Genomic DNA, 121,896 nt, shown 5'->3' on the forward strand with positions numbered 1-121,896 from the left:
AAGTATAAGGGGAGTGCTAAAACTGGGCTGCATTCAACACAAGGCCCCACAGGCCTTGAAAGGTCAGACACTAAGCAATGTGTCTGCACCTAGAGTTCAGGAGTCCTGGACAAAGTTCCAGTCCAATGGTGAGTCTTGCGTGCTCCTGGTCATCTTTGGCACCTGTCATAAATATAAAGGGGAGGGTAAACCCCTTTAAAATCCCTCCAGGCCAGAGGAAAAATCCTCTCACCTGTAAAGGGTTAAGAAGCTAAAGGTAACCTTGCTGGCACCTGACCAAAATGACCAATGAGGAGACAAGATACTTTCAAAAGCTGGGAGGAGGGAGAGAAACAAAGGGTCTGTGTGTCTGTCTGTATGCTGCTTTTGCCAGGGATAGACCAGGAATGGAGTCTTAGAACTTTTAGTAAGTAATCTAGCTAGGTATGCGTTAGATTATGATCTCTTTAAATGGCTGAGAAAAGAATTGTGCTGAATAGAATAACTATTTCTGTCTGTGTGCCTTTTTTACAACTTAAGGTTTTGCCTAGAGGGATTCTCTATGTTTTGAATCTAATTACCCTGTAAGGTACCTACCATCCTGATTTTACAGGGGCGATTCCTTTACTCCTATTTACTTCTATTTCTATTAAGTCTTGTTGTAAGAAAACTGAATGCTTTTTCATTGTTCTCAGATCCAAGGGTTTGGGTCTGTGGTCACCTATGCAAATTGGTGAGGATTTTTACCAAACCTTTCCCAGGAAGTGGGGTGCAAGATGTGTCCAAACTACGTTTCCCAGTAAACCCAGTTAGAGTTTGGTGGTGGCAGTGGTTATTCCAAGGACAAAGGATAAAATTAATTTGTACCTTAGGGAAGTTTTAACCTAAGCTGGTAAAAGTAAGCTTAGGAGGTTTTCATGCCAAGGTCAGAGTTCAGAGTGCAGGAGGAACCTTGACAGCACCAGTGAACTTTCTCCAACAAACCCCTCTGGTGCCCTCTTCTGCTGCTCTCTGCAAAGCCACACAGAGTGACCACCTCCCCTCTTAACTAGCTAACAGCCTCTCTCCTTATTCTCAATGTAGTCACAAGCCCCAGTACTCACAGCCCCATATAGCTCCGGGCAGCAGTGACATTGGATCCAGCTTTGGTTTGTCCTTCTCAGGAGATTCCTCCCTGGCGCAGTGCTCCTCATGGCTCCTGTCCTGGGGTGTCCCTGGTCGGCCACCCTGTCCCTCCCAGACTTCGGGCACTTTCTTGGCTGCTTCACTCTGTGAGGGCCTGCTTGCTGCAGCCCTTCCATCTGGAGTTCCAGGCACACACCCTGTTGCTCTCCCTCTCTCCATGCTCTCTCCACCCAAAACATTTCCTTTTCCTGGAACAATCAGCACTTCCCCCCCTCAGGACAAAGATTTAAAGGGGCTACACCAGTGTCTGATGCTTTATGTAAATCAAGCTCGTTTCCTTGATCTCATAGAATCATAGAATATCAGGGTTGGAAGGGACCCCTGAAGGTCATCTAGTCCAACCCCCTGCTCGAAGCAGGACCAATTCCCAGTTAAATCATCCCAGCCAGGGCTTTGTCAAGCCTGACCTTAAAAACTTCCAAGGAAGGAGATTCCACCACCTCCCTAGGCAACGCATTCCAGTGTTTCACCACCCTCTTAGTGAAAAAGTTTTTCCTAATATCCAATCTAAACCTCCCCCACTGCAACTTGAGGCCATTACTCCTCGTTCTGTCATCTGCTACCATTGAGAACAGTCTAGAGCCATCCTCTTTGGAACCCCCTTTCAGGTAGTTGAAAGCAGCTATCAAATCCCCCCTCATTCTTCTCTTCTGCAGGCTAAACAATCCCAGCTCCCTCAGCCTCTCCTCATAAGTCATGTGTTCTAGACCCCTAATCATTTTTGTTGCCCTTCGCTGGACTCTCTCCAATTTATCCACATCCTTCTTGTAGTGTGGGGCCCAAAACTGGACACAGTACTCCAGATGAGGCCTCACCAATGTCAAATAGAGGGGGACGATCACGTCCCTCGATCTGCTCGCTATGCCCCTACGTATACATCCCAAAATGCCATTGGCCTTCTTGGCAACAAGGGCACACTGCTGACTCATATCCAGCTTCTCGTCCACTGTCACCCCTAGGTCCTTTTCCGCAGAACTGCTGCCTAGCCATTCGGTCCCTAGTCTGTAGCGGTGCATTGGATTCTTCCGTCTGTCAGTTTTTGGGTGAGTTAGTCCCAAACATTCTTGTGTGTCAAATCATTTCACTGATATCAGTAAAGGCACAGTCTTTAAATGGCAACTTTTACTCTGTCGCAAGCTGCTCTGTGGGTTCACTTGCCTCTTGTACTCTCAATGCTTTTGGGATGACATTCATCAAAACCATTTTAATATGACCTTGGCTCTTTTTTTCCTCTCTTCAGCTAACATATCTAAATGTAAGTATCACAACCCTTCTTCCCAGCGCAAATTAGCAGATAACAGTATTTTTCTTTCTCAATTTTGGGTTATCTGGGATGTTTGAAAATGAGCTCTAAATGTTGCTTGTGCTTCAACTTTGTACACGTTTTCCTAATTCATTTGGGGCAGATGCATTATCCTGGCCAGTTCCTCTCTTGGGCTTGTTTCTGCACTTACAGGGCTTCTGACACCTAGTAATGTTTTGTTCACTTACAGTGGAGTAACCTGTTGGCAGTACTTACTCCTTGGAAGGATTCTCAGAGAGGTTCAGCCAGAAAAAATTAGGAAGGAAGCCAATTTTATTACTGATATCTTCAGCTTCTAAGAAGAACTGTATCACAGCTGTCAATAAGCATTTTCTGAAGATCTATCTCCTGTACACATTACATAAGCAGAATGAGCAATTAAATATAATGATGCAATCTGATAGCTACCAATGATGTTACTTTGAAAGAGAACAAATCTGTAATGGAGGAAGTCTCCAGGGTCATGGGATTTTCTCCAGAGGCAGTCTGCAGCCTAGGAGCAGGAATAGAAAAAGCACATGTTGAGCATGAGCCAGGGTTGGGGTTAGAGTAACAGATGGCAAAGTGGGAGTCAAAGTGGAAGAGAGGGTGGAGTGAATGGGCAACAGCTGACTCAGTGGATGTGAGAATAACAGGTGGGAGACTTTGAGCAGCTGACAAGTCAGGAGACTAAATGATTTGGAGGCAATAGAAAAGCTGCATGGAGAGGTGGGGAATGGGAGGGGGGAAGGAGAATGTTAAAGGAGATGAGGTAGTCATTGGCAGGAAGGATCTTAGTGATAGAAAGATCTGAGAGAGAGCAATTCTTAGTGAATGCAAAGTCAAGTGGGTGGCCATTTTGGAAGTAGGAGAGTTGAAAGACAAAAGAGTAGGCAAGAGGGAGGAGGCAGGGGACTAAAGGTGCTGGATATATCATCAACACAAAAATTGAAGCCACCAAAAAATGGGGTGGATTCATGCTCCAGAAACACTGAGAAAGCAGACAGTATTGCCATTGTACCCTGTTTGCCTTTGTACCCTGTTCAAGTAGCCATTTGGGATAAAGAAATACAGACTAATGTCTGAACCCAGCTGTCTGTGTGGCTAGTCTGAATCTACCTTACCTTATCGAAAAGCTCAGCAGTACAACACACCATGCAACAAGGCAGAGAAAAGCAGAGGACAACACATCAGTGGGGAAGGTCTGAGTATTCCTGATGTGTTTTGGTTAAATCCCCTTCTCCCTGAGCATTCATCCTTCAACCACGCCACACTACATGATCAGCAGGTCTTCACATTCATTGCACCAGGCCCTCCAAATGGGTTGTAAGGGCTGCCATTTGTAATGGTCAGCCTTTTTTGTATATCCTCATGTTTGGTCAGTCATTTGGCACCTGGTCACTCAGTGATAGGTGAATTAGAAAAGCAGATGGATTGAGTTAGGTAAAATAATGTGTTATAAATTCATGTTGGGCCCAACACTTGGAATACAAACAAATCCTACATCCATTGTGGATAGTGTCCAAAGCATTAGTTCTCTTGTCAGACATAAGTCCAGGAGAGGCAGAGAGAAAGTGAAGGGGTGGGGGTGTGTGTGTGTGTGTGTGTGTGTCAAAGACACTCAGGTTGTAATGCAGCTTCTCCTACACTTATTACAATCTGGGACTTGTCTGAACTATACAGGGCAGAATGTCACTTTCCAGTGTGCACTGTTTGGTGGATGAGAAATCTGGATAACGTTTGCCAATAAGTCACTCCATGGATTTTCTGCCTGTCCCTTAACTATTTTCATTCTCTTTTCCTTTGGGGTTGTCAGTAGTCTTCTTAGCAGATGCTTTTCTTAACTTATTGAACAGGAATTTTTCAAACACCTTCCTAAAACAGCAATTCCTTCTGTGTATCATCATTCCATCTACTAACAATGTTCCTATAATAGATTGCTTTGCTGGAAGCCTTCAGATTCAGTGCAAAACCCATGTTTTTCTGATGTACAGTGTGTTTTCAGGTTGCTTGGCAATGGTGAATGTGGGCGTGTGACTCCCTCCTCCATCTCCCCAGCACTACTTGCATTTGTCTTGGCCTTTCTTCTTTTGTTCCCACATCTCAGTGGGATGCTGGTTACAGAGAGGTTTTCAACTTTGCTTTCCTATAGTTTCTGCCTTCAATGGTTTTATTTTAAATCAACGCCATTGCAATCATTGTAAGAAGCACTGATTTCACCTAAAAGTTCCGATGTGTGTAATGGTGTTACTGATAGGTAGACATTAAGAATATCTCTTCACTGCAGAATTAACTTAGGTAATCAGCACTAAGGTCTGAGCATCCAGGCTAGCCTAGCCTGGTTCTGAGTAGCCACATAGCACAGGTCTACCTGTTACTGTGTCCTCACTGGTGCTGTACTCACACATGTATGTCGTTATGACTTCTGGGGGAATAACTGTGGGTTCTTTGCACTGCACTAAATTGAGACACTTTATGATTCTTTCCTAGTGAATTGTGGTTAAACTTGTCTGTCCTTCTAGGCACACAGGGGTGTCAAGCTGCTTGGAGTGGCACACCAACGAGAGTACCAACCTCAGGGCAGCCTGTCACAGACCAGGGCACAAACCCCACACTGGTTGTTAGTTCTATACTTAGATTTCACCAACCAGCTATCAAGTGTTAACTCCTCAAGTGCGATGAAGTGAGCTGTAGCTCACGAAAGCTCATGCTCAAATGGATTGGTTAGTCTCTAAGGTGCCACAAGTACTCCTTTTCTTTTTGCGACTACAGACTAACACGGCTGTTACTCTGAAACCAGCCTTAACATGGAGTCACACACAGTCCCCTTGCATGCTGTGGTCTATCTTGCCACACAGGCAAGCCTGCCTTTGTGATAGATGGTTCCTTACACCAAAAATCACAACAATCCACAACACGGCTGCTACTCTGAAACAATATTCAGGTTATTCGCAGTCCCAAAGGAGGGTCACTCACCCCAGGTCAATTGCACCTCAGATCTCAAAACAATGGTGACACTTTTAGCCAATCCTATAACAAACTAACTGAAGATTTATTAACTAAGAAGAAGAAATAAAAGTTATTTCCAAGTGTGATGCATGGCCAGAAAGGGTTAAGCATACTGCAGGATAGATGACCCAAATTCAACCCTTAGAGACATTTTGGTAGATAACATTTGTGTTTTTGGGTGTTTATATATATATATATATATATATATATATATTGTTAGAGGCTAACAATGTAATCAAACAGTCCCTGTTTATGCTGTATTCTGTTAATTCAGAGATCAAAAGGACATCTTAACATTTAAATGAACTGTAAACATAGGATATTGCTGTATTTATCTCTCTTTGAAAAGTATAGCAAATCACCTGCGAATTGTGGAAAACAGGCAATTGCCTTATGTTAATCCGTGTAGCTAATTACCAGTGATGCTTAGGAAATAGATCTACTTCAAAGTCTCCATGATTGCCTATTGTTCGCCTAAGGACTCTGACCTGTCAAGAGAAGGCCTGGAACTGTATAAAAACCCCTTGGGTCCTGATCCTTTTTATCTCAGATCTGCTTGATGATTCATGGAGGGATGCTTGAATCATAAGGCTGAGATCTCCAGTCCTAATCTGGATCACCCTGAATATGAATGTTGGTCTATAACCTATGGACTAATTCTGAAAAACTCTTTGCAACTACAAAGCTCACCATCTCTACTATGAATCTGATCTCAGAGCTATACTCATGTCTGTATGTATACTGATCTTTTAACCAATACTCTCTTTTCTTTTTTAATAAATTTTAGTTTAGTTACTAAGAATTGGCTGTAAGTGTGTATTTGGGTAAGATGTGGAATATTCTTTAACCTGGGAGGTAATGTGTCTGATCCTTTGGGATTGGTAGAACTTTCTTATATAATGAATAAGATTTTCAGTAATCCTAACCATATTTGACTTGGGTGTCTGGGTGGAGGCCTGAGGCTGCTTTAAGGGAACTGTGTTGTTGGCTTCTGGTTAACCAGTGAGGTATTATAGAAGCTGTTTTGTGCTGGCTTGGTAAATCTCAGTATTGGAATATCCACCAGCTTTGGGGATTGCAGTTCACCCTAATTGAGTGACCTCAGCGTGGCCCCCTAGGACCTCCGTCACAACAAGATTAAATCAGGTAAACATACACACACAAATTAGTTACAATCTTAGGTTCTAAAAGCAATAGAAGCTGCTGTAATGTGCAAGCTCTATATGTTCATCAGGGCTAATCCAAGCTAAACAGTCGGGATCCCTTGCTTATACTTAGAAGTCTTACCCTCACTTTGAAATCCAAGCAGTATAGGGATAACAATTTCTTATTAACAGCTATTTTTATTCCCTTTCCCCAGAGCTCATGCTGATGGAATGAATGTTTATGCACATCTCCACTTCCTGGGTGTGGGAGGAAGCAATCAACAAAATCTTTTATGCACTGATGTTCCACAATGGCTTGTCTGGTATCTATGGGGCTTCTTTTGTTTAGCAGGAGATGATACCTCTTGTGGTAAACTAGTATTTCACACTTGGTAATGCTTCTCTCCTGACTGTGGGGGTTTCCAGTTTCATAGAAAACTCTTTTATAGTTATAGAGCAAAACACCTAAATTTTACTTATAGCATGGGGTACAGATATTATAAATGAGATTAATGCATGCAGCAACTCACAAGCATTTCATTAAGTCTAACACTAAACACATTTCTATAAATCGAATGCCTATTTTAACAGTGCTAACACAGGATGAGCCAGACTGGTTTCCAGCTATTCATTTGTTAGTGTTCAGTGAGGCCTGGGGACTTTGGCATGAGCTGGCACCTGGTCCGCCAGCATCATGGGGGAATTGTGGGAAGGCTTTGGAGGACTATCAGCACTTGAGTGATTTACCCTGCATCCTCACTGCAAAGTGGGCAGGTTACCAACCCGGGTAAAAGCAGCACCTGGGCTCTAGTCTATAACCCCAGCTGTGCCAGCTAGCTAGGTTGAAAGCACCGGAAAACTTGGGTGAGAATATTTCGTATGTAGACAGGAAGGGGGTTAGCCCAGGCTAACTCTGTAGCAACATCATAACCTAAGAGTTTGCAAAAATACAAATTGCCATATGTGAGAAAGATAAGTGATGTAATGTCTAGTAGTAGAGCTCAGTGTATAATTCATAATAAATAATTGGTTGCATTTCACCCACTTTTCTGTTTGTGAAATGTTTGCAAGCAGATTGCAAAATTCTCAGCTGCTGTATTCATTATTCAAAACTATTTTCAAATTCCTTCACAAAAAATATTTCCTGCTTGCATAGCTGCAAATAATTTGTAACAAATATTAAATATTTGAGCTTTGAAATTCCTGCTTTGTTTAGTTAGATAAGTAAATCACATTAACATTTCTTTTGTTCCTTGAGTGGATGGCATATGTAACCAACCAACCAAGTGCAAATTGCAAGCTTTGATTATTATCAAAAAACATGCAATTTGAAATTCATTTCCAGCCAATATTTGAGCATGCAAGCTTAATATTCTTTTATCATGAGTGCACTGGCTATGCATTTTCTTAATCTGGTTCTCTAGGAATATTTAAACATCCAGATATCTTTACCTAAAATAAGGGGAAATGCAGTGAGTAGATCAGAGCGGTGCTCTCCATGCACAAAGCCTTTGAATTATACTTTGCAGAAGGCTTCTCATTTACAGTATTTCTGCAAAACTGTGCAGGGCAGGAACAACATAAATTTGAACATCAGGACCCTGGACCCCCAACTGAAGGGCAAGCGGCAGAACACTTTATAAGGTGCTGAATGCCCTGAACTCTGACAGAAGTCAGGATTGGGCCAGCCCTAATTAATCTCTGTGATGATTGCTATGATTCACCTTAATCTACGTGTGTGTGTGCGCTTGCAATTCTAGTTGTGATAAATGCCTCTAACTGTGTTACAAGGTTACTGACGGCTGACCCCATGGCAGTTGAGCAGATTCTTTTAAGAGCTGTCTTGTGTACAAACTTGAAAGCATTTTGGGCCTGATCCAAATCCCACTGACTTCAGGCCCTATATATTTTCATTTATTTTGCACCTTGCATTGTGCATTCAAAGCATGGATTTGTGGAAGTGGATTCTAAATAATTAACAACTAAAACTAGGTACTGTATGTTGTTTAGAACTGTAATTTCCAAGAAAAATACATAAAATAGTGTAATGTTAGAAAAACAAATATATGCTGGTGAAATACTGAAGTAGATGAAAATGATTTAAGGAAAATATGACAGCCCAAATATTGAACTAACATCTTAAAGAAGCAACAAAAGGAATTTCCTCTCCAAGTGTTGTAAGAGCCATTTTGCTCTCATGCATTTTAATTTCAACAGTTATAGTAAGAGACATAAAAAACTTCTTGGAAAGTTCTTCCAGCCCTACAATCGACATGCTTTGAATATCATTAAACAAGAGAGGGGAGAGCATCCCTCCTTTGCCAAAATCTAATAGAAAAAATATTATTGAATACTGGGAAATGAAGGTAACATTACTGGCAATGTGAAGATACCACTTAATTATTATTAGCTTAGTTGGATATTTTTCCATAAACCAAAGTCTTCCATTAGAACTGTGTGAGAACACAGAAAATAATCCAAATTAAAATAATACATTAAAATATATAGTGCCTTCTATCTCAAAGGATTCCAAAGCACTTTTTTTTAAATGGGCTTGATTCATCACTCCCCCATTAGTCTATTGGTTGTAAATTTGTGCCTTAATACGGCCATGGGGACAGAGGCCTATACCATTATGCATCCGATGAAGTGAGCTGTAGCTCACAAAAGCTTATGCTCAAATAAATGTGTAAGTCTTTAAGGTGCCACAAGTCCTCCTTTTCTTTTTGTCCTCCTTTAGACAGCTTTCATTTACAGCAGGAGTTCCTCAGGAGGAGGCTGCCTGGCTCTGTCCAGTCTACTTCCTGCACTGTGCCAGCTGCCTTGAATCCCCTAGCAGAGCAGATGTTTTGGATAGCTTATACTGCTGTCCACTTACCCAGGTGCAAGCCCATATAGCCTGCTTCTGGGGTTCCAAAATTATTAAGGTCAGAGTTCACCAATCACTTACATGCAGCCACCTCTGGCATAAGAACCCAGCAGTTGTTTAACGAAAAGCTCCACCACAATTTAGGATATGATGATGAATAATTTATGCACTGAAACTGCAGAAGGAACTCTGGTTGGCAGAATGTGATTGCCTAAATTAGAATATGGCCAGGGTATCTTCTGTTCTAAAATATGTCAGGGACCCTAAAGGACCACAATTGGGTAGAATGTCATTTTTGCCCAAAGCTGCAAGATCCAAAATACCCCCAGCAGTGCAGTGCTATTTAGCACCATATTTGGGCATTATTTCAATACCAGTTCAAGAGGAAGGCTGACACCTACTGATTCTCCTGCACCATCACAGGATTTCCTTTGAGGCCTCCCATCCAATTACAGATCAGATACAATCCTGATTGACCTGTAAGATCTGATAAGGTCACAGCAGAAGGTGGTATGACAACAAATATTGCTGATCCAGCCACTTCAAATATCAGTAGACTTGTTGAGTAACCTTTGCGTATAGGGGGAAGGAGAAATATGTACTTATCTGATGTTCCTGAGAAGTAAATGTAGACAAGAACTGACTACACATGAAAGCAAATGCAAGCCTTTTCTTTGTGTTCACACAGACATTGTCTCGGGTTAGTATTGGTGGTATGTCATACTATCACTCAGCACACAGTCAACCTGTGGAACTCCTTGCCTGAGGAGGTTGTGAAGGCTAGGACTATAACAGGGTTTAAAAGAGAACTGGATAAATGCATGGAGATTAAGTCCATTCATAGCTATTAGCCAGGATGGGTAAGGAATGGTGTCCCTCACCTCTGTTTGTCTGAAGGTGGAGAAGGATGGCAGGAGAGAGATCACTTGATCATAACTTGTTAGGTTCATGCCCTCTGGGGCACCTGGCATTGGCCACTGTCAGTAGCCAGGATACTGGGCTGGATGGACCTTTGATTTGACCCAGGATGGCCATTCTTATGTTCTTATATCAATTTTCTGCTGGCCCTATTGATCTCTACAGAATGTGAGGTTTTATTAAAGTTTCAAATGCTCCTGCATGCAAAGAAAACCATCTGAATTTGCACCAATGCAGAGCTGGTTTCCTGAGCGTGCAGATAGACAGACAGCACAAAAACTCTAAGAAACATCTATACAAACATTTCTAAGGCAGCCATCACCACAGTGTCTAGGAACCAGACGCATAATAATGAAAAATATTATTGTCTGAGTGGGCCACAGTTTTCACATTCTTCCCTGTTTACACTAATCTAGTGTTATTCTTGTTTGTCTTCAGGAGACTGATGGATGGGCTATTTTGCAGCCACTTTTACTGTGGGCTTGCATAAAGACATGGATTTTATGTGGAAACCTAACCATAGAAAGACTTGGACTGGGGCATGTGACCTGCCCCCATTTATATTAATGGAATCTTATCTCTTGAGTAAAGTTCTACTGCTTCTCATATTTTACCCACATTTGGCCTATGCTGTGCATTGATTTCTTTCCCCCATTGTGCTTTTCAAGTGTGGAGGATGATTGATTGATTTAATTTTTATCCTTCCTGAAAGTTTCTGTATCCATAAATGCCACATGTGGTAAATACATTGTATCAGTTTTCTTCAAAGAGATGGCTAGGAAGACGTCTCCCTGAATTATTGTACTGTCGTTAATAGTGGAAGCTATACAAGGCTGAACACTAAACTGAAAACAGAAGACTGGGGATGGCAAATGCTGTTGGATTTTCCCTAGAAACAGGCTAGAATCTTTCTGGTCCCCCTGATAGCCCCACCAGCCACTAGGTTTTGCAGTCATGCCTGTGGCTCTTTAATAACACACAACATAACTGATGAAAATTTCATTTTATCCAGAAAATACATTTAATCTGGAATCCAGTCTTAAAGATTATTATCCATCAGCTCTCTGTGAACATGGTTGCAAAAGCATGAATAACTTTTCCTAGTGTTCATTTCACACATATGAAAATACACAGATGGCCAATTATGCCAGTGACTGCCCTCAATTATTATATATAATTAGAAAGGGGACCACACTTCAAAGTTAAGATAAATTTAGATCTGAATCTCTTAAGTCTAGGATTTGGGGGGGGGGGCGGGTTTGGGCCCTATCTCTAAATATGTCTTGGTATTCTGTATTTTATATCAGGCAATCACACAAATACTTGGGAAACCATTCAGACTTATTAGACTGAAAGCATTAAACCATGCTGCACTTTCTTTACCTCATTATTTTTTCTCAGTGGATAGAGCACTGGACCTGGACTTAGTAGGCCTAGGTTCTACTGACAGCCTGCCACTGGCCTCTTGGGTTACCTTGGGCAAGTTATATCTCTCTGTGCCTCGGTTTTCTGTCTGTAAAATAGGGATAAATGATACTGACCTCCTTTGTAAAGCACTTTGATATCTAGGGATGAAAAGTGTTAGATAAGGGCTAGTTATTGTTATTATTATTTATTTATGTAGATAAATGAGCTGAAGAGGAGTAAATCCTCATCCTCTCCTATTCAATCCTGCAGTGCATTGGTGGCATTCATTTCCACTCTGACACATTCTGCCATAAACAGGAGATTATAACCTTACTTTGGAGTTAAGCAGAAAGAGACTAGAAAAAAATAAAAGCTTTCATCCAAATTAAAAAGTCTGAATTAGTAGCAAAGGAAACATATGTATGTTGGTATTTGGTTGGATGGTCTCATCTGTCAAGTTTATGCCTGTATGAAATTATTTAAGTAGAGTTGGACCTTGTCTAGTCACATGAATGACTGAATGATTCATTGCGACTTGCAAAATTTTTCAGATGTGTAAGCAAGCAAACCAACATGACGGAAAAAATGAGAGACTGCATGTACTCAGAATGTACTTTGATTTATCTGATAAGCATTGTTTAATATTTCATAGCATGCTACTACTACTAAGTGTTCAAAGTTGTAGTTTGAAACAAAAGGACAACATAATATGAGCTCTCTACTGTAATCTGCTATTAAATATTTGAGGAGTGGGGAGAGATTGCTGGTATTATGAGCCAGTTATGGAACATATGTATTGGTAAGATTCTACTGTGATTATTTTTAAAGTATATTGGGTTATCTTTTAAGTGCTTATGTTAATATAAACTTATAGTAACAGTGACTGGTAGTGACCACTATAGGTAACGTTGCAAAACAGTCTCTGTAATAAACATTTGTTAGGGCTGCTTGGAAATTATTAATTGAACACATTTATCAAATATCGATATTATTATTTAACTTATTTTATGCATCATTTTTTACCAATATGGTATTCCTCAAATATTGTATTCAACAAAGGACTTGCCCCGCATTGACTCCAAAGTCCTAGATGCACTGTCAACTTCAAAGCCTTATTGGGATCATTTAAATGCTATTATTAAGAAATAAGATGTTTTAAAATCAAATTATAAGCATAAAACTGCATTAGCAATATTGAGACTGCAAAGTTAAAAATCATAAAGTAAGGAAATGCAAAACTCAAGTCTCAGTTAAACAGGCCATGTTGCACATAATATTTCCTAAAACAATGAGGAGTCCGTGTGGCACCTTAGAGACTAACAAATATTTTGGGGCATAAGCTTTCATGGGCTAAAACCCACTTCATCAGATGCCTGGAATGGAAAATAGTAATAGTGGAAAAAAGTATTTTCCACTCCATGCATCTGATGAAGTGGGTTTTAGCCCAGAAAAGCTTATGCCCAAATAAATGTGTTCGTCTCTAAGGTGCCTCAAGGACTCCTCATTGTTTTTGCTGATAAAGACTAAGATGGCTACCACTCTGAAACCTGTCATGATATTTCCAAGTTTGTCTTGCAGCCAAAATATATCTCATTATGTAATGACATATGTAGATAACCAGTTCTCAAATATTTTACACCTAGTTACCCCTTTCAGATTTATCTGAAGGGATGGACCCCCTGACTGATACGTTTTTCTTTTTTAAATTGTAACCAATATTATAACAGTTGCATTTATTTTATGCAAGTTTGTGGCATCTTTGGTCTGGCCTGGTCTACAGGAAGTTCCTTGTATATTATCAGTGAGCTCTATTTGCATTGTTCTCTCATGCATATTAACAATTCTAATCAATTACAGCTTCACTCTTTTAATTACTCCCTGTATTCTGATTCTCACTTTCCCTTCCCCCAGGTTATGTGGATGGATTTCAGTTACTACAGATTACACTCAACCAGTGACAACAATCAAAGTAACTATATATTCCAGCCAACCATTAGATGAACTAAGGAATAGCATAACTAAAACAGCTCAATATCATCTCCCAAATACTGCCAGGCTGAAGTTTCTCCTTTCAAGTGCTGATGTGGAGCTGCTAGTTCAGACTTTCATTACGATCCAGGTAGGTTATTATAATTCCTCCTGAATTGGATTCCTACAGAGAGCTGTATCATGAGGCTAGGATTTTCAAAGGAGCCTAAAGCTTCTGGCTTGCATTGGGTGCCTAAGGTTATGTCTACACTTAAAACACCACAACAGTGCAGCTGTCCTGCTGTAGCACTTCAGTGTAGACACTATCTATGCCGACAGGAGGGGTTCTCCTGTCCAAGTAGGTAATCCACCTCCCCGAGACGCAACAGCTAGGTCAATGGAAGAATTCATCCATCAACCTAGCTCTGTCTACATTGGGGGTTAGGTTGGTATAGCTAGGTCTCTCAGGGGTGTGGATTTTTCACACCCCTGAGAGACATAGCTATGCCGATGTAAAATCTGAGTGTAGACCAGATCTAACTTCCCTAAGCCTGACACAGTCCCAACCTGGTGCAGTAACACACAGTTTATTCAGTATGTTTCTGCTGGCTTTAGGCTACTAATTTTTATTGCAATAGTAAGCGTTCCTGAATGCTTTCATTGGCTGCCAATATAGTTTACAATGACTTTAAGACTCAGTGTAAATTGAAGGTGCCTGGAAGGAACCAGCCTAATGGCTGAATCTCTGTGTATATCCTGGAAAGTGATCCATTAGTGTACAAGAGGTGCTGCCTTAAAGAAGTGGGGGATTAAATCAAGGTGAGCTGTGCATTGAAATGACAGCAGAATCCCAATTTTACCAAGGACTTCGGGACACCAGATATCGGCATCAAAACTAGCTGAGCACCATTAGAAGCAGAATTCTTGCAGGGCTCCATTCATATGCTGCTTATCAGCTGCATTAGACCTTAGTTTCAATTCTGAGAAGCTTAGCAGCTCCACAGGATGAAAGCTAGGGGCTCCACTCTTGGGTAGCTCCTAGTTAGGAACAGCACTTGAGCCAGTGCAACTGGGGGATACAGTTAACCTTTGGTTAATCTTGACTTCTGTTTAATCTGCTTAAGCATATCTATCTGTCACCATAGTATCTAGGAATTATATTGGAGTGAGATAAAGGGTAAGGAAACTTCATTGTCTCCATTGAACAAGGGGTTAAACTTCTTTTTGTACAGATGTTCAGCTAACAGGCTATGTTTGGAAAACAGAGGTGGGGAGAATAAATCTATCTACCTTAGATACTTATATATCCCTCCCCACCCAATACCATAATATTTGAGCATGTCACAATTTTTAATTGTAGTTATCCTCACAACATCCCTGAGAGGTAAGGAAGTGCTATTATCCCCATTTTACAGGTGGCAAACTGAGGCTCAGAGAGAGTAAGTGACTTGGCCAAGGTCATATAGGTAGTCTATAGCAGAGCCTGGAATTGAATCCAGATCTCTTGCTTTCCATCACACCATTTTTCCTCTCCGAAAACCCTTGTGGGAGGGAGAGCTCCACAGCCAGACTCTTAGGACTTGGTTGAGCCCCACACTGGGGAGCTTTTCTGTTTATTTAATTCAGTTTTGTTTTGTTCCCTTTTAGGAAATATGCCCCAGTCCTAAATTGTAGGCCCATTAAACCATATTAGAAGAATTAAAAATTACTTGTAAAAAGAGCTGTAATAACTCTACAATCTGCATCCCATCATCCACAAGTTATCAGCAATTTATGACTTCCTCCCAGGAAGCCTGAGAACAAATCAGCCATGCAATATTGTCCCAAAGATCAACAGATCTGGGGTATGAAGTGGCTTTCCTCTCAGGTTCCCTGGTTGTTGCTACTATCCCCCAGTGGAGGATCCGCTCCCTGAGAGAGCCTCCATCCTGCTCTTGTTTAAACCAGGGAGGACTTTCGATTGATTGGTCTGAGAGGTTTCAACTGTTGCAGTATCACGTGGGGACAGAGGCAGTTTTCCAAGATCACAGTGGTAGTCAGTGAAAATACTAGAGTAATATGCTCCCTGCAGGAAAATTGCCTCATCCCCCATTTAGTGGAGCCTAATAAATGAGCTGAATGTAGCTCTGTCCAGTTAAGCACAAGGGGCAATAGGTTAGTTGACAGTGTCAGTGTTTGCTAGTACCAATACATTACACCATGAATTCATTCCTTCTGATTTCATATTTGTATTACATTAATACCTACAGACCCGTACCAGGTCAGGGCTCCATGTTGGTAGGCAATGATAGTTTCAGTTTAAGTCATGACTCAACAGGTGGGTGTAACAAACAACGCTGGCCAGAAAAAAGTCTTTCTCTCCCACAAAAAAGTTCAATTTTTTTTGAAAAAACTTTTATTCTGAATCAGGATGAAAAGTCAAAATTTTATATTTTTTTTCATGCGAGGAAAAGACAGAAAAAAATCCATTTGGAAAGAACCAAAATAGATGTTTTTGACTTATTCCCTGGGCTGCCTGACTCCCTCATAGGCTGTGTGATTAGCAAGGTGCTAATACACTTGCATGGTGCTAGGAGCATTTGTGCTGCAGGAGGTCACCTCTGGATGAGATGCAGAACTTGGGCTCTGACCATTTTTGTTTGTTAGGAACCTGATACATGCTTGTAGTGTTATCCTCCAATCGCTGGCATGTTTTGAGAGTGTTCAGACAAGCTTTGGGGGGGGAGGGGGTGTGAATGAAATGGGTAACCTACAGATAACTAGCTCCTGTTTATGTTAGATGGGTTATTATTCAATGTTTTAAGACTTCTAAAGGGTACATTGCTTGGATTATCAGTCTACCACCAAGAAAAATTATTTTCTTGAGACAAAGGCAAGACTGAAAGCCCAGGAATACGCTGCATCATTAAGAGATGCTGCTTCATATGAAATGGTCATTTATAAATTGTCTAATAATAAAGATGTGTATGGGGACATCTGGGGTCCTTATCTTTTATACTGTATAATGGCAATCAGGAACTTTAATCTCCCTTAATCCTTCCCTCCCCTCTCTGACATCTTTCTTTCTTTCTTTCTTCTTAAGAAGGCTGAAGAAAATGTTTACTCTATGAATATATATTCATCCGTCTCAGCTCCGTCAGCTGATCAAATTCCTGCAGGACATTGAAGTTGCAGATCTGTTTGCAAGTGTAGCACTGCATGAATTTATTTCTCTTGGTTGTCCTTCTGTGATTGTGGATTATGCTTTCAGTAGTTAGCTCTCCTACAGAGAACTCACGCAGAGCTATAAAAATCCATCACTGCAGGAACTGGCATTACACTAAAAATGGATATGCCCTCTCTTGATACAGCTGGTGGTGCCCTTTATCAGGCAGTATGAAAACTGTTAAAAATTAATGTTCATGCTGCATAATAGCTTACAAGAAGAGGAATATTTCCACAAGACAACAATGCCATGTGAAATGAGAGAAGGAGAAAAAGTGCAACACGCAGAGCACTCAAATGTTCCAGTTCATAAAGAAGGAAGAGAACTCTTGGTAAAGGATCTTTATATGTGTGTGAGATACTCACTTAATTGAGAAAATAAGTTAATCAGCTGAAGTGTGAAGTTATAATTAGCAATACAAATGCTAGTAGGGAACGTTGCATGGTTATCGTGCTCTGCACCTGAAGATTCCAAAGCACTTTATAAGCCCTGGGAGGTAGATGTCTTAGGGCCAGTGCAGAGATAGAAGGGATGTGGCTTGCACTTCCCCTATTCAAGGGTTGCCATGGACCAGTGTACCACCTGACACAGGCTTGAGCAGCCCTGAGGAGGGCCCCAGCCATAACCTTCATCTACTCCCTCCCTCCTCTGAGCTGCCCCAGAAGATACTCTCACTGAAGCTTTCAGGGGTTGTGGTGGGGGCAGGGATCACAAAGGGTCTTTGAACCAAAATAATTAATTGAGGGTTGTGAGTGGCCACAAGACAACTTTGAACCAGGCCCTGGGCCACTGCCTTGCACCTAGTGTCATCAGTGCAAAGTGTAAAATGTCACCGTTCAGATTTGCACAGGTACCAATGGTGACACAGTGCAAGCCTAAGAAGAATCAGGCACATTTCATGCTTTCTGATAACTCCCTTGTCAGGTAGGTAAATGTTACGGACAGGTTGTGAAAGTTGGCTTCTTGTTTTCGGATCTGCAGTCTGTACACAGAAAGATTGTTAGATTGCTTGGACCTGATTTGTAGGTTCAGTCTGGTATCTAAATATCATGATGATCCTAATTATAAGTGCATGACTAAGCCTAATCAATTGCAGCAGCAAAATCAGAGGCTGGGTTAAGGCCAGGCTGAAAGTCTGGTTCTATTCTTGTTTTACAGTTTGAGTACCTAAGTACAGTTAGGTAAAGTGCTTGGCACCCATATGGTCACACTGTGACAGAGCTAGAAAGAGATCCAATGTCACTGACTCCTAGGGGCTTGATTCTGGTGTAGGTCAGAGGTGCACAATTGGTGTGAGGTCAGGAGTCGGGAGTCTGCTTGATGCCATTTACCTGCTAGACCACACTCGCTTCTCAGCCAACCATAACCAAAACAATAGGTCTATTTCCCTCCCAAGACCCCCCGCAAATTAGTGATGGTCTATTCCAGAAGGACAATTAGTTGCAAGTCATGACTGTCCAACATCACTTAATGCTAGATTGTGGAACCCTTACATCACCCTATATCAGTGAGCAGTGGCAGAACTGGGAATAAAACCCACGTTTCTTTACTCCCACTTGCCTGTCCTAACCACCAGTTCACATGCAGCCTTATGCTTTGTGGATCATTCTGTTATAATATATAACATAATCCCAAATGCTGTGTATGTACATTTTCTTCATTCTGTCAACTGTTAATTCCCTGGATCTATGCCTAAATATTGCTACTGTGTATGTTCATAATGTTCATAGTACCACCGACAGAAATTGGTCACTCCTTTAGAGATCTTATTCTTATCAGCAATAATAATCCTTAGCCCTGGTCTACACTAGGCCTAATTTAGGTCGAATTTAGCAGTGTTAAATCGGTGTAAACCTGCACCCATCCACACGATGAAGCCCTTTCTTTCGACTTAAAGGGCTCTTAAAATCGATTTCCTTACTCCACCCCTGACAAGTGGATTAGCACTTAAATCGGCCTTGCTGGGTCGAATTTGGGGTACTGTGGACACAATTCGATGGTATTGGCCTCCGGGAGCTATCCCAGAGTGCTCCATTGTGACCGCTCTGGACAGCACTCTTAACTCAGATGCACTGGCCAGGTAGACAGGAAAAGAACCGCGAACTTTTGAATCTCATTTCCTGTTTGGCCAGCGTGGCAAGCTGCAGGTGACCATGCAGAGCTCATCAGCAGAGGTTACCATGCAGAGCTCATCAGCAGAGGTGACCAGGATGGAGTCCCAGAATCGCAAAAGAGCTTCAGCATGGACCGAATGGGAGGTACGGGCTCTGATCGCTGTATGGGGAGAGGAATCCGTGCTATCAGAACTCCGTTCCAGTTTTCGAAATGCCAAAACCTTTGTCAAAATCTCCAAGGGCATGAAGGACAGAGGCCATAACAGGGACACAAAGCAGTGTCGCGTGAAACTTAAGGAGCTGAGGCAAGCCTACCAGAAAACCAGAGAGGCGAACAGCCACTCCGGGTCAGAGCCCCAAACATGCCGCTTCTATGATGAGCTGCATGCCATTTTAGGGGGTTCAGCCACCTGTACCCCAGCCGTGTTGTTTGACTCCCTCAATGGAGATGGAGGCAACACAGAAGCAGGTTTTGGGGACGAGGAAGATAGCTCACAGCAAGCAAGTGGAGAAACCGGTTTTTCCGACAGCCAGGAACTGTTTCTCACCCTGGACCTGGAGCCAGTACCCCCCGAACCCACCCAAGGCTGTCTCCTGGACCTGGCAGGCAGAGAAGGGACCTCCGGTGAGTGTACCTTTTAAAATACTATACATGGTTTAAAAGCAAGCATGTGAAAGGATTAATTTGCCCTGGCATTCGCGACTCTCCTGGATGTACTCCCAAAGCCTTTGCAAAAGGTTTCTGGGGAGGGCAGCCTTATTGCATCCTCGATGATAGGACACTTTACCACTCCAGGCCAGTAACATGTACTTGGGAATCATTGTACAACAAAGCATTGCAGTGTATGTTTGCTGGCGTTCAAACAACATCTGTTCTTTATCTCTCTGTGTTATCCTCAGGAAAGTGAGATATCATTCATGGTCACCTGGCTGAAATAGGGTGCTTTTCTTCAGGGGACACTCAGAGGAGCCCATTCCTGCTGGGCTGTTTGCCTGTGGCTGAATAGAAATGTTCCCCGCTGTTAGCCACGGGGAGGGGGGAGGGTTGAGGGGGTAGCCACGCGGTGGGGGGAGGCAAAATGCAACCTTGTAACGAAAGCACATGTACTATGTATGTAATGTTAACAGCAAGGTTTACCCTGAAAGAGTGTAGCCACTGTTTTATAAAATGTGTCTTTTTAAATACCGCTGTCCCTTTATTTTCTCTCCACCAGCTGCATGTGTTTCAATGATCACAGGATCTTCTCCTTCCCAGAGGCTAATGAAGATTAGAAAGAAAGAAAAAACGCACTCGTGATGAAATGTTCTCTGAGCTCATTCTGTCCTCCCACACTGACAGAGCACAGACGAATGCGTGGAGGCAAATAATGTCAGAGTGCAGGAAAGCACAAAATGACCGGGAGGAGTAAGTGGCGGGCTGAAGAGAGTAAGTGGCGGGCTGAAGACAGGGCTGAAGCTCAAATCTGGCGGCAGTGTGATGAGAGGAGGCAGGATTCAATGCTGAGGCTGCTGGAGAATCAAACCAGTATGCTCCAGTGTATGGTTGAGCTGCAGCAAAGGCAGCTGGAGCACAGACTGCCACTACAGCCCCTGTGTAACCAACTGCCCTCCTCCCCAAGTTCCATAGCCTCCACACCCAGATGCCCAAGAACGCGGTGGGGGGGCCTCCGGCCAACCAGCCACTCCACCACAGAGGATTGCCCAAAAAACAGAAGGCTGGCATTCAATAAATTTTAAAGTTGTAAACTTTTAAAGTGCTGTGTGGCATTTTCCTTCCCTCCTCCACCACCCCTCCTGGGCTACCTTGGTAGTCATCCCCCTATTTGTCTGATGAATGAATAAAGAATGCATGAATTTGAAGCAACAGTGACTTTATTGCCTCTGCAAGATCAAAGGGAGGAGGGGAGAGTGGTTAGCTTACAGGGAAGTAGAGTGAACCAAGGGTCGGAGGGGGTTTCATCAAGGAGAAACAAACAGGACTTTCACACCATACCCTGGCCAGTCATGAAACTGGTTTTCAAAGCTTCTCTGATGCGCACCGCGCCCTCCTGTGCTCTTCTAACCGCCCTGGTGTCTGGCTGCGCGTAACCAGCAGCCAGGCGATTTGCCTCAACCTCCCACCCTGCCAAAAATGTCTCCCCCTTACTCTCACAGATATTGTGGAGCACACAGCAAGCAGTAATAACAGTGGGAATATTGGTTTTGCTGAGGTCTAAGCGAGTCAGTAAACTGCGCCAGCGTGCCTTTAAACGTCCAAATGCACATTCTACCACCATTCTGCGCTTGCTCAGCCTGTAGTTGAACAGCTCCTGACTACTGTCCAGGCTGCCTGTGTACGGCTTCATGAGCCATGGCATTAAGGGGTAGGCTGGGTCCCCAAGGATACATATAGGCATTTCAACATCCCCAACGGTTATTTTCTGGTCTGGGAATAAAGTCCCTTCTTGCATCTTTTGAAACAGACCAGAGTTCCTGAAGATGCGAGCGTCACGTACCTTTCCTGGCCATCCCACGTTGATGTTGGTGAAACATCCCTTGTGATCCACCAGAGCTTGCAGCACTATTGAAAAGTACCCCTTGCGGTTTATGTAGTCGCCGGCTTGGTGCTCCGGTGCCAAGATGGGGATATGGGTTCCGTCTATGGCCCCACCACAGTTAGGGAATCCCATTGCAGCAAAGCCATCCACTATGACCTGCACATTTCCCAGGGTCACTACCCTTGATATCAGCAGATCTTTGATTGCGTTGGCTACTTGCATCACAGCAGCCCCCACAGTAGATTTGCCCACTCCAAATTGATTCCCAACTGACTGGTAGCTGTCTGGCGTTGCAAGCTTCCACAAGGCTATCGCCACTCGCTTCTCAACTGTGAGGGCTGCTCTCATCTTGGTATTCATGCGCTTCAGGGCAGGGGAAAGCAAGTCACAAAGTTTCATGAAAGTGCCCTTACGCATGCGAAAGTTTCGCAGCCACTGGGAATCATCCCAGACCCGCAACACTATGCGGTCCCACCAGTCTGTGCTTGTTTCCTGAGCCCAGAATTGGCAGAAGATGGTGCAGTAGGACTGCTAGCCATCCTCATCTCTTGCCTGCCTGGCAGAAAATGGTACAGTAGGACTGCTAGCAATCCGAATCGCCTGCCTGCTCACCATAAGATGATTCAATAGGACTGACTGCAGGACTAAAGAGAATGACCTGGTCAAGTCACTCCAAATTTAGTCCCTGCACCCATGTCTGTCCAGGCGCTCCTGATCGACCTCACAGAGGCGACCAGGAGCACCTCGGACATGATGATGACGGCTACCAGTCCTACTGTACCGTCTGCTGCCACAAGGCAATGGGTTGCTGCTGCTGTGTAGCAATGCAGTACCATGTCTGCCAGCACCCAGGAGACATACAGTGACAGTTACCTGAGCGGGCTCCATGCTTGCTGTGGTATGGCATCTGCACAGGTAACTCAAGAAAAAAGGCGTGAAACGATTGTCTGTTGCTGCTTTCACGGAGGGAGGGAGGGAACGGGGGCCTGATGATATGTACCCAGAACCACCCGCGACAATGTTTTAGCCCCATCAGGCATTGGGATCTCAACCCAGAATTCCAATGGGCAGCGGAGACTGCGGGAACTGTGGGATAGCTACCCACAGTGCAACACTCCGGAAGTCGACTCTAGCCTCGGTACTGTGGAAGCACTCCACCGAGTTAATGCACTTAATGCACTTAGAGCATTTTCTGTGGGGACACAAACACTCGAATATATAAAAAAGATTTCTAAAAAAAAGATTTCTATAAATTTGACCTAATTTCGTAGTGTAGACATACCCTTAGTCTTTTCAATTTAGGACTATGACATGTCAGTATCATAATTCTCCTTTACTCAGTTTACTAGTGAGATGAGATTCAAGAATATTCTAACTAAAACCCCCCAAAAGATTGGTGTTTGTTTTGTCATAGAAATTGAAAAGTAGTTTCACTTTTACCAATCTATACTTTAATCCTGTCAGTGATTTGTACTGAGTTCTGAAAATGCAGTTGAGAAATATACCAGGTCCCTGCTACGTATGGTTTTATGTGTCTATTGTGATAATCCATGGATGTAAAACACAGGACAGGTTTGTCATCTGTCTTGCATTTTGTGGAGTTATTTACAACTGTATCAAGTGGGTACAAAATGTTACCCCACCAGTGTGAGTGGGGAATGCTGATTTGGTAACATTTTACATCCACCTACATGGGGTGCTGTAGACTCTAATTGTAAAATTTAACTTCTGGCAAAAGACAACTATCCTATTCACTTCCCTATCTACAGTGTAATATACCCAGCCTTCAGGGGCAACACAAGGTGCTGGTCATTGTTATCACACAATTGCAGAGCCTGCAAATAAATGTGAAGAAAAGCAAATAAGATGGTATGATATATTGCATATGAAAATATATGCACAAAGACTTGACTTTAATCGTATTAAATCAATAAGGATTCTGGCTCTCTGGCACCCCCTCCTGCAGAGCTAGCACTGCAGTCAGGTCTAGAGCTGCATGAATGCTGTGATGATTTGGGAAATCTGTCTGTACAATTTATGAATTCTGTGTCAGATTATGAATGCTCTGTATGTATGTTTATCCAACTGAAAACTCCATTTTCAATGTAGGGACTAGTTGTCTTCTCTGCTGTCTGCTTGTCTCTATGTCAGACTAAAACTCCAAGTCTTAGTGATACAGGGTTGACTATAGATAGAGGGTCATTGACTTAAGTGCTCTCCCATTGAAATGGGATCGATCTACATAATAGGCTGACTCCTAGGCAGGAGAATTGATTTGTCAGGGAAGGGATCACGTGTCAACAAAGTCACATGCCAGAGTTCTGTGATCCTCTGTTGAGGCTTATCTGGAGGTCACCTGGCTGAGGGACTGGAAGGTTAATAAAGGGCAGGAGCTGATTAATTCAGGATCTTTAGCCATTTTCATGAACTCAAGATGAGGGAAGCTGCTGTAGGAGCCTGATGAGGCATGGGGGAACCCTGCCTATCTGAACAAAAATGGTCCCCCAAGGACTGACAAAGGAAGATCGAGCTAGAGTAAGGGGCATTGCATTCATGTTGTTTGTTGTTTTCTATATGATCTATACTTTCTGTGTATTTCCCATGCTTAAGTAAATGCTGTGTTTGAGTCCTGTGCAAAGCCTATATGTGTTATGTGCTACACCTTATCAAGTGCCTCCCGAGAGAGTTAAATGATAATCCAGACAGCTCACACCTTGGGCGAGATTGTGGGAGAGGGTGTTTTTAAGATACAGGCAATCTTGAGGGGCCAGTACTAGTTCCAGGGATTGGGCAGCAGGCTGCTCTCAAGAGGGGATGCTAGATAGAAGATCTGCACTGTGAGGGTGTGCCTAGGGACTCCAAGATAGGGACAGTGTCTGGGCTCTGTTCAGACTCTGAAGGCTTAAAACACATGGGGTCCAGCAGCTGGGTCCTCTTGAAGCCGTCTGGTGAGTGTCCAAGAAGGGTTGCTCAACTAGAGCTGTGGCACACACTGTTAATCCTTAGCATGGCCATCTGATATGTGCAATCCCACTTGCAGAAGGGGCTGGTTCTATAAATGGCAGGTCTTCTTCCATTTTGGATTCATTCTCTTGCACAGCAAACCAGCCAAAGAAGATAGCTTTTAAACAGGAGAAAGGGAATAGGAAAGAAAGGAGCACACAGAAGGAGAGAGATGGAAATTTCTGGGAGTGTACACCCTCTGGCTGACTTGACTACATTCAAACTGTAAAGGAAAGTTGGGAGTCAAAGGTGTTACATCTTGGATTTCTCTGGAGCTAAGGGACATCTCACTATCACATCCTCCACATGCTGCTTTTACTTAGTCCCAAAAGACCTGAAAAGGAAAGATAAATCCTGGTTGGGCTACTACATAAGTTACAGTTAGAAAGCATCACTGTGAATATGGAAAACAAGCCAACCAGAAGCAGCGCTGGGAGAAGCAGTCTGGGAAACTCACTTTTCTTTGCTTATGTTGGAGTCTGGCAGCTACCCCCTGGGCCATTCATGGATCTTGTGCTCTGTTACACCCCTGAATTAATCCTAGGGGAGTCCAGCAGTGATGTGCTGGAGAGGAGTTCTTGGGCACTCCCAACAGCCCATTGTTAAAAATCTACCACCAGCAGAGGGGAGGGTTGGAGTGAGCGCCCTTCTACTGATAGACTTCACCCCTCTCTCTGGATACATCACAAGGTGAATTGTTCCTGGGATATATAAAAAATACTGTGACAAGCATTTTTTTAGTGGGCCAATTTGCAGCGGATGGCAGCTAATTAAAAAATCATATGGAAGAAGATGCCTCAATTCTCTGTAAGGTCTTTGCCCCCACATCAAACTATACAAGCTGAACATGGTGCTATACTAACAATACACTCAGTATACTTTTCTGGAACAAAGTATTAATGTGTCCAGCAAGTTCACTTAATATTTGTTTGCCAAGTGGTGCCTCCCTTGTTGGTTGTGTTTGAGAAAGCATTTTCATTTTAATGGAAAGACAAATTATAGACCCGCTTCATCCCTCCATTCTCCGCTCTATCCGCACATACACCCTTCCTATGCAGAGTTCCTTAAAAGAAAAGAGGGTAATGTTATGGGAGCCATTTGTTTAAAACATTGTCAGTACACAGTTGGAGTTGAGTCTGGAAGACCAGAGTGAATCTCTCAGTCATATCAGCAGACACACTGTGTTCATGTGTGAGGCAGGTGTCAGACTATAATGCTGGAAAAGACATGTTGGAATAAACTGCTTGAGGTCTCTTGAAGAATGATGTGTTCTAGGTGAGTAAGCAGTAATTCTTCTCAGCAGAGAGAAGGCTAAGTTTCTTGCCGATGAACTGTCTTACATCCAATAAGGCACTTTGACTCAATTTTTTTTTCCCTCATAGGCTAGTAGCAGAAAAAGAAGCCAAAAACTGAATGGTTTTTGGTCTCTTTCTTAAGAGGTGCAGTTTCCATCTAGTGAAATGGGACTTTATAGTTATTTGACTCTATATTTCAGAATCACCCTGATGGAGTAAAGATATAAAGATTCTGATATTACACTATCATAGAGCTACTAATAGGAGTTCTTTTGGATTTACTTGGTGGAACTGAGCTCAGAATATGGCTCACAAATAACTTATTACTTGGTGCTGCTTATCAATATTATTGTAGTAATGGAATTAATCCTGATTTACAATGGTGAAGAGACCCAGTCTATCCACATATACTATTCTTAAATGAGCTTGTTTTTGTCATATCTTGCCTATGTGATGTCTTAAGATGTATGCCTCATATGATGGCAGCTCCAGGTCATGATCTCACATGTGAGCGGGGATTTCCCTAAACCCCCACATTGGGGTGTTTACTCTCCCCCCCGCCGAATTTCCCCAACCGCCCCCCCCAACACACAGTTTTGTGAACTAGTTACATGCAATGTCACCAATTTAGTGATTGTTTGGAAATTTGAATTGAAATTGAAACATTAATACACACTTTAAAGGCATATAACGTGTATCATAAAATACGTGTATCTGAAAAAGTATAATGGATTTGAAAAGTATGAACATAGACTAGCTTCCTTATACAGCTGTTGTTTTTTATGGCAATGTCAGAGCATTCATTTCGATGATGTTGGCCAGCCTAATAGTGACAGCTAGTGATGAGCTGGGGGTTGGGGGGAAAGGCTTCAGGACCAGATTGTATTTACACTCACACCTAATCTACTTAGGTATCCAGCAAACAGAGCTGTGTTGCCCAAGTGATAGATTTTGGCTGTGGTTGGGTTACAAATCACTTGAATGCGGGGGGGGGGGGGTAAAGAAATGTTGTTATTCTTATTGTATGAGTAAAGGGCAGTAGAACTGTACTTAGCCTGTCTTGATTGAGGGCATCAAGAGAGAGGGTGGGGGCAGGTGTTTTGCTTGATGGTCTAACTGAGTCACAAGTACGATTTGACCTGCCCCTCTCCACTGTTTAAAGACAGAGTGGTTAGGCTCCATAGATAGTCTTTGTTTTGTTAAGTGATCACTACAGCTGAAATCACTGATAATCAGGTCTAAGTGCTTAGACCTGCTGTGGGACAGTGTTTCTGTGGAAGAGATGGCCCAGCCTGCACTAGCAGCAAGGTTCCCACACTGAGAGCTCAGCTGAAATCACTGAGAGCTAGTGGAACCTCAAGAGACCAACTAGCAGAGGTCACAGTGGCAGGTGGCAGCAGAAGGTGATGGCGCAGGGCCATTGGCAACAGAGCGATGGAGTGAACAGTGGCACAACGAAAAACAGTGGCCAGAGCAAACAGTGAGCAGCTGGAGGAATGAGCAAGATGCCTTCTTGCCCCCCACCTGGGAGGTAAATTCATGTGAAAGCACCTCTGAACTCTGAGTCTCCACTAACCAAGGACAGCACTGGTGAGTGTTAATGAGGCTGTTAAGAATGCTGGAGACACAATACAGTTCATGCGAACAAACATGGGCGTGGCATCATACTTTCTATTTAGGCAAGAGATACCACACACTACAAACTGGAGGCAAATGTTAAGTGCATTGTCACTTGTTCATCCTGAGGTTGAACACTGATTCCGAACAAGATCAGCAAATGCTCACTATCTTTCTGCAAGAAACTCAACTGACTGGCTAGACGCATGTGGTGCAACAGTGAAAGACTCAACAGCTGAAAAAGAGAAGAACTCTCTCACCACATTCCAAAAATGTGCATACATGGCTGATGAATGCACCAATGCAAATGGTCATCAAGTATTGATGCAATTATTTTGTGTCAGAACTCAGGGCATTTGCAGTACTTTGCGATTTTTAAAAAAAACACCCAATATTTAGGAGGCACTATCATATTAAAAATTCCAAATATTTGGGGCCAAGTCATATTCCCATATAAAGTCAGTGGGAGATTTGCATTGACTTTGAAAGGAAAAAGATTGGACTCTAAACAGCTAATTTATGACAGACAAGTGTTATTTTGGTAGACTAGGGGTTTTTTTTCCCAAAGTATTTCAGGAAATTTATTAATAGCAACTGAAGAAATCTAAAAAAATACTTGAAAAAATGCAAAATTGCCATAGCAACCTCTGCATCACATACTGTAAGATCTCATGCCTCCAGAGAAGCACAGAGCTAACATGACCAGATGATTTCTTTTAAAATTCAGACTTTACAATATAAGCCCATTTAAAGACAATCACGAAGATAGTTCCTTTTTGATGATTTTTCTAGAGCAGCTCCACTGACATTTTCACAAACAAATTCACGATACAGTCTTTATACATTTTTAAATGATGTTGTTGTTGAAGTAAGTATGGCACTGAGATGAAGAGATTTCTAAAGGATGTGTGATATTCTTGTGATGAACTGGGGGGCTCTGTCTGTACATCTTATGAGTTCTTGATGATAAAACAGGATCCTGAAATTACTGTGTCATTTAAAGCCTATATGTATATGGATCCCCCACTGCTGACAGGATATGCAGCAGGTACAGCCCAGGCTGAGGACAATGGGAAGGTACTTAATGAGGGTGCTTTGAACAGACAATGGAGATGCTCAACAGGGAGCAAACACTTCTTCCTCTGTCTGAAAGGAGAGGAAAGTCAGAGCAATGGAAAGTTACCAGACACAGAACAAAGGAAATCAGGTAACCAGGAGGGGCTTAGATAAGGAAACATGTTGGAAGCTGGGGGAAAGAGAGAGGAAGGTCACAGACACTGGGGAAGAAGTCTCCACGAAGCAGCAGCAACCCGGCATGTGGCAGTCTCACAAGGCAGCGGGCCCGGCCTGTTTCCTGAGTCCAGATGGTCCCCAAGGACTCCCAAGAGAAGGGTGAGCTAGTGAGGGGCATTGCAATTAGAATGTTTGTTGTGTTCTAAATGATCTGTACTCTCTTGTCCTTTATAAGCTACAAGCTTCCAAAGAGAGTTATACAGTAAACCAGAACGCTCATACCTTTCAGTGGAATTCTGGGAGAGTGTGTGATTAAGTACAGGGGAGTCTGAAGGGCCAGCCCTGCACCCAGAAGGGCTAGGTAGCTGGATAGCAGGTTCCTAGGGATGCTAGGTGTCCAGTTTTTGACCGGAAAGTTCGGTTGAAAGGGGACCTGTACAGTGTCCGGTCAGAAGTACTGACCGGACACCAAAAGTCTGGTTACTGCCCCCAGGGGTGCTGGAACGGGGTGCCAAGTCAGTCTAGTGCTGACTTCCCCACATTGCAGTGTTCATGTGCCATTATGGTGGCAAAGAAAAATCAAGTTAATTTAAGCTGCCGCCTTCATAGGGGCACAGAATCTCGAGTAAGAAATGCACACTATAGCATATTTTTAAAGCCTCAGTAAATATATCTGTTCAATTACTTCTGCTGTAGCATAGCTCAGTTTCACAACTCTTATACACTCCAGATAGCTTAACTTAAAAGGTGTTTGATATTATGTGTCATTACTAAATGAGCACTCTTACCTTTTTATATACAAGACATCTTTACATCATTTGCATTTGAAAGTACTGTGTAATTTTCAGCTTTGAGAGAGTTGAGCCCACGTTTCTGCACATAATTTTGTATTCCACTTAAAAATTCTCTCTCTCAGGGTGAAGCTTTCATATTCCTTTTGTGCTTGTGCTACCCAACATCTCTTGCCCTGCCAAGTTTGACCAGTATCTCTCACGAGTACTGCTCAGGAACACCCACACAGGGAGATGAAAGCTCAGTTCTGTTTTGCATTTCTTCAAACCACTTCACTAGTGTCTACTGGGGATTATTCATGGAAAATAATATAAGAAAAGAAGAATAAATTTGCTATATAAATCTTATTTTGGATTTGCATAGTATCTTAATCCAATTAATATATGCACTACTCAATACTAGCCACCTTTTTTTAAATAAAAAAAACTTGTTTCTTCCCTCACTGCATTCAGTAGGGCTCTGTGAAGGTGCAGATATCTACACGGATGGAACTACTAGAAGGGCCTAAATCTTCCCCATAACTGACTGCCTGTTCAGCCTATCTTCTGCATCTTCATGTCCATAAAATCCTACAGTTGTCTTGTTCAGCACTGTGATCATAACAGCCCTTCAATGCCAAAGACAGGTGCAGATATCTACATGGATGGACACACTCACTTCATCTAATGCACTGTCATCATAGTATTAATCTGTAAAGCAGGGGTCGGCAACCTTTGGCACGAGGCCCATCAGGGTAGCCTGCTGGCGGGCTGTGAAACATTTTGTTTACGTTGATCATCCGCAGGCACAGCCCCCTCGCAGTTCCCATTGGCCGAGAACAGCGAACCGAGGCCACTGGGAGCTGCAGGGGGCTGTGCCTGCAGACGGTCAACATAAACAAAATGTCTCACGGCCTGTCAGCAGATTACCCTGTGTGCCGAAGGTTGCTGACTCCTGCTGTAAAGAGTGTCATGTGTGTAGCAAATGAAAGCTGGTGACACACCAGTTGTTCATACCACTGTGTGATGTATGTACGAATGGTGTGTAAAATGTATGTATGTATGCTGGAAATATATTCCCAAAATATGTTTGCAGGAGGAGGACTTGATAAACAAGTTTGTCCTAGACAAAGGACTGTTGCTTTGCCTATTTGCCTGTGTCTATCATGTAAATTGAGCAGGATGATGCCAGAGACAATGGGCAGTTCTCTTGCATCTGAAGTAAACACCAGTTATCAGGAGGATGAGGAAACAGCATGGCGTCAGCTCACTGGAACACGAGCAGTAGGGGAGAAAAACTTTATCTGGGGATACACTTCCAAAGAGCACATCTCAAAGGGTTACTGGACTACCTGAGAAAGGGGAGAGAATCCCTTTGTTAGCCCCCACTAAAGGTACAATGAGGTTAGTGCTCTTTGCGTCTATGACAGTTTTCAGAGTAGCAGCTGTGTTAGTGTGTATCCGCAAAAAGAAAAGGAGGACTTGTGGCACCTTAGAGACTAATAAATTGGTTAGTCTCTAAGGTGCCACAAGTCCTCCTTTTCCTTTTGCATCTATGAACAGTGGAGCTCCAACTATATGGGTTGCTGATGCTGAGAAGTAATTGTAAGTGAGAAGGCTGCTTTATAAAGCTTGGAGCCTGCTAAGAAGAGTCTTGGGGTAAGACAACACAAGGATTGTAACCCATTAAGCTTTAGTCACTAGCAAGCATTATTATATTTTTGTTTTATTTGTAACTATTTTCTGTTTCTATTAATCTCTGCTTAGTATCATTTAAATCTCTGTTCTTTATTAATAAATTTATTCTTATTTAATTATAAATCCATCTCAGTGCTGTTATGTTAAAGTGAGGGGTGCATCCCCAGCTGAGCCAGCAAGCTGGTGTGTACTCTGTATCTTTGGAGACAGCAGATTTGGTATTTCTGTGGGCATCCAGTGACAGGGGCTGGTTGCTGCAGAGGAATGCTGTTCCTGGGGATTTGGACTGGGGTCACCAAGAGTTCCCTGAAAGGCAAGGTAAGGACTGGCAGGGGCAAGGTAAGGAGAAGTTTGTTGGGCTGTCTAACAGACTGGAGTGTCAGGAAGTTGGCACACAGTTTTGTAGCAGCAAATATCTTTCTTGCTGAGGCAGAAGGGTAACAAAGTAAATTACAGTTCTGGACACCCCAAGAAAGCATCACAAGCTCTACAAGTTACTCAGGAAAAAAAGTCATCAGGGCTGCCTAGAAACAAAACTAGAGTAGGAAGAGGGCTCTTGGGTCTTCTTACCAATCCTCTGCCAGTCAGGTTTCAGAATAACTTTTTGTGGGCCCAGCACCAAACATATTTCTGGGCCCCCATTGGGGAAATAGGGCACGTGATGGGGGCGGTGGTCCGCAGAGCGAGGGGTCGGTTGGGGGCAATGATGCACAGTGCAACGGGAGTGGCCCCACTCAGCCCAGCAAAAGGGCACTGTTTACAAACCCACAACTGCTAGACGCACACTGACCTGCCCAGCCCTGCGCTGCCAGCATACCCCTTCCACACTGCCCCCCTGCCCAGAGCCCTGCCCTTATGCCCAGCACCCCCCCACCCAGAGCCTTCCCCCACAGATCCCTATGCCCAAAGCCCCCGGACCCACTATGCCCAGCACCCCTCTCACTGACCTCCCACCACAACTGCACAGCACCCTGCACACCATACCCCCGCCCAGCTCCTTCACCCACAGATCCTCTACTGTCCAGCACCCCCTTCACAGTCCCACCATCACAGCTGTACAGTGCCCCATAGTCCTGAGGGAATTCTGCATCAAATTCTGTGCATAATATTTTAAAATTCTGCAATTTTTTTTACAATAAATAATGTGGAAGCTCCACCATGGCAGTGGGGAGCACAGGTCACTGGCTGCATGGAGGTGGGAGAATACCCTGCAACCTCCCCGACACCCCTGGGACAGGAACTTGGCAGTGAGGCTGAACCTGACCGTAATACAGCACAAGGGCCATGCCTGCCACAGAAACACCCTGGGACCCTGCTCCTTTTGTGCCAGGCACACCAGATGTGGGCAGGGAGGTTCAGCCTGGCAGCAGGATCCACGTGCAGAGGGACTTCGTGTGGGGGGATCCAGATGGGGGTAAGAGGGTTCTGTGTGGGGCAACCTGGGTGCAGGCAGCTCAGTGGGGGATCTGGATGCTCAGGGAGGTTCCAGGTGCAGGGGCAATGGAAGTCTCAGGGGGGACCAAGTGAAAGTGGTTGGAGCACAGCAGGGGGAGGTCTGGGTGAAGGGGAGGTGGGGTTCATTTGGGTGGGGGTCCAGGTGTAGGTGGTTGGGGCTCAGTGGGGAGGGTGCCTGGGGGGCTCATTGGGGTAGTAAAGATGCAGGGGAAGTGGGGCTTGTCAGGCTGAGGGTTTCATGGGACTGCTTAACAAGGGAGCCCCAGCTGCTGCCAAGGGGATCCTCATGCTGGCCCCCCGCTTCCCCTATCCCCTTCTCTGCCCCATCCCATGCCCCTTCCCCACCATGTCATCTCCTCCCCATCCCACCCCTTTCCTTCCCGACTGCCTCTTTCCCCCAGTGCTCGCTTCCCCCCATCCCCTTCCTTCTCCCCACTCTCACTTCCCCCATCCCCTTTTCTTCCCCATCCCATGCCCCTTCCCCACTGCCCCATCTCCTCCCCACCCCACCCCCTTCGTCCCCACTGCCTCTTTCTCCCAGCCCTCGCTTCCTGCCCTGCCCCAACTTCCCCATCCCCTTCTCCTCCCCATCCCATGCCCCTTCCTTCCCCACTGCCTATTTCCCCCAGCGCCCACTTCCCCCACCCCTTCTCTTCCCCATCGCATGCCCCTTCCCCACTGCTCCATCTCCTCCCCATCCCATCCCCTTCCTTCCCCCTGCCCTCACTTCCCCATACCCTTTTCTTCCCCATCGCATGCCCCTTCCTCACTGCCCCATCTCCTCCCCACCCCACCCCCTTCGTCCCCACTGCCTCTTTCTCCCAGCCCTCACTTCCTCCCCTTCCCCCACTTTCCCATCCCCTTCTCCTCCCCATCCCACGCCCCTTCCCCACTGCCCCATCTCCTCCCCACCTCACCCCCTTTTTCCCCACTCCCTTTCTCCTAGCCTCTGCTCCCCCGCTTCTCTTCCCCATCGCATACCCCTTCCCCACTGCTCCATCTCCTCCCCAGGCTTCGGGGGCAGGAGGGAACCACCCCTAGCACAAGCCAGCAGAGCAGGCTGGGGCCGGGTTGCTCCACTTCCTGCCGCCCGGTGAGTGCAGGGTGGGCCCGACCCCGCACTCATGGGCCCCCAGCTCTGCTCCCCTGGCTCCACTTCCTGCCACCCGGTGAGGGCAGGGTGCGCCCAACCCCTGCTGCAGTCCCCCAGGACCTTGCTCAGGGGAAAGGGTAGAGTGGGGGTGGAGCAGGGGTGGGAAGAGGCGGGGTGGTGGCAGAGCAGGGGGTGGGGCTTTGGGGAAGAAGTGGGGCATGGGCAGCTTTCCTGGCCAATTCAGCCGGCCGGGGGATCAGGCTGGCCGGGGCCCCTTCTGACTCTGGGCCCAACACCATGGTAAATCCAGTACTGCTGCCAGTGCTGGGCTGTTCTGAATGGTACACACAAGTTGGGAAATATATATTATAGCTCTGAAGCCTCTGCCTCTTTTCCTCAAATGCTGCAGTTTCTTATGTTAAGTCTGGGGACATAATTGAAAGGTGAGTGCCGAGCTTTTTGAGTGTATTAAGTTTTATCACTGGAGACACTTGTCCCAATTACTTTTTAAAGTAAATCTGCCTTCAAAATAATATTTTTTCCAGGTCTCTGAACTGTATTCCGAGTGCACCCGCTTCTTAGACAGAGGCATTATTGGCGCTAATGATTAGTGCAGGAGTTGGAAATCTCATGTAGCATGCTCTGCACGTCAGCCAATCTGTAATAATGTTAAGTGTTCCATGTCTAATTTGTTATTTTAACTGCCCATAGAGAGTTTCCTTTATTTCTTGTTTTTTATCTGGAATGGGCTAGTTCAGTCAGGAATGGAGACCAGATAAAAGCAACCCAATGTTACCGATGAACAGCTGACTTACACAGGGCTTCTTATTCTGACGTGCCTTCTCTAACCAGGGATTTGCTGGGGCTAGCTATATTAGTACCTACATTATTACAACAGAACTAAGTTTACCCCTTATTTTTTAATGTTACCGTAGTTCTTATGAAACGTGTTTGCTTGCTAGTCCAGATTGAAGTCCTTTATCCACATACCAAGTTCAGTACATACAACAGTATAGGCTCCCTATCTACAGCAGATTACTCTGAAGGATCTTCATGTGAAACAATGCAATAATTCAGTGTATACACTCATTAGACATGGAGCTCAGTTATGCCCCCTGGACGCTGAAAGCTTATATGAGTTCATCAATTTAACAAAGAAATGTATATGTACCAGGCTTGTTCTCCCAAGGGGAGTCTCTGACATGCTTCAAACCAAATGCACTGCTTTGGGTAGAATAAACAAACAGATTTTAAGTGATTATAAGTCAAAGCATAACAAGTCAGATTTGGTCAAATGAAGTAAAAGCAAAATGCATTCTAAGCTGATATTAACACTTTCAATGCCCTTACAAACTTAGATGCTTCTCACCACAGGCTGACTGGTTGCTCTTCAGCCAGGCGCTCCCCTTTGATCAGTGCTTCAGTCGCTTGGTGTGGTGTCTGTAAATATAGGTGAAAGAGAGACACAGAGAGAGAGAGAGAGAGAGAGAGAGAGAGAGAGAGAGAGAGCATGGCAAACGTCTCTCCCTTTTATCATGCTCTTTCTTCCCTCTTGGCTTTGCCCCCACCTTTCAGAGTCAGGTGAGCATTACCTCATTGCAGTTCCAAACTGACCAAAGGAAGGGGGGGTAACTCACCCAACAGTCTAACAGATCCTTTTGTTGTTACCTAGGCCAGCGTCCTTTGTTCCTGTGAGGCTGGGCTGGGTTTGTCCCATACATGCTCTGACGTGTGAACTGCCCCTCTGCTCTTGGAGAGTTTTTGCCTGGGCTTGCTTTCAGCCATGAGGATACATTTTCAGCCTCATAACTATATACATGAAATTATAACCTATAACCTTACTATAACATTACTGTAACATCACTATAACAACCATGCTCAATGCATCATGAGCCTTCTGAAGACACCCAACATGACAAACCTATGGATACCACACAATCATTTTATAAAGATGAACATGGGGGTGAAGGGTGTTTCCCCGAGGTTCAGAGCGTCACAGTTTTCCCCCAGGCAGGTGAGACACAGAGACCAGTGTTAGGGGGCTTATTCCTTCACCCACTTACTTCCCTGGTCCTTCTCGCATGAACAGTGGGCAACAATACCTGAAGTCCAAAGGTGCAAACAATTCGATGTTTATTGGGGTGAACTTCCAGCAAGCATGATTCCAGTTTCCTTCCTTAGTGTGCTCCTTCCCAGCTCTGACACCACAGAGCCTTACCTGTGTCCCTGTTCCCATTCCCCCAGTTAGCAAAACATGATTCCAATTTCCCCACCCCCATTCCCTGTTCCCATTTCCCTCTTACTTCCTGATTGACTGCAGACTATATAGTAAAACTTAAGTTCTGCTTAGCTATACCTTAACCAATCATTTTACTGAAATTTAACAAACCAATCGTAACATATTGTAACATGATTATGTAACCAATTATATCCCACCACCTTAATTAGTTTACACTCAGCAAAATTAATTATACAGCAGACAGAAACAATCACAGAACCAGACAGAGATTATACAGACAAACAATAGGGAAATGGGGACTACAGTGCTAGAACAACAAAGAAATGAGGATTTCACATCCCAGCTATTGATAAGTGAGTTCTTGCCAGACAAGATGCTATCAAACTAAGTTTCCTTTTACATCTTCTAGGCTCTTCCCTTTCTCTGGAGGTGATAGGCATTATCAGGACAGGATTGTATTCCTAACAGCCCAATGGCACCTTATTTCAATGGGACTAGTTTGGAATGTAAGGATGTGACCGCTCGCTTCCCAGCTTATGGCTGCCTCTGCTGCTTAGTCAAAGGCCTTAGCCTAAGAACAGGGCCTCAGACTGTCACAGTAAGAGAAGGCCCTTACACCGGCAGACAGTGATTTTGATTCTTTCTTTTATACCTCTATAACTAGCTAAGTGATAAGAATACACCTAAATTCTTAGAGTATAGGCCTTTACAGACAGGCCTGAATATCTATATCCTAACAACCAGTTATGGGAAAGCTGCTGGGGAAAGGTGAGTCTTATCAAAGGGTAAACACACCTAGCCCAGAGAGCACAGATCACAGCCCTCTAGGGGGCAGGGAAGGACTCAGTGCTGGAAGGGAGAAACACAGGGTAACCGCAAAAGGGGAGCTGGATTTTCTGCATATGTACAGTTCTGGGGTTGGGAGACCGCTCCCCAAAGGGCCAGTCAATGTGCAGGATCCCCCGAACACTTACTTGTCAGACTCCCCTTGGGATGACAAGCCTGATACATATCAATTTCTTTGTTAAATTGATGAACTCATATAAGCTTGCAGCATCCAGCGGGCATAACTAGACACTGCAAGACAGAGGTTCCTAGGGTTGTGTCTGGGACCGGAGATATTGGCTAGTGTCATTCAGTTGCAAGTTGCTGGGAGCAGCTTACAATCTAGAGGCCGTGCGTGAACAGCCCAGGATGGGGGTTCTCACAGAAGAGCAGGGTAAGGCTGGCTCCTAGACTCAAGGATTGGAGTGACCTAGCAGATCACTGGTCCGGATTACACCAGAGGGGTATGTCCAAGGCCTAGCTACATATACACACTGCTGCTCCAGGTTTGTTTACTTCCGAAACACGGAAGACAGTGAGCGCCATGAGAGGGCTCCAGCTGAAGGGATTGTCCAATTCCTATACACCACATACTCCTCCCCATTTAGTGTAAAAGTACATAAACAAAAAGAGTTACAGATACTTATCTTTAGATAAGCAACATGTTACAAATCAAATCTGAGAGTTGGATTATGACTTCTCTTGGATAAAGTCTCATAGGCATCACAACAGTGTGTGAAACAGTGTCTGTACTTTCTGGTATAGCTGTATCAACAACATCTTCCTGCTCTGTAGCGTTAGGGTCTCATGTAGTAGAAACAAGGATATGAGGCTTACTAGTACTATAAGAAGTCACTGTCTGGGACTGTGTTGTAGGCTCAGTATTTTCAACAGGCATCTCTGGAGTACAGCATGACACTGAATATGTGCTCGAAAGCTGGTTTACGTGTTTGTGCCACTTTTATCTGACAGGTAATTGAAACTCTTCAGATATTAACTGAGTTCCAGGATCACAATTTGATCAGGAATTCCCATCCATGAAAACAATTGTCTTAACAATTCCACCATGTGCAGTGATTTAGTTAAATCCATACAGAATACTTTAGGACATTTAGAATGGACGTCTACCACAATCCAAAACACATGTTCTATAAATGATCTGGCATAGTTTATGTGGATTCTTTGCTATCAGGTGGTTGGCCACTCCCCAAGATGCAAAGAAGTATGTTTATGCATCTGTTGCATTTGCTGAGAACCTTGACATTGTTTTGCCGTTTTCTCTACTCATGTATCCCTCTTTGGCCACCACACAAAACCCCTAACAAGGATGTTCATTTTTACAATTCCCAAGTGGCCTTCACTTAATACTTGGGATACATATGACCTGAGGTTAGTAGCAATAACCCCTCTGATGCCACATATTAGGCAACCTTGATATAGGTTAGGGTCACAAAACAGCATCCCAATACAAGAGGGCCAGGGGCTCGCTTGTCTCTGGTAGTGAATTTCAGCTGGCCTGACCAGTTCTGTGTACTCCAACTCACTAATGTCAGAGCCGATATCTAAAAAGTGTCATGTAAGATAGCAATAGAAAGCTAATACCATACTGATCACTAATATTATTGTGTGGTATATGTATGGAGGACAAATTCAAAATTACAAACATATTGAGAATTATATTCTTAAAGTGTGTGTGCCAGGCAGGGCTGATGTTATCCCACCTAACACAAAGGACTACCACCTTGAAGGTACTTCCAAAGTACTTTAAGAGACAATGGGAATGCATTTACATAAAAGGTAAACAAAACCATCAAACTAAAAAGGGAAGGCGATAACCTCTCTGCATCATGGCAGGGTGAGGAGATTGCAGGAACAGTTCAATTTGCAATTTAGCAAACACTAGCAGGGAAAGAAGCCAGCATGGAACTTCCTTCATCACCAGGCTCCATGTCTCCTTCCTCACAGCTTGAATGAATTTTACTTCAGAAGAATCCATTTCAAAGGCTCATTGGATTAGAAAAAGAGGGGCAAAGAACCCCATGTTATCTTTCACCTAAGAAGACAAAGAAACCGAGCACTTTTGACTTTGTGGAAGATCCTGACTAAGGGAGTGGTCATGCATCTTTCTGGAAGGTAGTGTGGTAAAATCTTACCTTGAACCAAGACTGTAATTTTGTTAAGTCTTATTCTCTAGCAAGCATTTTCCACTTTTATTTGCAAGTAACTATTGCTAACTCTATCTTTTATACTTGAGTTCACTTAAAATCCTATCTCCTTTTGTTAATACACTTGATTTACTTATAATCTAAACCTGCTGAGTTTCAATTGAAGTGATAGTTAGCTCTAGTTAAAGTGATAAGCTTGCAGTTTGTCTCTTTAGAGGAGTAAACAAACCTTGTTATTCCTCTGAATGGCCCAGGAAAGCGTTGGAGATTGCAGAGCACATGGTTTTGGGAAAATTTGGAATGCGGGGGGGGGAGGGGAGGAGGGAGGGGTTGGAGTCATTTTGCTAGGTGTAACCAATGCTGGGAGAAGCCAGAGTGTGGCTGTTGTGTAACAAGAAGGCTACTGGTGTCAGAGCTGTTGGTCCAGGGCTGCTTATCACACAGACGCTGAGTGTGTGCTTGTGTGCTGGCTGGGAGTATCCAGACAAAGGTGCTATAGCAGAAGAACATTTTAAGATACCCAGGGTTACAGGGCAGGTGATGACACAAGCCCCTCCCCCCTGGTCTGGATTGCACTCCAGAATGTGACAAGGTTTAACTGCTCTTTTCAAGCAAAGAAAGTTGGAAACAGTTATGTGTGTGCTTGAGTCCATCCATTTGTTGTAATGTCATACACTTTAGAAATAATGTGGCGGTGACAGATATTTCAAACACATGCAGTACCTTTGGGGAATATGGTTTTAACTTTATGAACATTATGTGTGTGTATGTAGTTGCTCATCCAAAACCAGCTATTGACTGAGGCTGGTTTGTCCTAAAATATGCATTCGAAATTGCTTTATCTATGTATGACATTCTCCTCAGAGTGTCCAGAACCATAAGCCATTACCTCTCTGACTCAGCAAGGGAGAGCTCTGGTGGAGCTTACACTGTGTGTCAGCTTAACTCCCAGGGCCTGATTCTTATTTACTCCAAATCACCTTTACATTGCTCTGGCAATTTAAAAGGAAATCTCACTTTCAGGCCTCTTAACAATGTCAGTGGGGCCCCCATTGGCTTTAATGAGAACAGCATCAGGACTTTGATCCCAGAGCCCATGCCATGAAGATATACTATACAATTATGGTATAAAACTTCAACAACAAATAGAACACAATGTGACAGAACCTTTTAATTTTTCATGAAACTGATGTCTTTATTTTCCTAGGGTAAGAACACACCAATGTCTCTGGAGTTAAAATTAATTTGTTAGCGTAATAAGACTCAGCGTATATAAGAAGTTTATTTGGTGATCTGAACTTTCATTTTTGTTGCCTGCATATTGGAGAAAGATGGAGTAAAAGCCATCTCATATGCTGGTAAAGATGAAATTAATTAGAATTACTGTAAAGATCTGATAATGGGTTATCCCAAATTCAATTTAAAAAGGCTCACCTAGATGTAATTAAATTAGATTACATTAACTGCTCATGTAAACTATTTCCATAAAAGTATTTCCCCCTCCTATAATAGACTGTTGTCTAATGACTGCATAATTATTGGAATAAATTCCGCTCATCACTGCCGGGTTTGACGGCACTCTGGCATTTTTCAATACAGATTTTATTAGGAAGAGAAAGCAGCTTTTGTCGCAACATTACTTTTGTATTTTTAGCCTGTGAAATCTGACTAATGGGTCAAACTTCCTATTTGCAAAGCATGGGCCAAATTCATCCCTGGTTCAACTTACTGCTTTAAGATTTACATTGACTCCAGTTGGCTTTTCCCAAGGATAGATCTAGCCCAAGGAGTTTTACTGCAGAGTTATCTGGAGGGAGTTTGCAAGACTTAGACTGTACAGATAAAGAAATTAATTTTTATATTCTCCTGAAATAACCTTGCTATATAGAAACAGGACTGGCCTTAGTGAAAATGGCACATGACACTGAGCCAGAAATGGTTAAGTAACTAGTAGGCTAAAATGATCCAAATTCAACCTTTAAAGACATACTAGAAAAGTATATAAATGGCAATTAGGGCCATACCTTATAAGTAGCTAACAAAGCCACGTTAGATAGACTAGAGCTTTGAAATGCAAACCTGTATTGTTAGAGAATTGGAGGTAATAGTAATTGTATGTGTTTACTTATTTCTTATTAGATGTTAACCATGTAACCAGATTAGCTTGTGGATGATAATTCCCTTTCATGTCTTAATTACATTATATTATGCTTGTGGATAGTTCTGTTAACTTTAAGAGCAAAGATGTAATATATTGTAATATATTACATTGTCTTCATTGTACATTGTTTGTGCCGTAATGGAATGCCTAGATAGTTTGAATGGATAATTGCCTTATGTTAATTAATACTACTAGTTTACCTTAGGGTTGCCAGGCATCTGGTTTTCGACCGAGGAAGGGACCCTGGCAGCTCCAGACAGCATCAGGATTGCCAACCCTCCCGGTTTCACTGGGAGTCTCCTGGAATCGGGCTCTATGTCTGGAGGCTACTGAAGACAAACCAGGAGGTTGCAGGTTGCTAAAAATCCAGTGGCGCAGCGGGGCTAAGGCAGGCTTCCTACCTGCCCTGGCTCTGTGCTGCTCCCAGAAGTGTATAGCTCATCCCTGCGACCTCTGGGGCAGGGCAGGGGATCTTTGCATGCTGCCCCCGCCTCAAGCACCAACTCCATGGCTCCCATTGGCTGGGAACTGCAGCCAATGGGAGCTGCAGGGGTGGTGCCTGCTGGTAGGGACAGTTCATGGAGCCCTCTGGCCCCCAACCCAGGGGACACAGCTAGGTGCTGGCCACTTTGGAGAGTGGCATGGGGCCAGGGCGGGCAGGGAGCCTGCCTTATCCCCACTGCGCTGCTGACCGGGAACCGCCTGAGGTAAGCACTGCCCAGCCGGAGCACGCACCCCTCATGCCCTGCCACACCCCAACCCCCTGCCCCAGCCCTGAGCCCCCTTCCAGAGCCAGCACCCCAAACCTCCTCCTGCATCCCAACCCCCTCCCTGAGCCTGGAACCCCCTCCTGCACCCAAACTCCCTCCCACAGCTTGCACCCTGCACCCCCTCTTACACCCCATCCCCCTGCTTCAGGCTCAGCCTGGAGTCCCCTCCCATGCGCCGAACCCCTCGGCCCCAGCCCAGAGCCTGCACCCCCTCCCACCCCAACCCCCTGCCCCAGCCCTGTGAAAGTGAGTGAGGGTGCAGGATAGCAAGAGATGGAAGGAGGGGGGATGGAGTGAATGGGGGAGGGCCTCCTAGAAGGGATGGGGCAGGGGTGGGGCCTCAGGGAAGGGGTGGGGTGGGGCAGGGCAAGGGTGTTTGGCTTTGTGTGATTAGACAGTTGGCAACCTTAGTCAACACCACTGAAAGGGCCTCTAAAAGTCTGGTCGGTGGCATAGTGGGGCTAAGGCAGGCTCCCTGCCTGGCGTGGCTCCCAGAAGTGGCTGGCATGTTCGGCTCCTAGGCGCAGGGGCAGCCACAGGGGCTCCGCCCGCTGCCCCTGCCCTGAGCGCTGGCTCTACAGCTCCCATTGACCAGGAACCGTGGCCAATGGGAGCTGTGGGGACAGTGCCTGCAGGTGGAGGCAGCATGCAGAGCCCCCTGGCCCCTCTGCCTAGGAGCCAGACATGTCACCTGCTTCCCGGAGCCGCTTGAGGTAAGCATAGCGCAGCCAGAGCCTGTACCCTGAACCTCCTCCCGCACCCCAACCCTCTGCCTGAACCCTGAGCCCCCTCCCACACCCAAACTCCCTCCCAGAGCCCACACCACACACCATACACACCGTCCCACACCCCAAACCCCTGCCCCAGCCCAAAGCTCCCTCTTGCACCCCAAACCCTTCATCCCCAGCTGAACCGCAGAGCACGCATCCCCAGATGGAGCCCTCACCCCCTCCCAAACTCTAACCCCCTGTCCCAGCCTGGTGAAAGAGAGTGAGGGTGGGGGAGAGAGAGCAACCGAGGGAGGGGGGTGGAGTGAGCAGGGGCGGGGCCTCAGAGAAGGGGTGGGGCAGAAAAGGGGTGGGGCGGGGCAAAAGTGTTCGATTTTCTATGATTAGAAAGTTGGCAACCCTAATTTAACTCTGTATAGAATTGACTTCAAAGCCACAATGTTATTACCTATTCTTCATCCAATGAATGCCTGTTGTGATATCATGTGGTCAAGAAGCCATAGTAGCCTGCCAGAGGTCTATAAAGGAACAATAGGAGCTGATCCTGTCATCTCAAGTCTGCTTGAATCTTTAGCAGGGGGAGTTCTGAGTCATAAGGCTGAGGTCTCCGAGTATCCTGGACTGTCCTTGCACATTCTTATGGAAGGATTTGAACAAATGCTATACATGAACTGCCTATTTGGATTGTAACCTATGAAACTGAAAGAACTTTTTGCAACTCAGCACCTAACCATCTCTATTATGAAACTGACCCAAGAACTTTATTCTTATCTGTATATATAACGATCTTCTGACCACAATACTCTTTCTCTTTTCTTTTTAAATAAATCTTATTTTAGTTAATAAGAATTGGCTGGAAGCGAGTAATTGGGTAAAATCTGAAATATTCATTGACCTGGAGGGTAACGTGCCTGATCCCTTGGGAATGGAAGAAATTTACATATGATGAACTTTATATATGATGAGCTTTTTAATTTTTCACTAAACCACTAAATTTGGCTGTCTGGGTGGAAGCCCAAGTCATGGTTGCTTTAAGGGAACTGTATTTTTGGCTTCTGGGTAACCAGTAAGGTATTGTAGAAGCTGTTTTGTTGCTGGCTTGGTGACTCTAATTATTAGAATAACCACCAGTTTTGGGAATTGCCTGCCCCATTCTTTGCAGGCTGCCCTGATTGAGCAATCTCAGTGTGGCCCCTCCAGACTCCAATGGTCACAAGTGACTGGGGTGAACTTTCTTTGGCCCCCTTTAAGTACTGCTCTCTGAGCAGAGGGCAGCCACTCAGCAGGCAGAGCAGCAGCAGGTGAAGCTGCAGCAGCGCTGCAGGTGTCAGCAGCCAGAAGGGCAGAGAGGGGACATGTGTGAGCACCTGGCTCCTGCCCCAAAGCCCCCTTTATCCCCTCCCCCTGCCTCCTGGGTGGGCACAGCCCTTCTGCAGCCCCTTAAGCACAGCACCCCACTCCCCTGACCTTGGCACGATGGCAGTCACCCACTCATAAGGCCAGCCCTGTACAGAAAAAGCAAGTGCATTTGAGCTTGCCATTTCTTATGGAAAAATGTTCTAGACTATATGAAGGAGGGAACAAAATTACTCTAAAACCTATAGAATTTAATAGAGAACGATGTCTTTTCTGTGTTTTCCTGTGGAATTCTAGAGAAGGTATAAAGTCCTCTATTAAATTCTATAGGATGGTTAAAAAATCTTATAGAAAAAATATCATTTTCTAGAGGATTTTACTGTCACAGTTTGGAACCTACTGTGCTATGGACCACCAACTGCTATGGACCAAATTCACAGACGATGGAAACAGTTACAACACCATTAGATCCAAAGGCGTTCGAGCCAAATGGTCTGAATTTGGCCCATTAACTGTGGGAATAATGTGACTTTTTAATGTAACAACCTATATTTGGTAAAATATCCAAGATCTTGCTGTGACCAAGCAGTGTGAGCAAAACTGTTTGCTTGTGTGTAGCCATCCTTGGCTCCAGCAGCATTTTAAACAAACCATTCTCAAATATCTTCACATATATTTTAATGAATTCCTTGATTTCTAGGGAAAGGAACAAAACTACCAGACAGGGGAACAGCAGAAGCAACTATCATCAACAGTTTGTGCTGTCTGATTAAACTAGTAGCTAGTTAGCAAGATAAAGACAGATGGCGCTGGATTAACACACTTCTTCAAAACGGTGCAGAATATCAAGCGCAAGGAACGTCTGGCCCTCTTATGAGGGCTGCCAGAAACAGAACGTTGATGTAATTTACCTAATTAACTCTTATGCCCTTTGTCAACTGCATGCTGAAATCAATGGAATTACACTGATTTACACTAGTCAATGATTTGACTCCTTTTCAGGAGGGACCTGAGGTTATACTCTCCCCAGGGTAATTAAAAAAAACCAAACAACTGGCACTGGGCGCACTCTAGTCAATTCCAAAGAAGTATTTTGAGACCCAAGGGATAAGGCATCACTGTCAGGAATTATTTAGCAGCAGCCAGAGAGGGATGCCTCCCTCAGAGGAAGGGAAATCATCCTAACCATTGCCTCAATTTGCTGGCAGAATTTCAGTCAGAAGTTTCTAGGAGCCCCCAAGGGTCCCTTTGGGCATATCACTGAAAGATTTTGTAAGCTGCAATTGCACAATGAGAAATATTTACTTTTCCTTTTATTACTGCAAAAAAGGCCCTGATCTGTAAACCTCAAACCTTACCCCTTCATGGAGTCCCATTGACTTCAAAACCTTTTGCAGGACTTGGGCCTAAAAACAGAATTTCTGTGTATACAACCTGAATAGAGTGGGCTAAATTCACTATGGAGAAGTTGCTAGCTGATAATTTTCAATTTGAGGAGCACATGAAAATATTTAAGACCATTGTGCATCTCTTTGAAGATTTGAGCCAAGATGTATTTTACCTTAAAACTGAAAATGCTTTTAAAAGATGTGCTCCTCCTAAAACATGTTCACAATCCTGATCCTACTAAAGGCAAGGGCACAACTCTCAATGATTTCACTAGGATCTGGATCTGAACCTTAAAAATGTATATGAAGCTCAGAGTGTATAGCAATTGGATAGTTGATAGAAATATATGAGTAGTTTTGTGTACGGACAATACGTGTTTAACAGAATCATGAAAGGATCAAACATTGTGTTCTTGATTTATTTTCTTTAATGCTTACCAGATTGTTTTTCAACATTTTTCCACTTTTAGACCTGATTCTCTGGCTGCACAGACTGTCAAACCTACCTAGCTATAATCAAGATATTTTTAAAATCTTCTCGCTTCGCTCACCAAAATAGAATATGTATACAGGTTTCCTAACTGTAGTGCAACTGTAAGTCAGGAACAAAAAATAGCATTTAAGACAAAACCTATGCGTTTTTCTCTCAGGTGATGTAGCTGAAATCCATATCTCAGCTTTGAAATAATTATTTAATAACCTATTTCTATAAATGTACACATTCATTTTAAAGTACTTTTCTAAAAAACCCCGCACAGTTTACAGATTCTCAGTAGAGACTTGTTAGAGTTTGGCAACTAAATTCTCTGGATTCCATCAGGATTGAGCAAGCTCCATCCCCTCACAGTTCCTACACACTGACCAGAGCATGCACACACCATTCCTTTGCAGCTCCTATATACTGGTCAGATTGCACAAATGCACCATCCCCATAGAGTGACTGAGCATGCTCCAGCCCAGGGCTTCTGTTTCTGACAAAGCTCATAATGGGATATGCTGAAGAAGGGTACAATTATAAAATATTGTGGATAGCAAGGGGAGAACAGATTGAAAGAACTCTAAACAAAATTTCTGGAAATGTTTTCTGCTATGTTTCTTCTACTTTATTGAAATGGTCTCTGCTTACAAGCCCCCGCAGAGAACACTATTGCACTTTTATGATCACCTGCCATGATTTGCATTAATAATGTCAACGTGAATGTTCGGACAGTAGTGGCTTCTCAGTTAGAAATTATATTGAGCTAAAGTGCTTACACATTTCTAACACAAATCTATCATTAAAGAAAGGAAGATGCATTCAAATGAACTTAAGAGTGCTAAGCACTGTCCACATGAACACTATGGTGATTAGCTATTTCAGGAATGAAGAAGTTTTAAGAACTCCCTTAGGTTAAATACAGGATCCTGTGTGCAAGCAGAGTTGCTATGGTGACATCGCTAAGTACTTCTATCACTAACTTCTATATTACAATCCGGTAGTCTTCTATTTTCTAATTCCTGTTGAACTTTTAAAAACTGTTCTAGATTGATTGCTTCAAGGCAAAAGGTGTTGTGAATTATCTTTAAGAAAAACTACTAATATGGCATGATTAAAACAATGAGAATATTTAATTCCCAATTAAAACAACTTCATTAAGAAGAGTTCAGATAAGATTATAATTATAGCTATTAATTTGCTGTTGGGACCTGGTAGATACAAAATAACAAATTCTTGGAAGTAAGGCTTGCATCTGGAGTTAAGATTACAAAAATGAACTGTTAAATGTCAGGAAATTATAATTCTGTCATTAAAAATACTAAGCATCAGAAAATTTGGAAATACTCAGCTAAGGTTCTTCTAGTCTGCCCCCTATGCCTTGCTTAGCCTCCACTTATTGGTAGGGAAACTCCACTTGTTGCCACTTCAGAAATAACTAAGTGTTCCCTGTTATGAATATGGATACTATTATTATTGAGTAATATTTATACTACAGTAACATCCAGAGATCCTGCTATGGTAATTACTGTACAAATACAAGTTGAACAACACAGTAGGAGTAGTTTCCCCTAGAAAGGAGATGAATATGAGGGGACATGGTATAAGTTTATAAAATAATGAATGTTATAATAAAGGTCTCTTGGGAACGTCTGATCTCCCTGTTTCATAAATGCAAAAACAATGGGACACTGACTGAAACTGAAAGGGGATGTGATGTGGTGCTCACCCCACACTGGAGTGGAAGGGATTAATAGAACCTCATGGGCCTGCCACACCCCATCCTAGAAAGGAACAGTGGAGGTGAGTGCTCCAAGCAGCCTAGAGAGGCTGCTCAGGAAGCAGCCAACTGGAGAGAGGCTGCATGAAGCAGCTAATTAAGGCCCAGAAGGCTAGTACAAAAGAAGCTTCAGGGTAAAGCAGGGTCAGTTTCTGTGGGGAGCTCAAGGAGTGAGGACTGTGTTCCTAGCAGGCTGCACCAAAGATAGCAACTTGGAAAGAGCAGTTGCTGGCAGGGACTAGGGAAACAAGAGGGAGCTCCTGGCTGGCTGCTGGGACTTGCTGGCTGAAGGTCCTGAAGAGAGGGCAAAGAAGGTGCTCGGGCTGTGGGGAAGTGGCTCAGGGAACTGAAACAGTATTGAACCAAGTTAAAGAGATGCAACAGGAGGCTGCTATCTACAGAGTCCCTGGGTGGAGACCTGGAGTAGTGGGCAGGCCTGGATCTCCTCATTCACCACTGGGGAAGTGGCTTGACTGGTGGACAGTGACACCTAACCCTGGAAAGGGGAAACAGATAGTGACACAGCTGGAAGACCGAATCATGGAGAGGATGCTGAGGTACTTGGAAGTTGAGAAGATGATGAGAGAGGCCTGACCTGGAGAGTTAAGCAACCATTCTCTTACAGGGGAAGGGGTGAACAAGAAATTTACATTTCATCACAGGAAAATTCAAACCTCATGTCCACAAAAGATTGTTTTGCCACTATGGCTCAGCAAGGATGTTTCTAGAACAAGAAATTGAATTATAAAGAGGGGAGAAGAACGCTTGACCTCACTGTCCTCCTTCATCTCTGCTCATGACATCAGTGACTCTTAAAGAGCTGCATTGGGACAGGGAAATCCTGGCTGAAGCAAGCCAGTACAGACTGCTGTAAGCTTATGGTGAGGAGAACATTTTGCTTTTAAGTTCACTTAGCTTTTTAAGTTAGGCAATTAGCTTGTGTTTTATCTTCTTTACTTTCTTGGTAACCAGTTCTGACTTTTATGCCTCATCACTTGTAGTCACTTAAAATCTTTCTTTTCTTTCTGTAGTTAAGAAACTTGTTTCACTGTTTTATCTAGCTAGTGTGTTTGGATTAAACTGTGAGTGGGGGGACTTCATTTGGGATAACAAAGCTGGTGCATAGCATTTTCCACTGATGAATGATGGACTTTATATGTGCTTGCATTGTTCAGCAAGGTGGTGGGCAATACAAAACGAACATTTCTGGGGGAAAGTCTGGGACTAAAGAATCTGCTGGTATTCTTCTACAGTATAATTTATGAGTAGCTAGCTAGTAGCACTCAATACTGTGCAGCTAGGAGCAAGTTACATGCTGGAGGCTGTGTGTTTAACTAGCTAGGAGTGGCTGTTCACCAGTAAAGCAGTGTAAATGACATTCCAGGTTGGAGAATTGAGGAGACACAGTTATTCCCTGCTGAGGTGATGTGTGTGTGTGGGGGGGGCAGTATGCAGGGTCACATGTCCCTCCAGATTGTTCAAATGGTGCAGCCTGGCCCATCTCCCTGTGGGGCAGCTGAGTCAGAGAAGCAGACACAGAAGGAACAGCTGGAAGCTGCAGAGAGAGGGGCTGCTGCTTTTCAGGAGAGGGGATTGCTTGGGGGTCATGAATCAAGCATTTCTGCAGTTGTGCACCCCTCCCATCAGCAGGCATGCATCATCTCTTGTAACCTGGGTAATGTCACAAGTTGTTACTCCTGCAAAAGCCTAAAACCCAAGAGTACGCTAAAGAGAGTGATGGTTATTAGAAAAGAAACAAAAAAGCAAAACAAGTCAGCTTTTCAAAGTAAGCTGTATGAAATCATATCTACTCTATAGTCTAAACAGCCTTGTAGATAGGTTGAAATCTTGCAGTCAAAATCTTAGTTTCACTTGAGTTAAACAAGCATGAACTCTCTTCAGAGAATGTATGACCCTCTCTCAGCAGCTCCTGCCAGCAGCTTTCTCTGCCTCATTACTAGCTAGAATTAGTCAGAAAATCCTTCTCCGCCCCCCTCCCCACTCAGAAACTTCAAGTTTTTGGTGAAAATTTCAGGTCTCTCATCTTGGTAAGCGGAGGTGGTTCAGCATAGGAGTCACATGGCTGTGGTGTATCATGGTGACAAAGTAAGTTTGGAGCAGAGGCTTTCTGTGAAAAATTCATTTTTGTCAAAAACCAAATTTTCCATCAAAATCAGTTTTGACAGAAAGTTTTCCACCATCTCTACTGCTAGCATCACAGCACATCAGGTGTGGAGTCTTCCCTCTCTCCCTTTCTCAGTATTGTGTCATCCTACTTATACTGTTGGGTGCTGTGAACATATTTATTCAGTGATGTCTGATCAAACACAGTTTATAATAGAGGCATGGAGAGAGAGATTCCACCTTTCATTGTTTGAATGAAAATCTGCATCCATTAATGCACAATTTGTTTTTCAGTCTTCTGTCAATCTATTTCACACCAAATGTCCCTCTAAACCTGGGCAGATACAAGTTATTTTACATATCCCTTCCGCTGTTACCCAGCTACTTTTACTCTAACAGATTATTATTTGTTATTTATTTGTAGTAGTACCCGCTATGTGCCAGATACTTTCCAAACACTCAGGGATGTTCTTTGTTCATAGTCTCAGGACAAATTAGTAGACAGAAGTCAGGAGAAGGGAAATATCTGCAGGCAATTGATATATAAACCAGCTTGATTCACTAATAAGAGCATGACAGAAGTGGACCTTTAAGAGGGACTTAAATGTGGACAGGATAGGGGTCAACCTAATATTTTCTCCTTTGCTGGGTATGAGTAATTACATTACATAAGTTTTCTTTCCCAGACCAAAGAGTTAGTTTCTTTTGGACTAGTGTAGAATCTCCCCGCTACCTTTACCTGGAGTATTAAGCCAAAGATCTTTCCTTTTTTAGTCATGGTTTCCAAGTTCCCATGTCTCTTTCTAATTCCTATTCATAGTCAGGTAGAATGTATCTCAACATTGCCCAGTCTGTCACAATGTAAAAAAATGGATCTCTGCCTTATATCAGGAGTGTGAGGTCTCTATACAATAGAGGGAGGGAGAATGGGATAGGGTGGAATATCCCACCAACAGTAGAGTGGCTGAGGGAGGCAGAATCTTGTGTATACAATATTTTGTGGAGGGTAGTATGTTAGGTTTTGCAATCTTTGGTCCTTCCAAGGACACTGTAGCTTATAGTCTCTATCCTTGAGTTAGTGTGTCTCTGGGGGGCTGAGGAAGTTGCAGGTTAGAAACAGTTTTCCCTGAAATAATGAGGGTCCATGGCGCCTAGATGAATCCTAAAGGATTGTTCTTTGGCCTGAGAGGCAGACCCATAGGTGCTAGAACTAGGGGTTCTGGGGGTGCTACCGCATCCCCTGGCCTGAAGTGGTTTCCATTATTTACAGGGTTTACAGTTTGGTTCAATGGCTCTCAGCACTCCCACTATACAAATTGTTCCACCACCCCGGGAAGACTTAAGATTGTCACTACAGCTTTGGACAGCTATTACCAGAGTCTGATGCTTAGGTTTCATAAACTACAACTTCCTGATATCCAGACTTTCAAGTGTTGAATTTGTAACCTTGCCTCTGGCAAAATGAGGTTACAAGGAGGTACCCTTACAAATTACACCTAAATGTAAGAAAACTGTGGCTATGAAACATAATTATTATGGAGGAATGGTTTATGACTATACAAATGGGTGTGTAGAAGCTTCTATTTTAAACTTAAATACTGGAAAGTAAATATCTCAGTAGAAGAAACACAGAGCTATTAAACAAGTGAGAGGGACTGTATGGCTCAGAGGTTTATAAAAGGTCTATAGAACCTTGGACATCTCAATTACCAGTTCAGGTCAGGACTTTTCAGAAGTTTTCCTTACACTGTTCAACAAATAAGTGAAATGTATTTGGTGGTTTAAGTCCAGTTCCAACGGAGAGGTGTCTACATCAGAAATCATCACCATTGTCATTGCTTATAGCAGAAAGGCCTGGAGATAACTTATTCTTTTGTCTTTAGAAGTTATCCTTCTACGTATGGCTAAAGTTCTCTGACAGTGGCAACATGGGGATGCCTGCATTGCCACTGCTGCACCTGTTTTATGGATAAATGCTTGATTTCAGTCTCCATGGCTGTCAGTCTGGTAACTTTCACAAGCACTTAAATCACATAAAAATCCCATCAAATATATTTTTTCAAGCTAGTAAGAGTAAAGTTTGTTTTGTTGGGCTAAGGCAGGGCTGGGATCACAGCCCCACTGCTGCCTTCTAATGAAGCATTTGAGCTGTATATGGTAAAATAATGTAGACTGAATGTGTTACATAGTACATGGAACCCTGACAGATATTTAGATTTAATGAGACAATTATTGCATGTTATATAAAGATAAAACATGTTTAAAGGTTAAGTCATGTAACAGACATATCTATTGCATAGCTTTTAAGTCACAGTAGCTTTTTAAAAAAAACTAATTGGTGTCTAGCTGACATCCTGGTAAAATCCTATTAAGTCTAGCTCCTAAGATGGAATGACAGCTAGCTGATCCTTAGAATGAGTAGTTATACATGCCACTTTGGGTGATTCACAAGGTTATAAGTTAAAAGCATTTCTTATTCTTTAATCTAGTATTTTTTTCTGGAGTCATTTAGGCTCTTCAGAGAAGACCACGTGATTCTGCATTCTCAAGGATCCAACCATTTCCCATCCTTTACCGCTATCACCTGCAGGAATTGGAACCAAAATGGCTTTCTCTCCTGACCTGAGGGGCTGGATGGGGCATTCTTTGGAGAGCATCAACACACACACTCTGCAGCCAGAGGGGTCTCTGAAGAGTGGCATCATCATCATAATTAATAGTAATAATAATAATTAATAACACAGTAGCACGTAGAGTAAGAGACAGTATCAGCCCCAAACTGTTTACAATCTAAACAGACAAGACAGACAGAAGATAGAGAAAAGAAGTATTATTATCCCTGTTTTACAAATGAGGAAACAAAGTACAGAGCATGTAAGTGACTTGTTCAAGGTCACATGGGAAGGCTGTGGCCTAGCTGAGACCTGAGCCTCTTAGACTATGGGTGCCTTAGCTTTGAAGATGTTGAGAGGTATGGCTTTGATGCATGACAGCTATCCAGCTGGAGAGAGCGAGAGATCCACACCTTAACCATGACACAGACAAAGACTAAAACCACACATTTTAACATTCTTGTTATTTTTGAAAGAATAGTCATGTACAAATTGAGACGTGTGCAAATACCAAGGAACCAGTTTCCAAAGCAACCGTAACTAAGAGCAGCCCAGGAACCAAGTCATGATTTTTTTAGATGTTTGACAGTAGGGATAATAAATGTAGGTACAAAGTATCATACCCATATGTATAGCAGTTGCCTTTATTAATTATTGATTATTTATGTATTATTTATTAGGGAGAGAATTGTGAGATTTTGTTAGAATAAAAAAGGGTATAGAACATAATGCAAAATAATTGTTAGTGGAATCAGCCATAACAGAAGGATAGTGAGCATTTTACACTGCAGCAGATGTAAATGATGAGCTTTGGGATCAATTATAGTTTAGTATTCACAGTATAATCCCAAATCTGACTAATGAAATGCCAATAACCAGTTTCCTGTTACCTGACTGAGACTGGGCCAGATATTATGATGAGGGAAAAAGAAGACTAAAATAAAAATTCAAAGAGATGGCACCAACTCCTTTAATCCCTTATGTGACTAGTTTCATTGGTGTCAAGAGGATTGCTTACAAGATGAAAGATTATTTGAGTGTGAAGGTGGTGCTGAATCAGGTTGGAATTTAAAATTATAATCAAGTGTATGTATCAAGTGTATTTGTCTTTTACAAATGTGCTAAAAATCTTATTCTGCACATATCAAAATATTCAATAAGCTGCTTTTTATAATTGTGAAAACTATTAAACTATTTAAATTGGACTGGTTGAAAATGTTCTGTTGAAACTGGTTTTTGACAGAAATTTGCATTTTTGATCAAATGAAATTTTTCACAAAAAGCCTCTGCTTTCTGTGGAAAATTTAGATTTTTAACTGAAAAAACAAAAATATGAAAAATGAAAATTTTCATCTGAAAACCAAAAAGTATAGTCAGAAACCCATGGCATTTTCAAATAGAAATGTTTTGAAGTGTCTCATGGGCATTGTAGTTCGGGTATCTCATTTCCTCCATTCTCTTTTTGGGGCGGGTTCTGCTGCCACACTACAGCTTGCATGGTGTGACTAGGGACTTCCATCATGCACCATGGTAGTTTGGCAAGAGGGGAGACAATGGTGCATGATGGGATATGTAGTCTAGCCAGGAAGCTTTGTGTACAGAGAAGAATGTTGGCATGAGGCACCTGAACTACCATTCCTATGAGGCACCATGTCAGTATGTTCAAATCAAAGTGTTTCATTTTCAGCCAAAAATATTCCTTTTTTTTTTTTGGCTTTCATCAAAATTTTCATGGGGAAAACTGCTTTTTCCCTATCATTTCTAACACTATATATTATTAGTTAAGAGATGGTAGCTTACTGTGAAGCCCACTTCATAACACATTAAAATATATTCATAATAAGATATTACTTTAAAATATCAGTGACGGCACTAAAATGAATAAAGAGAAAAGAAATGCTGAATGTTAGATATGACAATGTAATGCAGAATATGTACTAGTCTGGGAAGTTAGAGATATACAAATGAACAGGAAATTTCCAATAGCCAGGGAGCATGGAAATTTGCAATGTCCAACAAATGCATATGTCACACACAGGCTCCCCAGACCAATGGGGTCAGCCATGTTTTTGCATCATTTTTATAAGAACGACCTTCTCTCAAATACTGGACTGGTCCTGTTGGCTTCTCGTAACCACTACACCAAGAGGTATTTAGCATTTTAACCTCTTATTAGCAATTTCAGCTGTTCACCCGCCAGTACAGGAGTCTGTGTTCTCTCACCCTATCCGTGTACCTATAATGATGAGTTTCTTGAAAGGCTCACTATATATCTTTCTTCTTCTTCAGGATCCTCCCCTGCCCTGGGACTTAAATGTGATGCTTATCAAATTGATGGGATTATCTTTTAAGCCACTGTCAGAATGTTCTCTGCGCCACATCTAAAAACTCCATTTCTAGTGGCAATTGCATCATCTCAATGTCTGAGATCCAGACACAAATGACCAGTTCAAATGGTCAATGTTCCATAAAGATAAGCTGGGTGGATAACATGCCTACATCCTGAATTCTTATCAAAGATGGACTCTGTTTTTTCACCTCAAACAGTTAATTAGTCTGCCTTCATTTTTCCCCAAGTCCCACTCACTACCGGGGAAGTCTAGACTTTATTGTTTAGATGTGAAGAGGAAACACAGGACCTGACCCAACTTCCATCAGGAGTCTTTCCATTGGCTTCAGTTGGCATCAGATTGGGCCTTTTGTTACTATCTATACAGTGGTAAATGATTATGTAGGTTGCAAAGCACTGGAAAATCAAACCCTAACTCCCTGCCTTTTCCTGGAGCAGTAACCCCTTAAGTATTTCAACATAATGCATTTTGTACACAATGGTTTATAAAATTATACAGCAAAGTGTACAGTAAACTCACATAATGATATTTCATGAAGCAAAAGACCTATTATTGCTGCATGCAGTCATATGGGGAAGAGTTAAAGATAAGACACTCAGAGTTGAGGCCCACAGTCACCTTGTGATTAATATTTCGACCTTGCCATTTTATCAATAATGGGCCAAATCCTGAACTCCTTATCTCAACATTACTCATCGCTCCCTTTGAAGTTTTGCCTGATTAATTTTTAGAGTAAAATCTGAATAAGTACCTTAGGATTTTGCTTGTGTGTGTGTGTGTGTGTGTATATATATATATATATATATATATATATAATTTTCTTTAAAAAAATCTAACAAACAAAAAATCCAATAAAAGTTTGGAGAGAAGTAAAATCTGAACAGCAGGAAAAGTTTCTGTAGGAGATTAAAATAGCAGCTGGATTCTGTTAAAAAAACAACTCCTTTTTTCTTTGAGGTCTGTCAATCAAGTACTGACTAGGACCAGTGTAGCTTAGTTTATGAAATCTGACAAGCTCACAGCCCATGGCTGTAAGATAGTGATTTTTTGTTGATGTATTCATTGACGCTCTAGGGAACAAAATAACAAGATCCGGCACCAAACAGAGGTCTCCCACATATTGCAGAGCCCTGCATCTAGGCCACTAGGCAAGATGTCAGTAATACACATACTGTATTTTACTTTGAAAGATTTTATTCAACAATCACTACATTGTTAAGACCAGCTGTTTCTGTCAAAGAGAAGCATCAAGTGTACATGCTCAGGTAGTCTCAAGAGGCACTGTGTACAATATTTATATCATCTTACTTTTATGATAAGATGTATATTTTTCTTATAAATCAATTTGATCTATTAATTACATTTACTTTCAAGCATGACAATGATTCACAGTGGGTTTGTTGGACACAGGTAGCTTCTTTTTCTTTTCTTTTTAATTATTTTTGTTTTTTCATTGATATCAGTGGGAGAAAACAGGCTTTTATGGTCTGAGTCAACACAACTAAAGTCAATGTGAGTTTTCTCGTTGACTTCAACAGGAACAGGATCAAAGCCTTAAAGTTTAAATGTCTCACAGCTGTCTTAGTGCCCTCTAGTGATACTTAGAGCTACTGTTGAAAGAAAAGAAAAGGAGTACTTGTGGCACCTTAGAGACTAACCAATTTATTTGAGCATGAGCTTTCGTGAGCAGCTGTAGCTCACGAAAGCTCATGCTCAAATAAATTGGTTAGTCTCTAAGGTGCCACAAGTACTCCTTTTCTTTTTGTGAATACAGACTAACACGGCTGCTACTCTGAAACCTGTTGAAAGAAACTGGCAAGTACACACAATTCTCTAAAATTCATAACAAAAGTCTACTGAAAGTGTGCTTTCTTGCATTCGGAGATACAGATGTACCTCTTGAATGTCAGACCATTCTGATACGTTTTTCCCTAGCAGAGCAGATAAAATATTGCAGTATCAGAAGTTTTGAAACTCCACAGAAGAATTGCAATTGAAGAGGCCCATCCTTTATTTCTTTAATGACCAACACCCAAAATTTCTTTTTCTTCCTCTCCAGGGTCTCAAGCTTCCTACTAATCACGAGAAAGAATCACCTTTTTCTGGTGACAGGTTTCAGAGTAACAGCCGTGTTAGTCTGTATTCGCAAAAAGAAAAGGAGTACTTGTGGCACCTTAGAGACTAACCAATTTATTTGAGCATTATTATAAATTGGTTAGTCTCTAAGGTGCCACAAGTACTCCTTTTCTTATTGTAAGGAGAGTGATCACTTTAGATAAGCTGTTACCAGCAGGAGAGTGGCGTGGGGGGGAGAGAAAACCTTTTGTAGTGATAAACACCCATTTTTTCATGGTCTGTGTGTATAAAAACATCTTCTGTATTTTCCACAGTATGCATCCGATGAAGTGAGCTGTAGCTCACGAAAGCTTATGCTCAGATAAATTGGTTAGTCTCTAAGGTGCCACAAGTACTCCTTTTCTTTTTCTTGTGGATGTTTTACTTTCTGTAAAGGAGCTATTGGGTTAGGTTTGCTTGCTCATGAAGGAGAAAAAATTGAACTGCTCTTTTCCTATCATCCAAGTTAGAAGAGGCTGGGAACAAAGTAACAGCCTTTATGCCAGACCTCTTGCAGAAATGCCTTCTAGTTGGGATATTCTCCAGAACACAGTTTTGCTTGTTCATAGCCTGAAAACTGTTGCCCTTATCTGGAGAGATACTGAGGACCCACAGCTCCCATTGAAGTCAATATGAGGTGTGTGTTGTGCCCAGGGCTTTTCAGAATAAAGCCTGTCATAGCCTGGTTAACTACACACCTATAAGATATCTATAAAGAATTCTTACAACTACAGTACCCACCTGCTGAAGTGAAGAAACAGATGGACAGAGCCAGAAGAGTACCCAGAAGTCACCTACTACAGGACAGGCCCAACAAAGAAAATAACAGAACGCCACTAGCCATTACCTTCAGCCCCCAACTAAAACCTCTCCAACACATCATCAAGGATCTACAACCTATCCTGAAGGACGACCCATCACTCTCAGAGATCTTGGGAGACAGGCCAGTCCTTGCTTACAGACAGCCCCCCAACCTGAAGCAAATACTCACCAGCAACCACACGCCACACAACAGAACCACTAACTCAGGAACCTATCCTTGCGACAAAGCCCGTTGCCAACTGTTTACACATATCTATGCAGGGGACACCATCATAGGGCCTAATCACATCAGCCACACTATCAGAGGCTCATTCACCTGAACATCTACCAATGTGATATATGCCATCATGTGCCAGCAATGCCCCTCTGCCATGTACATTGGTCAAACTGGACAGTCTCTACGTAAAAGAATAAATGGACACAAATCACACATCAAGAATTATAATATTCAAAAACCAGTTGGAGAACACTTCAATCTCTCTGATCATTCGATTACAGACCTAAAAGTTGCAATTCTTCAACAAAAAATCTTCAAAAACAGACTTCAACGAGAGACTACTGAATTGGAATTAATTTGCAAACTGGATACAATTAACTTAGGCTTAAATAGAGACTAGGAGTGGATGGGTCATTACACAAAGTAAAACTATTTCCCCATGTTTATTCCCCACCCCCACCGCCCATTGTTCCTCAGATGTTCTTGTCAACTGCTGGAAATGGCCCACCTTAATTATCACTACAAAAGGTTTCCCCCCCTCCCCCGCTCTCCTGCTGGTAATAGCTCACCTTAAGTGATCACTCTCGTTACAGTGTGTATGGCAACACCCATTGTTTCATGTTCTCTATGTATATAAATCTCCCCACTGTATTTTCCACTGAATGCATCTGATGAAGTGAGCTGTAGCTCATGAAAGCTTATGCTCAAATAAATTTGTTAGTCTCTAAGGTGCCACAAGTCCTCCTTTTCTTTTTGCAAATACAGACTAACACAGCTGCTACTCTGATACCTAACACTTGTTGGCCAGATCATTCTCCCAGTTATCACGAAGTGGAGAGAACCCTCCATGCTGCTCTTCTCTGTTCCGTGTGAACATTGGAGCTTCCACAGCACATCACTCCTACCTCAGACCCTACAGAGGGTTTTGATGTCTAATGCTGGGAGGAAGTGGGCCAACATGGGGATTAGGAGCAGAATGATTGCCTGATCCCTGGGAAACAAAACCTGCTCCCCACATGTAATGATTTGGAGAAAACTCTGAGGCAATCCTGAGTCTGCCTCTTCCCAAGCCATCACCCATAAATATTTGCAGTAGATGGTTCATCCTAGACTCCAGTCTCCTGTATTCCAGAATTCCTAAGGAGTCCATGAATAAACAGATAAACAGCATTTGTGGGGCATAAAACTTAAACAGATGGCAGGGCAGAGATTGCAGGAGACGTATGGGCAGCCAGATTGAGAGGAAAATCACCTTTGGGGCTATGGTGGTGGTTTCAGTACTGAATGGCTCTGTAAGCCTGCAATACACTAAATCCAAGAATCTGAACTGTTAGCTCAAAGGCCAAAGGAAGTTAAAATAAAGGCAACTCATTTTATTATTGTTGTGCTCTGTGAGCAACTGACTTTGACTCTCATGACATCTTCGTAATCTCCTTTCCTGTCAAAGCCTGTTCGTGAACATTTTGAGAGTAACAAAGGGGCAGTAACTTATTTTTATTTTATTTTAGTAACTGATTTCCTTTGCAGGAGGAAGAATGTTTCTATTTCACTCTAAGAGATAAAGCAAAGCAATGATTAATACTTCTTTTTTTTTTTTAATTTTTCCATTGGGACAAATTCTTAAGCCTTTGCTTAGTTTTTAGCCATGCTTTACTCAGGCAAACTTTCACTAACTTCAGGCATACAGTGGTGTGTTTGTGTATCAACTAGGTCATTAATCACTTCAGTGGGAGATTGTTTCCCTGAGTTAGGAACTGAGTAATGATCTTAGAGCTGTTACCAGAGTTCGTAATATCCTCTTTGACTGTTGGAAGCGAAATTTCTTTTTCTGGAGATGAGCCTAAGCCACAAAGTTCTGATCCGGATGATTGGATGCTGAAGGGTCTCAATGCAGACATTGGTTCTGTCTATTAGAGAGGTGTGCTGGTCATGAATCCAGAGCCTAAACCAGAACAAAACTTCCCTAACGTGTTGTGGATGTCCAAAACCAAGCTTTTGGTTCAGGCTCATTTTCAGCTCTTTACTGTCTGCTTTCATTGTAAAGGCTGAAATTTAACTTAGTTGACTATATAAACATCATTGACATCAGTACAGAGTTGTAAACGAAAGGCAATATTCTTCTCTCTAGTCCACAGAGCAAAACTCTAATATCTATTTATTTTCTTTCCATTTAGACAATAAAAATTACCCAGACCCTCAGTGTCCTGGGTTATAGTTACAGAACCAAGTATACCCTTCCTACCAATCAGCAGCCCTAAATACAAATAACACCACCCCAATGCACTGCCCAATACTTCAGTCTCCCGTAACGCTTTTTAAATGCCAGGTGAAACAAGTAGGCCCTGCAGCCACGAGGTATACAGCATGACTCTCTACTGCATTTTCTATCTTAACTAATCTCATTGATGTATCTATCTAGGTCCCTATGCTATGTTCATCCCTGTGGTATCTAGGCACCTATTCTGCTCTGATGCTACTCATGGAATTCTCACTGGCATCAGAGATCTGCACTGTAAGAAATCCACAATGTGGATTGAAATAAAGGACGTTGAGTAACTGGTAAATAGTCATTTGGTTAGTACAACTGTTTGAAGATTAATAAAAGCAATTCACGTCAGAGGGTGGGAAAGGATTCAGACCTAACCACAGCATCATCCAACCTACTAAATTGATAAATGATTTAGTGAGTGCAAAACTGCCCCATTGTATTTCTGTCACTGGCACTGGACTGTGGAAATTGTAACATGCTTGTCATGAGCAGAGGAACATAATGTGTATCACAGAAGCATATGAAACAAGTGATTTCACTGTGCTGTAACTATGGAGTGCAGCTGGGAAGTATATCCCTCCTGCCCAAGGTACACATAACATTCCATTAAATGCAGTAAACTGACTTTGCAAAACATGAATAGTGTGAGGAGTATATTTAATCTTCTTTCTTTTTTCTGAGAGAGACACAGAACCTTATTAATTAAATGTACTTGTAATCATCCTAACCAGGTTCCAGGCACTGAGGGTGAAATCCTGATCCCACTGGAGTCAATGGCAAAACTCCCACTGATTTCTGTGGGGTCAAGAGTTCATCCTAAATTTCTTAGCTGATATGGAGCTATTACAATTGGAGATCAAAATGGGGACCCCGCTCTGACAAAAGAAGATGTGTTCCACACACAAAGCAAAATTTCCCCCTTGGATCCACACAGCAGATTTTCTCTCCAATATTCTCTTTAACTGTGCAAAACGTTTGTAGGAGTTGCACACATAAAAAAATATCAGAGCAGAGATCTGCCATGTGGATCTGAAAGCAGCATTTTGCCTTCAGACTTTAATGCATTTGTGAATCAAGATGCAACATTTCATATCAAAGACAGAAAGCAGCATACAACAGAGAGCTTTGTCATCTAGCTGAGGTGTTTCTGGGTGCCTATCACTGTAGTATTTAAGGAATGTAATGAAACGGGAAGATATTTATATTCCCACTAAAAGGTATTTATTTCATTTTAAAAATCTATTTCCACAAGAGCCCTGAAGAGTTTTGTTTTCTGTGAAAGCTATTTACAATACATAATTATTCTGAAGGAGAAAAAAATGTGTTAGTACATTTGCATGCCCTCTTTTACAGTATGCATCTTCAATTGCAATAGAAATTACTCAGTGTGAAAGAGATTTGTCATTATCATTGACTCATATTTATACAGCACCAAAATATCATTTTGTGTAGGTGGTGTGGGCACCTGAATATCTCCAACACATGTTGTTCAGTTACTACATGTTCTTTGAAATCATCAACATACTGAAAAATGAATCTACCATATGCCTAGACTCAGTCATTTTTATTCTGCCTAATACACAGCTCTTAATTAATAGAGCACCAGATTCTGCCATCCTAACTCTTGTGGAGTGGTACCTTGCCCTTCAAGTAAAGTAACAGATTTAAGAGAAGAGACCATTATGATTATCTAATCTGACCTCCTATATAATTCCATCTAGTCAAACCTGAATCAAGCCCAACACCATGTGATTAGCTATATGTTTTATAAAAATATTCATATTTCTTATCCAGTACACCAATTCTGGGACTAGGGCGGTCTCTTCAGGTAATTGAGGCCATCTATAGATGACTCAGAAAAGAGGGAAATACATACAGTTTCTGCTTCTCTTTGAAGATTTATAAATTTGCTGATAATAGAATATAGCACAGTATTTTTGAATGGTGCAGAAATAAATCAATCTCTTTCCAGTTTTAAGATTATATTTTTTTATCCTTAGCTGCTGTAAGATTATTGTGATTGGTTATTAGGAATGGATGTCAAAGTCTGTGTTTTATATATCACTGTTGTTTAGTAGACTTACCACAGAACTGGGAGCCTGGAATGCTTGAGTTCTAATACTGGCTCTGTTACTGTTTCACTCTATGGCCTTGGGCAAGAAACTTAACCTCTTTATGTCTCATTTTCCCCCATGTGTTAATAATGCTTACTTGTCTATTTCAAAGGGAGGCTCTGATGATTAATTACTTATTGTTTGTCAAGTGCTTTGAAGATACAGAAGTACTGTATAATTGTTATTATTAGATATAAGGTTATGTGACTTTCATGTTTCACTAAAAATGAATAAATGAATATTGAAAAGTCCCTTTTCCTTTTATTCTCATACACCCATACAATGCTGTGTGAGTTGCTAAGCTGTTTGAAAAATATATATCCTTTCATTTTGGAGGCATGGATGAAATATGTCACACAAAGAAAATTATATTAAAACAGCAATAAGGGTGTATCAAGCTCACCAAATTCTTGAACATCAGAAATAAGCTTGAAATTACAACCTTAAGACACCCTTCAACACCTAGGAATTATGGATGAGATTCTGAACTCTATTACACCAATATATATCAGTTTAACTCCTGTGGGGTGAAAGGAGCTACTCTGATTGACACTGATAAAGTGGAGATTAGAATCCAAAATCTGTATTTGCCAGTTGGTGAAGCACATTGATTAGTGTATAGGTGTACCCTGCCCTCAGCTGGGCAGAATCAGACCAGAATAAGTGCTATTGTTTATGGGCCTGGCCCAGCTCCCACTTTAGTTAATGGGGTGCATTCTTGCTTGCTATAAATTATCAGTGTTCCATTAAAGCTAAAGGAGCTACATATTTACACCAGATGACCCACTGATTTCAATATGATTAGATTGAGCCCTATGTCATTCCTCTAGTGACAAAAAGAACATGTAAATCCTACTGTCAATGGCAATTCTCCTTTAATATCAATATTAGAAGCCTGTGCATTTGGAGCTAAAGTTCCTTGGTTCTATCCCCCTGGTTGCAAACATGTAGTATACCTGACTTCTAGGAGGTGTTTCTAAACACTGCTATGGATTTACTGCAGCTGCACAATATGCAATAATTTTGCATACTTATTAGACCGGCTTTGATATCCTAAAGCATTACACCCTAGTGTATGTTATCATGAGAATGCTACAGCATTTTTTTTGTGATAATAAAGAAGCTAATGTGTGTCACCACTATATGGCTGCCTCTCAATGCTTTTCATGGAAAAGTTGCTGTGGAGCGTTTCCATGGAAAATTTCTGCAGAACTGGACCAATTTTCCACAGAAATGTTTTTTTTTGAGAGAGAGAGAGAGCTCTATTGAATATTTCGGTAGGGGTACAACAGCCCCATCATTAAACAGTTTGCTGTTACGTGGGTGTTGCTGAGTATTAAAACAATTACTCAGCAAAAAAAATTGAAATTCTGTTTGAAACAGCAGGCTTCTGTGCATTGGGTTATTGCAGCTTGTGGGTGATGCTGGGTCTCTGAAAGCTACTGCAGTCTACATCAAGTGATTTAGACACCTCTGGATTCTAAAGACATAGAGTTCACTCCTCACCTGTGCAGAGAAAGCATTGGGCACAGTTGATGGGGGAAAGGCCACAAAGGAGTTGTTTCTGTTTCCCTGATCCTGGGCTAGTCAGCAACCATTTCTGACCAGGGTATACCAGGCTCAAGGTTGCTCTGCACTAGATCTTGCTGACTGTGGCCCCAAAAAGCCAGAGTGCCAATTGGAGATTGCTGGAGTGCATTCAGCTCTGGCCACAGATCCCTCCCTCAGTATGCCCCCATGCCAGGTGCCAGGAGGAGGGTGTCATAAGAGGGGAATTTCCAGCTGGAGAGATTCACCAGCTTTCCACCCCTTTGCTTTTAAATAAAAAAATTAAATAGAAATATAAAACACTAAAGGCCTAATCTTAAAGTTAAAAGGCCAGATTGTGACAGGCATTTATGTGGTTAGGTTGAGATAGAGCTCCCAACAATCTAGCCCTAAATACAGAGAGCTATTTTTAAAGCATTTACACACTATAACTATCTTATTTTCAAAAGTGAGTCTTTAATATGATTCTTTTTTAACAAACACAATTAAAATATCATTGTATAAGCAAAAAATATATATTACACAGCACAGCCAAAAAGTGATGAGTCTATGTAATGAGGACCATGACCCACAGCTTTACGATTACACATCCTGCAGCATGTCCTTCTTTACTATAAATGTCAAATTGAATTACAGAGGTTCAATATTGCTTTAGGGATTTTCAAAGGGAGCCCACTGGGAGTTGGGCTTCTAATCTCTCTGCTATTTTTGAGGATAGTGAACCTCACTTTCTCCCATTATGTTTCTGAGGATCACCAGAAAAAAAAACCGTCCAGCCCCGTCATGTTCTGGGCAACTGAGAACCCTTCATTAACGTATGAAGGTTCAGTAGTAAAGAACTAGTAGTTTGAGTGAACGCATTGAACGTTTGAACTCTTCCCTGACAGCTAGCTGGGGAGGGGAAAAAGACTTCAGAAGCAGACTGTGTTTACATGAACTCTGCCTAGGTATCCAGCAGACAGAGCTATGTTGCCAAAGCGATCAACTTTGGCTGGTCTTGGGTTACAAATCACTTTAGTACTGAATGCGGGGGTAGTAAAATGTTGTTATCAATGTTATCTTTATTGTATGAGTAAAGGGCAGCAGAACTGTGCTTAGCCTGTCCTGATTGAGGGGGTCACCCTCAATGGAAATGAACCCACTAAGCCAGGGGCTTGAATACCAGACTCCTGTGAAAGGAAGAGGGGGTGGGGACAGGTGTCCCTGCTAGGAGATGTGAGCTCTATCTCAGAACCCCAGGCATGGTTTAACCTGCCTTTACCTACTATTCAAAGATAGAGCAAAGTAAGGCTCCATTAGGGGTCTATTGTTTTGTTAAGTGACCACTAGAACCGAAATCACTTCTTGTGGGACAGCATTACTACCCAGCCTGCTTCAGCAATGAAATTCCCCCACTAAGAGCTGACAATCACTGAGAGCTGAAAATCACTAAGAGCTGGGGGGAACCTCGAGAGGCTGACCTGCAGAGGTCACAGTAGAGAAGCAGGTGGCAGCAGAAGGTGACTTTGTGCAGCACAGAAGCTGGCAGGACAGCCAGCGGAATGACAGCTGGTGGGGTGGCCAGCGGAAAGGCAGCTGGTGCGGCAGCTGGCAGAGTGGAACAGTGGCTGGCAGGGCAGCCAGTGGAGTGAAGTAGAAGAGCTGGCTGGCAGGTGGCGTCAGAGCAAGTGCTCAGTTGGTGGAGCAAGTAAGGTGCCTTCTTCCCTCCCCATCCCCCAGGTGGAAGGCGAGCTCACACAGATGCACCTCTGACCTCTGGGTCCTCACTGACCAAGGACAACTACTGTGAGTGGGGTGTGGTGTGGGAGCAGAGAGGCACACGGTAGAGGAATTTTTGGTTGTAAAACTCAAGAATCTGAAGCAGAAGACACTGCCCAATGTACTCTGGGGTGGGTGGTTTGCTCACAGTTTTATGTTTATGTATCCTGCTTGTGGTATTTCCCCTAATTAATGTCAGGTGACTTCCCTCCTTTCATTAAAAGTTTATTTTCTACACTCAGACTCTGTGATTGTGAGAGAGAAAGTATTGCCTCCTAGAGGTGCCATGGGGTTGTGTGTAATTTTACCAGGTTACTGGGTAGGGGCTGGAGCCAGCTCTGTGTTGTATTTTTGAAAAGGAACCTCTAGATATTGAACCCAGCCCTGGTTGCTGCCAACTCCACCTGGCAGAAGGGTGACACATATATCATGTAATTTGTAAGAAAAAGTGGCATCTTCTTTTCAGCAGAGTGCTGCAGAGAAGTATCATTTTACTAAGACTTAATTATTTTTTTTACAAATTACATCACATTTCTTAGCACATGAAGAAATATTTTCAGTAACTAAATCTACCTGATAACTGTCAGAATAAGGGAACAAATTACATGTTGCTAAGCGTTCTCCTTGGTTTTTCAATTCTTTGTTCACAGCTAATTTCAGAATTTCAAAAACTGGTAAATCTCTCAATCATTAAAGAGAATTAATGAGGTTCTTCTGCACCTCTAGCTTTGCTGTAAGTCTACTTGGAACTAACCCAAGTTCCCAACGTGTTTGTTCCAGGATGTGTTGGTTGCAAAATTTCAGATGAAGTATTTGGAGGCTGCCTCTGCTTTGGTTCATCCAAAGAGCTAGTCATAAACATGGAGAGGATCTTCCTAGGATATTAATTGGATTAATTTAAAAAATGTGTGATTCATTTTATAATTAGGGCCTACCAAATTCACAGTCCATTTTGGTCAATTTCGTGGTCAGAGGATTTTAAAAATCATAAATTTCATGATTTCAGCTATTTAAATATGCAATTTCACGGTGTTATAATTATAGGGATCCTGACCCAAAAAGGAATTGGGGGGTGTGGTGTCGCAGGGTTATTGGGGGGGGGAGGGTTTTGCAGTACCGCTACCCTTACTTCTGCACTGCTGCTGAAGGTGGTGCTGCCTTCAGAACTGGGCAGCTGGAGAGCGGCGGCTGTTGGCCGGAATCCCAGCTCTGAAGGCAGAACCACTGCCAGTAGCTGTGCAGAGGTAAGAATGGCATGGTATGGAATTGCCACCCTTACTTCTGCACTGCATCCTGCAGAGCTAGGTCCTCAGTCAGCAGCCGCCCCTCTCCGGCTGCCCATCTCTGAAGGCAGCAGCGCAGAAGCAAGGGTGGCATGATATGGTATTGCCACCTTTAATTCTGTGCTGCTGCTGGCGGGGTGCTGACTTCAGAGCTGGGCACCTGGCCAACAGCCACTGCTCTCTGGCCGACCAGCTCTGAAGGCAGTGCAGAAGTAAGGGTAGCAATACCACAACCCTCCTAAAATAACTTGGTGACCCCTCTGCAACTCTCTTTTGGGTCAGGACCCTCAATTTGAGAAACAGTGGTCTCCCTTGAGAAAACTGTATAGTATAGGGTAAAAGCACATAAAAGACCAGATTTCACGGTGGGAGACCAGATTTCACAGTCCATGACGCATTTTTCATGGCCATGAATTTGGTAGGGCCCTATTTATAATCTAGCTTTATTGACAATTAGCAGATATTTCATACTCTTTCTTATTTTAGGGATTTTCTCCATTAGCATGCAGAGGCACAAAGAGGAAATCAGTCTGTCCTATATCTGCTGAAACAGAGTGCTCCATTATAAATCACACACCTGTTTTCCAAACCCAGCAAATTAAAGACATTCTCAGTCATGGTATGTAAACAGTTATAGGAAGAAAGTCTATTATTTTATACACTATCCCCAAGTGCAGCATACAATTATTTAGAGCAGTTCCCATTGGCCTTGAGAAGTGAACCGCGGCCACTGGGAGCCGCGATCAGCCGAACCTGCAGATGCGGCAGGTAAACAAACTGGCCTGGCCTGCCAGGAGCTTTCCCTGCACAAGCGGTGGAACAAGTTTGGGAACGACTGGTTTAGAGTACTGAGCAATGCTAGTGTGTGACTCGGCTGGAGGGCTGAGTCACTGAAAAAAACCGCCTGAGAACCACTGAAAGGGGTCACCAGTACTGAAAGTATGCAGACACACCCAACCACAAGGGGGGCGCTCGTGAGAGGTGGGTGCCGACCCCGTTATAGGTTGATATTGAAACAAAACTTTTTGAAATAACTGAAATAAAATGTTTCAATTGAACTGATGTAATTTTGGGGGGTTCATCAGGTAGAAAAAATTTTTTAGATGTTGACTTTTTGTCCAGTTTCGGAATGGAAAAAATGTTCAAAAGTTAGAAAATTCTCATGGGATAGAAAAAATGCTTCCCATCCCACCCTATTACTGGAAAAAATTCTCCATTCTCTATTTTGCATTTCTGACCTCTATTCTGAGTAAGAAAAAAAATCACTCCTCTCTGAGATGGATACTGCAGACCATGAGCATGCTCAGTAAGAATTTAGGATCTCTAAAAAGAAAAAAGAAAAAAAAATGCCCTGACAAAGAGCCATGTGGGTGTGGCTTGGCAGAATCATAGCTCTGAGATAGAGAACAACAGTGAGCATGTGCAAGATTGGCAACGACTGAGCATGTGCAGTAAGAGGTGACAGAGATCAGTCAGTTAAGCTATTGGCTGGTCAGAATCCACTCATACTGGTCAAACTTGTTTTAAAGCTGTCAATCAGAATTCTGAGGTAATGATCAAGCCTGAGCATGTGAGAGTGAGGTAATTGTTCCTAAGAATAGGAAGGAATATCGGTTTTGGGACCAATCTTATTTAATCTTTTTATTACTGACCTCGGCACAAAAAGTGGGAGTGTACTAATAAAGTTTGCAGATGATACAAAGCTGGGAGGTATTGCCAATTTAGAGAAGGACAGGGATATCATAGAGGAGGATCTGGATGACCTTGTAAACTGGAGTAATAGTAATAGGATGAAATTTAATAGTGAGAAGTGTAAGGTCATGCATTTAGGGATTAATAACAAGAATTTTAGTTACAAGCTGGGGACTCACCAATTAGAAGTAACGGAGGAGGAGAAGGACCTTGGAGTATTGGTTGATCATAGGATGACTATGAGCCGCCAATGCGATATGGCCGTGAAAAAAGCTAATGCGGTCTTGGGATGCATCAGGAGAGGTATTTCCAGTAGGGATAAGGAGGTTTTAGTACCGTTATACAAGGCACTGGTGAGACCTCACCGGGAATACTGTGTGCAGTTCTGGTCTTCCATGTTTAGGAAGGATGAATTCAAACTGGAACAGGTACTGAGAAGGGCTACTAGGATGATCCGAGGAATGGAAAACTTGTCTTATGAAAGGAGACTCAAGGAGCTTGGCTTGTATAGCCTAACCAAAAGAAGGTTGAGAGGAGATATGATTGCTCTCTATAAATATATCAGAGGGATAAATACCGGAGAGGGAGAGGAATTATTTAAGCTCAGTACCAATGTGGACACAAGAACAAATGGATATAAACTGGCCATCGGGAAGTTTAGACTTGAAATTAGATGAAGGTTTCTAACCATCAGAGGAGTGAAGTTTTGGAATAGCCTTCCAAGGGAAGCAGTGGGGGCAAAAGATCTATCTGGCTTTAAGATTAAACTTGATAAGTTTATGGAGGAGATGGTATGATGGGATAACATGGTTTTGGTAATTAAATATTCATGGTAAATAGGCCTACTGGCCTGTGATGGGATGTTAGATGGGGTGGGATCTGAGTTACCCAGGAAAGAATTTTCTGTAGTATCTGGCTGGTGAATCTTGCCCATATGCTTAGGGTTTAGCTGATCGCCATATTTGGGGTCAGGAAGGAATTTTCCTCCAGGGCAGATTGGAAAAGGCCCTGGAGATTTTTCGCCTTCCTCTGTAGCATGGGGCACGGGTCACTTGCTGGAGGATTCTCTGCTCCTTGAAGTCTTTAAATCACAGTTTGAGGATTTCAATAGCTCAGACATAGGTGAGAGGTTTTTCGCAGGAGTGGGTGGGTGAAATTCTGTGGCCTGCATTGTGCAGGAGGTCAGACTAGATGATCATAATGATCCCTTCTGACCTTAGTATCTATGAATCTATGAATATAAAGAAAGAGCTACAATGTAGCATAAAAGGACAGCTGCCAGCAACAGTTTCAGAGTCCAGAGGCTGCATCTGAGAAAGAGAAAGGTGAGTAGGAAGAGCGGGAAAGCCAGCAAGAGAAGCCAGAGAAGAACTGCAGCAGAGAGAGAAAAGAAAGCTAGAACAGAGCTGACTGATCAGGAGCTGAAAAGTAGCAGCAGTGATTTGATTTTTAAAAGAAAGCATAATGGATTTATAGAGTAAGCTTAATATTCTTTTAATTATAGTTTAGTATAAGTACCGTTTAGAATAGTATATAGTATTTAACATGTGTGCTTGAAATGTGTGTTTTAATTATAGTTTGCTTATGTAAACTTTAAAGCAATTTAAGACATGCTGTCAGCAATTTCCTGCAAATTGGTCACTTGCAACAAATTACTTCCCTTAGGGTATGTCTACACTATGAAATTAGGTCGAATTTATAGAAGTCGGTTTTGTAGAAAGCGGTTTTATACAGTTGATTGTGTGTGTCCCCGCACAAGTGCTCTAAGTGCATGTAGTCGGCAGAGTGTGTCCACAGTACCGAGGCAACCGTCGACTTCCGGAGCGTTGCACTGTGGGTGGCTATCCCACAGTTCCCGCAGTCTCCGCCGCCCATCTGAATTCTGGGTACAAATCCCAGTGCCTGATGGGGCTAAAACATTGTCGCGGGTGGTTCTGGGTACATATCGTCAGGCCCCCGTTCCCTCCCTCCCTCTGTGAAAGCAAGGGCAGATAATCGTTTTGCGCCTTTTTTCTTGAGTTACCTGTGCAGACGCCATACCACGGCAAGCATGGAGCCCGCTCAGCTAACCGTCACCGTATGTCTCCTGGGTGCTGGCAGACGTGGTACTGCATTGCTACACCGCAGCAGTTAATTGCCTTTTGGCAGCAGACAGTGCAGTATGACTGGTAGCCATCATCGACGTAGTCCTGGTTGCTCTTTTAATCTGGCACCTGGGCAAACATGGGAGTGACTCAGCCAGTCATTTCCCTATTAAGTTTCGTCTCGTGGCGATTCAGTCCTACCTTTTAACCTCCAGCCAGCAGAAGATGATGGCTAGTCGTCATACTGCACCGTCTTCTGCCGAGCACCCAGGAGATGATGATGGCTAGCGGTCGTACTGCACAGTCTGCTGCCAGCAAGATGTATGAAGACAGAAGAAGTGGTTCAAAACAAGAAATAGACCAGATTTGTTTTGTATTCATTTTCTCCTCCCTCCCTCCTTCCCTCTGTGAAATCAACAACCTGCTAAACCCAGTTTTGACTTCTATCCTTGAGGTTTTGAGTTCTATCCTTGAGAGGGCCATTCAGTTTCTCGCAAAGCCACCCCCTTTGTTGATTTCAATTCCCTGTAAGCCAACCCTGTAAGCCATGTTGTCAGTCGCCCCTCCCTCCGTCAGGGCAATGGCAGAAAATCGTTCCGCGCCTTTTTTCTGTGCAGATGCCATACAACGGCAAGCATGGAGCCCGCTCAGATCACTTTGGCAATTAGGAGCATATTAAACACCACGTGCATTATCCAGCAGTATATGCAGCACCGGAACCTGGCAAAGCGATACCAGGCGAGTAGGCGACGTCAGCATGGTGACGAGAGTGATGAGGACATGGACACAGACTTCTTTCAAAGCAGGGGCCCTGGCAATGTGGGCATCATGCTGCTAATGGGGCAGGTTCATGCGGTGGAACACCGATTCTGGGCTCAGGAAACAAGCACAGACTGGTGGGATCACATAGTGTTGCAGGTCTGGGACAGTTTCGCATGCGTAAGGGCACTTTCATGGAACTTTGTGACTTGCTTTTCCCTGCCCTGAGGCGCAAGAATACCAAGATGAGAGCAGCCCTCAGAGTTGAGAAGCGAGTGGCAATAGCCCTGTGGAAGCTTGCAACACCAGACAGCTACCGGTCAGTTGGGAATCAATTTGGAGTAGGCAAATCTACTGAGGGGGCTGCTGTGATGCAAATAGCCAACGCAATCAAAGATCTGCTGATATCAAGGGTAGTGACCCTGGGAAATGTGCAGGTCATAGTGGATGGCTTTGCTGCAATGGGATTCCCTAACTGTGGTGGGGCCATAGACGGAACCCATATCCCTATCTTGGCACCGGAGCACCAAGCCGGTGAGTACATAAACCACAAGGGGTACTTTTCAATAGTGCTGCAAGCTCTGGTGGATCACAAGGGACATTTCACCAACATCAGCGTGGGATGGCCGGGAAAGGTACATGACGCTCGCATCTTCAGGAACTCTGGTCTGTTTCAAAAGCTGCAAGAAGGGACTTTATTCCCAGACCAGAAAATAACCGTTGGGGATGTTGAAATGCCTATATGTATCCTTGGGGACCCAGCCTACCCCTTAATGCCATGGCTCATGAAGCCGTACACAGGCAGCCTGGACAGTAGTCAGGAGCTGTTCAACTACAGGCTGAGCGAGTGCAGAATGGTGGTAGAATGTGCATTTGGACATTTAAAGGCGCGCTGGTGCAGTTTACTGACTCGGTTAGACCTCAGCGAAACCAATATTCCCACTGTTATTACTGCTTACTGTGCGCTCCATAATATCTGTGAGAGTAAGGGGGAGACGTTTATGGCGGGGTGGGAGGTTGAGGCAAATCACCTGGCTGCTGGTTTCGCATGGCCAGACACCAGGGTGGTTACAAGAGCACAAGAGGGCGCGGTGCGCATCAGAGCTTTGAAAACCAGTTTCATGATTGGCCAGTCTACGGTGTGAAAGTTCTGTTTGTTTCTCCATGATGAAACGCACCGCCCCTTCGTTCACTCTACTTCCCTGTAAGCTAACCACCCTCCCTTCCTCCTTTCGATCACCGCTTGCAGAGGCAATAAAGTCATTGTTGCTTCGCATTCTTTATTCATTCATCAGACAAATAAGGGGATAACTACCAAGGTAGACCAGGAGGGGTGGTGGAGGAGAGAAGCACCAGGAGGGGTGGTGGAGGAGGGAAGGACAAGGCCACACAGCACTTTGAAACTTATTGAATGCCAGCCTTTTGTTGCTTGGGCAATCCTCTGGGATGGAGTGGCTGGGTGGCCGGAGGCCCCCCCACCGCATACTTGGGCATCTGGGTGTGGAGGCTATGGAACTTGGGGAGGAGGGCGGTTGGTTATACAGGGGCTGTAGTGGCGGTCTGTGCTCCTGCCTTTCCTGCAGCTCAACCATACGCTGGAGCATACTGGTTTGATCCTCCAGCAGCCTCAGCATTGAATCCTGCCTCCTCTCATCACGCTGCCGCCACATTTGAGCTTCAGCCCTCTCTTCAGCCTGCCACTTACTCTCTTCAGCCCGCCACTTGGTCTCTTCAGCCCACCACCTCTCCTCCCGGTCATATTGTGCTTTCCTGCACTCTGACATTGTCTGTCTCCACGCATTCGTCTGTGCTATGTCAGTGTGGGAGGACACCATGAGCTCAGAGAACATTTCATCACGAGTGCGTTTTTTTGACCTTCTAATCTTCACTAGCCTCTGGGAAGGAGAAGATCCTGTGATCATTGAAACACATGCCGCTGGCAGAGAAAAAAAAAAGAGGCAGTGGTATTTAAAAAGACACATTTTCTAGAACAATGGCTACACTCTTTCACGGTAAACCTTACTGTTAACATTACATACACAGCACATGTGCTTTCGTTCCAAGGTCACATTTTGCCTCCCCCCACCACGTGGCTAGCCCCTCACCCGCCCCCTCCCATGGCTAACAACGGGGAACATTTCTGTTCAGCCACAGGCAAAGAGCCCAGCAGGAACGGGCACCTCTGCATGTCCCCTTAAGAAAAGCACCCTATTTCAACCAGGTGACCATGAATGATATCACTCTCCTGAGGATAACACGGAGATAAAGAACGGATATTCTTGTTTGAATGCCAGCAAACATACACAGCAATGCTTTGTTCTACAATGATTCCCAAGTACGTGCTACTGGCCTGGTGTGGTAAAGTGTCCTACCATGGTGGGTGGAATAAGGCTGCCCTCCCCAGAAACCTTTTGCAAGGGCTTTGGGAGTACATCCAGGAGAGCCGCAAATGCCAGAGCAAATTAATCATTAAACATGCTTGCTTTTAAACCATGTATAGTATTTTAAAAGGTACACTCACCAGAAGTCCCATCTCTGCCTGGTGGGTCCAGAAGGCAGCCTTGGATGGGTCCGGGGGGGACTGCCTCCAGGTCCAGGGTGAGAAACAGTTCCTGGCTGTCAGGAAAACCGGTTTCTCCACTTGCTTGTTGTGAGCTATCTACAACTTCATCATCATAATCTTCCTCGTCCCCAAAACTTGCTTCTGTGTTCCCGCCATCTCCATTGAAGGAGTCAAACTACACGGCTGGGGTAGTGGTGGCTGAACCCCCTAAAATGGCATGCAGCTCATCATAGAAGCTGCATGTTTGGGGCTCTGACCCGGAGCGGCCGTTTGCCTCTCTGGTTTTCTGGTAGGCTTGCCTCAGCTCCTTAAGTTACAAGCGGCATTGCTTCGGGTCCCTGTTATGGCCTCTGTCCTTCATGCCCTGGGAGATTTTGACAAATGTTTTGGCATTTCGAAAACTGGAACGGAGTTCTGATAGCACGGATTCCTCTCCCCATACAGCGATCAGATCCTGTACCTCCCGTTCGGTCCATGCTGGCGCTCTTTTGCGATTCTGGGACTCCATCATGGTCACCTCTGCTGATGAGCTCTGGCCAGCGTGGCAAGCTGCAGGTGACCATGCAAACAGGAAATTGAAATTCAAAAGTTTGCGGGCCTTTTCCTGTCTACGTGGCAAGTGCATCTGAGTTGAGAGTGCTGTCCGGAGCGGTCACAATAGAGCACTCTGGGATAGCTCCCGGAGGCCAATACCGTCGAATTGTGTCCACAGTACCCCAAATTCGACCCGGCAAGGCCGATTTAAGCGCTAATCCACTTGTCAGAGGTGGATTAAAGAAATCAATTTTAAGAGCCCTTTAAGTCGAAAAAAAGGGCTTCATCGTGTGGATGGGTGCAGGTTTACATCGATTTAACGCTGCTAAATTCGACCTAAACTCCTAGTGTAGACCAGGGCTTAGAATCTTTTGAACTATATGCTATTGTAGTTTAAGTGCCCCTTAAAGTGCAGTAAGGGATTTGTGTCTGAGGGATTCTGTGCCTCGTTTAGGATTTTTAGATCATATTGTAGTAGGGATTATTAGTTACTTTAATAAAAGATACTTTGCTTTGGAAAGAATACTGCCTGTGTCAATTACTTTATCAAAAGATTATATCCATATCCTTTGGTGTTTCCTTAACAACCCCTGGAACTTTTACCTCGGGAAGTACAGACTAAGGAAGTAATAGGTGGGTAATTATAGCAGCACCCCAAAATCCATATTTCAAGGTAACAACCCAACTCTCGTTAACAACACCATCTTGCGGTTTAATTAGAAAATAAACACAGAAGTAGCATCCACTACACAAAACAGGAGTTTATCATCCACATTATATGACATATTGTGATATGTCACTTTGTTGTACTCACTGCTAATTCAAACAGTAACTAGTGTCACCAATGGAGATAAGAAAAAAGCCCCAGTATATGAAATAAACTACATGACATTTGAAAAAGATACTGGGTTTTTACCAACAAAGATTAAAATGCACTTGCATTGTTCAAAATCTGTTTATAAAGGCATTAGCAGATGTACATTATTAGACTGCCAATTTTCTTCAAGTCTCTCATGATGTTAGTACTCCGGGGAGGCAGGGGGGGATGTTTTTTTTCCTAATGAAAACACTTGCCTTTGCAATCAAATACTTGTCTATGGGTCCCCTACTGGACAATGCCTAACCAGTGTCTAACTTGAATCTGCAAAAAAAAAAAGGAGTGGCACCTTAGAGACTAACAACTTTATTTGAGCATAAGCTTTCGTGAGCTACAGCTCACTTCATCTGATCTGTAATTGTATCTTTTTCAATTAAGGCTTTGTTTGGCTGAAACTTCATTGATTTATCAGGCTGAATTGCCAGTCAGTTTTAGCTAAAAAATGGAACTACTTCAGAAAAGCTGACATTATGACATTGCATTGTGTATTTTTATATATTCAAGCAAGATACTCTAGATGTGCCATCTATTGAGATGAGAATGTTTCTGGAAAGTCTTTATCCTTTAGGTGGGTGTGACGGGGTGTACTTGCCCCGCACTGGACTAGAATCATAGAATATCAGGGTTGGAAGGGACCTCAGGAGATCATCTAGTCCAACCCCCTGCTCAAAAGCAGGACCCATCCCCAATTAAATCATCCCAGCCAGGGCTTTGTCAAGCCTGACCTTAAAAACTTCTAAGGAAGGAGATTCCACCACCTCCCTAGGCAACGCATTCCAGTGTTTCACCACCCTCCTAGTGAAAAAGTTCTTCCTAATATCCAACCTGAACCTCCCCCCTGCAACTTGAGACCATTACTCCTTGTCCTGTCCTCTTTCACCACTGAGAACAGTCTAGAACCATCCTCTCTGGAACCACCTCTCAGGTAGTTGAAAGCAGCTATCAAATCCCCCCTCATTCTTCTCTTCCGCAGACTAAACAATCCCAGTTCCCTCAGCCTCTCCTCATAAGTCATGTGTTCCAGACCCCTAATCATTTTTGTTGCCCTTCGCTGGACTCTTTCCAATTTATCCACATCCTTCTTGTAGTGTGGGGCCCAAAACTGGACACAGTACTCCAGATGAGGCCTCACCAATGTCGAATAGAGGGGGATGATCACGTCCCTCGATCTGCTCGCTATGCCCCTACTTATACATCCCAAAATGCCATTGGCCTTCTTGGCAACAAGGGCACACTGCTGACTCATATCCAGCTTCTCATCCACTATCACCCCTAGGTCCTTTTCCACAGAACTGCTGCCTAGCCATTCGGTCCCTAGTCTGTAGCGGTGCATTGGGTTCTTCCATCCTAAGTGCAGGACCCTGCACTTATCCTTATTGAACCTCATCAGATTTCTTTTGCCCAATCCTCCAATTTGTCTAGGTCCCTCTGTATCCTATCCCTGCCCTCCAGCGTATCTACCACTCCTCCCAGTTTAGTATCATCCGCAAATTTGCTGAGAGTGCAATCCACACCATCCTCCAGATCATTTATGAAGATATTGAACAAAACCGGCCCCAGGACCGACCCCTGGGGCACTCCACTTGACTCCACCAGAGTTTATTAGCAGTGCAGAAGTGAATGGAATAAGGTGTATGGAATGGAGGGACACCGCAGCAGATATTACTTTGGTTAAAGCAAGTCTTGTCAGGGAGGAAGATTATTGGCCAGATGAAAGTGTAACTGTTGTAGCTCTGAGTATTTTGTCACGGTGCCTTTGGCTAAAATCCACCTTAAATGGAAGGGATTTGAGGGCACCAGGGTGGGAGTGAAGAACACAATCCCTAAGGATCTTATGATTGGAAATGATATTAAAGCTATAGTCAGTCAAGTTGACACAAACCAGGCACAGGAAAGGATTCATCCTGAAGTTGTCTATGGAGGGTTTTTCTAAAAAATTATCTTTGGAAAGATATCCGTTTGTCTATGAATGAAGTTTCTGACTGGCTGTCTAATGTCTCAGAAGTGAATCTGGAATTAGATCAAGCACAGAAAGAACTCACTGGTCAGGACAATGTTTCTCAGGAGCAGATTAAAGTGGATGGTCAGGTTGAAGCCCTAACTGAGAAAGGAAAGGGTAGAATTTTGATGGGTGATGGATTGTTGGCTAGTACAGCTTATAAAAGTGAACCTGAAAAGGGTAACTGATTTGCTGGAAGTAGCTCAGGGTAGTCAGAAGAGCAGCCGTTTATCTGTGGGGAGTGGCAATGTGCCTGGGAAGGAAAGTTTGGATGAGCCTAGGCAGCCTTGTGAGCTGATGGCTTGATCTAGTCAGCAGTTTGGGAAGGCGAGGATAGTGGAAGATGAGTGTCCCTATACCTTACCTGTTACCTGGGTGGAGAAGTGTGACAGTGAAGGAAATGTGCCTGTGTCAGTGGTATGGACTTGCCTGTGGAGAGAGCTACCCCAGTCTCCAAGCAGTTGTCTGTGAACAGCCCTGTGTGCTGGGACAAGGGAAATGAGATCCCAAGCTGTGTCTGGGAAAGGAGAATGTGTCTCCGACCCTTCTTTGTCTGTGGAGCAGGCAGAAGGTGCCTTTCAGCCTGTGATGGTTGAGAATAGTGCAGTTGTCTCAGTTGGTTCTGGATTCAGCTAAAGCCCAGGAAGGGAATAGTCCTAAGATTGTCTGCTAGGGAGAACGGCACTGTAACTAGGCTGCATTCAGTTAGTGTCCTAGCAAAATCCCAGAGACCAGACAATTCTGGTGCTTGTATTTTGCCTGTTGCTAATGTGGTGTTAGGAAAGGGTGTAGCAACTCTACCTGATCAGGGTGATACCCTAGCCAGGGCACAAGGAGAGCAGAAAGGTGATTTGATTGTGTTACCTACTGATGGTGTGGAAACTTGTAGCAAGAAGGAAAAGATTCCTGAGCTTGTGTGTGGCAAAGGGAAGGAGAATGCTTCTAACCTTTTATCTATGTCATAAATATAAAGGGAAGGGTAAACCCCTTTGAAATCCCTCATGGCCAGGGGAAAGCTCCTCTCACCTGTAAAGGGTTAAGAAGCTAAAGGTAACCTCGCTGGCACCTGACCAAAATGACCAATGAGGAGACAAGATACTTTCAAAAGCTGGGAGGAGGGAGAGAAACAAAGGGTCTGTGGGTCTGTCTATATGCTGGTTTCTGCCGGGGATAGACCAGGAATGGAGTCTTAGAACTTTTAGTAAGTAATCTAGCTAGGTATGTGTTAGATTATGATTTCTTTAAATGGCTGAGAAAAGAATTGTGCTGAATAGAATAACTATTTCTGTCTGTGTATCTTTTTTGTAACTTAAGGTTTTTGCCTAGAGGGGTTCTCTATGTTTTTGAATCTAATTACCCTGTAAGATATCTACCATCCTGATTTTACAGGGGGGATTTCTTTATTTCTATTTACTTCTATTTTTATTAAAAGTCTTTTTGTAAAAAAACTGAATGCTTTTTCATTGTTCTCAGATCCAAGGGTTTGGGTCTGTGGTCACCTATGCAAATTGGTGAGGCTTTTTATCCAACATTTCCCAGGAAAGGGGGGGGTGCAAGTGTTGGGAGGATTGTTCATTGTTCTTAAGATCCAAGGGTCTGGGTCTGTATTCACCTAGGCAAATTGGTGAGGCTTTTTACCAAACCTTGTCCAGGAAGTGGGGTGCAAGATTTTGGGAAGTATTTTGGGGGGAAAAACGTGTCCAAACAGCTCTTCCCCAGTAACCAGTATTAGTTTGGTGGTGGTAGCGGCCAATCCAAGGACAACGGGTGGAATATTTTGTACCTTGGGGAAGTTTTGACCTAAGCTGGTAAAGATAAGCTTAGGAGGTTTTTCATGCAGGTCCCCACATCTGTACCCTAGAGTTCAGAGTGGGGGAGGAACCTTGACAATCTAGGAAGTCTAGAAGTTTGCCTGAAGGGGGATTTTGTAGGAATCTGCCTGATTGGGCCAGAGGGGATTCTGGATGTGAGACCCAGAAAGGGGGAAGTGTTCCATTAGAGCAAGCCCTAGGTGAAAAGGGTAAAGGCAGAATTTCTGTGAGGGGTGAACTGTTGCTTAGAAAAGCTCCTGGGGAAAAGAATACTCATGGTAGTCTTTGCAAGTAGTTTACTGCAACTGAAGGGTATGAAAGTGATGTAATCAAAGTTTCAGTTCCTAACAGCCAGAAATTCTCTGAATGGATCCACTGACTTTCCTTTTGAATGTTCCAGTATGGGTAGCTTTGAAAAGGTCTCAGATGGAGTGAAAGCTGTTAAGAAAGTTGAACAGTCCTATACCCAACTGGTTGGCCAGCTTGTTGGGGAGACAAGGTTGTTCAGAGAGGAATGTCTCCATGCTGATTCTGTGAGTGAACAGTCTGTGTCTCAGGTTCAGAGGGAAGACTGGGTAGCTGAGTCTGCAGAGCAGAACAGCCATGTAGTTAATCTCTCAAGAATGCAGGGGATGACAGGTATACTCTCATCTCTAGACACTTTGGATATGACTTGCAGTCTCTCAGTGAACTTAACATCTGATTCCATGTGGAAGTAGAGGTTGGTAAGGGAAGGACAACAGAACTTTGAGTCTGGCTTGTTAGTGAAAATGGATGGTCTCTCTTTAACACAGAGTCCAGCCTTGGAATTGGTAGCAGTTAAGGATCTGAAAACTGGTGAACTGGCTCCTGTCTGTGGTAATGCATATTACTTGGCTGGCAGGGAGAAGAAAGACTTGCTAATAGCTTTCAGAGTAGCAGCCATGTTAGTCTGTATCTGCAAAAAGAAAAGGAGTACTTGTGGCCCCTTAGAGACTAACAAATTTATTTGAGCATGAGCTGTAGCTCACGAAAGCTTATGCTCAAATTTGTTAGTCTCTAAGGGGCCACAAGTACTCCTTTTCTTTTTGCTAATAGCTGTTAGCACAGAGCACACCCAATCAGCCAGTGAATTCTGTTAAGCAAGAGAAATCAGGATTTGATCCTTCAGGACAAGGAGGAAAAAGAGACCTTAATTTTGCAAAGGGAAGCCACAGGCTAACCCTAAAAGGCCCAACCTCAATGGTATTGAGCCAAAGGTGTGGCATGACAAAAATGGTTGTAAATGGACGCTTGCAATGAATTTGTGGTTATTGCTAATGGTACTTCTTGTAACTGTGTTGCTATTACCAAAAACTGTAAAAATGTACAATGTGCCAAATCTTTTGGAAAATTCCTTGAATATCTTAAAAGTGATACATAAGGGCACACTTTATGTTAAAAGGCCTTGTTATACTGATGTTGCACAGTTAATGCCTGTATGCAGTCTTGGAACTTTTCACAGGGGAAAAGACGTTCCGAACCTGATGTGCTGTATGAAAGGGGAAACTGAGACACATTACCATATTGCTTTCACGGCTAAATGCCAAGATTTCTATACTATGGACAACATTAATATCTACATTGACTTGATGTTAATGGGTTTCAAACATCTGCCAGAGCTTTTATGGATAAAATAGCTATGTTCTTTAGCTCTTGTCAAGATCACATGAGACATACAGGAACCATGCTGCAAGAGCAGGATCCAATCCACTGTTGTTCTAACCAAGTTTTGCCTTGAGTTTGTAAAGAAATTCAATCAGGTTATTGAAAATGACTTTGATTAACCATTTCTGTTATATACTGGTATGGCTTCTAACCCAATACTAGCTGTAATAAGGCAGAACCAAGGATGGGGAGCTCTTGGGATGCAGTCAGTGATGTCTGTGTCATCCCTTCCTGTATCAATTTTGCATTGGGGGACTGTAACAATGCTGGGTCTGGCAGGACCCAACTGCGAGTGTCAATTCAGGACAAATTGCTTAAAGCAGGGCAGTTACAGCCCAAGGCTGGGGTTTCTATGCACACCAAGGCAAGGCAAACCAAACCAGCCGAACAGAGAAGACTTTGGTTTTACCACACTGGCTAACCACAAGTCCCACAAGCAATTCCCTTAGACACTCCAGTTTCCCAGTATCACCACCAGTGCCCCCCGTTATGGGGACACATGGTTATGAAAACCAATACCCCAGTAAGAAAAAAGGTTCTCTCGATCCCAAAGGACCAAGCCCCAGACCCAGGTCAATATACAAATCAGATCTTAGTCACCAATCACGCTGTTGCCAATCCTTTAGAATCTAAAGGTTTATTCATAAAAGGAAAGAAATACAGATGAGAGCTAGAATTGGTTAAATGGAATTAATTACATACAGTAATGGCAAAGTTCTTGGTTCAGGCTTGCAGCAGTGATCAAATAAACTGCAGGTTTAAATCAAGTCTTTGGAGTACATCCACAGCTGGGATGGGTCTTTCAGTCCTTGGTTCAAAGCTTCAGTATAGCAAAGTCCCTCCAGAGGTATGAAGATGGATTGAAGACCAGATGGAGGAGCTGCTGCAGCTTTTTATATTTTTGCCATGTGGTCTTTCTTTGTTCCAAAGACAAGCTGTCCATCACATGGCCTGGAAAAACCTCAGAGTTCTGTCCATAGGCAGGTCCCTGCATACCTTGCTAAGTCACAAGGCGTGTCTGCCTTTTCTCAATGGCAGGTTTCAGAGTAACAGCTGTGTTAGTCCGTATTCACAAAAAGAAAAGGAGTACTTGTGGCACCTTAGTGACTAACCAATTTATTTGAGCATAAGCTTTTGTGAGCTACAGCTCACTTCATCGGCATCCGGTTAGTCTCTAAGGTGCCACAAGTACTCGTTTTCTTTTTTCTCAATGGGTCACTTGTATAGCGGATAGTCCTTAATGGGCCATCAAGCAGGCTAAGCAGAGCGGACACCAACTTGTCTGGGGTGTCACCCAGAAGTATAGCATAAGTTTGAAATACAGACAGTATAGAGCCAATACTTGTATCATTTTTGTATTTAAAGATATATGCAAACAGATAGCATAATCATAACCAGCAAACCATAACCTCATCTTAGAAACCTTATTTGACCCCCTTTAGACAAGATTTAGTGCCACTACAGGACCTTGGTTGCAACAATGTTCTATATGGTCCCAGTTCAAGTCAATAACGTCACAGTGCCAGTAATACATTTTAATGTTTTTAGAAGGTCTCTTTCTAAAGTCTTTAATATAACTACCCTGTTTTTAAAAGAAAAGGAGTACTTGTGGCACCTTGGAGACTAACAAATTTATTTGAGCATAAGCTTCCGTGAGCTACAGCTCACTTCATGGGATGCATTCAGTGGAAAATACAGTGGGGAGATTTATATACATAGCTCAGTGGTTTGAGCATTGGCCTGCTGAACCCAAGGTTGTGAGTTCAATCCTTGAGGGGGCCTTTTAGGGATCTGGGGAGAAAATTGGGGATTGGTCCTGCTTTGAGCAGGGGGTTGGACTAGATGACCTCCTGAGGTCCCTTCCAACCCTGATATTCTATTATTCTATGATACATAGAGAACATGAAACAATGGGTGATACCATACACACTGTAACAAGAGTGATCACTTAAGGTGAGCTATTACCAGCGGGGAGGGGGCGGGGGAATATTTTGTAGCAATAATCAAGGTGGGCCATTTCCAGCAGTTAACAGGAACATCTGAGGAACGGGGGGGAGGGGGGAATAAACATGGGGAAATAGATTTCCTTTGTGTAATGACCCATCCACTCCCAGTCTCTATTCAAGCCTAAGTTAATTGTATCCAGTTTGCAAATTAATTCCAATTCAGCAGTCTCTCGTTGGAGTCTGTTTTTGAAGTCTTTTTATTGTAATATTGCAACTTTTTTAGGTCTGTGATCGAGTGACCAGAGATTGAAGTGTTCTCCAACTGGTTTATGAATATTATAATTCTTGACATCTAATTTGTGTCCATTTATTCTTTTACGTAGAGACTGTCCAGTTTGACTAATGTACATGGCAGAAGGGCACTGCTGGCACATATCACATTGGTAGATGTGCAGGTGAACGAGCCTCTGATAGCGTGGCTGATGTGATTAGGCCCTATGATGGTGTCCCCTGAATAGATATGTGGGCACAGTTGGCAACGGGCTTTGTTGCAAGGATAGGTTCCTGGGTTAGTGGTTCTGTTGTGTGGTTGCTGGTGAGTATTTGCTTCAGGTTGGGAGGGCTGTCTGTAAGCAAGGACTGGCCTGTCTCCCAAGATCTGTGAGAGTGATGGGTCATCCTTCAGAATAGGTTGTAGATCCTTGATGATGCATTGGAGAAAAAACTTCAAAAAGACTCCAAGAGATTGCTGAATTGGAATTAATTTGCAAACTGGAAACAATTAACTTAGGCTTGAATAGAGACTGGGAGTGGATGGGTCATTACACAAAGGAAATCTATTTCCCCTTGTTTATTTCACACCCCCCACTGTTCCTCAGATGTTGTCAACTGCTGGAAATGGCCCACCTAGATTATCACTACAAAAGGTTCCCTCCTCCCCTGCTGGTAATAGCTCACCTTAAGTGATCACTCTCGTTACCGTGTGTATGGTATCACCCATTGTTTCATGTTCTCTACGTCTATATATCTTCCCACTGTATTTTTCCACTGAATGCATCCCATGAAGTGAGCTGTAGCTCACGGAAGCTTATGCTCAAATAAATTTGTTAGTCTCCAAGGTGCCACAAGTACTCCTTTTTTCTTTTTGCGAATACAGACTAACATGGCTGCTACTCTGAAACCTGAGATAGGACACTAGACTGTGTTTGGTGCTTACCCTGGCCTGAGCCCTAGACTCTTACCTGCACTACCCTACTTGAAGGCTGGAGCTAGACTGCTTGGTGCCCTGAACTGTTCACTGCTCTACCTTGCCTGAGGGTTTGTACTCCAGAGATTGCTAATTTCCTCCTTGTACAGACTGCCATTCCAGAGGCCTGACAGGAAAGAGGCATGGCTACCCTCAGTGATTGCAAATGAGGGATGGCTATGCAAACCTACATGCTTACACCCAAGATGCTTGTCATTTTTTTTCCCCCAGGTATATAACAGAGCATCACCTGTTTATACACCCCAGAAGTGATTACAAAATACCAGTCAGCCATGTATGCATTGTACCCATTCAGGATAATGTTGAGATCCCTTGGGAAGAACAGATTGTCAATGCGCAGAACTCTGCTGCCGTGAAGCTAACAAATGCAATCTATTTGAATATTATGCTCCCACTTACAATAGACTTTGCTCACAAAAACCAAAGCCACTTCAGCATTTGCATCACCACTTATGCAGTGTCTGAGAAAATGGAGAACCTTTTTTAAAGCCAACCTACCCCAGTATGTCATGAGGTGATTTTAGTCTTTTTGGCAAGAATTAATGGAAATTAGTGTAATTTACATTTGTTGTTTTTTCCTGCATGTTGATTTATTCTCCTTTTTATCACTTTAATAATTTTGTTGAAGCAAAAAGAGCAACCAGGTGGGAGAAATCACAACAATGCTTTACTTTGACATTTGGGATATTTCTCTTGACATGCTACCATTGAACTTTCATTTGCTAGGTTAACAGAAATAAGTGTGTCACCAAGTTAATACTCAGTCTCCTGAATAGGAGAGCACTGACTGTATTGCTCTTACAGTCCCTTGCAAACTCCTCTAGTTATGCACCAGTGCAGTACTGGGGGGGGGGGGTTGGAATAAGTGGGCAGAATGAGTTCCAACAGTTTTTTCATAACAAACAAGTGAATGATGGCTAAGGCACTAGACTGAGTCAAGAGATCTGGGTTCAACTTCTGGCTCTGCCACAGACTTCCTGTGCTTGAGCTTCCCATCTGTAAAATAAAGCTAACAATCCTTTCTTGTCTTTGGGGCAGAAACTGTCCCTTATTATGTGTATGTACAGAGCCTAACACAATAGGGCATTGATTGACTGGAGCCTCTTGGTGCTGTTGTAATACAAAAAATCAACTAGGATTGAGTTTGGGATTCAGGACTGCTGGGTTCTTTTTCTGTTTCTACGACTGACTTCAGCGTGGTAGCCTGGATAAGTCAGTTAACCTCACACTGACTCAGTTTACATACCATATAAATAATACTTATCTCTTACAGAAACATTGTAATGTTCTACTGAGGTCATACAGCAAAAGGAACTATAAAAGTCCAGAGCCATATTAGTAGCCTGTCCAGCACAAGCTGAATACAACCAAAAAGGAGAATTATATCCGGAGACGATGCTCAAACACCAAGACAGTCTGTTTTCAGCTCCATGTGTCCATCTACTGTGGACTGTAGAAAAGGGAAGTGAATTTGAGTGACACTCCTATAACTATTCGATAGGGCTAATATGTTAAGTCTTTCTGAACAAGAACTTAAGGGACAAGCATCTGGAGCAGTAATCAACAGCACTATAGCGAAGTGGTTGATACCACAGTGATGTCTGAACTACTCTATTTCTAGATACTATGCAGTGATGGTAGCCACTCCATAATTGAAGTTGGCTTAATGGGAAGTTTATTATAAGCCCAATTTTCAACACGTCCCACAACTACCCCCGCCCTAACTGATTTTCCTGAAATTTCAGACACTGTATCTGATCACCTTTGAGTTGCCATGCTTACCTGCAAAGTAAGTCTCAAATGCCATAGGCACCCCTACACTCCACCCCACCCCTCCAAAAGCACAGGGTAAAAAAGGGTCAGGGTCTGGGCAAAGGGCTGTACCTGAGAAGACATGGGTTTAACTTCATTCTAATGAAGCACTTAACTATGCCCTCTGCTCTTTGGCACTGCTCCTGCTACTAGGCAAGACAAGCCCACTTCAGCGTATCAGTAATGCTGGATCAAGTTTCCTTGTGTTCCCTCCACTGCTTATCAATTTTTTTTTTTTTTTACCATGTGGTTATGCATGAATCACTCAGCACCTGCTCCATGCAGGATCAAGCCCATTATGTATACTACATCCACTTACACAAGTGCTACAACAATGCTACTCGTGCAAAATGAAAGACCCAGGGCACAATGAAAACCCATTTTGATAAATGATTTAATGTAAGTTATACAGGAGAAACACTGATTTTATTTTTCAGTGCAATTTACATTAAAACTGGCAATAGGCAGCATGTCAGCCACCTCCAGACAGAGCTCTTTGACCATATACTATTCCTTTTATGTTGTGTTCTTCTAGAATGCAGCAAATGAAACAAGGAATGGAAGAGGACAAATAGGCATTGCTACACAAAGCATTAAGATAAAGAGTATAATATTTAAAACTGTGAGATCTAGTCATCTTAACAGAAGCTACAGATTTGGAATTTAATATGATTAACTGTGCCTTGATAAGTAGAAAATCTACCAGTACAGAAATATCTACTACCTGTAAGTAATTTAACAAGTGAGAATTTATCTATGGCAGCAACAAATGAAGTTTGCATGTTAATAAGTCAGTTCCTTAAAACTGTCCTTTTATGTAGTCCATGTTCTTTTAGCATTCATTTAGATATCTTAATTTCTGTTTAGAACAAATGAACATGAGCATCTATTTGCTTTGTATGGGGGCATATAACAAATGGCATTTTCCAGCCATTATTTCATAAAGCCCCCTAAAAATATACTTTAGGAACATTATCCTTTTAAATACCCCTATCTGTCTTCAGTTTATTTCTTTAAAAAAAAAAAAGGAAGTTTTGATGTCTTCACTTTTCTGAGAGCAGAAAGATGTAATTTTTTTTAAGCTGACACACTGTTAGGATGCAGCATAATGAGAATGGAAATATGCTGCTCATACATTCACCAAAAATATTGGGAAAATATACATTTTTTTTTTCTCATCATGAGAGCTCTTTAGTGAAAACCAAGCTTTCTCAGAGCTTTTCTGATAGCCGGAATTACTACTGTAGGAAACCAATTCAGGTCCAGTGTTTGTTAACTGAGACATCCTAGGGACAAACAAAATGTGCTGTGGGACTGCTTGCCAAGCGGGCTTGTTTCTAGGGGGCTGTAATTCCTATTCAAAGCCTGCTATAACTTTTAGATTGTTAACCTTTTCAAACACTTTTCATCTGATTTATGCCAAATGCCCATCTAAGGGTATTTAAACACGCTATTTTAAAAAGATTTCAGGCTCAATTGTGGCCAGCACTGTGGAGGTGTACAAGGACCTTCACCTCCACGCTCACACACTTGTGTACCTGTGCAAGTGTCAGCCATAATCTCCGTCCTGCTGCTGCTGACATTCCACTGCCACCAGTAGATCTAGAAACCCATAAGAAGGCAGGGAAGGGCAAGGCAGAGGTGGCTCATGTAACTGCTTTTTCTCAAGTGCACACACTCCAGCCGGTGCAGTTGAGTCAGTAAAAGTATGTAAAGGATAAACGTTAAAAGGTGAACCACTGGCTTTTGCTGTGTGCACTCTAATCTTAAACCAATGATGTTTTCATTTGTTTTTTTTCCCCCTTTCGGAGGCAGTGCAGATGCAATGCTGACTAAGCCAATGTGACTCCAGCAAATGAAAACTGATGTAGAAAAGTGTTCTCTTGCATCACCAGCCCCAGCCTTGAGGCTGATGCAAACAGCAGTCCATGCTTTCCTTGACTGCAAGATGGATTGATTTGAATCTGACAGAGGCAAGAAATGGCAAAACAGATTATGTCCAGTATGCTTCGATCTCTTTGGAAGAATTGACGTAGTGGAACTATATTGACTTTCACCAGCTGGCCTACAAAGAAGAAGCTACAGAAGCACAAGGAGCAAAGCTCAAGTCTTTGGTAGTTTCTGCAAGACTGCTCAGCAACTGTATGGCAAGAGTGAAGGCTGAAAAAGGGACAGGATTAGCACCAAGCTCCCTCAACCGCCTGTCTCTGGGGCTGACATAGGAACCATCAGACTCTGACAATACCAGGGGGACTGATGTTGGCCAGGCCTTTCATCTCATGCACTAGACCTTTATAGAGCTGTTTACCCATGTCAGCAGGATTATTTCTAGGGGACTTCACCTCTCCTTAACTAAGGATTGCTACAGGTCACATCAAATGAGATGACTTCTAGCAGCACCCTAGGAGTGGATGTCCTTCTCCTCTAGCTGCAGCCTAATAAAGGCATTGACCCCTGCTGCCACTGGAGCAGAGGCTAGTGCACTTTGGAAGCTGTAAAATAAACTAGACCCAAAGACACAGTAATAAGGGCATCAGTCACCCATCCCTCCAGCCACGAGGCTCACACAGTAAGATATCTGCTTACAGATGAGCAGTGCGGCCCCCTCTGCAGTTCTGAAAGGGCTCATCCTGGCCAGGCAACCCCTGAGGAGCCAGGATCGTGTGCAGATACAGCCACAGGAGCACATTCAACTGCCACAGTGGTGGCCTTCAGTAGGTTATACAATCAGTCACAGCAGCTACCCCATGGCAGATCACTCATGATCAAGTAGGAGGCAGGTGAATGCTCTGGAAAGTGACTTTTTTTTAAAAAAAATCTAGATGGAATCATCAAATGTTTGTTTTAATACATGTTGTTTAATAATCAATATATATACTACTTCAGTAATCTCAGTTTGAATGTTAAGTATAATCATGAGAAGTGCACATCACAAAAGGAAAGATGTCTCAGCATGATATGTAACTTGCTCAATAAATCTGAGGGCTTGATGGCCGCTATATCTATACATATGCAGTGTTGTTGTTCATTTGTTTGTATCCCTAATATCCTAGGACCAAGTGGGTGAGGCAATATCTTTTATTGGACCAACTTCTGTCAGTGAAAGAGAAACTTTCAAGCTTAAACAGATCTCTGCAAGCTCTGGATAAGCTCAAAAGCTTGTCTCTCTCTCCAACAGAAAGGAGTGCAATAAAAGATGTCATCTACTTTGTCTCTCTGTCTATATATAGTAATTCATTGCACTATCAGGGACAGATTCTCAACTGGATACAGATGAAGGTGAATACCGGGGGGGGGAGAGATACTTGAAGCTCTGTGTTTCTGAGGCCAGTGCTATGCTGGCTGACTGGGGCCCCCTCCCAGGGACCATCTGTTAGCCAGAGAGAAGCAGAGTGCTGCTGATCAGCTATCCCCCTCCCCCAATGTCAGTGGGTGGGTGGCAAGGGATCCAGACATGTCAGCGTTGCACACACTGAGGACTTCACCAAGCTGGGGGAATTCCCAGCAAGTGAGATCCAACTGGTTTCTGCTCCTTTTGCACTGCTGGAGCAGTACAAAGGGAGTAGAGTGGGCCACAAAATTTGTCTCCACGTATCTTGCCTGATTTCTGTTAAGTGTCTGAGATACTCTAAAACCTTTCATGGTAAGGGTAGCAGCTGTGTTAGTCTGTATCCGCAAAAAGAAAAGAAGTTCTTGTGGCACCTTAGAGACTAACCAATTTATTTGAGCATAAGCTTTCGTGAGCTACAGTTCACTTCATCGGATGCATACTGTGGAAAATATAGAAGATGTTTATATACATACAAACCATGAAAAAATGGGTGTTTACCACTACAAAAGGTTCTCTCTCCACCTACCCCACTCTCCTGCTGGTAATAGCTTATCTAAAGTGATCACTCTCCTTACAATGTGTATGATAATCAAGGTGGGCCATTTCCAGTACAAATCCAGGGTTTAACAAGAACATCTGAGGAACGGAGGGGGGTTTAGGAAAAAACAAGGGGAAATAGGTTACCTTGCATAATGACTTAGCCACTCCCAGTCTCTATTCAAGCCTAAATTAATTGTATCTAATTTGCAAATGAATTCCAATTCAACAGTCTGGAGTCTGGTTTTGAAGTTTTTCTGTTGTAATATCGCAACTTTCATGTCTGTAATCGCGTGACCAGAGAGACTGAAGTGTTCTCCGACTGGTTTATGAATGTTATAATTCTTGACATCTGATTTGTGTCCATTTATTCTTTTACATAGAGACTGTCCAGTTTGACCAATGTACATGGCAGAGGGGCATTGCTGGCACATGATGGCATATATCACATTGGTAGATGTGCAGGTGAACGAGCCTCTGATAGTGTGGCTGATGTGATTAGGCCCTATGATGGTGTCCCCTGAATAGATATGTGGGCACAGTTGGCAACGGGCTTTGATGCAAGGATAGGTTCCTGGGTTAGTGGTTCTGTTGTGTGGTTGCTGGTGAGTATTCGCTTCAGGTTGGGGGGCTGGCCTGTCTCCCAAGATTTGTGAGAGTGTTGGGTCATCCTTCAGGATAGGTTGTAGATCCTAAATAATGCGTTGGAGGGGTTTTAGTTGGGGGCTGAAGGTGATGGCTAGTGGCGTTCTGTTATTTTCTTTGTTAGGCCTGTCCTGTAGTAGGTGACTTCTGGGAACTCTTCTGGCTCTGTCAATCTGTTTCTTCACTTTCGCAGGTGGGTATTGTAGTTGTAAGAATGCTTGATAGAGATCTTGTAGGTGTTTGTCTCTGTCTGAGGGGTTGGAGTAAATGCGGTTGTATCGCAGAGCTTGGCTGTAGACAATGGTTCGTGTGGTGTGGTCAGGGTGAAAGCTATAGGCATGTAGGTAGGAATAGCGGTCAGTAGGTTTCCAGTATAGGGTGGTGTTTATGTGACAATCGTTTATTAGCACTGTAGTGTCCAGGAAGTGGATCTCTTGTGTGGACTCGACCAGGCTGAGGTTGATGGTGGGACGGAAATTGTTGAAATCATGGTGGAAATCCTCAAGGGCTTCTTTTCCATGGGTCCAGATGATGAAGATGTCATCAGTATAGCGCAAGTAGAGTAGGGGCATTAGGAGACGAGAGCTGAGGAAGCGATGTTCTAAGTCAGCCATAAAAAGGTTGGCATACTGTGGGGCCATGTGAGTACCCATAGCAGTGCCGCTGATTTGAAGGTATACATTGTCCCCAAATGTAAAATAGTTATGGGTAAGGACAAAGTCACAAAGTTCAGCCACCAGGTTAGCCGTGACATTATTGGGGATAGTGTTCTTGACGGCCTGTAGTCCATCTTTGTGTGGAATGTTGATGTAGAGGGCTTCTACATCCATAGTGACCAGGATGGTGTTATCAGGAAGATCACCCATGGATTGTGGTTTCCTCAGGAAGTCAGTGGAGTCTCAAAGGTAGCTGGGAGTGCTGGGAGTGTAGGGCATGAGGAGGAAGTCTACATAGCCAGACAATCCTGCTGTAAGGGTGCCAATATAAGCTATTACCAGCAGGAGAGTGGAGTAGGAGGAGAGAACCTTTTGTAGTGGTAAACACCCCTTTTTTTCATGGTTTGTATGTATATAAACATCTTCTGTATTTTCCACAGTATGCATCCGATGAAGTGAGCTGTAGCTCACGAAAGCTCATGCTCAAATAAATTGGTTAGTCTCTAAGATGCCACAAGTCCTCCTTTTCTTTTTGCGAATACAGACTAACACGGCTGTTACTCTGAAAAAAATCACTCATTTTGATAGATATCAGCTACTGAATGTATCAATCCAGTTCACAACAGAATCTGATGGGAAGGGCCAAGACATCTCTTCTGAATTAAAAAACAGGTGAAAAGGCTACTTCAAAATAGGGATGTGCAAACAGCAACTTAACATCCCAGCACGAATTTTCAGGATGACCAGCAAAATGAATGGGGATGTTGCATATGTGGAAAAAGCAAATTTTGCCCAAAACTTACAAAAGCTCTCTTGTTTATGATTCCTGATGACCCAACACACAGCAGATTGAGCTGAATGCTGTAATTATATGCAGATGTAAGAGATCCTTTTCATGGAATGCCAAATGGTAGCACGAGAGTAGCTAACGCCAGCCAAAAAATAGACAGAGTGAGTGTGTAATAGGTTTTCAGTACTGAATTCCTGTAGTGAGAATAACATACGAGAGTCCATTCAGTAAGGTATAAGAAACAGGCATCTGACTTTGATATAAATGTATACATAGAAAATTATGCAAAAATGTATCAGATCTAACAGTATTTTACATTTAAAAAAAAGTACTTGTGGCACCTTAGACTAACATTTATTTGGGCATAAGCTTTTGTGGGCTAAAACCCACTTCATCAGATGCATGCAGTGGAAAATATAGTAGGAAGAGAGAGAGCGCGCTCTCGCTCTCTCTCTCTCTATATACACACACACATACACAGAACATGAAAAAAAAATGGGTGTTGCCATACCAACTGTAACGAGACCAATTAATTAAGGTGGGCTATTATCAGCGGAGAAGAAAAACCCTTTTGTAGTGATGATCAGGATGGCCCATTTCAAACAGTTGACAAGAAGGTGTAAGTAACAGTAGGGGGAAAAATTAGCATGGGGAAATAGTTTTTACTTTGGGTAGTGACCCATCCACTCCCAGTCTTTATTCAAGCCTAATTTAATGGTGTCCAGTTTGCAAATGAATTCCAAATCTGCAGTTTCTCATTGGAGTCTGTTTTTGAAGTTTTTTTGTTGGACAATTGCAACTTTTAGGTCTGAAATTGAGTGACCAGGGAGGCTAAAGTGTTCTCAGACTGGTTTTTGAATGTTATAACTCTTGATGTCTGATTTGTGTCCATTTATTCTTTTGCGTAGAGACTGTCGGGTTTGGCCAATGTACATGGCAGAGGGGCACTGTTGGCATATGATGGCATATATCACATTGGTAGATGTGCAGGTGAATGAGCCTCTTATGATGTGGCTGATGTGATTAGGTCCTATGATGGTGTCCCCTGAATAGATATGTGGACAGAGTTGGCAATGGGCTTTGTTGCAAGGATAGGTTCCTGGGTTAGTGTTTTTGTTGTGTGGTTGCTGGTATTTGCTTCAGGTCGGGGGGCTGTCTGTAAGTGAGGACTTGTGCAATAGTCATGCCTGTCAGACCTAGAATGAGGTTCTCCTTGATATTTATGTTGTTGGAATTGCTGTTTATAGTTATATGCAATAAAGAATTTCAACATAACTATCAGAACAGAAATTATATCCACATACATCTGATGCATTCAGAGAGAAATCTATCATGGACATAATGTCCCCTCATTCAGTAACGGAAAGCTGATCTTCCAAAGGTGAAAAGTTGCAGTGCATACAGACCCTGATACCTGTATCACTAATATGCCATATACTCAATTTGTTAATGATCCAGCCTGTAAGCATACCTTATTCCCCCTGAAGGAGCAATAACCCCCACAGTGACATCAATAACAACTACTTTCTCACGGGGCTGAGAAGAAAAGATGCAATTTAAACCTGCCTTTAGAAGCTTTACTTTGCTCACTTCTTGCTCACTTTTTTAGCAGTGCTTTTTTCAATGACATAGTGCTTAGGGGGGGGGTTAGCCCTAACCATATGAAGATCACAAGCACCTTTTTCTACAGTGGCAGTGTAATTTACATGCATGTAAAGCACCTAGCATATTCTCAACAATACTATACTAAACAAATAAATAATAATTTGAAGCCCTCAGATACTATGGTAAAGAGTGAGGTATGAGAACCTAAACAGAATAGTGTGTATGTACTTAGCAGAAGTACATGTATTATTTGTATTTACCGGATACAGAACCATACATACATATACATGGTGTTGTACAACAGGTAATGTGTGCCAAATAATTAAGAGATCCCTGCCCTTAAGGGATTATATTCTAAGGTTGGTTCAATACAGTACAGAAACAAAGTCACAGAAGATCATTTTATTCAGAATTTATTGCAGAGTAAGTGAGTTTGACTGGTGTGTTTTTTTTTAAGAAGTTGAGGAAACATTGTCTGTGTTAATTATGATTAACCAGGATGTGAGGAAGATGTGGAGATAAATGGATGCATAGAAGCAACACATAGGCAGAACAAGGGCAGAGCAGGAGATAAAATCAGAGGCTTATATGGCAACCAAGTGATGAATGCCTCGAAAATGAAACACATGGTCATTTTTAGATTTTTAAAGCTAAAAGGAAGCATTATGATCACCATGTCTGACCTCTTGCATAACACAGCTGGAGAATTTCACCCACTAACTCCTGCATCAGTCCCATGACTTTTGCCTGGACTAGGGAGTTGAACCTGTCGCGCGCACACACACTGATTACATTGCGTAAATCTCAGGCAGGGCTGACACCTATCACGCACCGCTTTAGGGCGGGAATTTGCAGCGGCTGGACGGAGCCAGAAAATCTCAGTGCGCATGCACTTAAAAGCCTATAAAGATGAGTAGGGGTAGGCATGCTTGTGGATACGCTCAGCGTGCATGTGCAGGCCAGACTGGCTGTGGTGGGGTGGTGCAGAGAGGATTGAGGCAATAGGTGTTGGGCAGCAGCTGCGCGTCCCTCCCAGGCAAGGGACTGCCAGGGCTGCACAGTGGCTAGTGCAGTGGTTCTCAAACTTTTGCACTGGTGACCCCTTTCACATAGAAAGCCTCTGAGTGTGACCCCCCCCCTTAAATATATAAAAATGTGTTTTTAATTTATAACACCATTATAAATGCTGGAGGCAAAGAGGAGTTTAGGGTGGAGGCTGACAGCTTGTGAACCCCTGGGCTAGTGTGACATGCCTGCAACTGCACCCTACAGCTCCTGGTCTTCCCAGGCTAGCTCCATGCCCCTGCAGTCCTCTCTCTGCAGGGTGGCAGATGGGAAGAGCGTGCCTGCAGCCTGCCCCGGGCTGTCCTGAGCGGGTGGGAGGGGAGAGGAGGAGAGAGAAGTGGCTGAGTTTTAACGCTTTCAAGTCAGGGTGTGATGGTGGGGGCAAGGGGCAGGGCCCTAATAACTGCCCCTCTGCCCAGCTCTGGACACAGACTGTGCCCTGTCAAGCAAGCCACAGGAACAAGAGTGCTTGAGACTAGGCTGCCCAGATTGGCCCAGTTCTGCTGTGGCTGTTTGCTAAGAACCAGCAGATAGCTGTATGTTATACACACTGTCCGCAGAGATGACTGATCCTCGAATGTGGCATGGTTAGGCCACTGAGATCAAGAGAGCAAATAGCCTGACAGGAGCTGCTATCTGCCTGTGCTACGCTGATACTGAAATAAGCAAGGCCAATCTATGGAGCTCCAAGGCCTGTGTTTGGCCCTTGTTCAAACTCTGACCACTTGGTATTGAAGAGGTGAATTATATTCTGCCTCCAATGAGAAACATAACATTCAATTGTCTCTAACAATTCCATCAGAGCAAGATGTCTTTCTAAAAGATACTCTAGCTCAGGGATTCCCACAACAAAATTTGCCTCAGACTGCAGCAACCAACTGTTGCTGGTGGCCACGCTGACATTTTTTCCTAAAATACTTAACGAACTTTAGGAAAAACAAATGAATATGCACATACAAACATCCAGTTCGCTATAATTTATTTGTGTAGAGTTTTTTTGCAGACTCAATAAAAATACTTTGAACAGTGATATTTATATGTTTGTTAAATATGACAGGTTTCAGAGTAGCAGCCGTGTTAGTCTGTATTCGCAAACAGAAAAGGAGTACTTGTGGCACTTTAGAGACTAACAAATTTATCTGAGCATAAGCTTTCGTGAGCTACAGCAGCTCACTTCATCAGATGCATCCGATGAAGTGAGCTGCTGTGGCTCACGAAAGCTTAACCTCAAATAAATTTGTTAGGCTCTAAGGTGCCACAAGTACTCCTTTTCTGTTTGTTAAATATAAATCACTTTTCACAGTACACTTATTACTTTTCACAGCTTCCCAGGTAGCTACTAAGTGATATTATCATACATGCAAGTATCACTTTTCACAGCTTCCCAGCTAGCTAGTATGTCTGCTGTGAAAAGAGATACTTGCATGTTTGTTAATATCACGTTTCTCAGCAAGTCCCAGGACAAATTAAGCCCTGGATGGCGGGGTTGGAGAGGGAGGCACGGGGGCAATGGAGGGATGGATGCAGGGCCAGGAAGGCAGTAGGGTCCAGGGGAGATGGGGGGTGAGCGCTGCCACTGCTCAGCTGGAGCCGGGGGTTAGCACCTGCTGCCATGAGTCAGAGCCCGTGACGGCAAGAGCCCAGAGCCGAGGCAGGAGTGGCACAGCCAGGGCCGGGGGGGCACTGCCCACGGCCAGAACCTGGAGTTGGGGGCTGGAGCCCCGGTGAGAGCCTGCTGCTGCACGGCCAGGGCTCAGAGCCTGACGCCCCCTGGCTAAAAGCCAGGGCCGCGTGGCCAGCGCTGGGTGTCAGCACCCGAAACCCCATGTTTGGAGCTGGGAGTTGGCGACTGAAGCCCTGTGGCGGCAGCCCTGGTCCACGCAGCCACAGGGTCCCACCGCCGGCCACCCCAGAGCTGAAGCCCGAGCCCCACTATCCAGTGGTAAGTTGGAGCCAGTTCGCGTGAACTGGTTATTAAATATTGAAGCAGTTTTAGAACCGGTTGTTAACCTGCTTCCCTGCAGGGGGCGCTGAGGCTTTGATGGGCTCTGGCTAGGAAGTGATGTAATTCCTCCTCCGGCCACTGGGGGAGCTGCACTGCGGGAGACATGTGGGCGGCTGCCGCCTGGCCCTGGACACCAGCCCTGTTGCTGCTGCTGCTCCCCCGACCCCGGGGTTCCTGCTGCTGCCTGGTGGTTCCCCAGCTGCTCTGCTGGGCCTGGGCTGCGTCCTGTTGCTCGGGCTGTTCGGAGCCGCCCTCCCCGTGAGTATCCACCACCCTGCCCGCAGCCAACCCCTGTCTCCAGCCACCCCCTCCACCCCCTGCCTGCAGCGAGCCCCTGCCGCACCCCCTGCCCTGCCTCCAGCCACCCCCTGCCCACACCAGCCCCTGTCTCCAGCCACCCCCGCACGCCCTGCCTGCAGCCAGCCCCTGTCTCCAGCCACTCCCGCACCCCCTGCCTGCAGCGAGCCCCTGCCGCACCCCCTGCCCTGCCTCCAGCCACCCCCTGCCCACACCAGCCCCTGTCTCCAGCCACTCCCGCACCCCCTGCCTGCAGCCGGTGCCTGCCGCACCCCCTGCCCTGTCCGCAGCCAGCCCCTGCCGCACCCCCTGCCCTATCTGCAGCCAGCCCCTACCTCCAGTCACCCCTGCCCTGTCTCCAGCCAATCCCGCATCCTCCTGTATCCAGCAAGCTCTGCACCCCCTGCCCTATCCGCAGCCAGCCCCTACCTCCAGTCAGCCCCTGCCCTGTCTCCAGCCAATCCCGCATCCTCCTGTATCTAGCCAGCTCCGCACGTCCTGCCCGCAGCCAGCCCCGCACTCCCTGTCTCCAGCTAGCCTGGCCCACGCCCCATCTGCAGCTAGCCCCACATCCACTGGTGCCCTGCAGTTCCCAGGGCAGTAACCCTGCACACCTGCTTCAATGAGGGGGGCAGGGAGCAGCTGGGACCCACACATGTGCACACCCTAGGGTGACCAGACAGCAAGTGTGAAAAATCAGGATGGGGGTGGGGGGTAATAGGAGCCTATATAAGAAAAAGACCCCAAAATCGGGACTGTCCCTATAAAATCGGGACATCTGGTCACCCGAGCACACCCCCAGGGCGTGGCAGGGACCCACCCGTGTGAAACGCAGCACGTTCCTAGCTCAGGCCCATCTTTCTAAAGAAGAACTTTAGGCAGGGTTAACATGCCTCCGGACAGCTCAGGCTTTTTGGTTCTTAAATTGCCACCCGGGAGGCATTTTTAAAATTTAAAAATTCCTCCCGGGAAAATACGGACGTATGGTAACCCTGGAGGTACAAAAAATACATACCAGGGCCCACCCCTTAAACCAGAACTTTTTACAGGGCCCCGGTTGTTAAGATTCTGGCAGCTCATCACTACCACTGCCCCTCCCCTCCCCTCCCCTCCCCTCCCCGGGAGAACTCACCTTGCTCCTTCTTCAGCCTCGAGTCCCACCTGTCTGAGGGAGGGGCCAATGCTTGGCCCCCCCCGCCCGGGGGTTGTCGTAGCCGCGGGACAGCCCTGGCGGCCGCATTGGCGAAACCCGACCCCACACACCTCCCCCAAGCCCCTCCCAATCCTGCGCGTGCGCAGTGCGTCAAGCCCGCGGCGTCACTGAACGTTCGGCGCGGGAAGTCTCGCGAGATCCGGTTGCCGGCCCCGGTGGTGCTGGGAAGTAGCGCGCGGAACGGAGCCCTCGCCGCCATGACTTCGGCGCTGGAGAACTACATCAACCGTATCCTTCCGCCGGGATACGTGTGCTGCTGAGAGTCGCGAGTCGCGCAGGGAGGGCGGGGAAGCCGCGGGGAGGCGGAGTGGGGTCTACAGTGGCCTCTCTCTCTCCCTCCGCCTTCAAGGGGTCGGTGGCGGCTGCTGCTCCTTGTGGGACCCGCCTCCAACACACACCCGCCCCCTGGCTCAGCCCGGGCGGGGATGGAGGCCACGGTCTTCCCGGTCCGTGGGGCTCTGCGGGGAGGGGGCTGGGCCGGTGCTGCCTGCGGTGCTCTCTGGCGTGGGGCAGCGCGGCCTAGGGGGCAGAGCACTGAGCTGGGACCCTGGAGACCTGGTTTGGTTCTGGGGGCTGCCGCTGCCCGGCTGGTTGACTTTGGGCAGGTCACGTCCCTCATGGCGTGTGCCTCAGTCTCCCTGTCTGCAAACTGGGGCTAATGATAGTGACCCACCTCCCCTCCCCTCAGCTCTGTGGATGAAAACGCCATGTCTGAACAGGTTTCAGAGGCCGTGTTAGTCTGTATTCGCAAAAAGAAAAGGAGGACTTGTAGCACCTTAGAGACTAGCCAATTTATTTGAGCATGAGCTTTTGTGACAGATCAGGGCACTACTCTGAGCCCAGGCACATTCAAATTGACAATAAGGTGTACATTTTTAGTAGTGAGGGTGATTTACCATTGGCACAAACTAGCCAGGCATATGGTGGAGTCTACTTCTCTTGATGTCTTCAGCACAACACTGGTTGTTTTTTTGGGGTAGTATATTTTAGAACAACACAAGTTATGGTGGACAATATGGGGGTAAGTGGGTGAAATGTGATATGTAGGTCAGAGTAGATGATCTAATGATCCAATGATCTTAAATTCTGTGACTGTGAACAAAATAAATAGCCCAGACTCAGAAACTGTAACGGGATGGGATACCTGAAACGCTTTAGGGAGCCAGCACAGGCTGTCTGAGGCTGTCCTGATGATAAAGGAAAATACTTGTCTCTATATTTTTGGGGGTCTGCTGCTTTGATTTTTTTACTCTCCTGCAAAGAAAAGCACAGTGATGCTGGTTTGACAGAACAAAAAAATTACCCCAGACCACTGCTAATTTCAGAGGTTGATTTCATCAGTCAGTTAACACGTTTCTTTAACAATTTTTTGAGTAAGAAATTTTTAAGGCACAAAGTTAATCTCTTGAATCATAGTTAATACTACAGATTTGTGTTGAACACAACACCTTCATCTTGTTTCAAGCTGTGAATATGTTTTCTTTAAACATTTCCTTGACTGTACTGTTAGGTACTGTTGCAGTAATTACTTCTGATGGAAGAATGATTGTGGTGAATATAAAATTAGTACTATGTAAATAGTGTTGTTTGGATTATGTGGGTTTTTAAAAAATAACTAGAGCATTAACCTTCTAATGGCAGATGCCACACTCAAATAACAAAGCATGGAAACTGCTCATCTTGAACATTGTTCATCTTTCCTACAGAGCCTAAATAACCTTTTTTTTTTAAAGAGACATCACTTTTAAAATCCTGTCAATTTAAAAACAAGTTTCAAATATTGTTGGGGTATGAAAGACCCACACAAACAGGGAAAACTAAATATACAGCAGAAATGAGGAAATTCGCTATTTTTAATTGACCATCAACTGCACAAAGTACATTTGAAAAAAGTAACTGCCTTTAATAGAGTGGTTTTCAAACTGCGGGTCGTGACCCAGTACTCGGTCACAGAATGTAAGGCACTGGGTCGCGGCAGTTCTTGTCAGCCCATTAAAAAGTCCTGGGCCGTTAAAAGTCCCGTCGGCAGTGCTGCCCAGCTAAGGCAGGCTTGTCCCTACCTGTTCTGACGCCGTGCTGTGCCCCGGAAGTAGCCAGCAGCAGGTGCGGCTTCTAGGCGGGAGGGCCACGGGGCTCCACTCGCTGCCCATGCCCCGAGCACCAGCTCCACGCTCCCATTGGTCGGGAGCTGGGGGTGGGGTAGTGCCTCTGGGCGAGAGCTGTGTGGAGCTGCTTGCACACCTCCGCCTAGGAGCTGGAGCTGCTGCTGGCTGCTTCTGGGGTGCAGCGCGGTCTGTGGTGACAGGACAGGCAGGAAGCCTGCCTTAACACCCCTGCTGTGCCACTGACCTAACCGGGGGCCACCCAAGGTAAGCCTCTGCCCCAACCCCACACCTTAATCCTCTGCACCAGCCCTGAGCCCTCGGAGCCCCTTCCTGCATCCCAAACCCCTCATCTCCAGCCCCACCCCAGAGCCTGCAACCCCAGCCCAGACCCCCTCCTGCACCCTTGCCCCAGCCTTGAGGCCCGCCCCCCAACTCAGATCCCCATCCTGCACCCCAAACCCCTCATCCCTGGCCCCACCCCGCAGCCCTCACCCCTGCACCCCAACCCTCTGCCCAAGCTCTGAGCCCCTCCCAAACCCCTCATCCCCAGCTCCGTTGGGTTTTGGGCATCAACAGTTTTTTTCAACTGGGTTGCCAGAAAAAAGTTTGAAAACCACTGCTCTAATACTAAGTTACAGTAATCTTAACTGTTACTTGTAACACGTGATAGTGCATGATAATCATCTTAACCTGACTGTCTGCTATCAAGTTCCAATCTTTAACAGTACATGTTTATTCAGCTTTAAAGCTCAGAGTAAAATCTAGATTGATCATCTCTTCTACAGTATTTTGCTGCCTGAATTATTCTTGTGAGCTGAAATGAAAAACTTAAAGATAATTGGAACACTTAAATTTTTTGTGCGCTTTTCAGGGAACCCTCAAAGGTTTTGATCAGACCATCAACTTGATTTTGGATGAAAGCCATGAACGAGTGTTCAGTTCTTCACAAGGAGTTGAACAAGTAGTATTGGGATTGTACATTGTTCGAGGAGATAATGTGTAAGTATATCTTATTCTTTTCTAAAACAAATCAGAATTAGTTAAAACTGTTTTAAAGCTGTAATGATGCAAGATGTCAGATTGATAAACCTAGAAACCCTAAATTCTCTTTATCCACAGGTTCAGAACAGACAGTAACAGCAAACCTGCCTCAACCTTGACATAGTGGGCAAACATCTGTAGAATGGCTAAAATAGTTCAGGCTCCAGTTTTGGCACCCCTTACTGAAACAGCCAAAAAGTGTTCCAGTTAGCACTAGCTTAGATGAAGATGTGCACACTTATCACTAGAAGTGAGGAAGACATTTTACAAAGGCCCTGAATAGCCATCAGAAGGTTGTTTTTGGTCAGTAACAGGTTTAGTCATATTGAAACTGGTAACCTAGAGCATTGTTTCTCAGATGCAACCACGACAGCATCCTGGGCAGAGATGGGGAGGGGGTAAAGCAGTGGCCCCAGGACCTGGAGCAGGCTTCCACCCCCCTCTTCTTCTTTCCTCTCCCCCCCCCCCCGCCCCGTCTTCAATTGTGGGACTGTGGGGGCAGGCTTCACACCCCAACCCCTGCCCGGCTTCATCCCGAGGCTCCGGTGGCAAGCTTCAGCCCACCCTGCTTGGCTTCAGCCATGGGACTCTGTGGGAGAGCTTCAGCCCCCACCCCGCCCCCTTCAGCCGTGGGCCACTGGTGGTGGGCTCCGGGCTTCAACCCACCCAGGATGGTGGTGCTCTGTGCTTCAGCCCCCCTCTGCCCCAGGTCCAGATGTGGGGCTCTGGCTCTGGGCTTCACGCCATGGTCAAGAGGCAAGGAGCAGGGTGAGCCAGGGTTGCGAGGCCCTGGAAGGGAGCTTGGGGCAATGCGGCGGGGGAGCAATAGTGTCCAGGGGGGTGGTAGAGAGTCCTGGGGAGGCAGCAGGGGCCGGGGGCACCAAAATACAACTATACATTATTTTTATTATTGGGTCTGCAAAAAACAAAACAAAACCCTACATAAAGGAATTGCAATGATTTGGACATGTATATGTGCATATTTGTTTGTTTTTCTTAAAGTTAATTAAGTATTTTAGGAAACTGTGTCTGAGCAGCCACCAGAAGGAGTTGTTGGCCACAGTCTGAGACCACCAAAATAATTTGTTGTGAGAACCCCTGACCTAGAAGTGAAAGGGAGTTGTATGCTTCAGACCTGACGACCTGTAATAAAAATTGTAACATAAGTTCTCACTTGTGGATTTAGGACTTATTATTTATTTGTATTACCATAGTGCCCAGCTCCCCATAGTGCTAGGTACTGTACCCACACACAACAAAAAAGGCCATCCTGCCCCAAAGAGCTTCCAATCTAAGTATAAGATGAAACAACAGATCCTGGAGTACAAGGAAATAATATTGGTCAACGTGATAGGAGCAGCCTAAGTGTTTATTCTGTAAATATCAGGGAAAAGAAGAATTAAGTAGAGCTGGATGAAGTTTCAGATGAACAGTTTATTTGCCGAAAAATGCAGGCTACCAAAACTATTTGCGTCGAGTTTGACAAATAGGTTCAACCAAACTGAAAAATTTGAAACATTTTTGGTAATGTCAAACAAAATGTTTGATTTCTATTAAAAACAAATCATTTTTATTTTTCTGGCCTTTTTACCAAAGAAAAGAATTCACAAAATAGCTGGAGGAGGTGGTGGTGATGCCTTCCTCATAACCGTTAGGCTACTTACCTAGGATGTGACAGACCCAGGTTCAAATCACTGCTCCCATTGCAGGAGAGTGCCCTAGACACTGGGCAGTGGAGTATTCTGATACAGGGCTTTCTTAATCTCTCTTTTCAGAGTAGCAGCCGTGTTAGTCTGCATCCGTAAAAAAAAAAAAAAAAAAGAGTACTTGTGGCACCTTAGAGACTAACAAATTTATTAGAGCATAAGCTTTCGTGAGCTACAGCTCACTTCATCGGATACTTTAATCTCTCTTGAAACTGTTCCACTTTTTGTAAATAATTAGTCACTGAAGCAGGGACTTGAAATTAAGTCTCTCACATCCCAGGTAAGCGCCCCAACTACCAGGCTGCAGAGTCACATCCCAGGTGAGTGCCCCAACTACCAGGCTGTAGAGTCATTCTCACTCTTTCCCTGGCTCAATGACTGTCCCACGGTTATTCACACACAATCATGGTGAAGTCATTGCCTTGAGAATAACTCTACCGCCTTGTAGTTAGGACACTTGCCTAGAATGTGAGAGATCCAAATTCAAATCCCTGCTCTAGTGACTAGGAGTAGACAGATTTCATCCAAAGTTGTTGAAGCATCAAAATGTATAATATCTTTTCAGGCTTCTAGATTGACAAATGTTTGCAGAATGTACTTATTGTTCAATTTTATTTTATTTTTTTGCTCCAAATAAAATCTATGGGGAAAAATTACTGAAGTTTTGCAATTCTGTAATCACAGACCTCATTCTGGTATAGCAAGTCACCATATTTGTGGTTTCCATCTTGTTTCAAAGTGGGACAATTTCTACTAGTGATATTTAATCTATTTTGTTACTTTATAGTGCTGTCATTGGTGAAATTGATGAAGAGACAGATTCAGCACTTGACTTGGGGAATATTCGAGCAGAACCTTTGAACTCAGTAGCACACTGAACAGGAGAAACACAAGGATGCACAAGGACTTTGTAAACTTTGGCTGTATAGAACTATTTAAAAAACAGCATGAAGAATTTTTACAAATTGTTATAACTTGGTTGGCCCACACTTTATTTTGTGAATGTGATGTAGTTTGATATGTAAATTAAAATACCTACATTTTATTGAAGTCTCTCGTATAATTTCACTGCAAAGTAAACGTACATCTAACATTAGCATTTAATTTCAGTGGCAGACTTGACACTTCAGACATAAACGACTCGTGAATGCCACTTTTGGAGTAGAAACATAAATCACTACTTTTAAAGGTGAAGTGTGCTTTACTGTGTTGATTTGTAAATTACACTGCAAAAACACAAGTCAATTTAACTTCTGCCAACAAGTAGCTTTTTTTAATTTGTGATATTTCAGTATTACAAATAGTGACACATTTTGGACAAATATAGTTCTGATTTGAGTGCAGGAGTGAAAGTCTTAATACTAGGATCCTTGTTTACTAACCTATATGTGGAGACTTCATGATGCATGTTTCCAAAGTATTGCAAATTTGCTTTTATCAAGTTAATGGGACTGTAACTCTTCTGGTAATCACAAAACATCTGAATGTATTTTGTTTATTAAACCATTCCAGCCATTGCACCAATTCACAAATGCCAGAGCATTCATAACTTCAGTGTACCTCTGTGGTGTTTGTGAATATCAGTTTGCAAAATAAACATCATTTTCTGTCACTTGCACTAACACACATTAGGCTACTATAATAGTGAGATCTATTCATTGTGAACAGGGGACTTAAATAGAGTAGTCAGATGGAAGGAAGACTGATAAGTTCCAGAACAAAAATTATTCTTGTCCTGTACTCTAAACAATCCCTCTTGCATCTTAAACTTTGGGGAAGAGCTGAATAAAGAGAATGAATTGTTTGTTTGCTAATGTGTAACTTATTTTTGTTAAGCATTAGTTTTTTACATATTGCTGGCTCAGGTTAATGTCAGAGTAGAACAAATTATTCATTTTTCATGTGTATTTGCATGTACAATTACTAAATGAATGTACTTAATCTTTGTAAAGTTCTTTAAGATTATGGATCAAAAGCACTAAATAGGAGCTAAATATCGGGCAGATTGGGCAGATGTAACTATGCACTAAACCGAGGGAGGCTAGAGTGCCTGTGCTGGAAAAGGCCGCAGTAGCAGTAATTACTGCACAAAGGCAGAGTCCTTACACATTTAAATGTGCAATACACAGAAAACAGACATCATAGCTACATACATCAGTCAGGTAAAACTGACTCGCCAGAGCTGTATTAAAATTATTTTCTCAGTCTGAAGAGTTATCCATCTACTTAGCTGTTTGTGCATCCCAGGATCATATTAGATCTTTCAGCCACAGCATCAGACTGGAAGCTCATGTTCAGCTGATTATCCACTACAACCCCCAGATTTTTTCAGAAGTGCTGCTTCCCAGGTTAGAGTCTCCTACCTTGCAAGTGTGGCCTATGTTCTTTGTTCCTAGACGCATACATTTATGTCTAGCCATATTAAAACACATATTGTTTGCTTGTACGTAGTTTTTCAAGTGATCCAGATTGCTCTGAATCAAGGGCCTGTCCTCTTCATTATTTACCACTCCTAAATTTTTTTGTGTCATCTGCAAACTTTATCAGTGATTTTATTTTTCCTTCTACGTCATTGATAAAGATATTAAATAGGGTGGGGGTCAAGACCTAATCCCTGCAGGACCCTCCTGGAAACAGACCTTCTTGATGATGATTCCCCGCTTACAGTTACATTTTGAGACCATTTAGCTAATTTTTAATCCATGTAATGTGTGCCATGTTAACTTTATAGTGTTCTAGTTTTTAATCAAAATGTCATATGGCACCAAATCAGCCATCTTACCAAAGTCTAAGTATAGTACATCAACACTATTACATGTAGCAACCAAACTTGTAATCTCATCAAAAAAAGATATCAAGGTAGTCTGCCAGGATCCATTTTCCATAAACCCATGTTGATTTACATTAGTTACATTATCCTCCTTTAGTTCATTATTAATTGAGTCCCATATCAGCAGCTCTTATTATCTTTCCTGGGATCAAAGTTAGGTTGACAGGCCTATAATTACCCTAGTCATCCTGTTAACCCTTTTTAAAAACTGGCACAACATTAGTTTTCTTCCAGTTTTCTAGAACTTCCCCAGTGCTCCAAGACTTATTGAAAACCAACAGTAACAGTCCAGAGAGCTCCTCAGCCAGCTCCTTTAAAACTCTGGGAGGCAAGATGTCTGGACCTGCTGATTTTAAAATGTCTGATTTTAGAAGCTTCTGTTTAACATCCTCCAGACATACTAGTGGACTGGAAAGAGTGTTATCACCATATGGTGAGACATAATCTGTTTTTTCCTCAAATATAGAACAGAAATATTTATTGAACACCTCTTCCTTTTCTGCAAAGTATTGTTTAATCATAATAGTAGGACCAGAGCATAGCAAGATAAAAAGTTTTAATGTAACATAATATCTAAGTGTATGTCGGTCTTACCCAAAGCTTAGGTTGACCTACCTTCACTTGAGTACCCCCACCTCTGGGGACTGGGGTTTAGTTTGCTTCCTCACTGACCCTCTCTCTCCTCTATGCTTCAAGAGCTCTCAGTTTCTCAGTCCCAAAGTTGTTTGTTCCAGTTTCCTGCCTGAAGGCATCTCCTCTCTTGGGTACAAGCTGAAACCCTTCCCCCACCCCAGGTCCCCAGCCATACAATTGATCTCAGCATGGTCAGAGAGAAATTTCTAGGGGGATGACACCTGCATTGTCCTTTTAAGTGTTGGTAAATGGGGCAATTTGAAGCTATTGTCTTCCCTTTCCTGTGAACATGTAAGTAAATCCTGCATGAATTAATCGTTGAATTTGACAATCATAGAGCAAACAACACAATCACAAATAGATGGAATCTTCACAATCTGAGCTCCATCCAAAGACCTGAAAAAAGTCCATGTGGTATCACTGGTACTCCTTGTCTCCTGTGCAATGGGGAAGGCCATCCCTCAGATTGTTATTTGGCATGCTGTGTCTTCATGCCTTGGACTTGAAAGGATAGGCACATTTAACTCCTGGCCTTCCTCATGACAGAAGCCATACAAGCCAGCTCTTTGGATCCATCCACTAGTCAGGCCCCAATCCTCAGGCAAAAGAAACTTTAGAAGTCCCTAATGTGCCCAGCACCATTATTGGGTTTTGAGTCAGAACACTAAGTCTAGTTTCACTTCCAGATCTCCAGTGCCAAAGAGGCTGGTTCTGTCATTTGAACCTTTATCTCAGGGTGTGTGAGGTTCTGGGGAATTCAGTGCCTTTTCTGGCCAAAAACTGGCTGGTGCTATCAGTGCAGGTTCTTCCATGCCAAGTCTGTTCCATTGCTCTGGAAGTTTCCAGTTAAGTGCCTTTGTGTCAGTGCTAAGCTTTCCTCTGATCTTGGTTCTCCATCAGACCTAAAGTTTAGGAATGCCTGGGTTCCCTTCTCTGTATTTGGAGTGGTGCTGGGCGTAGGGGAAATTATATACGTTAGGGAAAGAAAAGTACTGTGATGTTATAAGGTCAACCTGGTAGCCATACAAGGGCAGAGTTATGGTTGTGTGGTTGTCTTGTGTGAGAAATATTCCCTTAACTCTGCATTTCCTCATGCTCTAACCTTTGTTTTCATAGTGCCTAACACTCTTTTGAGAGAGACGTGCTGAGACTGTAACTGAGTTTCCAAAGGTTTGACTTTGCCTTATGCATTCAAAATCTCTTGTTCCAGAAGGATCAGAGGAGCAGGATACAATATTGTGCAGCAGCAACCTTTACAATGTTCCTTGTAAATGAATACATAATTACGGACAAAATATACAAATCTGGAAGAGGCGGTTAATGTAGACACATTCATTGATGATATATCTGCCTAGATAACATATTGACAAGAAAGAACCTCCTCTGATGCTCTGTGCCTGTTCCAGAGAGCTGTGTCTAGAATTATAGAATAGGTGCCTCTATGCACACATACAGTGATGGCTGTAGAGTGTGCAGGGCACACCAACAATGTGGACACACTGAACAGTTTCAGCAGTAATAGACACACTTTGTTGTGCTGCTTAACCTTGGAGTGGAACAATTTTTTTTAGTGCATCTGGGGCTATAAAATGCTACTTCTTAAAGGCAGTGATCCCAAAGCATCCACCCTTGATTTTTCACTTGTGCATGGGAAAAAGATGAACTTCTGGAGGCAATGGATTGAATAGTTTTGTTATCCCTATGGCAGCAGTAAACAGCAGTCCCTAATGCTATGGCTGGTGCTCATGCTGACGCTCAACACCTCTGCTCCAGCAGCCAGTGTTTGGAAACTTCAGCTCCTTCTGCCAACAGGTAATAAAAAAAGCAATGGCATTGTGTTTTTAAGCAAATATAACTTTTTACAACAGGCAATTTATATATATATATATATATATATATATATATATGTAGTGTGTCAAATATGGCGATAGTTGAGGCAGATAGGGAGGCTAAAGAGAAGAAGGGGATGGTCAGCTGGGCATTGGTCTTGTTGGTATCCAGCAGGTGAGCGGGCTTCTGCCCACCCACTACTAAAGGACCTCCCCCAGCCTAAGGGGAGGATCCACAAGTAGGCCAGATTTATAGTCTTTGCGCAAAGCAGTGTGGAAGCAGTCATAGTTGTAAAGCCTTGTAATGAATTATAAGTGGCTGCCTGCAAATCTCAAGAGTCAGGATTGAGTTGTCTGACTACTGTCTCTACAGCAGCCCTACTTGAATGAGCTTTAAGCGTCCCTCAAGCAACAGTTCTGCCAATGAATAACAAAGAGAAAGCATGCTTGTTCTTTGGACAAAATGCACTACATCTTGAATAAAGCAAAAAGCTGGATGGGCTTTTTTAAAATGTTTGCTCCTGGTAAAAACTAATGGACATGATCAGATACAATTTGTGAAAGGAAGTTTTCCTGGTATTTTATTTGTATAGCTATAGCCTATGAGAGTACAACCTATTTTTGAAAAAGTAATTTGCCATGATGCAGTTTAAAAATCTAGAAGTTGATTCTAAAAGAATACTTAGCAAGCTGCCTTTGTGACACATCTTAGCAAGGAAATTAAGAGGTGTTTCTGACACTAACTATATAACAACCAGTGTATAGATAAATCAGCAAAAATTTATACAACTCATTAGCACAAAATCCCAACAACAGCTTCTATGCCAAGTCACACAAGGGATTTTCACAATATAATGATGTGTTCAAATAAAATGATGTGTTTCAAATAAAAGAATCACAAAATACTTAAGAGCTAATTAGCCTCTGCATACAATTACCTAAAACCAGAAGGAGATGGCTTATTAGGATGAAATCTCTGTGAGCAGCCATTTACAGAGATCCCATGAGGGAGGTGGGGTTGCCCCCCTACCAGAATAGGCCATGGGACCTGGCTCAAACCTGAGAGTACCCAAGGTTCTATTGGAGGCCATCTGTGGAGAAGCTCTGTGCTTCCACAACAGCTCTGGCGCCTGCCACCTGATAACACACCTGCTGTTAGAGTTCCATTACCAGGGATCCCTGCTGCCTGAGGTTGTCCCCAGATTGTTGAGTGGGAGGTTCCATAACCTGAATTATTTTCTCTGGGGAAATCTCTGCAGGGCCAAAGGAGGCATAAGGTACATGCCCCTCACCACCCCTTTTCGCTGCCCATTCACTCTCCAAGTCTTCCTGAGGGCTGATGCTAGGCCCCAGGAAAGGCCTCCTGAGGGAGGGTGGAACAGTGTGGTACGCATGGATACATGGCTACCATCCATATGTGTGCCTGGATTTCAAAAGGGCAGGCTAGGCAAAGAATGAGACATTTCTTACCTGATAATTTTCTTTTAGCAGTTTCTCTTCTTGTTCATTTCTAATGGGTTAAAACCCCCACCCCTCCAGAATTCAGAGGCAGTCCAGTGTTGTTTTTGGAGGCTCCGGGACTAAGCCCCACCCTTCCATACAGGCCACTGGAGGAGTACTTCGACAGCTGTAGAAATACTACAGCAACCGATTATTAGCATTAAGACAACCTGATACAATGTGTTAAATTAACCTTAAAACAATTATAAATGTCTAACTCTCCCTCTAGTCATTTACCAGACTACCAGGGTGGGCTAAATGAGGAGAGAAGCTGCTAATGGAAAGAAAATTATCAGGTAAGAAATTTGGCATTCTCTTGCACAGCATCTCTCCTCATTCATCACTAATGGGAAGCAGCAAGCAGTGAATTCAAAAAGTAGGGGAGGGGAAAAGGATGCTTTAATTATTATTATAGTTGAATAATAGGCAAGAATGGAAGTTTCCCTCCATAAAGAGCCAGAGCTCTGTAATCTAAGGAATTATGTGGGAACCAACCCAGTAGCAGCTTCCTGTGGAGAAATGGAAACTCACTTTGCAAATCTTCCTCAGATGAGGCTCATACACTTTCCCTGCAGCGCCTCTAAAGACTTCTGTGATGCCTAGCATGCCACTTAGTGCAGAATTTTTGTGTTTTGCCTGGAGCAACTTTGATGCGTTATATTACCTTGACATTTTGGATAGCATTAGATGAACAAGACACAACTGGTGCATGTACTCCATGTGCTTCAGATATATTTTAAAGCACTAGGAATACCTATTTATGACACAACCTTCCAAGGTTTAGAACAAAACAACCGGAGACCTGTTTCCCAGGAATTGTGGAAAGAGGAACTTATCTTGATCAGAAAGATTTCTGGAGCTATAAGAGTAACCTTTTCCTCATGACAACAACAGTGTAGTTCTTGTAGAGCTAGGGGAGCTAATTCCAAAAGTTGCATTTCAGAGGTACTGGCAACTAGAAAGACCAGATACAAGCCTGTGTAATCTTGTTATTCTGATTAATCTTGGCACCTGATACTCAAATGGAGACTCGAATGTGCCTACCTATGGAACACTGCTCGGGCCAGTTCTTCTTCGAGGGCTTGTTCATGTCAATTCCAATCAGGTGTGTGCGTGTGCACGTGCACAGTAGCAGGAAGATTTTTCCCCTACCAGCATCTGTGGGGTCGGCCTGGGCCCCCCCATGAGTCACGCTTTCATGGTGCCCAATAAAGGGTCCTGCTGACCCACCACCTCCTCAGTTCCTTCTTACTGCCAATGATGGTTGCTGGAACTTCCCCTTGCTCTTGCTTCGGCAAGCGGCTTAGCAGTACTTTCGGTTTTCACTGTAGATAGTTAGTTCTAGTTGGTTAGTATAGCATAAATTCACTTATAAGTTACACGGGGTTCCTTCCCCTTGTTTTTCTCCTCCCCACCCCCCTGCCCCGTTATCTGTCAGTGGGGCACTCTGCGATCCCTGGGCTTCAAGACTTGCTTGGACTGCGTGAAGCACATGCCTAAAAGTGACGCCCACACCTCCTGTTTATGGTGTCTGGGCAAGGGAAAAAGACCACTGCAAGATCTGTTGGGAAGTCTGACCGAGAACTCTAAGAGAGGGAGCAGTGGCTTAAAATCCTCCTCATGGAGGCAGCTCTCCGACCTCGGTTGGACCCAGGTGCCGGGGATCCTGCTTCCAGTATGTCTTCTTCAGTGCAGAGTGCTCCAGCGCCATCTTCGAGAGATCCGGCGTCGAAGAAAGACACTGCCAAGGAGGCTTGGCACTGGCATGGAGCCTCTTGGGGGCATTCCAGCCTTTGGCATCGGTCCCAATCACCGGCACAGAAGAAGAGGATGGGAAAGAGGCTGATCCCCCTTAGCAAGATCCAGGGACTAGCCATCAGTGGCACCTCAGTCGGACCACAATTCCGAGGCTCAGAGTGGAGATATGTCGACTCCTGCCCAAGTGAGGCAGTGGAGTCTGGGCCCATCACACTCGCTGAACCCCTTGGAGCACCGGCTGCTCCCATCCACCCAGGAGACTTTTGAGGTGGCGCAGGACCTGCTGAGATTCACGGCGCCATTCTCACCCTCGAGGCAGGAGGATTCGCCGGCACTGCAGGCTCCATCCTGGCACCCCATTCAGTCAAAGGGAAAGCCGGCGATGATGTCATGCCAATCCCCGTCACCTCAGCACCCCCTGATTCCAGCACCTCCATCCAGGGAGCGCAGTCGGTCCCCGGGCTCCTGACGCTCTACGTCGAGAGGTGCAGTGCTGCCCTGGTCCTCCTATTGTGAAACATCAGAGTCGGCGTCAGACTCGTACCGCTCTGACTATAGCAGAAGCAGAAGGTCCAGCTCAAGACACCATAGGGGGTCCCGCCCTATGCAGTGGCCCTCACAATGGCAGAACCCAGCTCAGTGGCCCTTTTGGACTCTGTGGGCTTTCCATCAAGGCCAGGGTCAGAGCCAAGGATCCTGCTCGGGAGCAACATTTGTTCCACCACAACCAGCGACTGAGCCATTATCTCCAGTGCCGCCGCTGCCCTCGACAACATCTTTGGCACTGGAGGCGTCAGTGGCTCAGACTGGTGCTACGGTGCTGGCTGCACCTTCGGCATCGACGACGGCACCGGCACCAGCATTTACACCAACATCGTCATCGATGCTGGCTGCGATGGCGTCGATGAAGACCCTGGTGCAGATGCTACACCAGGCGTCTAGACTGGCACTGGTGTGGGACCTGACATCGGCACCAATACCCGCACCCTTCATGGCACTGGGACCAGGCCAACCAACCACAGCCTCGTGGGGTCAAAAGATCCTTCGCGTGGGGATGGTAGAGAGCAACCACCTCCTTTGGTGGCCTCTACCTCTTCACCAAATGAGGTGCTAGTGGGCACTTCCGTAGCCCGAGCTCTGGAAGACTCTAGGGTTTGCAGCAATTGCTGTGCTGGGTCGCCCAGGGTCTGGGCATTAAGGTGACCCAGCCTTAATGGTAGATGACGCAGACTCTATGGTTAACATCCTGGCCCCCTCTGGCCCTTCCCATATCACCCTACCATTTATAAAGACAATTACCGACATGATTAAGACCCTGTGGCAGACCCTGGCCTTGCTATCACCCACCGCCAAGTGTAACGAACACCGGTACTTTGTGCCTTCCAGGGGATATGAAATCATGCTGCATCCATCTGTTAGAATTCTTTGAGGGTATCAACAAACATGTGGACAAAGGTGATCCAGTGGATATAGTGTACTTGGACTTTCAGAAAAATCATTGACAAGATCCCTCACCAAAGGCTCTTAAGCAAAGTAAGGAGTCATGGGATAGGAGGGTAGGTCCACTCATGAATCAGTAACTGGTTAAAAGATAGGAAATAAAGAGTAGGAATAAACAATAAGTTTTTCACACTTGAGAGAGGTAACAAGCAGGGTCCCTCAAGGATCTGTATTGGGACAAGTGCTACACAAAGATTGAAACGAAAAACTTCAGTGATGTGGTGTTCACCAGAGCAATGTTGTTGGCTCATTTCCTCAAACTACCCAGGCAAACATTATCTGGCTGCATAGACAATTGCTCATGTTTTTTTTTCTTTACTGGGGCATGTGCACAGTAGTCCTTCCAGACTACACATGCAAAGAAACGAGAACACATTCTTAAATATCATTCTCAATTTGCATCCCCCAAAGATTTAGTGGGTATCATGCCCTATCTGTGATAAAACTTGTCAGAGTGAGACCATTTTGACCCACATCACAGCAATAGTTTGATCTCTAGATCTGTGTAAAAATAAAACAAAATACCAAAAACTCTTTGAAAAAACGCCTATTTTGGGGGCTTATATTTTTGCACCCCCCTCAGCTCAAATAACCCCAATTTTTGGTCTCTACCATAGGTTGATGTATCCTCCCAATTCAATGCATGCACTGTCCCTCCCATCCACCCAAATGCCGCAGGTTTGGGCAGGAGCGCCATTTCAGATTTTGATGGGGGGAGCCCAGCAGGGGCCCAGGGAGGCCACATGGCCACTGGAAGCTTGCAGAATTTTTGAAATGTCAGAGAAGTTTATTATGCCAGAAATAACTTGGACAATCTTTTCCTCCAATTCTGTACTTGTATCACACAGATCTAAGATATATTGGGAAACAAGAAGGAGAGGGGTGAAGTTAGCTATGTAACCCTTCTGCCATGTGCTGAAGGCAGCAACAAGGGCTGGGTTCAATATATGGGACAGGGGTGGTCAAACTACGGCCCGCGGGCCGCATCTGGACCGTCGGACCTTTTAATCCAGTTGTCGAGCTCCCACCGAGAAGTGGGGTTGGGAGCTTTCCCTGCTCTGGTGCTTTGGCTGGGGAGCAGGGTTGGGGGGCGTGCCTTGCTCCTCATCGCGCATGCAACAGCTCCATGCGGCTCCTGGAAGCAGGAGCAGCCAGGGGACTCCGCACACTGCCCCAGCCCCAAGCACTGGCTCTGTAGCTCTCATTGGCCAGGAACCGTGACCAATGGGAGCTGCGGGGACGGTGCCTGCGGATGGGGCAGTGCACAGCGCGGTGTGGCCCTGCCTCCGGATGGGGGACGGGCCGCTGTTTCCAGGAGCCGCTTCAGGTAAGCACCATCTGGATCCTGCACCCTCAAGCCCCACCAGGCCCTAACCCCCTTCCCCAGCCCTGATCGCCCTCCAAACCCTTTGATCCCAGCCCAGAGCACCCTTCTGCACCCCAAACCCCTCAGCCCCACCCCAGAGTCTGCAACCACAGCCGGAGCCTTTATCCCCCGTGTGCCCCAATCCCCTGCCCCAGCTGGCCCTCCATACAATATCCAAACTGAGATGTGGCGCTCAAGCCAAAAAGTTTGCCCACCCTTGATTTGGGAGGGGGTGTGTGGGGGGGGTCCTCTTAACAGTGCAAAATAGAACTGTCTTGAGCCCGGTAAACTGGGAAAACTGAACACCACCCCTGGCCGCTGCGAAGAGGCAATACTTCACCATGCGCAAGTCCTGTGTATAACCAAAAAACCCTTTTATTAAAGGAAGAAAACACAGCATTAATTTCAGAAAATACTGCAACAATGACGTGAAAGGACTTGCATATTTGAATGTGACCTGCTCCGTGACAGGTTCAGGGGCCCTCGCATTCACTGCAGCTCTCCGTGGGGCTAGCTTGGATCCAAGATTCAGGGAAAAGGCCTCAAACCAGCAACAGCGCGAGCTCTCCAAGGGGTGAACTGTCAATCACCCTATTTTCCTTCCTGATTGGTTAACTCTGTTCCGATTTTACGGCGCCTTAGCCACTAGTGCTGGGCAGGATAGCAGAAGGGCGGGCTCTGCCTGCCCGATGTTCTGATTGGCCGTGCGTCACGCCGTGTTGCCGGGTAGAGAAACCACTCTTCCCTTGGTGCTGTGTTCGGCAGCGGAGGTTGAGCTTGGAGCTTTATGATTGGCCAGAGAAATGTGATTTTGTTTTCGATTGGCTGCCGTGATGCCAGTCTGGATTTTTGATTGGCCGGAGAAAGCTGTTGCTAGGCGGAGTGACCAGCGCCGGGACTTTGCACAGGCAAGGCGGGAGCGCAAGAGAATCGGGGTCAGGGGCGGGGCGGTGGTGGCGAGGGCTGCTTTTGTGTCCAGCCGTGATGGGGGTGGGTGCAGCTACACCGTGGGCCCCGGTCAGAGCCACCACTGACGCTGGCCCTGCGCCCTCAGAGGAACCGGACTGAGCGCGCGGCTTTCAGGGACTCAGAGGGGTCGAGCTCACAGCGCAAGGGGCGGGGCGGGTGGGTGCAGTGGGCGAGCCGTGGGCGCAGATGGATTGGGGGTGCGGGGGGGTTGGGGTGCACCAGCAGAGCTAGAGGATGCGGGGTATGTTGGGGTGCACTGGCAAAGTTGGCATGTCCCTCACTTGAAACCCCCATCATCTCTCCCTATCACCCATCCCCATGTGTCCTTCTCCCCATAACCCCCTGCCTGTTGCTACAACCCCAAGCTCCTGTTCCCCCAGTCCTCTACCTCATAATGCCCCCCTCTCCAGGAAGCAGTCACATCTAATCCCCGCCCCGCACGAAGATTTGGATTACATTCCCCGTAAATAAAATTGCCACCCATGACCCACAAATAGGGTGCCCAGGTGACCGGTTTTCGACTGGAACACCTGGTCGAAAAGGGACCCTGGCGGCTCTGATGAGCGCGTCTGACGGGGCTGTTAAAAGACCCGTTGGCGATGCTGCGATGCTAAGGCAGGCTAGTTCCTACCGGTCCTGGCTGGCACCACGCTGCGCTCCAGAAGCGGCCAGCAGGTCTGGCTCCTGGGGGCGAGGGTGGGGGGAGGCGGCACAGGGCTCCATGCGCTGGCCCCACCCCGAGCACTGGCTCTGCACTCCCATTGGCTGGGAACTGGCCAATGAGAGCTGGGGAGGGGGGCAGTGCGTGTGGGCAAAAGCAGCATGTGGAGCCTCGTGCCCGCCCCGCCTAGGACCCAGACCTGCTGGCTGATTCCAGGGCATGTGTAGCACAGTGCCAGGACAGGCAGGCAGCCTGCCTTAACACCCCGCCCCGCTGCACCACTGACCGGGAGCTGCCCAAGATAAGCCATGCCCCAACCCTCTGCCCCAGCTCTGAGCTCTGCCTCCAAGGCTGGAGCACCTTCCTGCACTACAAACCCCTCATCCCCAGCCATAGCTCAGAGCCCACACCCCCAGCTCAGAGCCCTCATCTCCCCTGCACCCCAACCCTTTGCCCCAGCTCAGAGCTCCCTCCCACATGCTGAACCCCTCATCCTCTCCTGCACCCCAACCCTCTGGCTCAACCTGCAGCCCTGTCCCGCACTCCAAATCCCTCCGCCCCGTCCCCCAGCGTGGAGCCCCCTCCTGCACCCTAAACCCTTCATCCCCAGCCCCCACCCCGAGCCTGCACCCCCAGCCAGATCCCTCACCCACTCCTGCAACCCAACCCCCTGCCCCAGCTCAGCGAAAGTGAGTGAGGGTGGGGGAGAGCGAGCCACCGATGGAGGGGGAATGTAGTGAGTGGGGGGCAGGGCCTCTGGGCAGGAGGGGGCCTCTGGGCAGGGGTGGGGCTAGGGTGTTTGGTTTTGTGCAACTAGGAAGTTGGCAACCTTACCCACAAATCGCTGCAACCTCCACCCACTCACTCCAAAACTCCTTTTGTCTTAGGTGAGGGCTGCTTGTGATTAACTTCATAGAGTCCAAGGCCAGAAGGGACCATTGTGACCATCTAGTCTGAACTACTGTATAACACAGGCCAGAGAACTTTCCCCAAATGGTTCCTAGACTATATCTTAGAAAAGAAATCCAATCATGATGGAAAATCATCAGTGCTGAAGAATCAATCATGAGTGTTGGAAAACTGTTGCTATAGTTAATTACCCTCATTACATCTTATTTCCAATCTGAATTTGTCTTGCTTCAACTTTCAGCCATTATTTGTGTTATACCTTTCTCTGCTAGATCGAAGAGCCCATATTAAATATTTGTTCCCCATATACGTAAAGACTGCAATCTAGTCACTCCTTAACCTTCTATCTGTTACGCTAAATAGATTGAGCTCCGGGAATCTATCACTATAACATGTTTTCTAATCCTTTAATCATTCTTGTGGCTCTTCTCTGAACCCTCTCCAATTTATCAAACTCCTTGAGTTGTGGCACCAGAACAGGATACAGTGATCGCACCAGTGCTAAGTACAGAGGTGAAATAACTTCTCTACTCCTACTCAAGTTCCCCTATTTATGCGTCCCAGGGTCGCATTAGCTATTTTGGTCACATCACCACACTGGGAGCTCATGTTCAGCTGATTATCCAGCATGACCCCCAAAACCTTTTCAGTCACTGTTTCCCAGGATACAGTAGGCCAAACTTATAGAATGGGGGACCTTTTTTGTTAAAATGCATATTGCTTACATCCAGTTCACTAAGTAATCCAGATTGCTCTGAATCAGTGACTTGTTCTCTTCATTATTTACTACTCTCCCAATTTTTGTATCATCTGCAAACTTTATCAGTGCTTATTATATGTTTTCTTCCAGGTCACTGATACATGTTAAATTGTGTAGGGCCCCAAGAATCAATCCATGGAGGACCCCATTGGGAACACACCTGCTTGATGACAGTTCCCCATTTACAGTTACATTTTGAGACCTCTGTTAGCCAGTTTTTATTCATTTAGTGGTTGCCATCTAAATTGTATATTCTAGTTTTTTTAATCAAAATATCTTCTGATACCGTGGCAAACGTCTTACAGAAATCTAAATATATCACATCAGTACTGTTACCTTTATCAACGAAACTTGTACACTCACCACCAAAAAAAAAAAAAAAAAAAAAAATCAAGTTAGTTTGACAGGATCTATTTTCCATAAACCCATATTAATTTGCATTTAATTTAATTCTTTATTAATTGAGACTCTTATCAGCTGCTCCATTATCTTGGCTGGGATTGATGTCAGGCTGATACAGGCCATTTACCCTTTTTAAAAATTGGCACAACATTAGCTTTCTCCAGTCTTCTGGAACTTCCTCAGTGCTCCACAATTTATTGAAAATCAATTGTAACAGTCCAGAGAGCTCCTCAGCCAGCTCTTTTAAAACTCTTGGATGTAAGTTATGTGGACCTACTGATTTAAAAATGGAATAGAAAGGGTGTTCACACCAGCTGATAAGATATCATGTATTCTTTCCCCAAATACAGAACAAAAATATTTATTGAACACTTCTGTCTTTTCTGCATTATTATTGATAATTCTCCTATTTCCATCTAGTAATGGACAATACCATGTTCAAGATTGCTTTTGTTCATAATATATTTTAAAAAACTCTTTACTTTCCTTAATTCCGCTGGCCATAAATTTCTCCTTCTGTCTCTTGGCTTCCCTTCTACTATTCCTAACTTTTGCTTTATAGTAATTACTATCAACTTCCCCTTTCTTCCATGTGTTATATTTTTTTTTTACTTTTTATGGCTGCCTTCACTTTCCCCCTCAACAAAGTCAGTTTTTTAACCATTGTGGCCTTCTTCTTTGATTGTGGCTTTTGGGGCTTCTAGTAAGATGTTCTTAAATCATTCCTAATTATCATTCATATTTTTTCTGATTAAATTCTTTCTTACAGCTGATTTAGCTCGGAATTGTTTTCAGCTTTATGAAGTTGGCCCTGTTAAAGCACCAAGTATATATCTACACTGGTATGGACTTTATTCTCTTTGTACATTATAAATGTGATCAAGTCACATTTAAGCTACTATTATCTTTTAGTTCTGTGATCAGTTCGTTTTTATCTTTTAGGACAAGGTCTAATAAAGAATCCCCCTGTGTTGGCAGCAACACTTTTTGAGTTATGAAATTGTCTTATATGATGTTTAACAATTCCAATAAATTAGAATGTTTTAGGACAGGCAGAATGAGACCTCCAGCATATGTTACTCAAACTGAAATCCCTCCAAGTCACACAGATTTTTTTCCTACACATTATAGATAGGTGCATAAGGAGGTGGTCATTCTGTTCCCTAGTGTGATTGGGTGACATCAGTCTAAACACTAATAGCTCAGCTTGTGCTTATTTGATAGGGCATTGATCCATAAGCATTCAAGATGATTTTCCTCTAAGTTATTAGTGACTTGGAAACGCATAATGCCATTTTTTGACAGTGAATGCCATTCCCCTTCCGCCCATTTGATCCTTCCTAAATAAGTTGTAACCATTGATTTTAACAGTCCAGTCATGTGAATCTTCGCACAAGATTCAGTAATACCAACTATCAAATTTATGCTCAAATTAGCAATTTCAGTTCCTCATTTACTACCCAGGCTCCTAGCATTGGTGTATAGGCAATTCAGACATTTCTTCTCTTCATGTCCTTTGGTTTCTTGATTAATTTTGTTCTCAACATCTTGATTTTGTGCCGACTGCTCCTATCTTCCCTCTCTTTACCCTGCCCTTTTGCTATTAGTGTAACACCTTCCTGACTACTGTAGCCAGCCTGTCCCTGCCAAGATTGGTCTCCCTTCTATTAAGGTGGAGGCCATCCAAATGGCCCCAGTAGGTGGTGGACCATTGTTCCACAAAACCAAACCTCTCCACCCTATACCACTTCTCTAGCCTGCAGTTCACTTCCAAAATCTTCTGACTTCTACCTTCCTTCCCTCATGGGACAGGAACCATCTCAAAGAAGATCGCTTGGATATTTTTCTTCTTCAGCACGCTTCCAAGTTCCCTGAAGTCATCTACTCTCTATGAAATATCTCACAACACAGTGTCATTAGCACCAATATGAACCATCATCAATGGATCCCTGCCCGTCTACTTCAGAAGGCTAGCCAATCTTGTTGTGATTTCTTGTGTCTTGGCTCCAGGAAGGCAGCGTACTGTCCTGTTTTCTGTCTGTCCCTTGTAGAATGTTCTTTCAATTCTTCAGAGTATTGAATCTGCAACAAGGATAGTCTGTCTTCCTTGGAAAGCTGGAAAACTCTTTGTGAGAAAGCTAGATTTTCTTGCAGGTTAGACTGAGTTACCATCCACACGTGTCCTATGAATCTTTCCATTCCCTTGGACCTGCTTGATTTAGGGGATATCTTCCAGAGTTTCCATATTGATGAATTGGTATCAATTTGAAAGTTCTACCTGTGTGGAATCCCCCCTGGTCCTCTTCCCTCTGGTGGCCACAGCCTGCCCATCTTCATCTGTCTCCAGGCACCTACAATGCCACTCTGACTATCTTGATATTACATTTAGTGCTGAAGCTGGAAGGACAGCTGCTCACACTCTCTCTGAAACTGCAGTTAGCTTCCTCTGTGACTCTTGAGTTTTGCTTAGTAAGTGACTTTTTATACTAAGTCTTTCCTGCTTAGTGCAGCTCAGCCCTGCCCCTCACCACTAAGGAGCAATCAACCACTCAGCGACTTCAAACTTATCCTTAGTTATGCTAAGTGAAAGGTGATCTCACAGTAATCAATCTCAATAAGGTCTGTGATTCATCCAGTCACTAGTACCTTTAGCTTTAAAATGCAGCAAAAAGAAACCAGTGTTTTCTTGGGAACCCGATGGTCAGATGACCCCAATTTTGGATCACTAATGCTACTGGGAACCTCCATGAGGCAAATTTCAAAGCAATTGGAGTCACCATTCAGATTTAGTGGGAGCCATGCATGACCTTGGGTGAAACTCAACAGATTGAGACCAATGGATCACAGCAATGATTTGATCTCTAGATATGGTCAAAAACCAACCAAACAAAAAACCCCAAACACCTGGAAACTTTAAAAAAATGACTTATTTTTTCAGGGCTTATATCTCCACCACCTTAGTCCAAAGGCCTCCAACTTTGGGTGACTAGCTCTACCTGTCACCTTCCTGAAGCACACCAAATTTCAAAAGGACACGGACTAAGAATGTTGATTTTAGAGGATCTAGGAAGGCCAAGCTTTAAACATAAGCTGTGGTGCAACTTTACTGTAGTGGTGCTGCTGCACCACTGTAATGCTTGAAGGGGAAGATATTTTATTAACATTTAATAAATTCCTTTCAAGCCACTGGCATCCTCTCCTGGCACGTTTTTTGTGAACAGGCTGTTTACAAGAAGAAGATAGCACACTATTGATCCTGGCCTGGACACCACTCAACTGAGGCGAGGTGCTGGTACAAATACCTTGTGTATGGGACTAGCCTGCTAGATGGCCTCAGAAGCCTGGAAGGATGCCTATCTCCTCCTCGGTTTGTCTAGCACCATGACTGTTCGGCAGAAGTCATTTAGTACCACTCGAGGCTTTATTCAGTAAATCGAGTAATTCTGAACATGGGAAGAGGTATCTCACTTATCTCTCTATAATCCCATGATGGTGCAACCCTATGGGGAATGGAGTCCTCATGTGCCTTTGATCTGGTCATAATCTGCCTGAAGTACTACTTACATTTTAGTGTGGGGCCAGCCTGAAGAGAGAGGCCCCCTTATCCCATTGTTAAGACTCTGAGCCCCGTTTGCTGGTAGGGCATGGTTTTGTGGGCTGAAAGCCAGATAGGCACAATTCCCATTACGCTGCAGCCTGACGCAGATAGGAGTAGGTTGGTTTCCATACTATGATGTTCTCTGTTTACACAAGAGCAAAATATGAATGGATTTCCATTTGCATTTAATTCTATGTCTGGAGAATGATGGTCAGTGTGGAACAGGAAGAGTTTTGGATCCCAGTAGGTATTAAAGGATCCTGTGTATTGTGC

General features: G+C 44.1%; 1 protein-coding gene and 1 long non-coding RNA gene across 2 annotated transcripts; one reads left to right on the top strand and one right to left on the bottom strand.

Annotated features, from left to right (window-relative positions):
* Positions 1-35,077: 35,077 nt before the first annotated feature.
* Positions 35,078-98,088, bottom strand: LOC144275209 (uncharacterized). Its single transcript, XR_013347999.1, has 3 exons — positions 97,976-98,088; positions 41,373-41,498; positions 35,078-35,222 (listed from the first exon to the last, which is right to left on the bottom strand). It is a non-coding gene; the product is annotated as an uncharacterized LOC144275209 (long non-coding RNA).
* A 73-nt stretch (positions 98,089-98,161) lies between these two features.
* On the top strand, positions 98,162-103,958 carry LSM8 (LSM8 homolog, U6 small nuclear RNA associated). The gene is made up of 4 exons (XM_077834370.1): positions 98,162-98,284; positions 99,567-99,607; positions 101,033-101,160; positions 103,696-103,958. The coding sequence occupies exons 1-4, from the start codon at positions 98,254-98,256 to the stop codon at positions 103,784-103,786; spliced, it is 291 nt and encodes a 96-aa protein (XP_077690496.1). The 5' UTR covers positions 98,162-98,253; the 3' UTR covers positions 103,787-103,958.
* Positions 103,959-121,896: the final 17,938 nt, after the last annotated feature.

This window comes from Eretmochelys imbricata, chromosome 1, assembly GCF_965152235.1.
Source record: "Eretmochelys imbricata isolate rEreImb1 chromosome 1, rEreImb1.hap1, whole genome shotgun sequence".
Classification (NCBI taxonomy): domain Eukaryota; kingdom Metazoa; phylum Chordata; order Testudines; family Cheloniidae; genus Eretmochelys; species Eretmochelys imbricata.

Excerpts from the sequence above, each read along its gene's own strand:
- LSM8 (XM_077834370.1), top strand. The coding sequence starts at position 98,254 with ATGACTTCGGCGCTGGAGAACTACATCAACC. Across the intron at positions 98,285-99,566 it reads GCTGGAGAACTACATCAACC|GTACTGTTGCAGTAATTACT; the intron begins GTATCCTTCCGC and ends CTGTACTGTTAG. Across the intron at positions 99,608-101,032 it reads CTGATGGAAGAATGATTGTG|GGAACCCTCAAAGGTTTTGA; the intron begins GTGAATATAAAA and ends TGCGCTTTTCAG.